Source organism: Macrotis lagotis, chromosome 1 (assembly GCF_037893015.1).
Source record: "Macrotis lagotis isolate mMagLag1 chromosome 1, bilby.v1.9.chrom.fasta, whole genome shotgun sequence".
In the NCBI taxonomy this organism is placed as follows: Eukaryota; Metazoa; Chordata; class Mammalia; order Peramelemorphia; family Peramelidae; genus Macrotis; species Macrotis lagotis.
Window position 1 is genome coordinate 589,649,334 of NC_133658.1, and position 106,565 is coordinate 589,755,898.

The window sequence follows — 106,565 nt, forward strand, 5'->3', positions numbered from 1 at the left end:
TTTAACCAGTCAAAAAAAATATTTCCTGCTACTTCCTCTCCATTTAAAAACCTTAAGTGTTTGGCTGTGACTAAACAAAAAAATGAGAAGTTAAGTGAAAAGAAGGAAGCATTGAACTTCCTTTGGCTCTTTAACTAAATCTTCTTGCACTGTAGTTTTCACAGTCATTTTTGCTTCATAATAATACATATTCCTGAATAAAATGATTTCACAATTTGAGAAACTTTGATTCCCTAATCTTCTAGGTGATAAAGTTAACCTTTTTCTTCTATCACTTCAACACAGATAGAAAACTATTTTAAAATTTCTTGAAAGAACTCTGAAGCATTTTTTAAGAGAATGTGAACATAAGCATCCAAGATTTGTACTCTCAGGGGATAGAGGTGAGGGCTCCAAGGAATTCTTTATTTTTTTTTTTGTCATTTAAGTCCTAGATATAGTTCACTAAGTGTTGGATTATAAAAATGATGCTATATCTTTAAAAGACAAATTAACCACACTACAATTGAAAGGAGAAACATTCGGATTCAATTTGTAGATTTTATGCTTTATTGAATTAAATTTATTTTTTAATCCAATAAACACTCACAGATCATGGTAACTTCTCACCCTTCAATCTCCATTATTTATACTGTGTTACTTCACAGAATGATTTAATATGACATTATGTCAATTTAAAATAAAGTCATCACTGTGTCAGGTACAAAAGGAAGTTTCATGAATGTTTTTAATCACATGAATGTTTTTGGACAAAAGTTGCTATACACATTGTTTGCCTGAAATTAACCTTTATATTTCTATAGACACTACCATATTGTGTCAAATTAAAAACATTTGCAGGCATCCTTTGTTATTTGCTTATTTTGTTTTGTTATTTTTTAGTTTGCTTTCTCAACTACGTATTAATTCAAACCCAACATATGCATTTTGTGTAGATATACCCTGAAGCTCATCATACTGATTCATATTCTCTTACCTCTACATATGAACAGCAAGAAAATTATGCTCAACTTTCCAGATTTCTTTTTCCTGGAACTGGTTGTTTGGAGAAATAGTTGGACAATAATTTGTCTGGGAAATGATGGGGGTTTTAGCTGCATATGAATTAGTAGTGTAATGAAGCAATCAAAAAAGTTAATGTAATCTTGGGCTACAAAAAAAGGTATAGCTTCCAAGAAAAAGGAAATTATATTTCCTATTTTTTATGCCCTAATTAAATTACATTTGTAGAAGGTGTGCTGTTTGGGATTCTACTTAAGAAGAATAGTAGTAAATTGGAGAGCAATTTAAAAAAAACTCTAGATGAAGAAACTTTGAAGTCATGACATATATGTTATATTAAAAAGAATTGGGTCAGGAAAAACTACTTTGTAACAGACTACATTGTAATAAACTTCACTGAAAACAAAGTTATAGAAAGGCAAATTTACACTGGATAGCAGGAAGAACTTCCTAAGTAGGGTTGTTTAAAATGGAATGGGTTACTCCTAGAGGTAGGCTCTCTCTTCATTGGAGACATTCAAGAGCAATGACTGGGTTACCATTTTTACTATAATGGAGATTCTTTCCTAGATATGGGTTAGTCTAGATGACTAATGTGGGCCTTTGAATTCTAAAATTCTCTGATTCTAGAAATGATTATCTGGGAGTAAAGTAGGTACTCTGGCAAACTTTAGTATCTGAGAACATTTTTCAATGCAGTGAAGCAATCATTCATTTACTAGGGCTTTATGAGAACTGAAAATGAATGTTATTTCCAAGAGTATCTTGTAACTTAATCACTCAGGAAATCCGATGAAAATATTGTAACTAAGTCAAAGGAATACTCACAGCATTAATTCACCTGTGATCAATTTCCATAAGGACAGATTATATTCAAAAAGTATTTGTTTAGTACCTGTTATATTTAGAACACAGTCCTAGGTGCTGAGCATACATAGGCAAAATTTAAAACCATTACTACCCCTTAGGAGCTCAGTTCTAATTGGGGCATACATACATACATACATACATATATATATATATATATATATATATATATTATAGCTTTTCTGTCTAGTCTAATTGAACATTTATCAAGTGTCTCCTACATATAAGACAAAAGCAAAATAAAAAATAGTTCCTGTTCTGAATGAACTTACTACTTGGAGTATATATTAGGACTCTTTCCAATCCAAAAGTTTCTATTACACACATATATTAAATTCAAGGCATTGTGCTAGACACTAAGAATGCTTTCATTTGGAAAAAAAAGTCAAAAGTTTTTCACAGTATACAAAGTCCTGGGGGGGGGCAGTTATGAATAGGATTTTTCTACCCAAGATAAGAATATTAAAACAATCGTGTATTCCCAGAAGTTTAAAAGGAGTAATTTTGGGATGTTTTAAATGACTCTATTATATGGTGAATAGTATTATCTGAAGAGTATCATGAGATAAAAAAAATATAAATAAATTCAAGAAGCATTTAAATGACATTCAAGGATGAAAAGACTGCAAGTAGATTTTTAAAGGTATATAGTTTTGTTTTAGGCATATACCTCAATTTATGAGATAGATATCATGATCTATATCAATACATATTTTAGTGCTTTTGTTAAAGATCAGGTACTGAAATGCATGCATAAACATGGCATTTTATACATGGTTGAGTTGGTTTGGTTTAGTTTGGGTTTCTTGGTGTGTTCCTCACTCTCTAAAATTTTATTTTCAAGCCTAGATTTAGTATAACTCTACTATATGATTGATTACTCTTGTATACTATTGGGTTTTTTATATATGCTTCAAATATGGCTCTATATGTTTTGTTACTAAAATATTAAAGGCACTATTCCATTAAAAAATGAATCTTTTCTGCTTTGTTTTCCCAAGACTTGAAAAATTCAGTGCTTTCTCCTTGTTATTGAATTTGTCTAACCATAATGTGCAGTCTGCTTTTTCTGGGCAAATATCTGCCCCATAAAGGTAAATGTGGTCCTCAAAATGGTTACATCTAAATTAATCTTATTGATGCAGAGTATGGTTACATTAGTCCATTACTCAAAAGTCTTCAATGACTTCCCATTGGCTATCAAATAAAGACAAACTCTAAATCTTGACACTCAAGATCTTTTACCATCTGACTTGGAGCTACTTTTGTCTTTCTCTCATGCTTTCTCAGTTTATGCTGCAGCCAAAATTGATTAGTCACCTTCCCTGTAACACTGACTGTATTATCCTACCTCTCTACTTTTGTTAATACTATTTCTACCCCTGAAATTTTCTGCTCTTCTCTGTATATTAACATTCTACCCCATCTTTTAAGATCCCATTCAAATACTGAATGAAGCTTCCCTTGATTTCCCCTCATTCCAACTGATAATTTGAATTTATAGAACATTTGTGATCATTTGATTTTATAGAACTTTATAGTCCTACTTGCATTTTCTTCTAAAATTTATATTTCTTTATGTACGTGTCTACTCCCCCTACTAGATTATAAGCTTCTTGTTATTTGTATGTGTCTTGTTTTTTGCTTATACTTATATCACCACCATCAATGTCTAGTATACTATGAGTTGGCATGGAAGAAAGAAGGAATGAAAGAAGAAAAGAAGGAAGGAAGGAACTCCACAAGTAGTTATCATTTTGCTACAAATTATATATTTTATAAGGCAGCTTGATAGATAAGGGAGGTCGTGGTGCAAATGGTCACTAGATAACTGGTAAGAACCCAGTAAACATGAATCATAGCCAAGAATATGCTTTTAAAATTTTAACAACTAGATGCCCCCAAAATGGGCAAGTCATAAACTTTAAAGTTTAACCTGCATCAATGCTTTCTTTATCACTTTCTTGCATATTCAATCAACAAAAATAATAAATTAAATCCTGATTTATATTATTTGCCTATTTCTAAGGTTTAAAAACTCAAACTAAAAGTTTAACAATTAACTCTGCTGATACAAGTCAGTTACTACCCTGATTAAGGCTAACAAAAGACAAAGTTGAAATTATGGAACAAAGGATGGGTATCAGGAAAAGATTTCTAGTATAAGAACAATTTGTCAGAATCAAAGGACAGTGCTCTTGGAAAGAGAGGTCCCATTAATAATCATGAAAGACAGCAAAAGGGGAGAAGCTGAGCAAGTTGACTTTTGGGAAAATATTCATGAATGTTCATCCCTCTAGGAAGTCTGGAATCCACATGCAGGGTGATTCAAAGACAGAATCCAGACAGACAAACCATGGTTGAGGGTATGCCAAGGTAAATCAGAATTGGAAAGCAAGGCAGTTGATATTGGTTTTCATAGGGCCGGGTCTTGCACCCTTTCCTTTGGAAGAGGTAATGATTGGCACTGCAATTTGAAGTAGAACTCAACAGCAAGACTTTTTCCAAGTTGTCAAAATGGCAGCCCTCCAGTCAGCTCCCAACCAGAGGCTTTACCTATTCACTTTCCCATTGCTTCTTTTCTTGAGTTAACTTTTTACTGCCATCACTTTGAATATCATAAGTATTTATCTTTTTGATCCAAAGATATTATATCTGTGACTCATTATCTTTTCTCCCTTTCTCTCCTCAATTGTTACTTCTTTCCCAAATGTTATTATGTTATTATTATTTTGTATTTCACAAACCAACCACTTAAAGTTGACTAATGTGTGAAATTATTTGGTAGCAAAAATATGTCCTTAGGAAAATTCCAGATGCATACTCTCATGATCATAACAAAGCTTTGAAGCAGCAAACAGTTTTGAGCAGGGAGGGGAGGTTCCACCCTGTTGTGACTCACCTTCTAATAACTGTTCAAACAATTATTCTAGAAAAATGGACAAATGATAGTAACAGTTTCCAAAAGAATAAATGCAAACTCTGAATACATATGAAAATATGCTCAAAATCACGTAAAATAAAAAAAAACTAAATTAAAACATTATTGAAGTTTTACCTTATTCTCAGTAAATTGGGAAAGAAACATATAAGCAGTATTGGAAGGGCTATGAGGACAAGAACATTTATGATAGATCCTATTAGAGATAGAACTGAATGAGATCAGCTGATCTCAAAAGTAGTTTGAAATTGTGCAAGAAAAAAAATCACAATTCTTCATACCCTACAACAGGGCAAATATCACAAGAGATCAAAGACAGAAATCCCTTATATATCAAAAATTTTGTAACAACCCTATTAAAAGAAACAAAACTAGAAGCAAGGTGGGTTGCTGTTGATTGAAACTAATAATTTTATAAAAAAGGAAGTCTATTTAAATGAAATGTGATTGTAACATAAGAAACAGTAAATGTCATGCATTCAGCTAGAAATATGGAAAGTCTTTTATGAACTGATAAACAGAATAAGATACATAAAGACTATAAACATAAATAAAAGTACCTATAAATAGCAGTCAAGTTCAACTCAACAGCAATGCTCAATTTAGCCCTAGAGAATTCTCTAGATTAAGAAATAGGAGGCTACAGATATAGAACATTGCATATAATGTCAAAAGGTTTTTTGGTAGTTGTTTTTGTTTTTTTCTTATAGTTTTACTGAAGGGAGAGACTAACTAGGTAAATAGATAAAGTATTTGCTAAGCATTCAATGGGGCTACTAGATGGTGCAGGGCATAGAGTGTTAGAGCCCAATTCAAGAAGATTCATCTTCTTGAGTTCAAATCTGACCTTAGAAACTTAGTGTGCAAACTTGGGTAAGTCACAAATAGGGTTCTATTTGCCTCAGTTTCATCATCTATAAAATGAGTTGGAGAAGGAAATGGCAGTATCTCTGCTAAGAAAACCCAAATAGGCAGACACAACAGCAGTAAACACAACTGAACAACAACAACAAAACCATTTGCCTGGGAATAATTTCGATCATGTGTTCTGTCAATCATTTAATTAGCTTAATTCTGAGACTTTATCTGTTAAGGATTCTATTCCCTCTCTCTCAACTTCTTTGCAATGGTAGGGGAAGAAGATAAAGCAAGTGCTGAAGGATTTATTCCAAAGCTATTCCCTTCCTATAGCATGAAGTATTATTGAAACAGGTATAACCTGTTACCAAGAGATCAGACCATATTGAGCAGCTCTGATAAGACTCTCGTGATTAGCCAGTTTCTATTTATTCTGAGTCAACAAAAGGAATGACCACAATCCAGTCACCTTAAATGGAATGACTTCTGACTTTTGGGATATCTTTTTTTTAACTCTTTTTCTTAATAGACTATAATAGACTAATAGAGGACCCGGGAATCTCCCACCTGATGACTGTACTGGTCCAGTATTGCAAAATGTAATAAATCTAGGCACTTTTTTAGGGGTGAATTAATTGTTTGACCAAACAAAGCCTCAGAATGACATTATAAATATTCAAAAGACCCTTGGCAGAAAAGAGATTCCCACCCTGAATGGAAAAGGCACTCGAATTCAACTTAGAGAGAGACCTAGTTTAAGACCCAGATCCAACAACTGATAATTGGGTGTGTGATCTGGGCAATTTATTTAAACTCTCTGTGCTTTAGTTAGCTCATTTGTGAGGGATAATAATAGCACCTCCCTTCAAAAATTACGTGAGAACTAGATGAGGCAATGTTTGTAAAATAATTTGTAAACTTTAAAGCATTATATGTTCAGTCATGTCTGGAGTTTTCATAGGAAAGTGATTAGAATGATTTGCCACTTTCTTCTCTAGCTCATTTTATAGATGAGAAAATTGAGGCAAACAGAGTCAACTAACATGCATTAGTAGTATTTGAGATCAGATGTGAGCTCAAGAAGATGAGTCTTCCGGACTGCAGGTTTGACCCTCTATCCACCATACCACCTAGCTGCTCAAAGCACTGTATAAACTAGTTTTTGTTGTTGATGCTATTGTTACTGTTATTATTATCTTTGTGACCAGGAGTAAATCATGTATAAAATGAAGTAAGACTATTTGCTGCCCTCCTCATCACATGAGTGTCAGACAAGTACTATATAAATGGGAATGTATTACCATCTGTGAGTTTTCTCAATCACTTTAGCATTCCTCCAATAAAATGTAAACTTCTTCAAGACAGCAACTATTTCTCTCTTTGTCTTTGTCTCCCCACTGATTACAAGTCTAGGTAAATTGCAGGCACTTAAATGCTTATTGAATGAATGAATAAATAATACCACTTGATCCATAGGATGCCCTCTGAAATACATATGGCAAGTATTATTACCCTCATTTGATGGCAAATTAGGCACAGAAATGTTAAGTGTGATCAAAACAAAGCAATGAGTCAGAACAAGAATTCAGTAAAATATGAACTCCTTGAGGGCAGGCACTATTTTTCTAGTTTACTGCCTACAACGGTTCTTTGCCTATGGCAAATATATTAAATTTAATATAAGATTGGCCCCCTGGCTCCTGGCAAGATTAACTCTGAGGTCTTTACTTGTGCTAAACTGTCATGCAATCAAACAATACTTTAGAAAGCACAATTTCAATGAACTGGTCATGTTGTTTGAATATCAAATGTAAATTTCTCTAAAAGACTATTTTATAGAGAACTCACACAAAGCAAGCACTCAAGCGTAGAGCAAAAGAAATGAAACAAGGACTCTCTGAAGAACTTTGAAATCAATTGTGAAACATGGGAGACACTGACAAAAGACCACTCAGCGTGGAATGCTCATATCAAAGAAAACATTATGATCTATGAACGAAGTAGAATTGCAGTAGTTTAAAAGAAAAGTGAGATGCACAAATTTATAGACTGGCTAAGAAGTACAAAGAATGAAAGATCACACTTTGTCTATTGTTTATTGGACTAAAAAAGAAGACTTCATAAAATAAAACGTATTGCAGAATAACGGTGCTGGGAGTGAGAGTGGCAGGATGGTTACTAGGTTTTTTAAGTTAGGAACTCTGTTTACTTAACAATGTTCCCAAAGGTGCTTCTTTTCTCAGACTTGAGAATAGGAAAAAAGTGTGATGTTCATGTCTGGTAGTCTACTGACTTCTGACCCTAGCTATATCACTAACTAGCTGTATCACCACATTTAGTCAACTAACTTGGACCTTAGATCCCTAATCTTTAAAATTTGAGGCAGAACCAAAACTAGGGAATCTAGGAGGTCCTTTTGACTACTACTACTACCATTCTTGTGGTTCTGTCTTTCCTGCTTTTGTCCCTTTGAAAGTAAGTGCAGATGAGCACTTATAGATCGTGATACATGTGCTTTCAGCATCATACTTTTCTTTCTTGTAACATCATAATTTCCAACTTCTTCATCCCTCTTGAAATTTCTCTGTGCCCAGTTCTTTGACATTGACCTCATTGAGTTAAAACCTGATATTGGGAAGACTGTGGCAGAACAGAAAATGCCTTGAGACTTTTGAACCAGAAATGTAACTTTAGAGAAAATGGAACTGAGCATATGTTGCTTCAATTATGGGTAAACAGAACAGGAAATGAGCACCCTGGAAATGTGACTGCCTAAGAAATTATAAATCCAGGTTTATGACCCTGTAAAAGGGATAGTCATATGAAAACTTGAGGGAATTTCAATTCTGAAGGTTCAGATTCATGAGAGAAAGAATAATCATAGATTTCCATAGACTAGTTCATTTAGGAATTTTAAAACAGGAACAACTGAAGAATACTGACCCTGAGGATGGAACCCCAGCTTGAGGGCTTCTCTAAGTTTCATTGCATTGCACTCCATCATTCATTCCATTTTCTTCATCACAGCCTTGCAGAGAGGGGCTTCCTGCAGAGAACTGAGAAAGGCTTACATCATAGAGCAGTCTGGCTTCCTTTTCCCTTCTCAAGTTAAGCAGCAGGTATGCAAATCACTTTGGTTTCAAGTCTTATACTGGGTTGAGCTTTCCTTGTTATCAAAACCAGAGCACTTGGCACTTGTTGATGATTTTTTAAAAAATCCTTGTTGATTTTGTTCTTCAAGTCACCTTGAATTCTCCAAAGAATGTTTTGAAAAGTAAAATATCAAACATATTAACCAAGTTAGAGTTTGCATGCCCCACACTGAGTCCAAAGAAGGGGTGGAGGTTGCTATGGCAACTTCACTGATAGGAAGGAGCCCAAACGAAAGCTACACAAAATATTTCATTAAGGACAAAGGAAAATCCAGTGAGCAAAGAGCATTTTTTAAGCAGGTGGAGGGTTTACTCAAGTACTTTGGAGAAAAATCAGGATTATATAAGGAGTTTAAGAAACAGAGGAAGAAAGTCACCTGAATTCAAAGAAATGAGTAGTGGAAAATCAGTATTCTTCTAACACAAATTCATATAACTGGAGACAGAACAATTCTGAGGCCAGTAACTTTCAGTCAAATCATTCAATGGTCATGAACACAGCCTTACTACAAGCTGAGACCTCAATAGATAAGTCTGATGGAGCCCCTGCAGCCTGACTACAGCTGATTAGTTAACCCCAAAGTCATAGTTTGATTGGTCTTGCTACTGAATAGACAAACAATATCTATGAATGTGTGCCTGAAAAGATATAAATTCCACTGTCCAGTAATGACTGTAAAGAAACATTTTATAGCCATATTTTTCAGTGTATGAAATCACATTTTAGATCTGGGGGGAAAGTTAACCTTACAATTTGGGGGCAAATTCTTTACTTATTCCTCTCCCCAAAATCACCATTTACTTCAACTATTCCACAATACTTTTTATATAAGAAGTTCTTATCTAGGAATTTCATAACCTTGGGTTCCTTATGTTTTGATAAATATATTTTCATGGGTTTTCTTTCTAACTTTATATTTTGTTCAATGTATTTTACATTATTTTGAGAAGTGGTCCATAAGTTTCTCCAGATTATCAAAGACACCAATGACACTTGCACACAAATTTTAAACCTCCTTTTCTATATTTTCATGCTCTTTAATGATTTGCTTTCTCCTTTTACTCTAATACTGCTCACCATTGTTTTGCTTTTGACTACCACCTCCCTTAATCTGCCCTCCTCCCTCTTTACCTTTTCTTTCTAATGCAATTCTTTTTTTTGCACTTTAATTTTTTTTATGTCATCACATTAAGATCAACCTATACTCACTCCCTCTGTCTATGTATACTCCTTCTAACTTCCCTAATAGAGATAAAGTTCTCAAGAGTTACAAGTATCACCTTCATGTTTAGGGATGTAAACAGTTTTTAATCTTATTGAATAACATGTTACTTTTTTCTTCCCTGTTTACCTTTTATTGCATCTCTTGAGATTTGTATGGGCAGATTGGATTCAGCTCCAATCTTTTCTTCAGCAAAGTATGAAAGTCTTCTATTTCACTGAATGTCCATCTTTCTTCCTGAAAGATTATGCTTAATTTTTCTTGCTAGTTGATTCTTGTTTGTAATCCAAGTTTCTTTGCCTTCCTGAATATCATATTCCAGACCCTCTGACCCTTTAATGCTGAAGCTGTTAAATCCTTTATTATCCTGACTGTGGCTGCTTCAAACAATTTCAATTGTTTCTTTTTGGCTGTCTTCAGTATTTTTTCCTTGAGCTGATAATTCTGAAATTTGGTTATAATATTCTTTGGAGTTTTCAATTCTGGATCTCTTTCAGGATATGATCAGTGGATTCTTTCAATGACAATTTTACTTTCTGATTCTATGATATCAGGGCAGTTTTATTTCATAATTTCTTGAAAGACATTGTCCAAGCTCTTTTTTGATCATGGCTTTCAGGTCATTCAATAATTCTTATATTGTCTCTCCTTCATTTATTTTCTAGATTAGTTGTTTTTCCAATGAGTTATTTTACTTTTTCTTATTTTTTTCTTTTGGGTTTGTTTGACTATTTCTTGCTATCACATAGATTTATTAACTTCCACTTGCCCAATTCTAATTTTTAAATCTTTATTGTCTTCAGTTTGTTTCTGTATCTCCTTTTCTATTTTGTCAATTTTACTTTTAAAGAAGTTGAATCAGTGATTTGTTTTTTTTTTCCCTATTTCACCTATTTTCCCTATTATTTTCTTCAGTGGATTTTTTCATCTACCCAATTTTATTTTTTAAGGCATTATTTTCTTCAGTCAATATTTGTGCTTCTTTCTCCAAGATGTTGACACTTTTTTTCATAATTTTCCTGTATTTCTCTCATTTCTATGCCAAGTTTTTCCTTCATTTCCCTTACCTGATTTTTAAAATCCTTTTTAATCTCTTTTAAGAGAACTTTTGGGACTTGGGACTAATTCATATTTCCCTTTGATATTTCACATACAGACATTTTGCACTGCTTTTCTCTTTTCTTTTGAGTACACATTTTGATCTTTTCTCTTGCTATAGTAGCTTTCTATGGTTAATTCTCTTTTTCATTTTTTTATTCATTTAAAAAATAAATTTACTTATTTTTCCCTTTTGCTCTGGGTTATGGGGGCACAGTCACAAGTCTTTTGTGTTGGGGGGTGGCAAGGCCTAGTTATTGACTTTCTATGGTGGGGTCTCAGATGCTAGAAGCTTGTTCCTTTGCGCTGAGGCTGCCCAGCCAAACTCTGCCCCCAGCACTAGGATTCTAGTGTTTGCAATTTGTCTTCTGCACTGGATCAGAGGCCTCACAAACTTCTATACTGTTGCCCTGTTGAACCAGAATTGAGAGGCTTTGGTTCCTGATTTGAGCTGTGGCTTAGACCTTTCCTGAAGTCCTTCCAAGATATCTTTTTTCTTTCCTTTTTATTTATTTATTTTTTAAATTTTTATCCATTTGTACATGCATATTTCCAAGTTACAAAAATCTCCCTCCACCCTTTCTTCTCACCCCCCCCCTTCCCTCAGTAGGGAACAGTCAGGATAGCATTTTATACACAAATTTTGTTAAATGTATTTACAAATTAGTAATTTTTGGCATGAGGAATTAGAATAAGGGAAAGAGATACATAAGAAATAATTTTTATCAGATTCGGTAGGGGTGGTTTTTTTCCTGTGTGTTTTGTTTTGTTTTTCTTCCTCTGGTTGGGGATATCATAGTACACAACCAGTCTAATACAATTGTCTTAGCTCTCTGGACTGTCGAGAAGAGTTGCTTCCAACAAGGTTGTTCATCTCATAATGTTGCTGGTGTGTACATTGTTCTCTTGACTCTACTCCCTTCACTCAGCATCAGATCCTGTAAGTCATTCCATGCTTTTCTAGAGTTCAGCCATTTATGGTTTCTTATAGAACAATATATTCCAAAGTATTCATATACCATAACTTGTTTAACCATTCCCCAATTGATGGACATCCCCTTGATTTCCAATTCTTTTGTCACCTGCAAAATATCTTTAACTGGAAAGTTGCTTTACTCCTTCTGTCACTCCAGAATCCATTTAGAGTCTTGATTTTATATGTTTCTGATTGAAACTGAGGAGAACTCAGGCAACTATCTGGCTTCTTTATGCCAATTTGACTCTACCACTCTACTTTTCTATTTAATATAAACCAACTGAAGAATAGTGAAGAAACCATGGGACATAGAGTCAGAAAATTTAGTTTACTAGTTATTTGACTTTGATTAAACTACTCCATCTTTCTGAGTTTCCATTTATTTATCTAGAAAATGGAACTAGCATGTCTCTAAGGGTTGTTTGTGATAAAATCACACTATGTAAATTTTCCAAAGCTATTTTAACATGAATTATTATTTTTAATAAGACCTGCCAATCATATGAAATATATAAATCTAAAGTTTAAAATTATAGCAGGAGAATATTACATTTATTGTTTCACTCTTTATATTCTATTTATTTCATCATTATGTTATGGAAGTCAATTAAGTCTTTAGTATTGATTTTATAGAAGATATATTCCCTTTGGTCCATTCTCATACTGGAATCTTGCTGAATCAAAAAGAAAAACTGAATATTAGACACTGGTCTGAGAGAAGTGAGATGGGCAATGGACAGCTAGACCAGAGTGCTAGGGATAATCTCTAATTTTCTTCCAGCAGTACAGCTGCACTAGGCAAAGACAACAGACAAACTAAGGGACAAGAGAGTTTTCTTTCTTTCTTTCTGAGTTCTGATTCAACCACATATATTTGCTTTAGAAATGACCACACACAAATTCCAAATGTACTTCATTCTTTTGCTGAATGTGAGTTTCTCTTTCATTACTACTTGCCTTCCTGGAAGAAGGAGTGGGAAAAGAAGGAGGATGAGGAAGAAGAAGAGAAGAAGAAGAAGAAGAAGAAGAAGAAGAAGAAATAGGAGGAAGAAGACAAAGAGGAGGAGGAAGACAAAGAGGAGGAAGAAGAGGAGGTGGAGGATGGGAAAGAAGGAAAGAGAGAAAGAAAGAAAGAAAGAAAGAAAGAAAGAAAGAAAGAAAGAAAGAAAGAAAGAAAGAAAGAAAGAAAGAAAGAAAGAAAGAAAGAAAAAGATGGAGGAAAGGAAGGCAGGAAGTATGGAAGGAAGGAAGGAAGGAAGGAAGGAAGGAAGGAAGGAAGGAAGGAAGCAGAAGAAAACAACAAACAACAAGACAAATTAAGTTCCCACTGAAGCAAATACTCCAAGCAAGAAATAGCAACAACTCAATCAAAGATGTAATATTTCTGAGAATTTGAAAACCACATGAAAAATTGTGTATGGTTGTTGTCTTTTCTATTGAGTTGCCAGTAGTAATTGTCTGTGTTCTTCTGGGAAGAGTGAAGGAAATATGGGGAGAAAGTAAATATTTGCAATACCTTTTCAACAATACCATTAAAGTCCTATGATGACACAAACAAAATTAAAGTGTCAAGTAGAGACAGCACTAATTTGTTAGATTAAAAAAAACAAGAAAGAGGGAAGTTACCTCATTCAATGTAAGTAATGAAGCATTTCATCTGAACCCTCTTAATTTTTGAACCATCACTATTAGCACTTACTGTTTCTTCTAAGTATTTCATTTCTATCACCTCAACTGAAATTTTTGTCTCCATGCCCATGTTTATTTGCATTTTTGATTTGGAATATTTCCAAACATGAAGCATTTTCTTTTTAGATAGTGTAGAAGATGGAAGTATCTGAAGCAAGGGAGGAATCAGAATCTGTGTTGTTCAAAGACCTTGACCATGATAGAAAAGGGGTACAAAAAATAGCATTCCTATAAGAAAAGCCTGAAGATTTTCTATGTTCTGTGAGAATTTTTCCCAATATCAAGTAATAAAAATGTTATTTGCTTTATATTTAAATTGTGAAAACACATATCCATATGCTTTGTATATATGGAGCATTAAATTGTAATTTTGGCTTTTATGTGCTGTTTCACAAGGAAAAATTCAGTCAAAGATTTTGAATTCACAAAGAGTACAGGATTTCAGTTCATCAAGGTCATGAGTTTACATGCTGTATCACCTATTAGATTGTGAGAACAATCTATCTTTTAAGGACTATCTTTTAACTTTCTTTGTATCCCCAGTACTTAGTAAAATGTCTTTCACAAAGTGGATGCTTAATAAATGACTTATTGACTGATCAAATAACTCATCACCAAATAAAGTTCTATCAACGCTATTAGGTCTCTTTCAGTCAACGTTACACACATTCAGGGAAAACTGGAATGCATGGATCTCCATGCACTGGAGTACTTTGAGGTACTTTATTTGCCTAGATATTTCCTCTCATTACTCATAGCTGTAAACCCTCATTAGATGATTGGCACAGTTTATTGTACATAGAAATAGATAAGAAGTAAAAAATGACAAAATATTCCTCTATCTGAGCAAAGATAGTGTATTCGTAATGCACAATCACTTGTGGCTCAAGATGGGACTTCACAGAGGGGATTTTCCTTCCCTTTCAGGAACAACCAAGATGTAACCAGGAGTCATAGAAATTCACAATCATCAACAGAATTCAGATCAGAGCATGATGATTTTTCTGTTGGAACCATTGCTCAATAGTTCACGTATATTGTCCCATGCCTGCTCCAAGGATCAAATGGGTGAAGACCTAGCTTTTAAACAACTGTGGAACCTTGTGAAAAGGCAGGACTTTACCATCCCTGTCACCTTCTAAATGCTTAAAAATATCTATGAGATGAATCACTATGAAATACAGAAACTTCAAGGCATGAAAAATAGAGAAGAGGATTATGGAAAGTATTTTGTCTGTTTTTTTTTCTGTGGTTTCCTCCATCCCCATCCATACCCTCAAGACATGGAAACATTATAACATTTTGAACAAAAAAAAAATCCAGAATGATAAGCCAATGTTCATGGGAACATAGACTGTACCCTTGAAAATGTAGGCCTTAAAGAATTGGAAATTAAGTAAATGTCTTTCAATTGGGGAATGGCTTAACAAACTGTGATATATGTATGTCATGGAACACTATTGTTCTATTAGAAACCAGGAGGGATGGGAATTCAGGGAAGCCTGGAAGAATTTGCATGAACTGATGCTGAGAGAGATGAGTAGAACCAGAAAAACACTGTATACCCTAATAGTAACATAGGGGTGATGATCAACCTTGATAGACTCACTCATTCCATCAGTGCAACAATCAGGGACAATTTGGGGCTGTCTGCAATGGAGAATACCATCTGTATCCAGAGAAAGAACTGTGGAGTTTGAACAAAGACCAAAGACTATTACCTTAAATTTAGCGGGGGAATCCTGATATCTTTTGTCTGATTTTGCTATCTCTTATACTTTGTTTCTTCCTTAAGGATATGACTTCTCTCTCATCACACTCAATTTGGATAAATGTATACCATGGAAACAATGTAAAGACTGACAAATTGCCTTCTATGGGGGGTGGGGGGAAGGAAGTGAAATTAGGGGGGAAATTGTAAAATTCAAAATAAAAAACCCTAAAAAATAAATAAACAAACAAACAAACGAATGAATAAATAAATGAATGAATGAATGAATAAGTGAATATGAAAAAAAAAAAGAAAATGTAGACCTTTCATCTAGTTCTACCCTCAGGGCAGGTAAGTGGTAGAGGGGACAAAGCATCAGATCTATAGTCAAGAAATCATCTTTCTGAGTTCAAATCTGGCCTCAGACACTTACTACCTCTATGTCCTCAGCTGTAAAATGAGCTGTAGAAGGAATGGCAAATTACTCCAATATCTTAGTCAAGAAAACTGTCAAATAGGGTTACAAAGAGGAGGACAGCATTGAAAAGACTAAACAACATTTACCACAAAATTCTTCATTCACATATTATAGAAAATAAAAGTACCCACCCAAAGAGGCTCAATAAGTTCTCCAAGTAGACACATTAAATTACTAATATAGCTAATATCTATATTTATACTCTGACTTCCAATCCAATATTCCCCAACTATATCATGTTATTATTGTTTGTCTACTTTGTTTCCCCAAAACAACTTCCAACTATGCAATGAGAAAAAAAGAAATGAATTAGGCCCAGTTTCTACGAAATGCTTCCATGTTATCCTACAACCAAAATGAACAGAGAGGAAGAGTGCAATTTTTTGGCAGATCTTACTAAATTGGAAGACATTGAGAACTGGTGATAGACTGTGTCAATTACCTAGAGAAGAGCCTAGCTAAGATTATATATATATATATATGTTCTTCATCAAAAGGTTGGTCCATAAGAGGTTAATATTTTTGGTCATAAAATAATAATGACAATAATAATAACAACTAGTATTTATGTAATTTTTACCCTGTGCTAGGCACTGGGTTAAGCACCTTACAGTTATCTTCCGATACTCACAATAATCCAGAGAAATTAGTGTTATTATTACTCTCATGTTACAGTTGAGAAAACTCAGACAAACTCAGTTAAGTGACTTGCCCAGGGTGACATATCTAGTAAGCATCAGGTCTTCCTGACCCAAACTCCATCTAACTGTTCCTAAATCAGGAAGAGCATCTAACAAGAAGGATTCACAGTAAGACTGGCATCAGAAAAGTTTCTATCCATACTAATAATAACAGTAGTTGAAAGGTTATATCCTGTAAAGTTTGCTAGGTATTTTTCTTAAACTATCTCATTTTAGCTACATAACATTCCTAAGATAAGGTACTAAAAGTATTATTATAACCAGCTTATACATGAAGAAACTATGATCCACAGAGATTAAATGAACTGTCCATGTTCTCACAGTCAATAAGGTCAGGATTTAATGTTAATTCTTTAGTTTCAAGGTCAACAATTTTTTCGAACCAAGAAATGTTGTCCAATCCTTCTTATTACAGAACTGTAATAACTGTAACAACAACATTATTATGGTTGACATTTATATTGCAATTTGAAAATAGTAATTAGTCCAAACAATTGTGGCTTTGCTCTCTTTCTATAGCCAAAAGAAGATGGGGTGGCTAGGTGATGTAGTGGATAAAGCACCAGCCTTGGAGTCAGGAGTACCTGGGTTCAAATTGGACCTCAGACACTTAATAATTACCTAGCTGTGTGGCCTTGGGCAAGCCACTTAACCCCATTTGCCTTGCAAAAACCTAAAATAAATAAACAAACAAACAAACAAACAAACAAACAAATAAATAAATAGATAGATAGATAGATAGATAAATAAATAGAAGAGGTTCAGAATCATCAAGAAAAGCTAGAAAATCATAGGGTAGTCAGCAGGGAGAAATAGCCAGAAACCAGGAAAACTTCAAAAACTTGTTTTTCTCCTCTTCTGCTCCCATTCAGACGTGCCACAGAACAGAATGACAAGAGGACATTCCATTATTCATGCTAGCTTACATTTGCATGAAAAATGATAACAAAAAATGGTTGCCACTGGAATCCCATCTGTGTCTGCTGTGAGCTGCTTGTCATTATCTTCCCTGTTTAGAATCTTACTAAAATCTTTGCAGAAAGGAGAAAATTCATACTGGATTAGGCTTTTGTTCTTTTGTATTTCTCTCACAAGGGAAGCTGAATTTGTTTTCTAATGCCACAACAAATAGAACTCTGTACAAAGGGATTGCCAAGACACCTGTCTCTACATTGAAACCTGATTAAAAGCAAGTTTTGCCCACTTTATAGTCTCCTGAGTCTTCCTAGTGTTCAGAGTTGTTTGGCCCTTTGTGACTCAATAATTTATCTGGCAGGAAGACTTTATTCTCATGTTTTCCCTTTATTATCAACACATAACATGACAAGGGTACTAACTACTTTCTATGTAGCCAGCAGGACATGTTTAAAAAGAAACTCAAGAGAGAGTTGTATGTGTGATATGATTTGATAGAAACAGAAGGCATCCTCTCTCCATCCCCAAAATATCTCTCCATGTTTAGCATTCTATCATTAGAGATATTTTCCATTGAGATATTAAGGAGTAGTCAACACTCTTGGGAGAATTATGAAAAATTTTTTCAAACATTGATATCTTGGCATGAATGATTTCCAAAATGAAAACTTGAAGCAGTTGCCTGAATAATTAGAACAACAGCATGTTCAGTTTAATAGAAGAAAGAAGGGTCAAGGGTTAAAGAATTAACAAGCAAGATGGGCATGCTAAGGGGCTATAAGTGGGAAGCCCTGCATAACTTGAATGCCAGGAGTAAATGGGCAAGGGGAATGATTTGCAATGGGTCTTGGACACTAATATTTATGACTCTAAAATTAAAGATTTAGAATTAGAAGGTATCCAGAGAGGAAAGTCCCAAATGAGGAAATTAAAGCTGAGCGAGATTAAATTGCTTGCTCAAGGTCACATAGGTAGATGAGTTACATGGAAAATAAAGCAAGGTCTTTGCAAAAAGAGGGAATTACTTGAAATCACTTGACTAGGAAAGCAGATTGAATACAAAAAACAAACAAGCAAACAACCTAATTGAAGAAAAATGTCATTTTTCTAGTAAGTAGGGAAACATAAGGAAAGATGAATCAAGTGAGGGATCAGATCTTAGAGGTCTTTGAATTTGGCTACAATGTCAGGATCATGCAATTAAGATATTTCCTTGTGGTGGAAAACATTACATGAATATTTGAACATATACACCACACACATTGTTTGTAATTATGGCCTCATTAGTGAAACTGCAACTTCATCTAGGTGGTCAATCCTGTCCAAACTTCACTTAAGGAAATCACATTCATTATTACTTATCATAATACTATATTTCTAGTGCCCAATTAGTAAGACATAAAATTTTCTTAATTAAAATAGACATCTATAAACCAATCTCTGTAAATCATAGTTTACTCATTTGTAAAAGTAGAACAGTAATATCACTATCACAGAATTATTATAAGGAAACTATTTTGCAAAATGTTGTAAAAATAAACTGCTATTAAAATATTTTTTGTAATAGGATTTCCACCAATATAAAAGAAAATAGAGGAATCCCAGAACAAAGGGGACCTTCTAGATGACTAATAGCAGTTGAATCCAGCAGTAGTCTCTACTTTTTCCTCAGAACTAAGCCCCCAAAATTCCATAGCTTGGGGGAAGAACTAGCAGTCAGACTTTATTCTGAATCAGAATTCTTTGGGAACACTGAAAATATGGCAGAAACAAGCCCTAATATTAAGTCAGGAAATGCACTGGAAGAATGGGTCAATGGAAAAGAAGCCCCCTCCTTCAAAATGAATTATTATGGTTGCAGAGATGCTCAGGACAGAAATACAGAACAGAATGCCTCCAAAGTATCAACAAGCAATACTAATCAAAAAGAAAAACACAACTCTGAATTTCCTGAAAGAGATGAAATATGAGTCTTTAAATGAATTTAAAATGTGTTTTTTAATAAATGAACTAAGAAGTTTGATTTTAAAAAATTGGAAAAGAAATGAGAGACATAGAAGAAAGAATTGGAAAACTCAGCACAATATGCGCAAAGCCTTTCCCAAGTAACAAAGACGCTGAAAAATAGAATGAATGAAATAGAAACCTATAACACCATGAGATGACAAGAATTATTAAAAATAAAATGGTTAAAAAATAAAAGAGAATATAAAATATTTCATAACAAAATGATTGATATTGAAAACAGACCAAGGAGAAAAAAATTAAGAATCATTGGACTTTTTGAAAATCATGACCAAAACAAGAGTCTAGACTTCTTATTTCAATAAATCATAAGAAGAAAACAACCAAGATCTCTTAGAACTAAAGGAAAAAATAGAAATAGAAAGTATTCACCAATCAGCTGCTGGAAGAAATCAAAATAAAAACTCCTAAGAACATCTTAACCAAAATCCAGAGTGAGTCAAAGAAAAATACTGCCAGTATTCAGAAAAAAATAACTCAAGTACTGAGGAGCTACAGTCAGAATTTAAAGAAGAAAATTTGGAATAAGATTGTTCAAAAGAAAATGAATGTGGGCTGAAAGTCAAGAATAATTTACCCAGAAACACTGAATATGATGCTACAGGGGAATAAATGGACTTTGAATATAATAGAGAATTTCCTAGCATTCTTGATTTAAAAAAAAGTCCAGTGTAGTGGAGAAACTTTGAATTCAAATAAAAGTATAAAGTACAGGGAATGATGAAATCATAAAAATGGTCAATAGAGCCATAAGGCAATTGAATGATGTACCTTTTCCAAGGTCAGGGTGATACAGTTATTACCAGCACTCAGGGTCTGGATTATTTCCATCAAGATCCAAGAGAAAGTGGTAGTTGAGCTGATAATCGTGGAAATGGATTTTCATGGCACACATAGCTTCCTTTTTCTTCCTCAAGGTTCCCTGGTGCTTTAGATAATTTTGCTGCATGCTCCATAGGTAGGAGTTGATCAGCAATTGACAGAGATGACTTTTTCCAGAATTGTTTTAGTTTTTTTATTCATATCCCCAAAACCTAGCATAGTGCTTTAGCAACTTGATCAGACATGACCACATACATAGAAGGAAAAAAGTTTCAATGAAACCATATAGGAGAAAAGGGAGCACATACAGCTATGCACTTTAAGATATTCTGCCAGCATTTCTACCCATACAGAGCTGTTTGAAATCAATTGTTTTGAAAAGAGAAGAGGAATCCAGTCATTTGTGCTGTACTGTTTAATCACTTACAACTGAATAGACAAAGAGGTATCAAATTTGATGAGAGAAAGGAAAGCGATTAATTGATATTGTCATTATAGTAAGGTAGTACTGCTATTGTAATTTGTAGTCCCTTAATATTTTCCCTCTCTTGTGTATCAATGGGTATTGTTGAAGCCAACTTATTCTGAAAATTATATATGACATTGCTGTCTTTGTTTCCTTAAGGATGGCTCAGATATTTGGGGCTATGTTGCCAAATTATCCCATGGTTCAGAAAAATTATACCACCAGTAAATGTATCTGTGATTGTTCTATACCTTTGAGCCAGTGGAAACTATCTATCTTATGAATATCTTAAAATCTAATGCTGAAATAAGATATATATATATATATATATATATATATATGTATATATCAGTGAATTAAAATGAGATTCAGAAGTACAATACAAGCCACATATGATGTCAAATATCTCTAGACCTTGATAATGGGGAGGTTGAAGTTCATAGACTGCACAAGGTGCTGTGGTATGGGTAAACTGATCATGTAACCCACACTAAGTCTGGCACTAATATGAAAAACTCTAAGAAGTGGGGAGCCACCTTAATGCCTAAGCAGGAGCAGCAAACTTGCTCAGATCAAAAACCAAGAAAGTAAAAAGTTCCATGATAATCAGAAATGGGGCTGATTTCAGCAGGAAAGACACCAAAATCAGAAAGGAAGAAAATTACCAAGATATCTAAACATTTGTAACCATTTCTACATAAAAATTATAAGACAAAGGAAATTAAACCAATGACTAATGAATAAAAAAATACTGTGTAACCTAAGAAAGCATGAACCATGGTGAGTTTTTCTCAGTTGGTTCAAAAGGGAAATAAAAATCTTGGAAAAAGAGTTAGAGAAAAATAAATGTCAGAATGTCTGGTCTGCATAATAGAAATAATTGAAAATAAAAACTTGAATTTACAAAAAAAAAGCAAATTGGGAATAAAATTATATATGAGTGAAAGATAACTCAGAATAAATGAAGCAAAAACAGCATTAAAACTACACATTTTCCCTATATAAGCAAAGCACTCTGATCTTAAAGACAGGAGGGATACAAACAAGTTAAGGATCATAGACCTCTCAAAAGCCCATTAGTTGAAAAGTCTGAATACCATAATGTAAGAAATAATACAAGAATGCAAAAATAATACAAAAAACCTGCTATTAATCGATGAATACAAATAACAAAGCACCACATCCAGGAGAATAAACAAAACTTATGCTTCAAACTCCAAGGTTAAACAGAGTGATAAAATCAAACAATTTCAATGACAAACAATAAATTCTGCAAATAACCAGTAAACAGACCTTCAAATATAAAGGGAAGAAAATTTGAATAACAGGAGATTTATCTGTATCCATCAGAAACCACAGAAGGGAATAGGATATGTTCCAAAATGGCATAGAGCTCAAGATGCAATCCAAAGATGGTATATTTTAAAAACTTGAAGCTAGTCAATGCTATTATACTTCCCAACAAAAAACACATGAAAAAAAGTGAATAGACTCAACTTTCAAATAATCACACGACAGAAAGAAGAAACAACTACAGATTGCTAGAGGAAGGTTCATGCAACAAAGTAAATTAATTAAATTCCAGAGATTATAAAAGGGGAAAAAATTTTAAAAATAATAATAACAAAATTAGCAAATAACTTAAAAAAAAAGAAATAATCACAGAGGGATCTTAAAGCATACAAAGTGATCAAGTAGAAACTTAAACATAAAGAAATAAAAGTGACAGAACAAGTTTGAAACATCATTGACTAAATCTCACATCCCTTGTTTCCAGATAAATAAATGTATTTTGTGAGACCAAACTGCAGAATATGCAGGTACATAAAAGGGAAGCAGGAAGGTAGATGGTAGAGGGGAAAATTTAATTAATTAATTAATTAGTAGTAAATGATAAAGGAAAAATAACAGTTTCTGTAGTCTTGTACCAAGAAGGCCAAGGGAAATGTGTGAGACAACATAAAAAAGGGATCAAAATAGGAAGAAAGAGGGAGATTTGATTCAATACTAGAGGGTAAGCTAAAGAATACGCCTATGGAAGGAAGATAAGGCTAAACCTCTCTTATATAGTTATATGCACACTTGTATAAATGTACAAAATATAATTATAAGGATAAAGTACTGTCTCAAAGAGGAAGATGAGACAAAAATTGAATCCAGGGGAAAAAAAATGCTAGAGCTACAAATGAAGGAAAATTTCAGTCTAATTCTCATAACTTTCAATATGAATCAGTAAAATTAAAGAATGACAAATGACTTAAAAGACAAAAATCACACACTGTTTGCCAAAATAGTCTAAAAAACACAGATACACAGATAAAAAATGAGAAGCTGAAAAAAAATTTACTACATAACAGGTGAATTTTTTAAAAAAGAGCCTCATCAAACTACCAGACAAAAAAAACAAAAACAGAAATTCACAAAATAATAAGCCAATATTAATATTAAATTTATATGCTCTAAATACCACAACATTCAAATTCATAAGGGGAAAATTAACTGAATTAAGTAGAGTCATAGAAACATAATAATAGTAGGAGACTTCATTGACTCTCTCTCAGACTTGGACAGATTGAAGAGAAAGATAAATAAAAGCAAAAATGTAGAATTGAACAAGTTGGTGAAGAAACCAGAGCTTGAAGAAGTAAGGGGTGGGGGATAGAGAGAGAGAGAGAGAGAGAGAGAGAGAGAGAGAGAGAGAGAGGAAAAGGGAGAATATGGTTAGAGAGAATTTCAGAGTCTAGTGTTATGGAAATGCTATAATTTGAAGATAAAATGAGACAAGACTTCCCCATGGATAACTGAATTAGAGTCACAAGAGTTGAGGAGGTTGATTAATTGGGACTCTTGAAGATTCAGAAAAAGTGCAATTAAGTCTCAAAGTATGAAAGGAGTTAAGGTAGGAAGAAATATTATTAGCCAGGTACTGAAATTCTTGAGAAAGGAAGGAAAGGTTGCTTCTACCTAAAATGACTGACTAAATAGGTTGGTGACCATCCCACTGCCATATGTATGTATGTATATATATATATATATATATATATATATATATATATATATATGTTCCAGGAATACCCAGAATTTACACCAAATAATGATCAAGAAATTCAAAGGAAAAACACATTAAATTCCTTCTTCTATCCTAGAACTGGAAAAGTTATCTAGAAACCTAAAAGCAACAGATAAGTGTACTACCAACAAAAACCAGTGCCTGTGCAGTGTACCTTCTCTGTGTGGCCAAAGATTAGCCAAAGACACCTGTAATCTGTAATACTCTGTGTCCAGAGGTTGCAACAACAAAAGGTCTTTATGAGATATCCCTAAAGAAGTCAGAAAGTCCCAGGAGGAAGTGTTTTACAGGGACAGTTGATTGAGACTATTGCTAACTCTCAATACCCAGATAAGAAAATCCTAGATCCAAGGATTCTGCCCTGAGAAGTCAGAAATCATTCAGAAGATCTAGTGGTATTGCCCTCAAAAATTCAAGGGAGTGTCAATTCCAATAGGTAGAGGAACTTAGGTGATTCAGGAAATACTAATTAGGGATGACCACTCCACCCAAAAACACAGAAAGAATGAGATAATTTCAGAGAATCTTGGGTAATAAAAACTGATGTAAAGTGAAATAAGTGAAACTAGAAAAAACAATTTATAAAAGTTCCCTTATTTCTTTAATTCCCTTCTTAATGTGAAAGAAGGGAATTTAATAATAATGATGCCAAAAAAAAAAAAAGAGAGGGACATTGAACCATTTTTAAATGGACAGAAGAAAACAAAAGGAATTTCAGATCTTCACTAATCAGACACCACAAGAGGTGAAGCAAACAAGTATCACTACAAGTATTTGAACCAAGGTCCTCTTATTCCATATCAGCATGTTGGTACTAAGACATACTAACCTAAAGAAGCAAAAGAATAGGGGGTTCGGTTGCTATGTGTAATACAGTTCTTGACACAGTGACCAGTAAGCATTAAATAAATACTTGTTGATTAATAAATTGATTAACTGATAATATAGAAAGGAGGTTCACAAAAAAAGTGAGCTTTGCTTTTTCAATATAGAGTATTGCTATGCATGTCTGAAAAGACAAAGTTGGACTGATTTAGACAAATCAGTTATCATCCCTGGATCTCAGTTTCAACATTTATAATATGAAGGAGTTGGTCTAAATATTTCTAAGGTCCCTTCCTCCTTTAAATCTATGACTCTATGATACTATGAAAGAAGATTATTAATTCTAGAATAGATTATGAAATCTCCTTTCCACCTATTATTAAAAAGAAGTAAAAAAAGAGTCACCTATCTACTTAAAAATCACTTTAGAAGAAATTCTGTCCAGAGTACATAGAATGTGCTAGAGGGCATTTTAAAGTCACTTCTGGCCTGGAATTCTAGGAATGGAAGTCAAGATAGCTGAAGTACAATCATGCAGCTCCAACATTTTGTTACATTCCAGTATCACTATGCAGCCACCATCACCAACAGCAGCTTTCCCTTTACTTGGGAGGGGTTTTGATCAAGGCTCAGTGCTTTAGGGAACAAGGGCCTGAAGGAACAAAAATCTCAAGAAAGTCAATTTGAACTTATGAACTACTGAGTGCCCCATCACTAAAGATGGTCAAGTAGATTCTGAATGATCACTTATCAGAAAGATGATAGAATAAATTATTATACTGGTGGATAACTGGACTAGATATTTAAATTTCCTTGCAAGAAAATTCAGGTATTCTGTTTTTGTTTGTGATTTTTTTACCCCCCCTATTTTATACTCACTTCTTAGGTCATAGTGCCATCGTGTGGCTAATTCATTTTACTTTAAAAACATTTGTTCACATAACAATGATTGCAGTACTTGGCAAAATTAAAATATAATAATAAATTTAGAATCCTTACCTCCTTTATCTTTAGGAGTTAAACACCATATCTGAAAGATTTCATACCTTCTCTTTTTCCACTCTTAATAACACCAAAAGAATATTTCTTATACGGACATCTATTCAAGTCATTCCTCTGCTCAAAAATCTTTAGTACCTCCCTACTGCCTGAATAAAGTTCAAAATATCTCTGTCTGTTATTTAGGAATCTCCACACTGTATCTTTCCAGCCTAGTTCCATTCTAGTTTTTGTAGACTTCTTTGCTCTTTGTTTGCAAAATACTATATGCATCCAATCAATGCTTACAGTTACCTTCTTTCTTCCTTCTCCCTGTTGAAGTCCTTCCAATCCTTTGAAACACAAGTCATCTCCAAGAAATCTATTGTTATTCCTCTAGCCAATAGTAACCTTCCAACACAGATTTTCCATGGGATTTTTTTAACCTCTCCAATGTACACTTGGAATATTGTGCACACACTCACATATATATTATAATATATAATATAATAATATATTTGTATATATTTGTATAATATATAATGATATATTTGTAACACACTACCCTACTAGACTGGACAATTCATGAAGGCAGAAATCATGTCTTGTCTGTACGTTGTAGGTCCCCCCATCTCTTAACACATAGTTATTTAATAAATGATGGTGGAATTGAACAAATGAATGAATGATTACTGAGTTAGCTCAGTTAGAGCTTAGTACAATAGCTTAGTACAATACTGAACCAAAGTACAGGTAAAATCTTTATAGGTCAGTTACTTTTCAAGACAAAACTCAATTCCAAATCTCTAGATTTTACCCATAATTCTTTTTAACTTTACCAAAAAAAATGTAACTATCATCATAAGAATGAACAGGTGATGATGATGATGGAGATGATATGTGTGTCTTCATTCCTGAAGAAGTCCATGACATTAGGGAAGTGATCCCTTGACAAGCACATGAATTAAATTTGAGGGAGGGGGTGCAGGGCTAAATCACCAGTCTCACTGTCTTCTCCAGAGCCATCTGGATCCAGTGGTCAGACATGAATCAGGATGATTGGAGATGGCCCTGGATGCAAGGCAATCAGGGTTAAGTGCATTGCCCAAGGTCACACAGCTATTAAGTATGAAGTGTCTGAGGTCACATTTGAACTCCTGTCCTCCTGACTCCAAGACCAGTGCTAGGGAGATTCAGGGCAAAGGCATTCCTGCTACTAGGAAAAGAAATCAAAGCCCTCTTAATGGTGAGTCAGTGGTATCATCTTCATAGAAGAGGAGCATACTTGATTTCCCTTCTACAACTGGAAATATCACGTTTATTCCAATTTTCATAAGTCATAATAGCTGGTCTTCATATAGTATTTTCATTGATACCCTATTTAATCTTCCCCAAAATTGTATAAGATAAATACCATAGTTATTATTATTATTTTCTAGTTATGGAAAGAGAGGTTAAATGATTTGACCATGCATAGCAGGTCCCAGAAGCAGTTTTCAAACCCAGATCTGTCCTCATTCCAACTCCCCTACTCTCTCTTCTACATCCCATTATCTCTGATTGAACATTGGAAGAATTAGGATTTGAACTTGTAGATCTATTCTCCAGACTTAAAATCCCATCTTTTACAGAAAACCTTTTTCTAATGCCTCCTAATTCTAGTTCCTTCTCTTTCTTAATTATTTCTCTTTGCTTATTCTCTCCCCTATTAGATTGTAAGCTTTTTGAGGAGCAGTAGGTGTTGTTTAATTAATCTTTCCTGACTGACCTGCATCTAGTACCATTTAAAGTATCTTGGCATATGCTTCTAATCAATTATGATAACAATCCCTTGAGACACACCGGATGGGGAGCCTGGGTCTTCAACCTCTCAATTCCTTAAGAAACGCTTTGCAATCAGAAGTTTCAGGACAGAAGCATTTCTGAGTAGAAGAGCGTTTCTTAACCAGATCTTTACACATGAAAGACATCACAAGTCTTTTCCAAGAAAAAAAAAGAAAAAAGAAACACTATTTGAAAAACTTTTTAATTTCCTATTTTTAGAAGGCTACTTTTGGGGCGGCTAGGTGGTGCAGTGCCACTTAACCCCATTTGCCTCATCAAAATCTAAAAAAAAAAGGCTACTTTAAAATATTCCACAAGACCAGATTAAAACCCCTTTTTGAAAAGAATATTTCAATTAAATGAAGTTATTGCCAAAGCAATTTGTATCTGCTGCTCTCAGAAGGTTGCTAAGGAAATGAACAAGGAATAAACTTCAGTTCTCAACCTGAAATGGGTTGCTCTCATCTATATAAACAACAACAACAACAACAACAAAAATCTGACTGGCATTTGGTTTCTCCTCTTTCTCTATCATGGTGTTCTGATACTCTCTGAAATCTTCTCATTGGATTTGATTCCATTACCATGCCTTTTTTATGATATTTTTCTTTCCATCTAGCATTTTTAAATTAACTGAGACCTAAGAAAGATCTTAACTTAGGTCAAGGTCTCCCACTGCATCACTTAGTCACATCATGACCTATGTAGCCTCTGGAGGAGTGAGACTGATGATTTTTGATTTTGCTCAGCCCAGCCTCACTTAAATCCAATTCACTTGCAAGGCAAGCCATCACCCCTGATGTCCTTGATCCTCTTGTAGAACAAAGGATGGACAAAAATGACAATTTCTTCCATCTTGTTTAGGAACCACTTGAAGCAGGAAGACAAAGTAATTTATTTCCTGTTCCCTACAGCAGTTCCTATTGCATCCAAATTTCCTGACTCTCAAGATTAACTAATACAACTGTGACAATTCCTCATGAAATTTAGTCATAAATAAAAAATGCCTTGACTTTCATTTTCCCTAAATGTGTGCAATGTATGCATTATTTTTAAAGTTGGAACATAAGATTACTTATAGAGAGAGAGTAAGTAATTAAAGATTGTTTAACAATAGTTCCTATGAATTATGGCTAGGTAATATGATCCAAAGAAAGAGCATTGGTTCAGAATCAGAGATCTCAGGTTCATTTCCTGATTCTATTTTCTTTTTCCTTTTTTTTAAGGTTTTTGTAGGCAAATGGGGTTAAGTGGCTTGCCCAAGGCCACACAGCTAGGTAATTATTAAGTGTCTGAAACCGGATTTGAACCCAGGTACTCCTGACTCCAGGGCCCGTGCTCCACAGCCACCTAGCCACCCCCTGAATCTATTTTTCTACCTGTGTTATCTTAGGTATGATACAACTTCTCTGGATCTTAGTTCCTAATGTGTAAATGGAGGAATAAGACAAAATGATCTCCAAGACCTCTTAAAATTCTAAATTAGATTCATTTCTTCTAAAAGTGAGTTACTACTGAAACTGTTGAATCTGTAAGCCTGAAGTTAAAAAATAGCAGTAAATGTCACCTCATGTGTATTAATGAAAGATCTTGCTGATAGTTCTACAGGGGCAGGACTGGCAAATAGCAACCCTTTTTAAGTATTTTGTGGTTCAGAAATGTCTCCAAACCATAGCTCAAGAGCTCCCACTGAGGGGTTTTACTTGTTATCAGTCCACCTCATCTCTCTCTCTCTCTCTCTCTCTCTCTCTCTCTCTCTCTCTCTCTCTCTCTCTCTCTCTCTCTGACCTTTCCACACTGATTTTATATGAGGAGAATAGATAATTTGTTTTCTTTATGCAGGAGGGACCTTAAAGGTCATTTAGTCTTTGAACATAGTAGGCAATAACTATTTGTTGAATTTATTCCAATCTAACTTTCTTTAGAAACCAAAATGTTATGGTTTTAAAAGCCTAGCCCTTTTTGAAACATGCTACCTTTAATTTAGCCCCAACAACTTCTTTCTATCTTACCAACCTATCCTTTACTGGAATCTTCCACATTAATGTAATAACCCTCCCCCCCTTGGAATGAGAGTGATCATTCCTGATGACATCCTGAGCTTGGGGGAAGAGGGAGGTGTTTTCCAGGCATGTATATCTCATGCCTGTGAGGCTTGCAATGTTGTGTTGAATACTAAGTTAGAAGAGCTGTTAACTCTGTGTGTAGAAAAGAAGCTACCATTTTCTCTCTTTCTTTAGGCATATAAAGGATGAGGACTACTTAGAGCTATAGAGGCAATTGCCCTCTCTCCTATTCAACTTCCATAAGACATGACTGCTTCTGTCTTTTAGTATCTGTTCTGTCCTAATCTTCGGCAAATGAGTATCCCATACCCAGGACTCATAGAGAGACCTAGTATGTTTCAAAAAGTCTGAAGTTCCTCAGAAGCAAAGCAATGTCTATAGTATCCCTATAGTTCAATGGTTGGTGAAGAAGCAGATGATGATAGATGAAGCATCTGCATCAGAAAGAGAGGTCACCAAAAGTAGAACTGAACCAGCTTGATCATTTTGTTATGGGGCTTATGACAAGAAATGATCAAACAATATCCAGTAGAGAAAAAATGTAAAATGTCTACTTAACTATCTCCCAAAATTTTTAATGTTCTAGTAAAGATCAACTCAAGGATCCCAACAGATTGTAGCCATATTTATACATTACTAAATTCTATTCTTATTATTCTGATCCTGTGCACTGTGCTTCTCCTATACTCAACATTCCTTTTCATGAGTGGGAATAAACTACCTGCCCCACACTTGATTCACGTTTATGCATTAATGATAATATTTCACTTCCTCCCCATTTTGAGGAAGCTCAGACATCATCCCTAGAAAGCCATGGTATGTGGTTATTAAGGAATTGAGGAATTAAAGAATTCTCACAAAAAAAGGAATGTGAGAATAGGGAACTAATTCTATTAATTAGAGGTTAGAATTCTCTAGCACTTACCCTAGTCCATAAGCCACAATCAACAGCTAGGTACATAATAGGGAAAGGTTCAGGACTCTATCCCCTGTGAATCCCACTAATAGTGTCTTTATGATAATATAGAATCTTCTATACTTAGAGAAGCTCATTCCCATGTCTGAACATTTAGGTCTTTAAGATTTGCACCTGCTGGTGTCTCCCTATTTTTGATATCAGGAGCCAATCACATACTCCTAGACAAAAATCCAATCTACCCTATAAAATAAATTGTCTTCACTTTTATCAATAAACTTCTCTGGATTCACGATAATGTATAATCCAGGTACTTCCATTCATCAATTAGGATGAATGACAATAGCTTGGCAAAATTGGTTGTGTCAAGTCCTAAGGATGGTAATATCAACAATCCTTCCTCCACTTGTTTTAGTCTGAATACAATGACATCCAAACTTCCAGTGACTTCTCTGACCATTTTCCTGTTGCCCCCCACCAACCAAATGAGGGTCTCTAGTTAGGTTTTGAGTCTTGTAATATGAGAGTTTTTAAAGTTTCTATTTTTAAAAAGTCCTATTTCTTTTTACCATTCCTGGACCATCTACCTCTTTTGTGAGAACTTCCCATTGGTCAAGATGCTATCATAGACTAGTATGCTTCCATTTTTACAGAAAACAAAAAGTATTAAACTGAAATTGTGGTCTCACAGTATCAGAGTCAAGATGAAAACTAATGTCTCCTAACTCAAGTGTTTCTTTTGAATTCTTTCATAAAATATCCTTTGAACATCTTGGAGCATGGGGGTTAAGATAAATAAACAAATTATATGTTTGTATGATTCAAACTATCTAAATAAAAATTTTAAAATTCAATCAGCTTGCTGAGTGAAGGGAGCAGAACCAAGACAACATTATACACATTAACAAAAACAGTGTGAGTTGATCAACTGTGCTGGATGCAGTTCCTCTCAACAATTCAGAGACCAAGACTTGTTATGAACAATGCCATCCATATCCAGAGGGGGAAAAAAACATGGAATCTGAATGTTCACTATTTAAAAAGTTTTCTTAAGTTTTCCCTTTCTATCTCATGACTTTCTTTCTTTCTCTTCAGTCCTAATTCCTTTTAGCAAAATGACTAATATGTAAATATGTTCAACACAAATGTACATGTACAACTTTTACCAGACTGTTTGCTGCTGGGGCGGGGGGGGCACTGAGAGAAAAGGAAAGGTGGTCAAAAATGTGTAACTTATAAATTTTCATTATCAATTAACAATTCAATCAAGTAGGTTTATGCTTTGTAAATATAATACTAAAATCTGGATAATTTATTATTTTTATTATTTTCTTCCATATATTCTGAGTCCTGTCTATTTAATCAAAGCTAACTATAATAAACATGAGTTAGTGATTTGATCCTGTTTTTAAAAGAAAAATTATTCTGATTTTTATTAGTTTCAGTTGTGTTCAACATTTCATTTTGTTACCCCATTTTGAGTTTTTCTTGGCAAAAAAACTGGAGTGGTTGACATTTCCTTCTCCAATTCATTTTACAGATGAAAAAACTGAAGCAAACAGATTTAAGTGACTTGTCCAAGGAAACATAGCTATTAGGTGTCTGAAGCCAAATTAGAATGCATGAAGACAAGTCTTCCTGACCCTTGGACTAATGTTCTAACCACTGCAACTTCTAGCTGCCCATAAATGATCAAAATACCAATCCTGGATTATCTGAGGATATTGTATTAACCAAAACATTAAAACATCAATATTTGACTTCTGAGTTCCTGAAGTTACAAGTTTGTGCATTTTGGGAAAATTCAACAAAAACTTTCTCAAACTACAAGTTTGAGTTAGGACTTCTAAAAATATATTTTAGAGACAAGTGAATGATATTGATCTAATATAAGGAGGATGTAACATGATTGAAAAGTTGTGATATTAAAAACTACAACTTTTAAAAGTAACCTGAAGTTTTGAGAGCTCTTTAGAGAATAAAATAAAACAATGTATTTAAAAATATTTTGGGAAAGGAAGAATACCACCAAAAAACCCCAAAACACTAAAATGTTAGTATTAGTCATTCCAGTTCTTGAAGGGATTTAAAAAACACATAAGAAAAGTACATTTATGAGCATTTTTAAATACAATGTTCAACAGAGATTCTCCTTCACAACCATCTCTAGAAATGTTAGAATGCATATTGGAAGGCACACAACAACTGCCATTCTTTAATCCTTTAATCTCTCTCTCTTCTCTCTCTCTCTCTCTCTGTAGAATCTGGCTTTTAGAATAGATAGGAAGAGAGATTTATCATTTATCAATCAATAATAGCCAGGAATAAGGGGAAGACTTTAAACTCTGATATTAGCATTTTGTAAAGGTAGATGGCTATTATTACATCTGTTGAATAATAGGTATTTTCCTTCTCCAATCAGAGAGTAAGCCTGGACAAAGAGAAGAAATGAAAACAGAAATGTTGTTATCCCTGCAAATTTTCAAGATACACATTATTTGGCACACACAGTAGGATGAGGAGAAGATTTCTCTTTTACTTTTCCTTCTTTCAGTACTGATTAGATCAGTAAAGAAATAAATAGAAAAGGACTAGAAAAAATTACATAGGATTTTTCTATGACCTTGATATATTCCCTGTCATAAGGCCTGAGGAGGACATAACCTAAGCATTCTCCTTCAGGCAGGACATTTAGACATATTGTTGATTAGTTCTATTAAATTGTATTTTTTCCTTCTTTATTTTTTAATATGTTTTAAAGGATAGTATACTGGGGATGGGAGAAAGAAAGGACAAAGTCAGAAATGATTTCAGAAAAGAATCCATTAGATTGTAAGCTGCTAGAGGGTAGGAACTGTCTTTCTTTTAATTAATTGTAACCCCAGAACAAGTTCTGATACATAATAGGTGCTTAATAAATGTTTATTGGATTGGATTATAGTGAAAAATGGAAGTGCTGCATAAAGAAATATATCAACAAAATGGGTAAGATATGTGATTTAAGGGTAAGATGTGTGAAATGGGCTTTCCTTGTGGCCATTGTGAAGGTGTCAATGGGATGGCACTGTTGGCAGTCATGATGATGCAGATCACCAGCCCACAACCCGGGTGCTACTTGGACTCCAGACTCTGGTGTTTTGAGAATCTGTGGAGACTCTGCCATGCTTCTCAACTGGTTGAGACCGGGACAGGTGCTGTGACTGTTTTTTCATCTCATTCACATCTAATTCCTGTAGAATCTCTTCCAAGGAGGAAATATCTAAGTCACTATCATCTTCAGAAAACTGTAGTAAGAATGGGAAAGAATGAACAATCTTATAAATGAGGAAATAAGTAATTGGGTTTATACTACATCTAAATTAAACTGAAGTCAAAGTATTTATTTGGATAGAAAGTGGTAAGAAGGAAGGAATATTTTTCCCTAACCCTCAGATGCCATTCACTTTAGAAATTGCCTCTAAAAGCTTGCATTATACTTTGTATTCCTAATAAACTTCCTGCTTGGTAAATAATGGTTAATTATAGTAGCTAGCATTTATTATATTAATATTTATGAATCACTTTATAAGATTTTATTTCTTTTGATTCACATAAGAACCTTATGAAGCAGATGCCATTACTATCTTCCATTTTATAAATGAAGAAATTTGAAGCAGAGATAGATCAAATCCTTGTCCAGGCTACACAATTGATTGCAAACTTTAAAATTCAGTATAAATAAATGACTCAATTGTCATCTATTTTTTTCCACTAATCCAAAGATTACTGGAACTCAGTTTCTTAGATTTGAAAAATGTAAAACCCAATCTACATCAAAAGGTTTCAATGCCAAATGCTCTGAAATGCAATAAATCACACAAGTGAACTAATTGCTGCAATTAATAATACAAACTATTATGTATTATACATCCAGCAACATAGTTTCTTCACAATGACAAATGAGATTGACAGTACTTCTATTTCATTTAAGAGGAAACTGAAAAGGAGGTTAAAAAACTTACCCAAAACAAAAAAAAAAAACAAACAAAAGTATTTCCATAAAATATTTGATTCTTTATTTGATAAAACAACCTAAAGTCATTTCTTTTGGCATTTATCAGATAATTTGTGTCTCTTAAGTATTCATTTGCTTTTTTCCCTAAAACTAGTCTTCCATTCTTTTTCCCCCATTAATAACCTCATTGATGAGTATCCATCTGAGCCCAAATGGATCTCCAGTAACAGCACTTAGGAAAGACCATTTATTGGTGCTGTTGTTTAGTTGTTTCAATCATGCCTGACTCTTCATGACTTCATTTGGGTTTTCCTTCTCCAGATCATTTTACAGATGAGGAAACTGAGGTAAATAGGGTTAAGTGTCTTGCTTAGGGTCACACAGCTAGTGTCTAAGGTCAGATTTGAACTCAGGTCTTCCTAATTCCAGATCTGGCACTCTGGGCACTGTGCCACTTGGTTGCACAAGACCATCTTGTAAATCCTTAATAAATGTTAATTGTTGATGTACCCACATCCTCCATTGTTAGCTGACCTTGAATAAATCACTCTTGTATTCTCATTCTACTCAACTTGGTATTGAACTTAAATATACCAAAGAGCAGATTAGGAAATAGAGGTAGTTTGTGACACCTTGCTCTGAAATACCCTTTACATTTTTTATTTTATTTTGATTAACAAAAATTTATTTTTCTCTCTTTTTCACCTATTTTTATCCTTCCTCCAAAATGAAGGTTAAGAGAGAGAGAGAGAGAGAGAGAGAGAGAGAGAACAAGTAAGCATAGGTTAGCAAAACAAATTCCCTCATTGGCCATTGGCCATCCTGGAACTTTTCCTACACAGAAAAGTATAAGCCATCTGGGAAACCATCTTTGCAGCTGCTACACCATTCTTATATGGGGTACTTTCACATCATCATATGCAGATGTGGTACCCCCCCAGGATCTCATTTTCATCTCAACCAATGATAAAAAAATATCCTTTCAGAAATCTCCTGTGGACTGGTATGAAAACTTAAGTTGCCACATAATCATTTATTTGAAGAGGCATTTGCCTCCAAAGTAGGATCTGAAATAGATAAGAAAAACTAATCAAGTCTCATTTTTATTTTAATTTCCTCAAACTCAAGGAGTCATCATTCCAGTTACTACTGTGAATAATCATAATGTAAATGTAAATGACTAACTTTCAAAGGAATGCATATGACTTACATTAAATTCTTTATTTATTACCTGGGGTTTCTTTACTGAGATAGTTGTTTTAGAGGGTCCAGCATCTGAAGCTAAGAAAAGGTTCACTCCTCCAGCAGGCTTCTTTCCAGGGGCAACTAGCTGTTTTTCTAGAGTTTTGGCCATTGACTGGACTCGAGTTCCTAGGTAAGAGGCAAAGATCAGCATTAAAAGAATGGGAAGCCAATATTCCACTTTTGAACCACCTGGTCTAAGTGATGTAAATTTGAAGTAAATGAAGAAGAAAGATCAAAAGAAAGAAGAGTAAAAAGAAAATTAGGAAGAAGATCATGAAGAAGAGCTTGTGTTTGTTGAAAAACAATTAATTAGCAGTTATTGTGTCTACTGTTGTGCTGGTAGAGAAATTCCCTCCATGCATACAGATCAATACCTCCTCTTCAATTTAACCTCAGGGTTACTTCCCTGGGGCATGGAAAAGTTGGGTAATTTATTGATGATCATTTAACTAGTCTATATTTGAGACAGAACTTAAGCCCAGGTTTTCCTTACTCTAAGTTTCTACCCATGACTCTATACTACTTCTCACTCTGCACAGAAAAGAAGGTAAATAAATATTTGCTAATAGAGATAATGATTGTGATGTCTCAGTGTTGTTACTGAGTCATTTTTTCAGTCATGTCCAACTCTTCATGACCCCATTTGGGGTTTTCTGGCTAAGATGCTGGAGTGGTTTGTCCTTTTCTTCTCCAGCTCATGTTACATATGAGAAAACAGACAAAGTTAAGTGACTTGTCCAGGGTCACTGAGCTAATAAGAATATGAGGCCTTTCTGCCATGATGACTAACTAGTAAACAAATGTTACAATGGATGAGCAGGCATTCTTCTAGGTTTCCTTTCAATTTCAATGAGAAAAATTATAAATTATGATAGGAGAAAGAATATAAAATTCTCTCTCTAGAGGAAAGGGATAGAAAGCAGAAAAAAATTACTTTAGGAAATTGTAGGTGATTCTTCTCTAGATTTTTTAACTAGTCTACGATAAATGGAAACTATGATAACCTTTCAAGATCCTGTTGTTCCAGGATCTAAAAGGTGAAAAGCCTAAAGCTGCATGAGGCTAATTAATTAAAATGAATTTCTGAAAGTTAATTAAGCAAAGGAGCTGGGTCAAATAAATAGGTAAGATACCCATTAATTTTTGTGATCTCTCTGTTAACATAGCAGATCATCAGAAAATAACATTGGTTTCTTTCTATGTATCATTTATAGAAAAAATGCCAACACATACACAAGAAGGTTAAAGGACATTTAAATTAACCAGATAAAACTGGATCATATGTACTTCATCAATCAAGTGCTCACTCACCTGTGGAAGTTTTTCCACTAGAACTTGTCATAGGTTTAGGGACTTTCTCATCAGAGGTTTCAGTATCAGACCAATCCCAATCATTGTCATCTCTAGCAGCAATCCTAGAAGGGGCTTGAAGATTTAAATGGGAAATATGATCTTCTTCTGAATCATCTTCAGATGTGAAAGGTGGGGTGCTAAAGTATGCAAATATAGATAAAAGGTAAAGTCACTTCTGTGGCAACATGAGTAACACTTTAAAATATAAGAGAAATGAAATAATAGGTGGGAAAGTATTCCAGAAGGTAAATACTAGAAAGTACCAAAGACTCAAGTAATGCAAGTTTTTTTGAGGGAAGAAGTTTTTTACATTTTATTTTTCTATTCTTTAGCATCTAATGTGTTGGAGAAAGGGAATTTAATAAGTGTTTATTGGATTGCGTTGAATCCTAGTCTAATTTATGTCAACAAAGAAACTCCCAGTTCCCTATTGTAAGTTGTCCTAGTGGATTTCCATCCTCTATTTGAAGATTTCCAGTGATGTAGAACTCACTTGCTGGGGTAACTTATTGTATTTCTAGATAACTCTAAGGAATGAATTTTTTTCTTCTATTAAACCTTAGTACTTGACATTCCATGGCTAGTAATTAGAATAACAGATTAACTTTACTAAGCAAAACAAGTCTAATACCTTTTCTGAATAATTAATTTCCAAATATTTTACAATAACTATCATATCCCCCTAAGTTTTCTCTTTTCTGAGGTAAGCATCTCTAGAACCTTCATATCATCCTCATGTGGGATGGTTTAGAGTCCCTCCAACTTGTCCCCATCTTTCCTAAAAGGTATTTCTGAGAACTAAACACAGTGCTTCCAATGTGATATGCTTAAAGGATTATGGCATTATCTTCCATCTTCTGGCTACTCTGCTTCTCTTGAGGTAAGCTAAGGGTATATGACCTTCATTTAGATTAACAGTTCAGGGCCTGAAGTCAAGAAAGCTCATCATCCTGAGTTCAAGTCTATGTGACAGTGGGCAAGTCACTTAATCCTGTTTATCTCAGTTTCCTCAACTATAAAATGAGCTGGATAAGGAAATGGTAAACCATTCCAGTATCTTTGCCAAGAAAACCTCAAATGGGGTCATGACTAAATAGCAACAGCCCAGAAGCAAAAACTACCCAAGTTCTCCTCTATGGGTATACCAGTTTAGATACACAAATCCTGGACTAGTTTTGCTTTTATTGGCTGATTACAGGTAACTTCATATGGTAAGGGCAAGCATAAACATGGAGATGATGAGGCAAAACAAAAGAACTGTTTGCCTTCAAGAGTATTTTATATTCTACTTGGTAGATACAGTATATAAACAGATATGTCTATATGTGATATTTTGAGAGAATCTGAAAATCTTTCATTGGCAAAGACATCCTCATTCTATTAGCCAGAGCTTGAATCCTGGCATCTCACTTCCTAGTTTCTCTTTGCTCCTTTGCAAGGAGAAAACTTCTTTGTGTTTTCATAAATAGATCTGAGATATCATTGATTCATTATTTCCCTCCCATGATGCATCTAAGATACTATTCATACGTACTTATCTTGTGAGATTCCTTCTTGTCCATGTTGTTGCTATTGCTAAATCATTTTTCAAGTATGTTTAACTGTCTGTGTTTTCATTTGGGGTTTTCTCAGCAGAGATACTACAGTGGTGTGCGATTTAGATGAGGAACTGAGGGTTAACAGGGTTAAGTGACTTCACCAGTCCCTGAGGCTGCATTTGAACTCTTAAAGATGAGTCTTCCTGATTCCAAATTCACTGCTCTATCCATTGCACCAGTTAGCTGCCCCTTTCTGTCCATAGCACCCCAAAATTTCTCTATAGAGAGTCCAATTAATGTTCAAGATGCTATCCTCACTTTTTCCAGACATATGAATACAAGTGGAGCACTCTGATTGCCTACATGTCATCTTTTATTCGTACCCCATGATCAGATAATCAGATAATCCCTGATATATAGTTCATTAAATGTTTGCTTATTGATTGGTTAGTTGGTTTAATCATTCAGGGACCCCAAACAACTCTAAAACAACAAATAGAAGAGCAATTTGCATTACTAGAAGGAAGTTTCTCCCTGAAGTTCCCTAGACTAATAAAAATCACAGATCCAGTCTGAAAAAAAAAATCAATGAAGTAGACGTCAGAGAGGCTAAAGCAATGTAGTCATTCTTACTCCCCACCACCCCCTCCCCAAACTGAAATACCCTGTTTTCCAAATATGCCAGAGAATGACTTCATTATGTACCCTGAGAACCACTCTCACCTCTAATCCCCCAAGTATAGGGGCAATTTGGAAATCAAATTATAAGGAGAGGGGCAATTGGCATGGTATACCTGTGACACTCTCTACTTTCCAATCAATCTCAGGTATTATAACTGTCCTTGACATCTGCTCTTAAGTAGGGGATCATTAGAAGGACCAATTTATCCTGAGATTAATTAGCTATAGTCTAGACTGTATACTTATGCAGAAGGGTATACAGACAAGCAGGGTCATTTTCTTATCATAAAGATTAAATTTAAAATATATTACATTTAACCTACATTAAATTTAATGTAAATTTAACATATATTAAAAAGCTGTACATTATCAGAAGTCACAGGTGTTTTTTTAAGTGAGCTGAGCTCCTACCTTTATGTCATGTGTTAAACACTAGTAATTGTCATTATACCTGTAGGCAGGGATAGATTGGAGACAGCTCAAACTGGTTTCTTGTATGTGAGCTGATAAATTTTCAGTTGAGCATATATACCTTGGCTGAAAACTAGGGCTTAATTTATTATTTTATGCATTATCTAGACTTCAGAAAGTGATGAAGAAAATTTAAATAACACAGATAAAACTTAAAAGAATGTTCTATAGTGTTTTCCCACTCCCCTCAATTGTTTTGTTAAACAAACACCAACATACTCTGCTTTCTAAGAGTATATTTAAGTTCTGGAAGGAAAAATTTGGGAGTGAAAAAAGGAGTAGAGTTTAGCTTGGGTTTAGCCATGCATATGGCTACCATTGAGAGAACAAAGACAGTAGCTATGAGGTTTGATCCTACCTCAACCCAGGCCCAGGGGAAGCAGGAGGACCTGTAGAACCATGAACTTTGCTCCGTGGAGTTGGAACTGGTATCTTTGCTGTGGCGGGAGTGTGGTTAACTTTGCTCTGAATTGTTGTTGGTTTAGGTGATGCTGTTCGTTGAGACTGTGATTCAACTTGAAGTGTTCTGGACTTTTGTCGAGTTTCTCTTATGAGCAATGGACTCCTCTGACCTTTGACTAGAGAAACAAATAGGACTGAGATAAATATACACTCACACCAACCACAGATAGTAATCCTGAGTTCTCAGAAAAAAAAGCAAAACTCTTCACTGGAATATTAGAAATGAAGAAGCTGGGAAAAAAGTGGAGGAAAAAACTCAGACACAGTCAAGTCTTGTACAAATACATTGAATATTATTTTCAAAAAACTCCTGAGTATATTGAGCATTGGAGTAGAGATCAGAGAACTAGAGTTAGAATTCCAAACCAGTCACTAGTTAGAGTCTTTGGGTAAGTCATTTCCCCTTCCTAAACCTCAATTTCCTCATTTGTAAAATGAGAGCTAGGACTTGGAAGATCTCCAATTTCCTTTCTAGCTCTAAAATGATATCATTCCCGTTCTAAATAAAACATATCCCTTTATGAATAATAGGCCTTCAGTACAAATTTGTTTAAGTTAAATTGAATTTATTTAAAAATAGATTGCCTATTGAGAAAGGTAGCTTATATCAATCTGAATATTCTAATACCTCAAGGTATTAGAACACTTAAAAGAGAAGATTAAGGGGTTGGATTATTACCAGTAACCCTTTCAGTCCTAAGATTCTCTCACTCTATACCAGAGAATTCCTGAATTCCTTCTCTGGGAAATGGGCTATGCAGCCTCTGCTTTCAAATTAATTTAGATTTGGTAAGAAATTTCCAATTAAGTCCCTGGGTGGCAGTATTTACCTGAGTCTCATGTTTTGAAGAAATTCCAGAATACAAAACAAAAAATAAACAGGAAATACTGTTGCTTATTTTTACAGCCAAGTCACCCTAGTAACCTAAGCCACATTCCCAGGAATTCTAGTCACCAATGCCTCTCAGTTCAGCAATATATATTCACCCAGACTTCATCATTCAAGTCTGTATTCTACTAAATTACTTGGGTCTGGAGTGTAGGAAAGTCCTCTTTCTTCTTAGCAGAACTATCTGGTCCTAGACTTAAATGTGTTAGCTGAAATTTCTATAACAGAGAAGTTGAAAATTCAAACACTGAGCATCTTCATTGTGAATTTATTCATTCTACTCTGGATGTAAGAATTCATCCAAATCAAATGTCCTAGTATAAAAGAGCATATTTACCAAGAAGTGGGTTTTTTTTCTGAGAAAAATGAAGAACAGAAGAACTTGCAATAAAAATAAAGTAAGAAAAATGTTAGCTTGGAAACAAGAAAGCATAACATCAAACAATAAGTCTGTACTGAATACTTACTATTGAATGAGAGAATATCTGTAAAAGTGTTTACTATCCATTATGCTAATCTTATTACAGTTATTATCTTATCACAACATCCCTTGGAAGTATTATTATTATTATTGTTGTTATTGTTATTATTCCCATTTTACATATTAGGAAACTGAGGCAAACAGGGGATTAGTGACTTTCCCAGGGTCACAAATTTAGTGAGGAAACAAGTCTTGTCTCTAGGTTTAGAACACTATGTACTATGATACTGTCTAGCTGCCCCACCAACTGAATTAGTTCCTTCTCTGGACCTCAGTTTTCTCCTCTAAGTTGAGTTCTCTAAGCCTAGATCTGTCCAGATGTAAAAATCTATGATTCTTACACTAAGCAAGAGAAGTAAATGATTATCTTAGCCTAGTTATTTAATCTGTCTAGACTTCAGTTGCCTCATCTGTAAAAGGAGAGATTTAGAAACTTGACAGTCTTTAAGAAAGGATCTTTCAATTCTGATTTTTTCCATAGTCCCAAGTTTTGCAAACATTGATATATACTATTTGGAATTCCCCATGTTTCACGCACAGAGGTTTCCAGAGAAAATCCCTCCACATACCTACCTGCAGCCACATTAGCAGGTTGTAACAAAAGGTTCTCCTTCTGCTGCCTTTCAATGGTTTTTTGAGTTACTTCCTTGACAAGCTTGTCCCTTAGTTTCAGGAGTTCTGAAAACCTCTTGGCTTTCTGTTCTCTGTGGACTTTTAACATTGCTTCCAGATTTCTGTGAGTTTGAGCAGAAATTCCCTTTATGCCCTAAAATAGACAAAATAAATGACAGATAAAGGTATATTAAGAATCTGGGGGTGGCTAGGTGGTGCAGTGGATAGAGCACGGACTCTGGAGTCAGGAGGACCTGAGTTCAAATCCTGCCTCAGTCACTTAATAATTACCTAGCTGGATGGCCTTGGGCAAGTCACTTAACCCCATTGCCTTGCAAAAAAAACTGAAAAAAAAAAAGAATCTGGGTCAGAATCCCAAGGACTCATGAGGAAAAATGTTATCTGCCTCCAAAGAAAGAATTGATGGAGTCTGAATGCAAATTTTTACCTACTTTAGTTTTCATATTTTTTTAAATCTGTATATTCCTTCATAAAATGAATAATGTAGAAATAAGTTTTGAATGACTAAACATGTATACCCTATATCAGATTGATTACTATTTCAGGGAGAGGAAGAAGAGGAAGGGAAAGAAAAAATTTGGAACTTATTTCTTAAAAATGAATGTTAGAAATTGTTTTTATATGTAATATAAATATTACATATAATATGTGGAAAATAAAATGTTACTAAAAGGGTATCTGTGACAGAAAAGAGATGTTCTTTTTGTAACTTCTCTTTAGCATTAATCCTAAATATGCTTTCCAGGTTATGAGGAATAATAATGAGAATACTAATAATTAATAATAATAACTCACATTTATATATCACTTTAAGGTATACAGTGCACTTAACAGAGTTTATATCATTTGATTTCACCAGATCCGTGAGGTAGGAGTTATTTTTATCTTCATTAAAAGCTGAGGAAACTGAGACTTGGAAACATTGCTCATTTTCACATAATTAGTTCTAAAATGAAATTTGAACCCAGGCTTCCTAACTACACAAAGAATCACCTAGATGGTGCAATAAGGCAATGGAGCTGTAATCTGGAAGCCCTGAGTTCATATCCAGTCTCAAATACTTTCAAATGATGGGACCGGGACAAGTGTCGTCACCTCTATCTCAGTTTCCTCATCTCTAAAATATGGTTAATAATAGTATCTACCATTCAAGGTTTTGTAAGTATAAAATGAGATAATATTTGTAAAGTGATTTGTAAAACTTAAAACATTATATAGTTACTATTGTTTTTTCATTGTTATTATACTCTGCTCTCACTCCTGATTATAGAAGTGGATTTCCCATTAACAAAGCAACAAATCTGAAGACTTCACCATTCTAATGCTTTAGAGCAAAATACAATTCATTAATATGCTAATTGTTTTCCTTCTGGAAAACTATTTCCTTCCTTCAACTATTACATATATATATATATATATATATATACACACATATATGTATATATATATAATCCAGCTATAACTAAAAACAAGGAACAATTAACAAATTTCTTAATTATATATAAAAATTCTTAATTATATATGTCAAAGATAATTCATTAGCTTAAGAAAATCTTATGTCTTGATTTCAGGTTTCAGAAGCAAGTGAAAGTGTTTATAGTTACTTCTTCATTCACTGAAACTTGCCCTTTTTAATCCCATGCTTTCCAGTTTTTCTTCCAGGGTATCCTCTAGAATTGGTCGAAACTGCTTCAGCAAGTTAGGATTCCTTCTTAGTGCTTCCAGTACCTTTTGCTTTCTATCTAAAGAGTCCTCCAACTCTGAAACAGAGTCAAATCAATGGAATTAGTTAATCCTTTTAGAATGCCTTCAATCCCCATCAGAACTGCTTTACAAACCTGATCACAATTGTAAGGAATGCCCTCTAATGATAACTGTAATGCAAGCCTCTGATAAAAGATATCTGAATACAGTTTCCTAATGAATACACCTGTGGGCAACTGCACAGCAGGGTTCACTTTCAGCAAAAAACACAAAAGACACAAACTCAAACTCAAGACTTTTAGGATTCCCCACATCTGACCTTATGAGTTATTAATTTGTTTATTCTGAATTTGTCGAACAAGAAGTAAAAAGATTATTTTCGTCTATGTAGTAAAAGAGAAAAAAAGAAAACTATACATGAAACTACAGCTTTCTTTTTTGTACTGCTTGTTTTTCTCCCATACCTCCTGATCTTTGAGGGAATTTTTGTTCTAGTCTACTTTGACTAACTTTCTAGCTATTTCACCCTTGATTTAACCCTACCCATTAGTAACTACAAACTCTCCTCCACCCTGCCCCTCATATTTCCATATCACTGATTTTTTTGGGTTTGACAACTTTGATGATGCCCATCCTCTATCCAGTCCAGGTTACTGTCTGATCTCTTTAACTGTCTGATCTCTATTTGCTGTCCAGGACCTAGACTGAATGACACATCTCTACAATCAAAGCTGGGTACATCAAAGTTAATTCAGCTTGACAGAATAAGAAGTGATACTTAGGATCATTCCAAATTCTACTTTAATTCACCATTTCTTTACTTTGCCTTTCCTTAGGATTTATATGGACTCATTTTATAACAACCCTTTTTTATACAATAGATAATTCCTGAAAATAAATGTAATTTGAATTCTCAAATATGTACATAATCATATACATTCATGTACACATATGAATACATATAGTATATAAACATATATAAAAGCATTGGAAAGTTAACTTTTTATTTTTTGAAAATCTAATAATTCTTGAGAATCAGTGCAAGCAAACAATTTTCCTTTCAATCTCTCTCCACTTCCAATTTATATGTTTTTGTGAATCTGAATTTTTTAGATGCAAAATTATGTTTGCTTAAAAAGAAAGTAAACTGGTAGCAATGAATTGGTTATATTTTAAGCATTCTTTAATCTTTCTTTTGATAATGTTTGGAAGATGACATAAACCTCAAAATCTAAGGTCAGATCCATTTTTTTCCTTTTATACCTTGATAAAAACCTATCACAAGGCTTGCTAACACTATGTGCCAGGTGCTTTAAACATGTGATCTCATTTGATTCTCATAACAATCCTGACAAATAGTTACAATTATTATGCTCATTTTACAGATGACTAAACTGAGGTTGAATTCCCTAAAGGCAAACAGTTAATAGCTATCTGAAGTCATATTTGAACTTAGGTCTAACTCAGCAGAACTACTTTTCAAACTTGATCTCCAGACCTAGCAGTCTATCCACTGCACCATCTAGCTGCTCTGCAAATGCTACAAGATCTAACTAAGGAAGTATCTTTCAAGGAAATAATGTGGGATGATTTAGAAAGAAAAGGGGAAGGCAAGGAAGAGTATCAAGTATATTTTGGTATTGCATGATTACATACATGACATGTAAGTATATATAAATTAACAACAATCATTTTTAAGTCACTTTAAGAAGTTTGGTACATAGGGAGCTGGTTTTAAATACAGGAAGACCTGGGTTTGAGTTCTACCTCTGAAACATACTGAACATGTGATGGTCACCTGGAAGTTCCCTATATCAGCAAAATTTCAGTTCCAGTTTTTCTTTATTCTATTATCTTAGATAGATTATTTAGCTACAGAGATAGTTTATTAACTGTTTTGGAATGACTAAAAATTCTAATTCCCTACTTTTTAAAAAAATGGACTCTGTCATAAAATACAATTATCCAGATGACTGAGGAAAATCAGAAAAGGATTCCCCATTCCACCCTCCTAAAAATGCTTCTGAAACCCTGTCTTCTATTATGAGCTTCCTTAACTATAATACATACAAAAAAGACAAAAAGGAGCAAGAAAATTACTTTGTCACCTTCTTGTGTAGAATCTTCCTCTGTTTCTTCTGCCTTTGCTGTCAAGAAAAGAAATCACTGTCAAGAAAAGAAATAGCTAAGGACACCCACATTAGCTCCATCCCATATTCCTTCCCCTTCTAGAGCAGTGATCTAGTGGGAAAAAGAGTTCTGAGAGCAGAAAACCTGAATTTGATTCTCAGTCCTTCCACTTACTGTCTTAGTGAGACACTTAACTACTTTGAGCCTTTATTTCTATATTTATTTTTTTTCTTGGAAGGAGTCTGGAAGTGCAGCACTGTTCATCTGGGTGGAAAGCTTGACCTGCTCCATTTCTACTATAAACCAGTTGGTTCATCCTTAAGCAGTCTGGTGAAACTCAGCTTCCAAGAGCTCACCATATTGGTGTCAGACTTAGGTTAACTTTAGCCCTACTGTAGTTCAGAACTCTCAAGTCAAACAATTCTCTAGTTTCAACTTCTCATGAAGCAGAATTTTCAGGCTATTTATAGTAGTATCAATAGAGGAAACCATCTGTTTCTCAATAAAATGGGCAAAATGCTTGCTCTGCCTATCTCACTAGTTTTAAAATGAAGTGTGAAGTGCTTTGCTTAACAAAAATAAACAAAATAACATATGAACTTGCTTTTTTTATTAACCATGGAATTAAAGAATAGGGAAGTCAAAAGCACCATCTCACTTTAGTTTCTTTGTCTTTGTTCATGGTTTTTATTCTCAAGTACTCCATTTCAATTTAAGAAGCCCTATTAAGAACTTACTATGTACAAAACACTGGATGAGGTGGTGGAAATATAAAGACAAAAGTGAAAACATCTGGCATCAAGAGGCTTGCCTACAGCTAAGGTAAAAGAATCTGGCAGCAGAGAGGTAGCATGGTATATGATACAGTGATTCTCATATTTTTTTAACTTCAAGATTTTTTATACGTTAAATTAAACTAAGGACCCCATCCTCAAAGAGCTTTTTTAATGAAAGGTATCTGGATATACCACTTTAGAAATTAAAGCATTTTAGTACTATTATGAAAATAATTGTTTCCTCACAGATGATCAAAGATTTCCAGACCACATTTTAAGATCTACTAGGAATGGACCAGTAAGGAAGGCTTGCAGTCATAATCATTAGTTGTCTGATTCTAAGAAAATCACTTAACTGCTCTGTCACTCAATTTCTTCATCTGTAAAATAAGGAGGGTGCACGCCATGGCTTTTAAGATCCTGTAGAGGCAACTGGGTGACTCAGTGTCTAGGATTATACTGAAGATCAGAGTTTAAATCCAATCTCAGAAACTTACTAGCAATGTGATTCTATGCAAATCACTTGACCTCTATCTGCCTTGATTTTCTTCATCTGTAAAGTGGGTATAATAATAGCGCCTATCTCTGAGGGTTGGCTCCCAGGAAGGGAGATAAAACCAGTGAGGAAAACCACCCTCAGTAAAGAAAGAACTAAAAAGTTTGCCATTCCTCAGCCATCAACTGGAAGCAACCCCTTTGGAGATTCAGTCTGCTAACCACTCTCGTAGGTGCTATAGTCACAGCTCTTGAAGATCCAAAAAGGAGGCTCCAGCCACAAAAGTCTTTGATACTGTTAAATAGTTATCATTTTTTCAGTGGAAATGGCATTAAAGAAGAGTCATTAGCATATTGCTGCTGTCCCCTTAAGACTGTAGGATTTTTCCATCTGATAGACGAAACCTTCTTTCTGTGTTGTCTCTGATATTAAAATATAAGCTTTTTGAGAGCAAGGACTGACTTTCCTATTTGTATTATCCCTAATGACTATACCCAGAGTTTAGCACAGTGCTTTTCATATTGAAAGTGTTAAATAAATGTTTCATTCATTCATTCATGCAAGAATAAATGGAAAATTTATCTAAGAATAATTAAGGCAAAGCCCAAGTTGTATCAAGTTATATAATTGTATATAAATATATATATATATATATCATATACATATACACATGTGTCTTTATATCTCCCTCAATATTTATCACAGTGCTTTGTACATAATAGATTAAATGTGAGCTGAATTAATTAGCATCTTTATCATGTCCTAATAATATTGCTTCTAATTTTATTCTTTAGCGAAATCCTCTTCTGAGCCATATCTTCTCATGAATGGTTCCTTTCTACTCTAAATTTCAGTCAAAAGAAAAGGAGATGTGTGGTATAATACTTACATGAACATGGATTTTGGTCAGAAAACATGCCAATGGAAATTAAAAATGCTCTATAGAATTCTATTTGCCAAGATTTGAATGCTTTTTCTTCTGATTTCATGTCCTGTTTGTGGGCCATATGACCAAGAAACATGAAAAGGAATCTCTTGGAACAACCAAAGATTAGGTGTTTACTACGTTTACTAGATTTCTTAGGGGTGTGGTTGGGAAGGCAAATAGGAAAAGATCCCATGTTAAAGACCATAATTGGGGCTAAAAATTTCAATAATAACAACGTACCTTCCTCCTTTCTGAGAGACAACCTTTTAATCTGTAAAAATTTAAAACAAGGAAAGTAAAATGCAAATGGAATGATTTCTATACATTTTTTATTATGCTCTGAGAAATAGTTCTCTCAGAAGTAGAGCCAGAAATTAGAGAGTGTAAACATGAGTAGACATGAGAAATAGAACTAACATTTCAGTCAGAAGAACTGGGTTTTAATTTAAAGCATTTGATTACTTCCTAGGTATATTATTTAAGCAGGGTTCTTCATTATTCTATGTCCTGTTTATTCATTTGTCCGATGAACATAGGGATATCTGTCCTGCCAGTCTTAATAAAGATCTCTTGCAAAGAGCAATATACAAGTCAATATTCTCATAAAAGCAGTAACAGGAATGAAATTTATTTATTCAATAACAATATTACTCTTAAAACAATTTTGTGATAGTGATAACCAAGAGTGTATTCCCTTTTACTTTATACAAGGCATTCTTTGTCTTTCCCACTAAATAAATAAAAGAGGGTTGATCAATCAAAACATTTGCAGTGGCTCTCTATCCATAGAAATATGCCTTCAGTTAGTTGGTAAATTAGAAAGACTTTGAGAATAGTTCCTAGCATATAGAAGTTATGAGTTAACAGAGATCTGAGCTTAGAATCAGTAAGATCCAAGTTCACATCCCGCCCCAGATACTGAATTGGTTCTGTGACTCTGAAAAGTCACTTAACCTCTGGTAGTCTCAGTTTCCTTATCTTTAAAATAAAGATAATAATAGCACCTGTTACACAGGGTGATCATGAGGAACACATGAAGCAGACTCATTAGGAGATTTGCAAATTGGTAATGAACTGTTTATGTGTGCATGTATGTTCACACAAATGTGCATGTATGATGAAAAGCCATGGACAATACAAGTTTTCCTTCAGTTCTACATATCCCCATTTAGTTTCTACAATTAATTTGACAAGAAAGAGGGCAGAGTTTACTTAGATCACAGTCTATTTATTTAGACCATCTTGAATTTAATTGTTGGTATCAGTGACAAAGGACCATTATACAATAACCAATGAATCAAGAGGTTACTGGAGGAATTTTACAATATCCATATTGAAATTTTTACTTTAAAATGAAATAAAAAGACATAAAGAAGATAACAGTAACTCCAAGAATAACTCATAGGTTTTCCTCTCTGAGAAGTGAATAAATGAATTGGCAGAAATGGTTTAATTTGCTAATCAAAGATTAAATGAGAAACAGCATTTCATGAGATACTTGGTAATCTCACTTTACAGTGCTCATGATGAGTATAAGGAAATAGATAATGAAGGTAATTTCTGCTTATATGCCAGCAAACACTGCAAAGAAAGAGGAAGTAAAGAAATTCATTGAAGAATTTGATAAGGTCTTCTAAACTAAGTTAATTATATTCTGACACCAAATGACTTGAATGTAAATGTGGGTTAAAAGTAGAACAGTAAAAATTATGTTGGAAAATACACTTCAGAATCAAGAAATGAAAAAGATGAAAGTTTTTTAGAATGCTCAGAAACACCTGTTCATCTCAAATACTTTCATCAAAAGAAATGGAAATGATTGGATGAGGCAAGCATGGAACAATATAATTTTTAAAATGAGGTTGGCTATAATTAGCCAAAAGGGGGAAAGGTGATTACACCAATAAATATAATTTGAAATCATCTACTTAGGTACAGTCAGATCATTAATTTATTAAAATGAAAGTTAAAGCAAATAGTAAATTAGAAGACTAAAGACAAGTGAGTGGATACTGAAAAGTATATTAAAGATATGACCAGATCAGGAGAACAATTTACATAAAGACAGTATTAAAGTAAATTTAAAAATAAAACCAATATTCCATAATATAATAATAAAGCTAAACACAAAAGTGATAATAAGGCTTAATGTTGTCCCAGAAAAGATAATGAAATGTCTTCCTCCTTTAAGAAGAGGTGGGACTATAAGGGGTACTGTAGAAATCTAAGACTATAGATAATAATAGTCTTTCTTGTTTTCAAGAACGGAACTCCTTTGAGGGAGAGTATAATATCCATAAATGACTGTGATATCAAAAACAAAAGTCATCAATAAAATTTCTTTTTAAAGAAACCTAGACTTGAAGTCAGAAAAATCTAGGTTCATTTCCCAAGTTAACACTTCCTAGTTTCATAGCCCTGGCATTCTTGAAGCCTCATTTTTTTTTCATCTTAAGACAATTGAAGGTATAATGGATAAAGTGTCTGGAATCAGAAAGATCTGAGTTCAAATTAAGTTTCAGGCACATACAAGATATATAATCCTGGGGAAGTCATTTAAACTCTGTTTGTTTCCCTAAATGTAAAATAGGTGTAATAATCCTTTGCAAGATTATTAGGAAGTCCAAATGAGATGATATTAGTAAAGCACCTTGGACAGTGTCTGGCATATAGCAGATTCTATACAAATACTTATTCCCTCTTCTCCCTCATCTATTAAATGTGGATAAATAGCACTTGTAGTAATTTACTTTAAAAGTTTTTAATAGGGAAGTATTTATTAATTTTAAGCATTATATACATATCAACTCCAAAAAAGTAGAAAGTGTATAAAAATATAAACACTGATCCTATTATTATTTCTTAGAGAAAAATTGATGGGAACTATTTGCTACAATAGGAAACAGAGAACCTGCAAATAATATTCAACAACCAAATTTTAAGTTCTAGGACAAGCAGTAAGTCATGGTAACTTTGACAAATCCTGTGCAGAATGCAAGTTCTTTTGTAAAACATTATAAGGGAAATTCACAAGTAGCATTTTCTTACAAGACAGCAACATGCATTTGAATAGAAAAATAAGCATTCAAAGAATTTTGCTGTGAGATGTTGCTAGGCAAAAGCATACTGAGGGTATATGTAAATGAAACATATGTAAACATGTAAATGAAAAAAATGAGGATTATGAATAGATCAAGATGGGACAAATATGTTGATGTTTCCTAGGGATCAACTTTCATCACTGACAAGAGTGGAACCACTACATTTGAACTCTGTCACCTCCATGCCCAATGGACTGTGACAAAACAACAATGGTACATAAAGGTTAAGTGGGAAAAAAAACTGGATCTGAACAAATACATAGGAGAAATCTATGATGGTATGACACTAACTTGAAAGTACTCAAAGCTCCATTTTTGATTCTTAGAGAGAGAAAAATTATAAGAAATCTTTTGATATCTTAAAGAGAGAAAGATCCCAGAGAAATACAAGAAACTACCAAGAAAGTGACCAACAGTACAACAATGATCTATCTATATGTCCATATTCCCATGTCTATAAAATATTTACAAGAAAGGTTGATATACACATATCATGGATATTCTTGACAGAAATTTAAGAATATAGGTTTGTGCAGACGATTTCCTACCGAAGTCAAGAGTTACAAAATGGCAGTTGGTGCATTGGGAATATAAGAGCACACTATGTGGTAGTTTCTGTTTTGTATTTTTTAAACATGTGACTCAGTAGATACAGAAAGGATATAGGAAATTCCTGGATGAGGTAACTCTCTCTGCAATTATGTCAGAACCATCTCTGAAATTTATAGCCGTAGAGAGCTGCCTAAAACAATGATGTCAAATTCAATTAAAAATAATATTCACTAAACAATAATAAGGATCTCTACATACTTTATTTTTATTTAGAAAATTAAATATTAATATTGTCTATGTTTTATTATATTTCCATTTGTGCATACATTTTTCAATTACATTTTAATCTAGTTCAGGCCATACTTAGGAGAATTGTGGATCACATGCAGTTCATGAGCCTTTATGCTTGATACCCTCAACCTAGAACACAGAGATTAAGAACCCTGCTCAGGGTGACATAGTAAGTATGTGTCAGAGGCAAGACTTAAATCCAGTTCATCCTAGATCTATATCATACTTTCTATGTCATGCTGCCACCCAATAGAACTAAATTTAAACTGGAAGATTCTTCCAAGGTATCTCCTAACATATGTTAAAATTGTTCAGGATTCTATGATGGATATTATGGAAAAAAGACAAAATCATGCATATAGTTTCATTTAACAATCCTCTGAATGTTAATATCAAAAATAGAGAATACTTTGTTTGATCACCAGTGGCATGTAAAGTGACCTAAAAAAATTCAAGCATTTCCCTATTAATAGAGAGTCTCAAAAATTTCCAACTCATATGATATTGAACACTGATTGTCAGAACACTATGAAATTTCAATGGTAAAAATTTTTAAATGAGGGAACAAGATTAAATTTATTATCCACATCAGAAACACAAAGCAGATTAAAAATATATTACCTAAATTATAATATGATTCAGACAAATATTCTATTGTATACATGTTTATATGGATCAATCTCTAAATTAGCTAAGTACAGAAATGAGTAAAAAAAGAGAGATCATGTAATCACAACTGGAAAATTGCTCAATGCTTTCAATAATTCTAAAAGGCCATTGCATCCCAGACCATCATCTGACTTTTGTCTTTCCCCTATACTTTTTGCAGCTCTGCCTCACTTCAGTTCATATGCAAGTTATGACATCACCCTCATGATGATATGGTCCTCTTTAAAGAAGAAGAATGAACAACAAAAAACCCAATGCCACAAATGGTCATCTGTTGCCTAGAGACATCGTATAGTTATAAATAATGGAATATCACTCTTTCAGAAAAAATCAATATCATAAGTAACTCAAAGGTCAGTGATAAGATTAATGATGTAGAAGTTGGAAGAGTGAAGAAAAGACTGAAGTTGGAGTCAGGAAGTGAGTTCAAATTCTGCCTCAGATACTTTCTAGCTGAGTAATCCTAGGCAAATCATTTAACCTCTGTCTGCCCCAATTTCCTCATTTCTAAATTAGAAATAATAATAACATCTACCTCCCAGTTGTGAGGTATCTCCTCACAATAATTCAACAATCATTGAGATAATATGTGTTAAGCTGGTGACAAACTTTTAAGCATCAGATGGAAATGCTAGCCAGCATTATCATTATTATCATCAAAAATAACAGTGACTACACTTGAAAAGTTACATAAGAAACTAAATCAAAGACATGGTCAAAAAAAAAAAAAGACAAGCCAGTAACATAGAGAGACTAAGAGAGGAGGTAGATAGCCCAAGTATCATATTGGTAATACTAGATATTAAAAGGACCAGAGGAAAATCCATGGCATCTTTGGGGTTTTCCCAATGGAGGACTTATAGAAATATGTGATGTGTGCAGAATGAGGTGGCAGAAAGTAATTGAGAACTCATGGAAGGAACTACCTATACTACAGAAACTACAGCCCCACCAAAATGTTAAATTCTCTTTAAATTACATGTCAAGTTTTACAAAACCTTTCTAAAATTAAAAAAGAAGAGACTGAATCACAATAAAATAAAATACATGTCAATTTTCTAAAGGTGACATTTCAGGAATTAAAAATAAGCTAATGAAGATATATATATATATATATTTTTTTTTAAATAGAAGAATTTTATACAAAATCAGGAAGAGGTAACTGACTTTAATTAATGAGTCACCTGCTGCTTGGCAGGTCTAACAGTTATAAAATGTTTCAATGATCAATACATTAGTAAACTGTGCTCATGTTGGCACACATTTGGTTTCTCATCATTAGAATCTGATTGCAGAGAAAAGGGCAACTGCCTCTAACCATTATCAGGAACAAAAGAATAAACATAAGGTCTTGTTTTTACTTTAGTTTTTAACTTAGTCATTGTTAATTGTCTCTAATGAAGCAAAAAAGTAATCACTACAATAAAGGAAGATAAAATCCCTTTCAAATACTGGTTTTCTATTTCCAGGTCTCTTTTTATTGTCCTCTTTAGGAGAAACTTTGTAAATAAGATGAGAACCAAAGATAAAAGAAGAAAATTATTGGACCTTAGTTATGAAGACTCATATAAATAAAAGTCTGGCTTTGAAGAAATGATAAAATAGACTTTTCTCTTCTCTGCAGAGGTGGAAAATTATGGGTATGAAACATGATATATTGTTAAATTCAACTAATATTGGTTAGTTTTGTTGAATTACTTTTTTCATTTTCATTTTTATTCTTTTTGCAAGGGATGGTTTACTGCAAGGGGATAAGGGAATTTATTTATAAATGAAACTGATGTAAAAACAAACATATTCATTAAAATGTTTTAAAAGCTGGCATTGAATATCCTAAGTGAAACTATCCTAGCAAAGAAGATGGCAGTTGTACCATTTCTTCCTGGGATTTGATGATGTTGGCCTGATCTTGGCACTTGGCATTGAGCGAATCCATTTGGCGCTGAAAATGATCTGCAGCTTTCTGTTGATCCTGAGACAGGGAGACTCGGAGTCTCTCATTTTCATCCTTCAGCTGTTGAGAAGAATGAGATGTGTTAAAAAAAAAAATGGGGGGGGTTGCAAGGCAATGGGATTAAGTGACTTGCCCAAGGTCACACAGATAGGTAATTATTAAATGTCTGAGACCAGATTTGAACTCAGGTCCTCCTTACTCTAGAGCCAAAGCTCTATCCACTGCACCACCTAGCTGCCACATCTTTTAAATTTCTGATCTGATCAATGGGATCCACATCCTGTATTAAAATGTTGCCCAAAGAGCTTTCATCCCAGAAGAGAATAAGATAATCATTTGTTGGAGGAGATCAGTGATCTAAAAAGTCTATAATATAATACCCAGTTCAATGAAATATTCATGAGCTATCAGAGATGAAATAAGAACTTAGGTCTTATTTTGTAAAATAATTTATTATTTCAACTAGTAGCCTGCCATTGAGGTAGTAACTACAATTATTTGTCATTGACACTTTTAAAAGTCATTATCAAATATATTGCTGTTATTTTTCTACTCTGACAAAGTGAAATGAATTATTTGCTGAAATGCAATGAAAAACCCACTATCTGTTTTTGTACACTCTATGAAAAACTCTATCATATACTCTATCATAGTTCACCAGCTCCTATTCTAAACATTAGTGTTAAAATGAGTTTTGATAATGAAATATTAACTACTTTTTATTCCACAAAATGGTATCTACTGATAGGCTGTTAATGCTAGCAGTAGTAGAAGATCCATTGATAGTTTGATAAGAACAGCAACTGAAAAAGCAAAAAAGACTGTTTAAAGTGAAAGGTTTGCCTTTTCAACTCTTCTTATCAAGCTTATTGAGGCTTTCTTTGCCCAGGAGAAAATGGGAGACTATGCTACAACCTTCCTGTATTGTTTGAGTTCCTGAGGTTAACAATGTCAGTACAGAAGAGTAACTTTTCATCTTGAATTTCCTCTTCCCCACCCATCTTCAACCCATTTTGCTAGTAAACCATCACCTACCTGAAATGAGGCAGAGGGAAGATTTTTGAGAGTAGAGAAATGGAAAGAAATCAGAAAACTTATGCTATGGTTGCAAACCCTGGACCGCTTTCATTATAGCATTTACCCTTTTCTTTTCTGCAAGATGCTCTTCTTGCAGGTCCTTTAATTTTCTCTTCCATGTTAATTTCTGGAAAATTAAAAGTATGTAAATAAAGGATGATTATTTACTTCTGAGAAGAGGTTGTTAAGCTATAATTAAGGAACTTGGCTGTTTTATGACCATATTTCAATATAATTGGTTTCCTTTATAATCCTACATAAACCAATTTATGTATTTAAAAATATTATTTTTAAAAGGTGGCTATATAAACCACTAGATTGTCAAAAGGGATACATATACATACACATAATTTAAAAAAACTTCTGTTTGAAAGGTTTGATAATTGAAATACATTCCCCAAATTTAGTCTGTGTCCCTAAACACTTTCCATATCAGATCATCCCAATATACTGATTTTAAACTGACCCAGAGTGCCTTATGAGCTTCTTCTTTTGTCCTTTTCACATAGAGTTGGATTATATCAAATCACATTTACCCTATAATGGCTGAAGTAGAAATAAAATAGTCATATAGAATTGTTAAAAATGTTAAATAAAAAAAAAGATTTGGGTAGCACATAACTAATGAGTTCATTTCAAAAATAAAGTGAGTCATTAATGGCTACTCTTTAGGTCTAGCTATTCAATTAGTTAGAAATCACCCTAAGTGTATTATCATTCTCTCTATACCTCTCCATCTTGTTCCCAAAATAGCATAAGATACTTTATAAAATGCTTTATTCAGATAAAATAGTCATAGAATTGCTGTTTAACCTTTATTTTCAAAGAAGACTAACTATATCATGGATGAATTTTTTTTTAGGTTTTTTTTTGCAAGGCAAATGGGGTTAAGTGGCTTGCCCAAGGCCACACAGCTAGGTCATTATTAAGTGTCTGAGAACAGATTTGAACCCAGGTACTCCTGACTCCAGGGCCGGTGCTTTATCCACTGTGCCACCTAGCCGCCCCATGGATAATGTTTTAACTAATGCATGAATTGGATTCAAGTGAGGCAGAGTTTCACAAAGTCACAGTCTCATTCTCTTCCAGTCATCAAAGTCCAGTGACAAGACAAAAGTCAAGATAATTGGCAATGATCCTAAATGAAATGGATGTACCTAGCATCCTTGATGTCTGACTAAGCTCTAAGCATTCCACAGCACCTGCTTCTGCCACCTGCATAACTGATAGAACAAATTATTGTCATCCACCCACTCTGCTGGGGGAAGTCTTCTCATTCTTGGAGTAGACAACCCTTTAACTCACCAATGCATTTGAGGTCTGTTGGTCTCAATCTAATTTATTCCATCTTCCAAGATAGTTTCTGGGGTATGGCTGCTTCACATGCTTGTGGCTTCTTGGAGCCACAAGATTTGATTGGAGTCACAAGACTGGAGATTTGAGTATAGACACCAAAGGCAGATGAGCAATGCTGAAAAGGGCTTGGCAAGCCCTTACACCTGAGTTGCTTAAATACCTCATATGCCCTATACACTATAAAGAATGCCAACAGGGTAATCTGCTTCCTAGAGTCTAAACTATATCCAGTTTATATATGGAAGGGGGAAAAATTATCCCTTAATTAGGTAAATTTCGATCAAGAGTTTTCTTGGTCTCTGGTTTTATTAATTCACTTTAAGCTGCCCTCTACCACCAGATTAAGTCCTCTGACAATGATGGATATAAGAACAAATGAGAATCCTTAACAATCTGATAAAAAAATAAGTAAAAATAGATGGAAACATAATCAATCAGTTATATAACTTCTAATTCATGTTGTGCTAACATCCATATCAAGAACAATTAGGAAGTTCTTCAACTTTAATTTCATTGATGCTTCTAATAAAATAAAATACTGAATTAGGGGGTGGAGCTAAGATAGTGGTGTAAAGGCAGGAATTTCCAGAATCTCATTCCCCCCAAAACTCCAGAAGTCATCAAATTATGACCCTAGCCAAAATTTACAGGGACAGAACCCACAGAATGACTAAGCGATACAATTTCCCAGTACAAGATAACTTAGAAGATCACAGGAAAGGTCTGTTTCACTGGGACTAGGAATTAGAAAGAGCCACTGCACAGCCGGACCAGAGCAAACTAGCTCCAGCCTTCAAGGAACATCCCCATGCAGTGCCTGGGACCCTGGGGGTGTCTGGGTCCATGGCAGAGGGGGAGGTTTCCAGACCTATTGGCCCAGGGATCACCCAGAACAGCTTGAAGGGGTGATGAAAGAACTCTGCCACATCAGAATGAGCGCAGAGCAGACCCTGGGCTCAGAGCAGCCCTGTGGTGAGAACGTGCAACTGGAATCAAAGGAAGCCACCCAGCACTTCCAGAGCTCTTTCAGCCCACAGATGTAAGGGGATCAGGGAAGACTACAGAGGTCTCTCTGCTCTTCCTGGGGCAGGGCTCAGCTGTTTTCCCACACTCAAATTCAAGTTGTAGTCTGAGCCCCCATACTACCATAGCTGAGTAGGCCTCACAGCTCCAGGGCAGAGGAGAGGGCCTGTAGTCATCCACATACCAGACCACAGGCAAGAGAGCAGTCAGAGCCTCTCATAAGGCCTTGGAGGAATTAAGGTCCCAGTGGAGTGTCCCAAAAACCCACCAAAGCCTTGGAAGTGTGGTAAATCAGTCACAGGCTGAGGAAATGAATAAACAACAGAAAAAGAAGAATCTGACCATAGAAAATTAGTTTGGTCCCATGGAAGATTCAAAGCTTCTGTATCCAAAGCCTCCAAGAGAAATAGAAAATGGATTCAGGCTATGGAGGAGCTCAAAAAAGACTTTGAAAAGCAATTAAGGGAAGTAAAGGAAAAGTTGGGAGGAGAAATGAGAGTGATGCAGATAATTCATGAGAACCAATCAGCAGCTTGGTAAAAGAAATACAAAAAATACTGAAGAAAATAAAATGTTAAAAACCAGTTTAGGCTAAATGAAAAAAGCAACACAAAAGGCAAATGAAGAAAAGAATGCCTTAAAAAGCAGAATTGGTCAGCTGGAAAAGGAGATAAAAAAGCTCTCTGAAGAAAATAACTCCTTCAAATGTAGAATGGAACTAAAGGAAGCAGATGACTTTGCTAGAAATCAGAAAGAATTAAACTATTCCAAAATAACCAAAAATAAGAAGAAAATGTGAACTATCTCATTGGAAAAACAACTGACCTCAAAAAACAGATACAGAAGAGATAATTTAAAAATTTTTGGGCTACATGAAAATCACAATCAGGAAAAGAACCTAGACTTCATTTTTCAAGAAATAATACAGCAAAATTGCCCTGAGATCCTAGAAGCAGAGGCTAAAATAGAAATTGAGGGAATTCACCAATCACCTTGTGAAAAAGATCCCAAAAGAAAAACTTCCAGGAATATTATAGGCAAATTCCAAAACTCCCAAGTCAAAGAGAAAATACTAAAAGCTGCCAGAAACAAACAATTCAACTACTGAGGCTCTGTAGTCAGGATTACACAGGATTTGGCAGCATCTACATTAAGGGCTCATAAGGTTTGGAATATGATATTCTGGAAGGCAAAAATCTTGGTTTACAACTGAGAATCAACTGGGAAAAGAAGGACTTTCAATGAAACAGGGGACTTTCAAATTTTCCTATTGAAACAACCAGAGATGAACAGAAAGTTTGATCTCCAAGTATAGGACTCAGGTCCCATAGAGGGGGTGGACAAAAAGGACTAATTATGAGGAACTTAATGATGTTGAACTGTCTGCATTTCTCATATGCATAACTCATATGAACTTTCTCATTCATAAGAGCAGTTAGAAGGAGCATATATATAGACAGGGAACAGGAAGGAGCTGAATATAATGGTATAATATAGTAAAAAGATGGGGTCAATGAGTGGTAAAGTACTGGGAGGAAGAGAAAGGAGAGGAAAAAGGGGCTAAGATATTTCACATAAGAGTCAAGATAAAGCTTTTGCAATGGAATATAATGGGGGAAGGTGAGGGGGGATGAGTAAACTTTCATTCTTCTCATCAGAAATGACTCAGAGAGGAAATAACATACACACTTAATAGTGTATAGAAAGCTATCTTACCCTAGAGAAAAATGAGAAGAAAGGGATGGGATAGAGGGAAATGGGGCAGGGGAGGGGGGAGTAGATGATAGAAGAGAGGGAAGATTGTGGGATACAATACACTTCTGAGCAGGAGAGAGAGAATGGAATAGATGAGAGTGAGGAAGAATAGAGTGGAGGGAAATACGGCTAGTAATAGCAACTGTGGGAACAATAATGAAGTAACTTCTTTGGTGAACTTATGATAAAGAAGGCAACTCATCCCAGAGACAGAGCCATTGGAATCTGAATATAGATTGAAATATGTTTTTCTTTTTCTCTCACTATTCTTGAGGTTTCTCTATGTTTGGTGGGGGGGTTCAAGATTATTGTAATAATATAAAATAAACAAAATAAAATAAAATAAAACACTGAATTATCTGAGAATCAGTTTAAGTAAAATCCTATGCCTGGATTAGAGGTAATAGAATGCTTCTGGGCTAGTTGGGAGTGAAATATAAGACTTGTAAAGATCATATATAACTATGACAATGCATACACCATTTCATGGTCAATAAAGACAGAGATAGAAAACATGATTTCTTAAAGGATATATCATGCTACATTAACCTCATTTTCCTAAAGTCACTAAAATAACAGGAGGAAGAATGGGAAGATACCATAGGTATAGTTTATCTATATTTTAACAAAGCATTATATGTAGTCTCTTATGTTATTTTTATGAATAAGATAAAGAGGTATAGACAGAACGATAATACATTTAGAGTTATTTCTAAGTAACTGAATGATAAGACCTAAAGAGTAACCCATTAATGACTCATTGTATATTTGAAATGAATTCATTAGTGAAGTGCTACCCAAATCTTTGTCTGACTGTTATATAATATTTTTAACAATGTCTTAGATAAAGACATAGTTTTCATGTTTCATAGTATTAATTTGGCAGAAAACTGAGAGATATAGCTAACAAAGTGAATTATTTACATGGGATCCAAAAAACACACACAGTAAGCTAAAACATTTGGCTGAAATTAATAGCTTTGGCAGAGGAGGGCATGCATTTTATAAATGCAAAATGGATTGCAGGCTCAATATGAGTTAATCCAATCTAATAAATAATTATTAGAATATATTAGTTAATAATATCATATGGGAGATAAAAGAAACTAATGTGATCTAAGACGAGAAGATGAGTATTTAGGGGTAGGGAAACTTTGTCCTGTAATTTGACCTTGTCAGACCATATGTAAAGTATTGTGTTCAATTCTGGGAGTTATAAGTAGGATATTGATTAGTCTGATACCATCCAGAATGACCAGAATGGTGAAACATCTCAAGTTCATAATATGCATTAATTGAATAAATTAAGCATGTTTCACCTTGGAAAAAAAGACATTTACTGGGAATATAATAGTTATGGTTCAAAATTTTGAAAATGTGGGAAAAAAATTAGGCTTATTCTGCATGGTCCCAAAAGTTCCCAGAAATAGGAGCAATGGGTAGAAGTTGCAGAGAGACAGGTTTAGACACAATATCAGCAAAGACTTTCTTATAATTAAAGCTATTGAAATGTGGAAAGAATAGATTTATCCTTAAAAAAAAAAAAAGTCTTCACTCAAAGACTGGAAAACATGGTCGAAATACTGTAGGTAGGATTCTTGCTCACAGATATGTTAGAATAGATGACCTCCTTGGTCCCTTCTCACTCTGAAATTAAGTAAAGATGCAGCTCAAAAAAATTTGCTCAACATTTTTGGACAAGGTACTTTGGTCATAGATTATATAATATGCAACTTCATAACAAAGTTTATTCTAAAGAACTCAACATTTAAGAGATTTCTTCTATTGTCTTAAATTTCATAAGGAGCAAACATTTCTTAAAATTCAACAAGTCAACAAAATTTAATTAAGTGATTTTTGTCTGCCACACATTGTTCTAAGCTCTAGGAATACAAATAAAAAGAAATTTATTCAAGTTCTATTTTTGTTCACCATAATGAAGATATCACTGGATGCAGCTAGAAAGGTATGAGAAAACTCACCTGATGTTCAAGCTTCTCCTTCATGTCTTGTACTTCTTTTATCTGTTTCTGTTGGTCTTCAAAGTCATCATCTCTAAGTGTTCCAAGATAGGACTCTACTACAGTGTGGGTTTGCAATGCTTGAAGTTTCTAAAGAGAGTAACACATATTTTAAACTAAAGTCTCATAATAATAGTCTATTTCACATCTTGTGCTACATAAAGGACATTCACTGATAAAAGGCTTTTTTAACTTGGCCTATCAAAAGACCAAGTCTATAATTATCTTTATCAATCTACAAAATTTTATCTGCCATTCTTCCATTTACATATGTGAAGGTGAATGGCTTCAAACAGAAAGCTGCTGAAGGAAGATACAACCAGGAGACGACACAATTTTCACTAGTATTTTTATTTCTCTGAAATCTAATTTATTTAGAATCTAACCTGTTTTTCCATGATCTAGAAGCCAAAAATTATGTATTATCTTATAAAATTAAGAAATTGATGAACTATTTATACCTTTCTTTAGGTTGATAGTCTTCTTAAAAGTTTAATTAGTGATATAAATTCAATGGTTTTGTTTCTTTTCAAAAAAAATTTCAAATTACAAGTAAAAAAGAATATTTTTATATTACTTTTAAAATTTTAACTTCAAAATTCTTTTCCTCTCTTCTTTTTATCCTCTATCACTGAAAAAGCAACCAGTTTAATATAGATTATACATGTTCAGTCATGCAGAACAATATTTCCATATTGTTTGTATTGTTAAAGAAAAGACAAAAATAATTTTACTCTTGTAATGAAGTTGTTTGCAACAAATTACTTTTGAAAGATAAATTTTAGGCAATGCATCAAGGGGAAATACTCCAAACTATAAGATGTAGCTATATAAATGTAATAATTAGTATTGAATTTGGAATCAGAAAACAGTTTCAAATTTAATTTCATAGTCTCTACTTGTGTGACACAGTTTATCATGCTGCATCTGAAATTCAATTATCTACTTCTTTGACCTGCCAGTTTGCAGAAAAAAAATATTTATACTGACCTTTTCTTAACCTGCCATACCAAGAACTTCTGAGAAACTATCTGCGCCCTGGATTTTTACATCACAATAATTGCTAAACTGATTTAATTTTTTCCTGCTTGCTTTTCACAAAAGTGTTGAAAAGCGTCAGAGCCAATACTGAACTTAAGAGGAAAAAGCTGAAAGAGGATTCTCTGCTTGTATATCCCTGCAACACTTCTCTTCCAAAAGAGAAGTGAAAACTGAATATTTAATTTAGTATATTCAATGTTTCTAAGACTCAATATAGAAATTCCCAAATTTCTATTTTAAGCCTATGGGTATAAAAATGGATTAGTATAGTGAGCCTCTAATTTCTAATCTTGAATGTCTCTAAATTAAGTACCAAGTTAAATTCAAGCTCCTCACATTCGCAATTAAAGTATTCCACAATCTGACTTCAACTTCTCTTTCCAGCTTTATCTCACATGATTTCCCCTCATGTAATCTATGCTCCAGGGTAGCTGATGGTTCAATGTATAGAATACTGGAACTGGAGTAAGGAAGACATGAATTCACAGTTAGTTGTGTGACCCTAGGCAAGTCACTTTACTCTAGTTACCTTACTCTATTGGAGAAGAAAATGGAAAACTACTCTAGTAGCCTTGCCAAAAAAACAAACAAACAAAAAAAACACCCATGGAGGATATTAACAAGCTATGGGCCACAGGGTCTCACCCAATAATCAGACACTACTGAACAACAGTAATTCTATGTTTCAGGCAAACTTCTCCAGAAGACATCTCAAAATGTCCTACCTTTGTATCTTAGCTCACACTGTACCCCTTTACCTAGAATATCATTCCTTTTATATCTACATATTGATATACTAGCTACCCTCCAAATCCTAGTCATAACACTACATCTTTCATGAAAATAACAGTATCCTACTCTGCTCATATGTCAGTGGTCTCTGATTCAATTATTCTCCTAGCACATAGTATTCCTTTGAAATATTTAAACTTACATTTTTATTACAATTACTTATTTACATACCATATCTTTCCTACTAGCCTTTAAGCTTCATCCCAACATATAGAATGAGGATATGTAAAGTAGCACTTTTTACTAATGAAGACAGTTAAATATATAGTCCTATTATATAATGTCTAATAGGTAATAAATCTATTCAGAGATGCCTAAAGTATTCATTATTAATAGAAAAGGGAGAAACTGAAACAGTTCAGTGAGATACAATAGCTACCAAAGCAATGTTACAGGATGTTATGTTGGACTGAGATCAAGGGAAGAAAAATTAACAATCATAAGTATCAGGGACATCGCTTCCTTCATTTCAGAGCCAAAAAGGAATCAAAGTGATGAAAAAAGACAAAATAGTTAACATCAATTGCAGAGATTTAAAAACTTTTATTGGAACAAAAATAATGAAAATAGTAATAGAATAAAAAGTGTTTACCAGGGGAAAAATTTTTACATCAAATATCTCTGATAAAAAAAACAAATATCTCTGATAAAGTCTGATATCCAAGATACTCAGAGAATTAATACAAATGTACAAATGCTATTACTTAATAGCTAAATGGTAAAAACACATGAATAAACAGATTTCAAAAAAAAGAATAACAAACTATCAGCAATCTTATAAAAGATTTTCAAATCACTAATAAGAAAAAGCAAATTAAAACTCTGAGGATTTACCTAGCACTTATGAAATTAGCGAAAATTACAAAATGCAAAGGACATGTATAAAAATTGATACATTAATAGTCTATTGTTTTGGAAAATAATTTAGACTTATGAGAGATAATACAAATATAAACCATTTGTATTCTTTGATCCAGAGACTCCAATATGAAATATTTATTCCATAAGGGTTAAAGATATTCAAAAGATATTGATAGTAGCACCTTTTGGGTAGTAAATAACCAGAAACAAACTGGGTATCCCTAAGTAATGAAATAAAGAAAAAAATCTTTACATATATATATATATATATATATATATATATACAATTAACATATTAATAATATAGTAATGTATTATATTATATACATATACAATAGATAATAAAATATTATTGGACCATAAGAAATGACAATGTGAATAATTCATGGGAAAATATTAACAATAAATAAAGTAAACAAAAACAGAGAAGCATTATACACTACCATGACTATTAACAATGTGACAGGAGGAGGGAAGGAAATAAGCATTTATAGAGGAGTCTCTTCTATGAATCAAGATTACACTAAACTCTTTACAAATACTGTTTCATTTGATCCTAACAACAACCCTGGGAGGTAAATGCTATTGTTATCCCCATTTTGCAGATGTAAAAACTGAGGCAAAGAGAAGGTAAATGACTTACTCAGGGTCACACAGCTATTAAGACTGATTTTAGGGGCGGCTAGGTGGTGTAGTGGATGAAGCATCAGCCCTGGAGTCAGGAGTACCTGGGTTCAAATCCAGTCTCAGACACTGAATAATTACCTATCTGTGTGGCCTTGGGCAAGCCACTTTAACCCTGTTTGCCTTGCAAAAACCTAAAAAAAACCCATCTTAATACTGATTTTGAACTCAGGTCTTCCTCACCCTAGACACATATCTAATACACTAGAATACAAACATTTTGTAAATTATAATGATCAATCTCAGCTCTCATAAAAAGATGAGGAAATATACCTTTCCTTGGTAGGAGATATGGTGAGTGGAGGGCTATAGGTTCAGAATATTGCAAATACTATTAGATATATTGGCTTTGTGAGTTGATTTTGCTTAACTGTTTTCTTTCTTACAAGAGAAGGTTCATTAAGAATTGGAGGGAATAGGGGAAGGGTGCAGAAGTATATATTTAAAAAGTTACGTAGAAATGACTGTCTTGAAAAATACATGATATCAATAAAACTTTTTAAATGGAAATATCCAGATCTAAAAATGAATTTTTGAATTTTAAATTCATTGCCAAGACAGGGATTCTAGACTACTCTTCCCCTTTCTTTAATATGGTTATGAAGAACTGGTTCTCTGGTCCTATGATTGAGCTGGAAGAACTTCTGCTTTCATGGAGTTTATTTTCTAATAGTGAATGTGACATGTAACCAAATATGTTTAATGTATAGAGAGAATATGCAAGGCTTTTGGATCTTCTCAAAATATTTTAAAAATGTGAATGAATTTTAATGACATCATCCAATATGGTGTCCTCCTGAAGAGTAGATATTGACAATCTACTAATAGCAGATTACATTTATTTGAATTATAATATTAATGTGAGGAAAAGATTTAACATGTAGCCAACTGAAAGTGTATATAGCTTTCATGTAACTTACTTCTTCTAGCAAAGAGTTTTGACTGGTAACACTCTTAAATTCATTTAGAAGCAATTGTTTCAAATTGTCTATTTCCTGGTAAAGCTTCATTCTTTCTTCTTCTTTCCATCGGTCAAATTCTTTTTTTGCCTCTGTTTCTCTCAAGCGGGTACTCTCTGCTTCCTGAAAAGACAAGCAAGAAAAATATAAAATAATTTTTCAATTTAATTTTTAAAACAATATTTGACCATCTGTGTATCTAACTAACAGTATAATGACTCTGGAGAACTCTGTCTTACAGCACTGTATGTTTCTTAGAAGTTCACAAAACCCATACTCAAACATCTATAATTTGATAGTACACTCCAAAAAGTCAAAGTAGACCATTTTTCTACTCCTTTTGAATCTTTTGCCAATAGCACATTGCTACTCACTGAATAGATTGTCCAATAGATACATTTTGTGTAAACAAATATTTCAAAACAGGTTAAAAATAATTTGGGTTTAAGTGTGGTTTGGTGAGGAAAGGACTTGAGTTACTGTATGACATCTATGCAAACCTGATTTAGTTATCCAAATGTTTTTTTTAACCTAAAATTATTTTTTGAAATAAATAATTGGTATATTTTTTCTTCAGTAAAATGGAAATTGTAACATCTGTGGCATTAGGATTACAATATCTGTAGTATTACAATCCACATGGCAGTATTGTAATAATCAAATAAGATGGTATTTATACAACATTTTGCAAATTTTAAAACACTACATAAAATCACTAAATTTCCTGCCCTAGTGGGCTTACAATCTAGTGTGAGAATGTTATACATACCCAAATGACTATCATATCAAATAGAATATTAAATACACATCAAAAAAGAACAGCTTTGGTTCTTAAACTGGAAAGACCAATCAAAATTGTTCTAACTTGCTGTATGGCTATAACCTACATCTTCAGGGAGCTCTGTAATCCCAAATTCACTCTTAACCTTCTCTAACTTGCTCCTTCTATGTTCCCACCTGAAGCTGACGTTGTTTCTCCGCCTCTCTCTCAGCTTCCAGCTGGGACTGGGTCCACTTCAATTTTGCTTTCAGTTCTTCTATTCCATCTTCCATGTGTTGCATTTGTTGCTTCTGTTTTTCTGTCAAGGCCATCCAAACAAAGGTGTTCCAAGCTTAATCAGTGATATAGGAATATCTACACTAGGAATGTGTATATAGGAGGGACCAAATAGATTTTCAAGCATCCTATGATGCTCATTGTCCCTTAAATTTATAAAGCCCGCCTTTAGACAAGAATTCTTAACCTTTTTTGTGATATAAATCCCACTGCTGATTGGGTGGTCAATGGACCCCATTTCAAAATAATATTATCAAAATGCAAGAAATGAATTCATAAGGCTACCAAGGAAACCAATTTTACTCAAATATAGCCATCAAAATTTTTTTATAATATAACAATTTTCATAGGCCCAGAATAAGAATTTTTGCTTTAATCTAGAGGATGATTAGATCCTCATATGGCCTATGCCTTTAATTCATTTTTCTGTCAACATGTGACAGTAATACAAATCACATTTGAATAGACAGGATCATCCTGAAACATAGTTAACCAGGAATTTCCCCTTAAAGTCCTGCTCCAATGTCTCTTCCTGGTGTGGAAGTAACCAGGTTCAGAACTTTGCAAAAGTTCTAGTAGATTCTATCAATCTAGAAAAATTTCAGGTCCTGTCCATCAAGAGACTAAAAAACTAAGATCAGGCACTAGATGTAGGGAGGCTCATCTTTGAATGGTTTGCCATTAGGTTCTGAATTTTTTTCAGACACAACTCACAAAGACCACCTACTAAGACAAAGATAAGGTTGCAATCTGCCTTGGTGGAGGGAGTAACTACACCAGTGAATTAGACGCAGCATAGAACAGTGGATATCATGCTGCTTTGGAGTCAGAGGATATAGATTGAAACCCTGTCTTTTCTGCTTATTTCCCAAAACTGTTTAGTCCCAAATCTCTCATTTTACAGATGAATCATCTAATGCCCAGGAAAGGGTGATTAATCTTCTCAAGGTCATAAAAGTGGTAAATAGTTGAAGTAGAATTGAAAAATTCTAGGACTTGAAATGCAATTCACTTTGTACTATAAGAAAGCAATATTCATGTGAAACAGTGGCCAAAACATTAATTACCTGATGGCCAACCTTTGGATGATGGACCTATTCATTAGGCAAGATCTCAGGAAACAGACACAATATCCATGGCCAGGTTCATACTTGAAACCTTTTCAACTTGGTAGGATAGGCTAGGTGAGCCTTCTCTGGCAGAGTCTTAAAGAACCCAAGATCAACTTCATGGCAAAATGAGTCCTCAAAGTATGACTGTAGTGGAGTATTGTTGTGATAAATAATAGAAATCAAATATTTAGATTTAATTCTGTCCTCTTCAATAGAAAAGAAAAAGAAAGAAATTTAAAATCTTATGGTTTCATCTCAAAAATTCCATAGTACAATTTGGGGTAAATGTTAATTCTGTGGGTAGAGAATACTAAAATATAAAAATGTGTAGGAAAGACAGTATGATATACTGGAAAGAGCTAAAGAAAGAGATAAAACTATTACTTCCTATCTTTGCTACTAATCAACTCGTCCTATGACTTGGGGAAAGAATAATCAAAATAATACTTTAAAAAAATAATAGTTCTTGATGCTGAGTGAGATGAGTAGAACCAGAAAAACACTGTACACCCTAACAGCAACATGGGAGTGATGATCAACCTTGAAGGACTCGCTCATTCCATCAATGCAACAATCGGGAACAATTTTGTGCTGTCTGCAAAGGAAAGTGCCATCTGTATCCAGATAAAGAGCCATGGAGTTTGAACAAAGTTCAAGGACTATTCCCTTTAATTTAGAAAAAAAAACAGATATCTTATTGTCTTATCTTATTACCTCTTAGACTTCTTGTCTCTTCCTTAAGGATATGATTTCTCTCTCATCACACTCAATTTGGATCAATGTACAACATGAAAACAAAGTAAAGACTGACAGATTGCTTTCTGTGGGGCAGGGAGTAAGATTGGGGGGAAATTGTAAAACTCAAATAATATCTTTAATAAAAATAAATTTTAAAAAAATGTTAAAAAATAATAGTTCTTATAGTGTTTTTAAGATTTACAAATATTTTTCATATATTGCTTCATGTAATTATTTCACAATCCTATAAAACAAGGTAGGAGAAACCCAGTTATTCTATGCAATCATGAAACCAGATTCAAACAGGTAAATGACTTGGTCAATACTGGTTACTGTTTAATTGTGTCTGACCCAGCGTGACCCCATTTGGGGTCTTCTTGGCAGAAATGCCATAATAATTTGTCATTATCTTCTTCAGCTTATTTTACAAATGAGGAAACTGAGGCAAACAGGATTATCTGACTTGTCATGGGACACATAACTAGGAAGTGTCTGAGGTCGGATTTAAACTCAAAAAGATGAGTCTTACTGATTCCAAATCCAGTGCTCTGTCCACTGGACTTGGTCTTCTGACTGCTTCTGACTGCTTCTACAATGCCCTTTAACCTAGTTGAGTGACCAAGGCCATCATGTAACTTTCCCAGTTTCTTCACTTAGAAAATGAGTGAATTGAAGCAGATGAACTTACAGATCTCTTCAAAGTCTTAGAATAAAATACCAAGTGGACCTCAGGGGCAGCTAGGTGGTGCAGTGGATAGAGCACCAGCCTTGGAGTCAGGAGTACCTGGGTTCAAATCCGACCTCAGACACTTAATAATTACCTAGCTGTGTAGCCTTGGGCAAGCCACTTAACCTCATTGCCTTGAAAAATCTAAAAAAAACAAAAACAAAAAAAAACCACTTTTAGGGGCGGCTAGGTGGCATGGTGGATAAAGCACCGGCCTTAGAGTCAGGAGTAGCCAGGTTCAAATCTGGTCTCAGACACTTAATAATTACCTAGCTGTGTGGCCTTGGGCAAGCCACTTAACCCCATTTGCCTTGCAAAAGAAAAAAATTAGTACCAAGTGGACCTCATTATGAGTCAAAGATAAGATGTCTATTATTATAGCAGAAAAGACATGCCAAATGAAGAGTATGTATAGTGTAATAGAAAATAGTCCAAAGTCATGAGTTCAAGTCTTGACTTTGAGACTTACTAGCTGTATGACAAAAAGTCACTAATTTTACTCCTCTTAACCTCAATTTCCTTATCTGTCAAGAATCACAGGATTATGGTATGGAAAGCACTTTGTAAAATAAAAATAAAAATGTAAACTATTATTATATGCTCTTGTGAAGAATAAATAAGAATGTGACTTCAAATCTTCCATATTCATGGGAGTTTTTTTAAAAAAGGAAATGGAAGGATAGCCAGACAGCAATGGATAGAGCACCAGCTCTGGAGTCAGGAGTACCTGAGTCCAATTCCAGCCTCAGACACTTAATACTTGTTTAGCTGTGTGACCTTGGGCAAGTCAATTAATCCCATTGTCTTGCAAAAACCAAAAAAAAAAAAAAAAAAACAGAAATGGAAAGGGAGATATTTTCCTACCCTATAAAATAAGGGTCTAGACTAGATAAGTCATAGGAATATTTTCAACTCTGACATTCTTTGGTATTATTATTATTCTAAACCAGGAAGGGTATTTTTATAGCTAAAAAAGAAAATAAAATTCCTAAACTAGCTAGTTCCTTCAATGTTCAGGATGAAACTAAATATTACTGTGGATAGTTGGGGGGGGGGTGTTTTTCAGGAACTTTTCCTTTCAATCAAGTCCTCTTGCCATAAGTTTAAACCTCTCCTTACTGGATGACTCCTTCTCTGTTCATTTCAAACACATCAGATCTCCATCATTCTTTAAAAAGATATATTTGAGGGCCGGCTAGGTGGCGCAGTGAATAGAGCACCGGCCTTAAAGTCGGGAGTACCTGGGTTCAAATCCAACCTCAGACACTTAATAATTACCTAGCTGTGTAGCCTTGGGCAAGCCACTTAACCCCATTGCCTTGAAAAATCTAAAAAAAAAAAAAAAAAAAAGATATATTTGATTTACTCTATCATTCCCTAAAACAAGTATTCCTCATCTCTCTCCTCCCTTATATAACCATATGCCTACATGAGTAAATGAAAAGGAAACTACCTTCATTCATTACTTCTATTTTCTTATTGCTCATTCATTTATCAAATTCGTGCTTGTGTCCACCCCTTCACCAAACTTGCTCTAAATACATAGATGATCTATTTATTGCTAAACATCTCTCTAAGGGAAATGGAAATTAAAATAATTCTGAAGTATCACCTCACATCTTTCAGATTAGCTAAAATGTAGAAAAGGGAAATGATAAATTTTGGAAAAGATGTGGGAAATCTAGGACACTAATGTGTTGTTGGTGAAATTGTGAACTGATCCAACCATTCTGGAGAGCAATTTGGAATTATGCCCAAAGGGTTATTACACTGTGCATACCCTTTGATCTAACAATACGACTACTAGATCTGTATTCTAAAGAGATTATAAAAAGGGGGAAGGGGAATCCACAAAAATACTCCTAACAATTCATTTTGTTGAGGCAAAAAACTGGAATTTGGGGGGATTCCCATCAATTAGGGAATGGCTGAACAAGTTGTGATATGTAAATGCAATGGAATATTAATCATTATGTAAGAAATGATGAATGGGCAGATTTCAGAAAAGCTGGAAAGATTTACATGAACTGAGGCTGAGTGAAGTGAGCAGAACCAGGGGAACATTGCACACAGTAAGAGCAACATTGTGTGATGATCACCTATGATGGAATTAGTTCTTCTCAACAATACAGTGATCAAAGACAATTCTAAGAGATTTGTGATAGCAAATGCCATCCACATCGAGAGAGAACTAAGGAGTCTGAATGCAGATTAAAGATACTATTTTCACCTTTTTTAAATTTGTTTTTTTTCTTACTTTTCCTTTTATGTTCTAATTCTTCTTTCACAGCAGGACTAATATAGAAATATATGTAAAAACAACTGTACATGTATAACCTATAATAGATAACTTGCAATCTTAGGTTGGGGGAAATGACTATTGAAATTTTTCTTAAATATATTTGGAAAAATAAATAATAATTTACAAAAAAAATGTTGATAAGTATCTTAATGTATATTAAGAAAAGGAAAAGGAAAAGAAAGGAAAAAATAAATAAATAAATTGTTAAAAGTTTCTCCAAGATCATCAATTATGTTTTGATTGCTAAATCCAGTGGCCTTTTCTTAGTCTTCATTCTTCCTGACCTCTCTACAACATATGTCACAGATGAACACTCTCTCTTTTCTGAGTACTATCTCTTCCCTGGGTTTTCATGTGACAATCTGATGTGCCATTCCGTACTTACTTATCAGAGTCATCATCTTCAGTTTTCTTTACAGGATCATCACCCCACAACACAGTTATCTTTTGGTCAAATCCCCCTGGATGACTACAGGGATCTTGAAATCAACAAATCCAAAACACAGCACACTTTCCTCTGACTTCCCTAATTCTTTCAAAGTCATCCTTCTAATCACATCAGCTTGCAACCTCAGGGACAACCTCATCTCTTCACTCTGTCTTACCATTGGGAAGAGAAAGAAAGGGAAGTGAATAAGCAATGATATAGTCCCTGTACTGTGGCAGGCACTTTGCTAAGTAAGCACTTTACTGGTATCTTCTCCTTTGATACTCACAACAACCCTACAAAGGATATACTATTATTAACCCCATTTTACAGTTGAAGAAACTGAGGCAAGGAGAGGCTAAATGACTTGCCCAGGACCATACAGTCAGTAACTGTAGAAGACTAGATTTGAACCCAGGTCTTTTTGACTCCAGACCCAGCATTCTATATATATTGAACCATCAGCTGCCTCTGTGTACAAATATAAATTACCATATCTTATATTGAATAGGTTGTACTTGTACCTCCTCATAGTTTCTTACATCCATTTCCTGCTCTCTGCTCATGATACAACCACTTCAGTCCAGGCTCTCTTGTCTAGATTATTTCAATAACCTTCTAATTGGTCCTCCTGCATCCATTTTCTTCCTTCTCTAATCTATCCTCCACATAGCTTCCAAATTGATATTTCTAAGTTACAGATCTGACCACCTCACTCTTCTTCTTAAGAAACTTCAGTGATTCCTCATTTCCTTAGGACAAAATACAAATTATTCTGTCTCTATCTTTCCTATAAACTGACATGGGGCAGCAGGTAGCCCCAAAATCCCACAAAACTGCTAACTGGGTAATGTTATTTGTCTATAATCAAAGAAGCTCAAAAGAGGACATTGCAAACATCAATGGCAACACTGTAAGATGATCAACTATAATGGAATCAGCTCTTCTCAGCAGTACATTGATCAAGGACAATCCTAAAAGACTTATGAAGGAAAATATCATCCATATCCAGCGATAAAACTATGGAGTCTGAATGTAGAGCAAAGTATACTATTTTCACTTTTTAAAACTTTCCTGTTTTTTTTCTTTCTCATGTTCTTCCTTTAGTTCTAATACTTCTTTTGCAACGTGACTAATATGGAAATGTGTTAAACATGAAATATATGAAACCTACATCGGATTACTTGCTACCATGGGGAGGGGGAGAAAAGAGATGGTGGTAGAAAAATGTAGAACTCAAAAGCTTACAAAGAGATGAATGTTGAAAACTATCTTTGCAAGTAATTAAAAAAAGAAAAGAACATAAAAAAGAAAAAGAAAAAAAATTTACCAAGGTGCTCAAAGGAGCTCAGTTTTCCACCCTATTTACATTGTTCACTTAGGGCAGCTAGGTGGCACAGTAGATAGAGCACTGACCTTGGAGCCTGGAAGATAAGAGTTCAAATCCAGCCTCAGATTTGACACTTGACACTGACCAGCTATGTGACCTTGGACAAATCACTTAACTCTAATTGCCTCACATCCAGGGCCAGCAACAGTTGTCCTGATTCATATCTAGCCACTGGACTCAGAGGGCTTTGGAGGAGAAAGTGAGGCTGGTGACCTAACACAGCACTCTCTCACTCAAATTCAGTTCATGTACTTGTCATGGCATCACCTCTCCTTTTATCATCATCTTCTTCAAGAAATACCAACATCATCATCATCATCATCATCAACATTGTTCACTTAATTCTATTCCCTCAATATTCAGATGCTTAGATAGTACTAAATATATTCATACTTATTTGGACTTAGAATCAGGTCACTCTCAGGAGTAAATCCTGATGCCGTCATTTAGCAGCTCACATTTATATAATTGTTTTCCTCACAACAACCTTGGTATGAAAGACGAATAATATTCTACTTTACAGAAGATAAACAAAGGCTAAGAGACCCATCAAAGGTCAATAGTTTGTAAGTCTACTAAGTTTATGAGCAGTGGAGTTAGGACTTGAATTTAGAATCTCTAACTCTAAATCTAGTGTTCTTTCCACTACATCAAATGTATCTCCTAGCCATGACAGATCATTTAATTTCTCTGAACTTCATCCCCATATTTATTACTATATATATTATAATAGCACTACCTAGCTCATAGAGAAAAGCATCTTGTAATCCTTTAAAGAATTATAAAAATTAATTTTAGTATTGTCTTTAAACTATCTTACTATGTGCATATTGCATAACTTTGATTGTAAACTCCTTGAAAGCAAGTATTGTTCCCACCTTCCTGACCCTAAGTCCTAAGCTTTGAAAGGGTCAGTAAATGTTGCTCACCAGATTGCTTGGTCTCAACATGTCTTCGCTGGATATGGGCTTGAAGATAAGAGTTGTTTAAGAAAGCCTTGTCACAGAAATGGCACTTCATATGGGGAAAAAAAATAAGAAATAGATTAAAATAGTTGATAAAAATAATGACTAATATTTGCACAACATTTTCTAGTCAGTATACTTTATGCACATTTATTTTTTTATTCTCATAACTACTTTATGAGATAGGATTAAACATCCTATTTTTATCCCTGTTTTACAGTCGAGTAATCTGAACCAAGAGACTTTCTAAAAGTCACAGTAAGTGGTCTCACTTCTTCTAGGTATATGTCCAGTGATATTTCTACTCTCATGGAGTCTAGGACTTTCACAAAAAAAAAATCCTTTATATTTCCAATGCTGATAAAGGGTATAAAGAAGATGAAGCACAGATCTTTTTTTTTTAAATAGCAGTTTCTGGAAGTACCTATGATTGTATGCATATTTACAAGAATATGTATGCATATAAAAGTAACATATGTATTCCTTTTTATTCTTGAAAATACCATCAGTCTACCTCATCACCATCCTCTGTTCCTCTGTTTGAGGGTAGAGTTATGAAATTCTAAAATCTTCCTTAAGGAAGGATCTCAGACAAACATCTTCTCCCCTGACTGGGACTTCCGACTTTTCCACCTTGCTACCCTCTCCTACCCTTTGCTTTCCAGTTTTTTTGTGTTATCTTCGCCCTATTGTTTGTAACTTTCTTGAGGGCAGGGCATTCTTTTTTCATATTTGTATATCTAGCACTGTACTTAATAAATGATTATTGACTTTATATATAATTATACATGTGTAGATATAATTATATATGCATGTATAATATGTACATATATAGTAATATAAGTATAGTTTTGGATAGAGAGTAGACCTGTGAATTCATTGAATAAAGAGAACTTCCTGATGAAGAAATTCTTCACAATAAGTTAATTAAAATTAAATTAAAATTTTCTCTATGTAAGTGAATTAAAATTGGTCTATTTAAGAATTTCCTTATTAGGGGTGGCTAGGTGGCATAGTGGATAAAGCACCGGCCTTGGAGTCAGGAGTACCTGGGTTCAAATCCAGTCTCAGACACTTAATAATTACCTAGCTGTGTGGCCTTGGGCAAGCCACTTAACCCCATTTGCCTTGCAAAAACCTAAAAAAAAAAAAAAAAAAAGAATTTCCTTATTGGAATTTAAATTACCACTTCTCTCATTTAGGATGGAAAAGGACTATGTATTTTTCTTTTACTTCATATAAACAGTTAAGACAAAGTCTCCTTCTTTGCATCATCTAATAATGTGTTGGGTTCCAGCATGACATGAAAGAATTATACTGGTTTTGGAGTCAGATAAACCTTGATTCAAATGTATGTTCGGTTATTTATTGATCATGTGATCTTAACTTCTCATCCCCATGTAGAAAATGAGGTTTTTGAACAAAATGACCTGTGAAGTCTTTTTCTAGTTCTAAATGTATTGATTTTCTTGAGCTAAGTGGAGATGATAAACCAAGCCTGAAAATCATTTCTCCAAACTTAAACACACACACACACACACACACACACAGACACGGGCAAATTATCCTATCTTTTCAATGAATATTCTTAAAATTGTGACAACCCCTTTAAAAAACACACACACACACATATTATATATCATTTTAAATTAAAGACTAATTCAGAAAAAAGCTACATTTTTTAAGAAAAGAGAACTATGTAGGTCTAACTTTAAACTATTAATCTTAAATCTTTTGGTGGATAACTAGATGCTATTAGTTGTCTAAAAGTCAAAAGCCTGATGCCCCAAAAAGGACTGAGAGAACATTTATATTCCACCTCATCTTCCCTATAGAAATGATGAAAAGAATGTAGTACTCATGTCAAAGATTAGTAAAAGTTTATTTAAACTCTTGATAGTTTTCTCCAAATATAAAACTATACAAAATTGTTGTATGTTTTTGTGTAAGTATCTCTGTGTAAATGTGTGTTTAATTCAAGGTTCTTGTCATTCATTGTATATTGTTATACCTTCTTGTTAAATTGTGACAGAAATCATCTGACCAAGTAAATTGTTCACCAAAAGCAGTAATCCGTATGTCAAAGCAAAATGATTTTTAGTGGGATAGCAGATTGACATAACTAAAACACAGACCCTTTACATTTGTTATTCTCCCTTCACCCCTCTTTCTGCACTCCTATATTTCAGCTTGATTTCTTTCATGTAAGGCTGCCCTCAGATTAATCAAAGTTTCCCTTTCCCCCTCACGACTGCTCTCTCTAGGTCCAAATTATTCTTTCCTCTACCTCCCCTGTCTCAGTGTTCCTAATCTCAGCTATTAGTAAGGGGGTAAGTAATTTAACTCATTAAATATACCAATTATATTATTTTATTGAAAAAATTCACATGATGGCTTGAATTGAATCCTTAACCTTCCCAGGAGATTAAAACACAGTAATATAAATTAATCTCTTAGTGCTAAAATTGGAAATCAAGACATTTTTGAGAAAGGGATCCTTCCTTTCCTATTCCAGATTATTTATCCCAATTCCTCACCCTTTTCCCTTTTTTTCAATTACAAAATAGGTTTAAAAACTTGGCACCTTTCTTGCAAAAGGCATCTAACCCCTAATCTAGAATTTCCTTGAGGAATTCTTTCATCCCTGGAAATAAACACACAACATACTCCAATCATTCCTTTGTTGTATTAATTATCATTCATTTTCTAATGATCTGGTGTAATGCCTGAATTTTTTCTCTATTAAAGCCCTGGTTTTGTTCTTTATTACACCTTGATTTCTGCCAGAAATCTAAATGGATACAAAATCTAGAAGGTTCTTTGAGTATCAAGAGGATTCTTAAACTTTCTTCTAGGTTGCTGTGGACCTAAATGTCATTGTCAACTGGTGATGAGTCTGTCCATACATAACTGGACTGGTTCTCAGGTCTCAGTCATAGTAGACACTCTTCCAATTTGAGAGAAACTACCTTACATTCTACTGGCATCGCCTTTAAGAATTCAGCATGATATAGTGAAAAATATCATTCACTGGCTTTGAAATCAGAAATATCAACTTAATTTCACCTTTAATATTTATTACCTATATAGTATTAAATAAATCACTTAGCCAGCCTGGGCCTCAGTTTCGTCATGTGTAAAATGAAGGGGTTTGAGTAGATTGAGTAGATTGTTTTGAAGTCTTGTCCTACTCTCCTACCCATAAATGTTAAGCTTATCTCCACACACAAAATATTCAAGTTATCATTCATAAAATAAATAACTAAGCATCCCAGATGAAGGTCTTTAGAAACATAGAATTGACTTATTTTTCCTTTTCACATCCCATTTCTGACTCCTTACTTTGTGATAGTTGCTGGCCCCAGCCTGTATCAGTAATTGCTGCATGCTGAGCATCTTCTTTCTCCTCCTGCTCTCCTCCTTTACTCCCTTCAGTTCCTCTGTCTGTTTGCCCAGTTTTTTTTCAGTCTGTTCTTGCTGCTCCAGGGTAGACTGGAGTTTCTCCTCTAAAGAGACTATATTGGCACTCAGGTAGTCCTGAGAATGTAATAAATATTCAATGATGAGTTGAGCCATCTTGAGAACTTTGAGGAGCACTGGGTCCACAGGCTGCTGACAATAGGCACATCTCTCTGAGTCCAGATTGCAGTAAGTGACTCCTGTGATGTGGTCCTGTAAGGTGGTCACATCCAGCTCCTGAGCTACCCGGTCCACATCGATAGCACTTAAACGTCTCCAGTCCACACTCTCTCTCCTTGGTTGGAATTTGAAAGCCGAGGTCTCATAGATACCTGGAAACATTCTTCTAAAGCCACCTTCTTTGGCAAGATGGTCCATGGATGTTGATAGGCTTGGCATAAGGAATTGGTGATTTCTTAATAAGGGTAACTGAAACAGGTAGAAGAGCTGAAAGAAAATTAAGATGATGAAGTTACAAGTATTACAAAGCATTCTTTATAAGAGAAATAGTAACAAATTAGAATGAGATCAAAATGTGAATCATGATTAATGTAAAAATTGTAGCTAAGTAGAGATTTAAGAGGCAGCAGTAGATACAGCACAGGCCCTGGAGTCAGGAGGACCTGAGTTTAAATCCAGCCTCAAACACTTAATAATTACCCAAGTTTGTGACCTTGGGCAAATCACTTAACTCCATTACCTTGCAGAATCCAAAAAAAAAAAAAGAGAGAGGTTTAAAAGATTAAAAATTTTTTTAATTTAAGAGAATAAGATGAGAAAAAAGAAAGGAACAAAAGAAATAAAAAGGATAATTTTAGTCATGCAAAATTGAAAAAGGTTTGCATAAACTACAACAAAGTTCTCTGATAAAACACAATATAGAGAGAGAACTAACAAAAAGTAAACAAACATATACACGTGAATTTTTTGTTCAATCATTTTTCAGTCATGTCTCTCTTTGTGACACCATTTGGAGTTTTCTTGGCTGAGATACTAGAGTGGTTTGTCATTTTCCTCTCCAGATTATTTTGTAGATGAGGAAATTGAAGCAGAAATTCAAAGCATCACTTAGGTAAATGCACAGTAGAGAGGAGAAAGAAACAGAAAAGAAAAACAACTTTGAAAATGATATATTAAATTTATTATATACTTTTTTAAAAAAAGCAAGTCATTCACAACAGAGTTGCAGTTTAAACATGCAATTCTCTCTGTTCTACTTTGCAGTGTTCATTAAATCATTACTTTTTTTAAAATTTGAGCAACCCAAAAGTCACTGTCTATACCCTTTGACACAGCAATAACACTATTAGATCTATACTTCAAAGAGATTTGAGAGAAGCAAAAACACAGATAGACAGAGACATAGGGACAGAGGCTGAGAGAAAGACAGAGAGAGACAGAGAGAGACACACTGACAGATACAGAGTCAGAGACAGATACAGAGAGAGAGAGAGAGAGAGAGAGGCAGAGACAGACAGACAAGACACAGACACAGACTGAAAGATAGAGAGAAATCATCAATTTGTAGTGATACCTTTATGTTAGATCAAAAGACTCAAAACTTTAAATTGGGAGCATAAATTAGGTAAAGCTGAGTTGTGATTTATAAGTGCTGAATTCTTAGTGAGATATAAAAGATTAAGACAGATTTGTGACAAATAATTCCCAATAGGATGACATTGCCATGTGTTGGGAAAGTAACAGAATAAGATGATTTTTCATGTTGGCTTCATGTTAATTTGAAGGTTAAAGTCACAATAAAGTTTAACAGCAGAAGTTTTTTGTTTTATTATACAGAAAATCTGTCAGAAAGTTGCTGGGGAAGCCACTAGGCACTCAGCAGAGTCATAGGCAAATGTTAATGCTGGCCTTTGATAAGATTAACAAACCAATTAAGGGCAATTAACCTATCAGTAGACATAACCAGCTGAAGGAGCAGAGTCCCATACCAGATGTCTACAGTTTCAGATGTTTCCAAATCTGAGATTAAAAACTTCATGATTTTAAACAATCTATTCTAGAAAACCACATTAAAACATTATAATATTCAATCAATAGACATTATTAAGGATGTGCCAGGCTACACACTGGATATAAAAAAAGAGGAAAAACACAGTTCCTGTCCTCAAGGACAAATAAACCTTTATTATAAATAAATATGGGGGCAGGGGTAGTCTTAGAATCTATTCTCCTAAGAATGTTTGTATATTTTTTATAGAATAGAATTAGTATTTTGAATGGAACTCCAGAGGGCATCCTGAACAAGTATCCCTTCTAAACTATGCCCAAATGGTTATCCAGTCTCTGATTGAAGACCTCCAGTGCTAGAAAATTCACTATTTCTTGAGGCAATTCATTCCACTTTGTGGTATCTTTATTTATTGAGAATTTTCTTTTATTGAGAAAAAATTTCCTCTCTGCAATTTTTACCCATTGTTCTAGATAGACTCAGTTGTGAGACAAATCAGAAAAACATCTTCCATAAGACATTCTTTAAGATAGCTATAAGACGATTATCATTGCCCAACCAAGTCTTCTCTTCTCTAGGCCAAATGTACCCAGATTAATCAACTGATCCTCATAAGGAAAAAGTTCCAATTTTCCTACCATTTATGATGATGATTCTCCACAGGGACATGCTTTAGTGTGTCAATGGATTTCCTAAAATGTCTCACCTGCAATTGAACCTAATCCTCTAACCTTGATCTGATCGGGTCAAAGGACCACAACAGGACTGTCACCTCTCTCAATCTGGACATTTTGCTTCTTTTAATTCAGTTTAAGTTCCTATTACCTCTTTTGGTTGCCAGGTCACACTGTTGACTCATTGTGTTTCAGTCTAACCTTACCAAGCCTTTTCACATGCACCACCAGTTGGTGTCTAGCCCCACCTTCAGGATTCTACAATTAAGCAGTTAATTAATTTTTTTTTACTCAAATGTAAGATTTTTACATGAGCCTCTATTTAATATCATCTTCTTAAACTTGACCCATTATTCTAACTTGTTTAGGGCCTGATAGCTATCCTCCTCAGATTCATGATAGTGACAAATTTAGTTAACATATCATCTATACCTTCTTTTAAATCCTTAATTTGAAAAGGCTTAAATACATGAGACTAAGGACAGACCTTCCTCCTTGATCGATCGATCCTTCAATGACAATTCCTTAAAATTGATCATTTAGCTATTTTGGAATTACCCTGGCTTTATTTTCATTTAGGTTTTTTCTCTCCATCCTACAAGATACCATAATCCTACGTTAACCTCGTCGCTTCCCTTCCTGTCTGATGATTTTTCTTCTTCTATAATTCTTCATTGTCTCACTACTACTGGCACTCTCTAAGGCTCTGTCTTTGGCTGTGAGGTAATCATAGTTTTTCTGTTTATATGATTCATTTGTATGTCTAATTTCCTTTTTGTTACAATCCTCATCTGTGAAACTAGAACTATTCATAAATGACAAGTCATATTTAAAGCAAAACAACTAGCAAATGGGCTCTTCCCTAGAATCAGAAGAATACTATGTGTGTGGATAGGAAGTGAGTGTCTTAGTTTGACTGAATTCTCAAAAGTATGAAAGAGGATAACATGTAATAAACTTCAAAGGGTAGACTAAATTCAAATTGTAGAGATCTTTAAATGCCAAACAAATAATATCTTTTTATAATATAGGTAATAGAGGTAATAGAGAACCATTGGAACTTTTAGAGATGAGTCCTGGCTTTAAGACTATCATTTTGGCTGGAGTGTGAAGAATGTATTGGAAGGAGTAAATGAATGGTGTTGGTTGAATTGCCTTCCTTATCAATATTATTCTAATGCTACCCACACATTAGAATTACAATGAATCTCTGTTCTCCTATATAGATCTGGCCTTTCTCTTAGAGAACCCAGTTGTTTTCATAGGATCAATTATCTTTTCTATATTAAGTGACTTCCAAATCTCCAGTCTTGATCTTCCTTCCAAATCCATCTAAACAATTAGGTATGTAACTATCTCATTATTACTTCAAACTAGAAATTTTAAAAAATTAACTCATCATTTCTTCCCAAAATTAATTCTCCACCTCATCTTCCTTATTTCTATCAATAACATCACTATCCCAGTCACCCAAATTCAAAACATCAAACTTTTCTTTAAATCCATGTCTTCCTCATCCTCTCAAACCCAGTCAAAAAAGTGTGACAATTTTTACCTTAAGTGACTCTCAAAGTTGTACCTTCCTCTTTATTACTGCTGTTACTACCGTAACCCAGTCCATTTGCTTATTATAATTGTGTCCTTTCCTCATCCAATCCAATTTGAACATTTCCATGAGATGAATTGTTCTCAAAATATTGCTCTGATCATGCTGCCTCTCTGCTCAAAACAGTTTCCTATTGTCTACAAGAAAAAGTCTAAAGTACAAATTCTAATATTAAAGGCCCTATACAATCTGGCCCTGGCCAGGTCCTACATCTTTATCTTCCATATTCACCCATACTAACCCTTCTGCTCCATCCAGAGTGATCTGTTCACTACTTTCCAAGAATATAATGCCTATATTATTCATTCTCTTTTCCACCAATTCAAATTCTGTCCAGCTATACTAAAGCATTTCTCACTCGTTCCATGAAGATGGCCATCAATGAAACCTAGTTACTACTCCCCCCCAGGATAGAGACAATTCCCCCTCCCCCCCCACTCATCCCATTTCATCTCAAGAGAAAAAATAAAGTTACCATGACCTATTGAAAAATAAGTTCTCTCATGTTCCTACTAGTGATTTTTTAAAAATCACTGTGGCTCCAAAGCTACCTACCATGCTTAAAACAAAGCTGCAGTCTCCTATCAGTTGAGCTTCAGAAAGACGAACACAACAACAAAACAGGCTGCAGAGCAACAGAACTGTTACTAAGTATTCAGCAGCTCCCATATGTAACAGGACACCTGCATCCTGCCTATTGTAGAGAACCAAAGTTATGTCATTAATTATTCATATTTTGCTCATTGGATTTTGCCAGTGACCACCACATTCAAGTGATTACTGGACAGAATATCCTTTGTTTTGTTGGGGGGGGGGGGTTAGGTTTTTTCAAGGCAATGGGGGGTTAAGTGGCTTGCCCAAGGCCACACAGCTAGGTAATTATTAAGTGTCTGAGGTCAAATTTGAACTCAGGTTTCCTGATTCCATGGCCAGTGCTCTATCCACTGCGCCACCTAGCCACCCCTGGACAGAATATCCTAAAATGCACAGCAAACTCTGGGACTCAGTTTTCTCATCTGTCATAGGGCTCTGCTAGACACATTCTCAAAAAAGATAACATATAAATATGTTTGTGTATATGTATATACACAGAAATATGTATGTATAAATTTATAAATGTGTATGCTTATGTGTGTACATGTAAATATACATATATATGTATGAGTATAAACCCCCCCCTCAGGAAAAAGGTAGTTATTTCAAACAGGTTAGAAATGTATACTCATGATAAAGAAAGCTCAAGAAAAATACAGTTTCAAAAAGTATTTTGCTAACATTTTTTAGATTGTTGGTTTAGGCAGGTTAAATGTCATTTGTGTAATCTAGAGTATCCTAATACTTTTTAGGATACTCTAGATTTCATCTAGACCTAGATAACATCCAGACCTAACTTCAGGAGAAATTCTATAATAGGTTCGAATTAATATAGTATTACTATACCAGCAACAGTAAGCTTCGTCAGCATCTTGGACAGAGTACCATGCTGTCAGAAACATTGTGAATATAACTGCAGGTAAAGGACAGAACTGCCTAGACACTTGGTGAATTGACATTCTTCTGGTTATTTTTCAGCAAGATTGTTTTCTCACTGTCGTTTGAAGAACAGGTAGCATAAATCTTGGATATCTCTCTTCAACCAAGACATCTGGCTACCATTTCAAGAAATAAACATCACTAAAAAAAATAAACTTGTTTCCTAGTTCAGAGATACCCTGAGGATGCAGCACCGTTATTCAAGAACATTAAGAGACAACAGAACACCTTTTGAACAGAAATAGTTACCCAGAAAACATGAGATCTAGGAATCCTCATTAAGTAGTAGCCTATCATCACAAAACTCACCTCTATTTCACCACATCTTGCCTTCTTGCTGCTTTTCTTGCAAGAACTGACAGAAGACAAAGCCAACTAACTGCTGCAGGTTACCTAGAAACCAAGCCACCAAGGAATAGAGAAGTCTTCGGGTTTCAAGTGCTTTATCATCACCAGGTTTTCTTATCCACAATCCAAAAGCAGAGAAATAACATAAGAGTAGTTACATTAAGAGGGTTTTTCTGAAACTCTTTTATCTGCTTTATTTTTTAGGAAAACCTGAAATTCTATGAAAATTTTAAAATATAGTTTGACCTTCTTTTGTATAAAAATTCCCCAACCCAAAATTAATTATCCTTAATTGACAGTCCAAATTAATCAAGTTTTGCTATATGCCTATCCATATTGACAGATCTCATTTTCATGAAGAAAACTTTTCTGCATTAGTATGCTCATATTACCTTATGATCAAGTGGAACAATTCATCTTGCATTTGAAATATAATTTAGGTGTTCATTGACTTGCCATGGACAAAGAAAGTACTACCAAATAGTCAACCCAGAAAGGAAATACCTCATATTTAACTAGGACTCTAAATATGTTTGTGGATATGTATATACACAGAAATATACATGTATAAATTTATACATGTATATGTAAAAATGTATGCTTATGCATGTACATATATATGTATGAGTATAAATCCTATGAAAAGAAAAATAAGACTGTTGTAAAAACTGACCAAATGTCTAAAAAGTGGTCTGGTATAGTAGATACCAAAATGGCTTCAAAACCAAGAAGATCTATGGTAAAGTTCTGCCTCTGACACATAATGGTTGTGTGATACTGAGCAAGTCAACCAAAGCTCTCAGTATCCTAGGCTATTGCTGATCTTTGTACATGAAACTTAAAATCACAGGTTTAATCCCTATCTTGTTAACTTTTAATGTGACCCTTTCTAAATTAAATCTTCAATATCTCTGTTTTATAAGTCAATGTTTCAATAAAATTTCCTGAAATTTCAATGAAATTTCTTCAATTAGGAAATAACAATTTATAAACTTGATATAAGTATTATCTGACACACAATGTTTGGTATGTTGCATGGTGATGAGTATAAAGGATGCCATACTGGGGTTGAAAGTGAAAAAGTCAAGTGTTGCAAGATGTTGTCCACTGCTCCAGACAAGTCAGTATAACCACCGTATGACATAAAAGAAAGTGAAACAGAGAAAAGTCAATTTTCCAAGAATCCCTACAATGTGGACATAACCAAGACTGTAGATGCCAGAAAGGTACTGATCCTCTTGCATGAGTGCACAAGGGATTTGCTCTACACAAGGTGATTGAGGAGGGGGTTCAATTATAATAGTTTACAGTTTTCATATATCTCATTTGATTCTCACAATAACCCTAGGACTTAAAAGCTATTATTACCCCCATTTATAGATAAGGAAATTGAGCCTGAAAGAGATTAAATTATTTGACCAGGATCATATATAGCTAGTAAGTATCTGAGGTAGAATTGTAATTTAAATCTTCCACACTCTTAAGTCCGTTATTATATTCACTGGGCTCCTTAGTTGCTTAAATAGTCTCTAGTAGAATGTCTGACTTCCAGTAGTACCAAGGCATATATTTCATATCTACAAAGCATTAAATAATGGAGCTAAAGGCAAAAACTAAAGTATTTCAAAGAGTAGGACATGAAGATATTCTCACTTCAAAGGCTTTTAAAGTGCAAAGACTACACACTAAAAAACCTGCCTATTAAGAATTTGCCTTCCCTGACTTAAAATACCTATTCCCCTTTAAGTTTTCCAGGCTCATTTAATATTCATTCAATAGACATTTTTTATCACCCATTATGTGTAATGAATTGTACTAGATGCTATGAGAAATGCATAGACCAATCAGTTATGGTCCCAGCTCCTAAAGAGATATGAATAATCTTTTGTTCCCAAATAGATTTTGCTATAACTGGTAACTTCTGATGCTCTTCCTAGAACATTTCATTTTGTAGAATGCTTTCAAAAAACGAGAATTTCTACCATGCCCTCAATACTATTAATATCATCTACCTTTATTAGTCTCTTTAGAGCCTTCTGATTATCTAATCTTCTTTTACTTTCCTATGTGATTTTGTTGCTGCCTCTCAATCTTCTAAGTCTGGGAAAATCTTTTGAATCTATGTGACATGTCTTTAATAAATTCCTTTGAAATACTTTGTTTTCCAGTTTCACATGTACAACTTTTTACCAGATTGTTCTCTGGGAACTTGCAAATGGATGAATGTTGAAAATTACCTTTGCATATAATTGGGAAAATAAAAAAAAAGAAATATTGTGTTTTGTACTCCTAATACTCTATTTAACTCTTATGTGATTGATTGTGTTTATTGATTGTGATTATGTGATTATGCCTTAAACTGATAGAGCAATGAATTTGTTTACAATGTGATTTGTTGTTGTTCACCCATAGCAGTCATGTTTGACTTTTTGTGACCTCATTTGGAGTTTTCTTCACAAAGAAAATGGAGTAGTTTGCCATTTCCTTCTTCAGTTCATTTTATAGATGAGAAAACTGAAGTAAACAGAGTAAGGTGACTCGCCCAGGATCACACAGCTGCTAAGTGCCTGGGGCACTTTGAACTCTAAACTACATTTGGACTCCAGTCTTGGCACTCTCTCTATGTGCTACCTAGCCACTCCTTACAATATAATATTTTCTAATTAATACTATATTTTTTATTTTTTTTAAGGTTTTTGCAAGGCAATGGGGTTAAGTGGCTTGCCCAAGGCCACACAGCTATGTAATTATCAAGTATCTGAAGCCATATTTGAACTCAGGTACTCCTGACTCCAGGACTAGTTCTCTATCCACTGTGCCACCTAGCTGCCCCAATACTATATTTTTTCAAATGACAAAGGAGGTGAAATGGGGAGGATTATGCCTAGATTTCCTTCTCTACTGTAACATGCATTTTCTCATAGAGAGAATGTTATACTAGCCCTTTGCTATATCACAAAAACCTTGTTAGCCCCAATTGTACCTGTAATATCATTCTTGGTACTATCTTTCTACATTGTGGATAAATGGCTTGTGAGTTCCAAATAATCAAATTACCAAGCAACTTTTGAAATACATTCTATTTGGAAGTTGAAGATTTGCTGTAATAGATTCATTTCCTTATTGTTTTCACTTTAATTACAAAGGTATAGGCAACTTGTGTAACCAAAGATGGCAAGAATTCATAAACTTAAAAAAACTATCATAAATTTTACTGGAGTGTTTCTTCCCTGGATTGGATTTTCTTTTTTCTCAGTTTATCTTGTCTTTTGGGAACATAATTTTCATGAGAACTAGACTCACATCTCATTAATTTATTCTCCTGGGTCTAAAGTGGGATTCAGAGGAAATGGCATTGACCTAAAAAAGCTGAGGCCTGGATTTTGGTCCCAATTCTGCTGTAATGTCCACTATCACTAAAATTATGCCACCTTACAACAAAGGCATATTATAGAGGATATATGAAATACTCAGTAAGTGCTGTGAGTTCTCTGAAAGTCTCCAATTTATTCTATTAGTCACTAATTAATAACAGAAACTAGAGCAATACAGAAAATTTCCCCTTGAGTCCCATTAATATCTTTATGTCAAAAAAACTGAAGTCATAGAATCTTAAAGTTGTAAGGAACCACACAGAATAATGATATCAATATCCTGGAGTGTGTTAGAGCTAGCTCTAATGACTAGTGAGATGATTGTCAAATTTTCAGTGTGAGTCTTCACTACACAGAGGGTAAATGTTTCAAATCAGAGCTTGCTTTATTATTTTTTTGATTGTCTAGAATTAAGAAAGAGATAGGAAAAATAGTAATGATGTAGATAAAATTTTAAAAGGTGACATGGGTACATTTTGTCCCCTGGAGAGCTAGTTATTAAACATTAACCAACACAACCTTGCTAATATCTCACATCCACATAGCTCTGCAAAGCATTGGACATGGGTTCATCTAGTTCAACCACTCATTCAGCACGAAACTTCCTTCTATATAATCACCCACAGGTGCTCATCCATTCTCTGCTTGAACTCTTGAGGTGACATGTAGCTTGCTTCATGGGCAGCCCATTCCATTACTGTATTATTCTAATTCATAGAAAGTTCCTTCTCTAAATTATGTCAAAATCTGCCCTTATGTAGGATTGACAAAAATCAACAAAACAACTAATTAGAAAACAATTGATTATAATTTTTTTTGAAAAGAGAAAAGACAAAGTCAATTGTAACTACAGATCAATTTATTAGTTCATCTATAATTGATCATTTAACTTTTTTCTACCTCAGTTTTCACACCTATTAAAATGGGGATAAAAATAGCATCGACTTTCCCAGGTAGTTGTGATAATAAGATAAAAAGCTATATAAATACCAGTTATTATCATAGCAATTACTGAATCGGCAGCAAGCATTTTTTTCCTCTTTTGATTATTTTTTGGTAGTATTTTACTAAAATGTATTACACAATACATTGTTTTATTTACTTATTCCTAACTTTCCATGTTTTTTATTTGATGATTTGTTTTGATGCTTATATTTTTTATTATTGGTTTTTGTGGTTTATTTGTGATGATTTGTTTTGGTTGTTGTTTTAATTTTTTTAATTTAATGAAAAAACAGTTGCTAAACAATTGTATGACTAAACTTAACTGTTTTTTTCTTAACATACATAGAAAGCAAGACTTGAATATTCCTTCAATTTCTTTTTCAAGTTGTCTTAGAGAATTCAAAAAGACTAAACCTGTTGCTCTATCTGTTGTACAAAATGTCATTATTATCTGAATGCTCATCAGATAATCTTCTGGGAGCTTACTCAGGGAAGAAGCAATTCCATAGAGAAAAACCACCAACTTCAGGTTATTAACTCTAATTGTTAAGGCAACCAAGGAAACAACCACACATAGTTTACAAACAGTTCTGTGTACACATGAAAGGCAATTCAAGTTTAAAAAATGAGAATGGAGGCAGGAAAAGAAAGGGTGAGGTAGCAGGACAGAGCAAAATTTACTTAAAATAATAATGAATTTAGGAGATTTTTTTCAAATTCCTAACCAATTTTAAAATATTTAAAGAACTTAATCATGACATTTACTATTTCTTCTTTCTCATTAGTATTGTACTCTTGGGACTTAGAAAATCTCTAAGGACTAGAAATGTCTTGAGAGTTAGATGAGTAAATTGAGATAGAGCTATTTCTCTTGTTGATCCCCCGATTCTAACAACTTTCAGCAAACATTTTTTTAAATTTATTTTTATTAATGATATTATTTGAGTTTTACAATTTCCCCCCCAATCTTGCTTCCCTCCCCCCCACCACCACCACGGAAAGCACTCTGTCAGTCTTTACTTTGTTTCCATGTTGTACCTTGATCCAAATTGGGTGTGATGAGAGAGAAATCATATCCTTAAAGAAGAGAGAAGTCTAAGAGGTAACAAGATCAGACAATAAGATATCCGTTTTTCTCTAAATTAAAGGGATAGTCCTTTTCAGCAAACATTTTTTAAAGGACTGAATCTAAGTAAATTTCAAAAGGAGTAGGAGTGGAGGGAAGAAAAGAGAGAGTGAGGATGGAAATATAACCACTCAAAAACTTGGAGAGGAAAAAAAGTTTCTACTAACAAAGGAAAATTCTTTAAAGTTTCTTCACCCAATTAAGGAATTCGGTTCAACAATTTGCCTACCATGTTGAATGTATTATAGTAGGTGTTGAGGACACAATAAATTACATTGTGATTTGCTCCCCCCCAAAATGCAAAAACAAACACTTTCAAAGGTTGAAACAGTTGAAAGAAATGTCCAATAAACATATCTATCTACATGTCCCACTGGCATAATTAAAACTAAATTCATTTTTCCTCCTAAACTTGCCCCGATTCTCAATATCCCTATTGGGATGGTTGGTAACACCACTCTCCGGCACACATATGCATATACATATGTGTGTATATGCATATACACATATATGTATATATATATATATATAAATCCATTCCTTTCTTTCTAACTCACTGTGCCACAACTCTAGTTACCACTTTCATTTATAATAGCCTCCTGTGTTTCCTTGTCTCCATTCCCTCCATTCCTAATCCAATTCCCCAAATAATTGCCTAAATAATCTTCCTAAGGCAGAGGCCTGAATAAGTCACTTGACTATTCAAAAGTCTTTGTAGTTTCTTATAACATCTAGGATAAAATAAAAGCTCTTCAATCTGACATTTAAGGCCCTTCACAATCTTTCTGCAATCTTCTTTTCCAGCTTTTTTTTTACGTGACATATTTCATGAAGTCTACATTTCTACCACTACTCTATTAGTTGCACCTTAAGCTTATTATACATTTATTATTTCATTTTATCCTCCCAACAACTCTGTCAACTAAGTGCTATTATTATCCTCATTTTACAGGTGAGGAAACTGAAACTGAAAGAGGTTAAGGGATTTGACCAGGGTCAAAAAATTAAAAGGAGTTTGAGGTAGGATTCTAGCTCAGATTTCCTAACTTCAAATTCATCATTCTATCTTCTCTGCTCTGTTGGCTCATAGCATTCATAAAGATCATCCTTCTCTCATGCTTGAAGTATGATTCATTCTTATCTCTGCCTATCAGAATCTTCTTTCTTATTCAGGACCATACTTATCCACAAATATACCTTATATATACATACATACCATACACACACTGACCATAAGAATGTAGGCTTCTTAAGGGCAGGGACAACTTTATTTTTGTTCTTGTATTTCAGAATCCAGCATTACTATGTACATATTTCGTACTAGATAAAAGTTTACTGAATTTAATTCACTGGCACTCCAGCAAAATAGGTTGGGGAATGGAGTAAAGAGGATGCAGTGAGAAGTTGCTACAAAGTTCAGCTCTTTCTCACCCTCTCAAAATAAAAAAAAATAGACTAAATAATGTAATAAGAATAACAAGAAGAAAAGAAATGAAATAAGGAACCACAAGATTAGTTCTTATAGGAAACAAACAGAATGCCATGATGCCAACTTGACACTCCTGATAATAGTTGTTACCTGCTTAGAACAGGCCTGGTACATAGTAAACACTACTTAAATTTTAGGTATTGGAAAATACCAGTCATAGTAGAAGTAATTTTCATGTAGAACTAAAGCATTTGGTCCTCTGGCTCAAATTCTTCATGACTACATCAGTGTCATATATCAGCTTTAAGAGACTCCACTCTCTGGTTTCCGGACTAGACTCCATCCCAACATTGAGAAAGTGAATCTCTTAAATTCTACCAGATCAAGATTTTGATAATTCAGATGTAGCAACCATGGAGGCAGGTGAGACCTAGTTATATTGTGCTTATCACAAAAACTATCCAGTACAGTTCAGTGGGAAATGGCTTCCAGAATGAAGGACAAATGAAAGATTAAAGATAGGCTTAGATAAGGAGGCATCTTTGTATATACTTTAAGCAGAAACTCGACTTGGAGTAAAGTCACAGAATTCATCTAAAACTAGTGATCTGAAGAGAATCTGAAGTCATTTTCTTCAGGATCTCAGTTGTGGTTTTCTTGACAATGATGCTGGAATGGGCTTCCATTTCCTTCTCCAACTCATTTTACAAATAAGGAAACTAGGCAAACAGGGTTAAACAGCTTGCCCAGAGTCATACAGCTAGTGTATTTGAAGCTGGATTCTGAACTCAAATCTTCCTGACTTCAGACCTGGTGCACTATTCACTGTTCCATCTACATGCCCCAGGAAAAAGTAGCTACACATGGAAGAGGGGCTCATCTGTTGTGAATCTATTTCCACACTTTTTAGTTCAGAAGAAAAAAGGCATTCATTTTGAGGGTGGATAACATGAGAGATCCTATAGAATAAGCAGCAGAGAGTTTAACAAAAGTTCACCAAGGAGGGAAAATGAGCAGATGATATTTTTAAAAGGTAATAAAATGAATAAACACTTCAGAATAAAATAAAGTTAAAATCTTCAAGGAAAACTAAAATACTGTAATAAATTCTATTAGACTTCCAAAATAGTAATGAAACGTTTTGTAAGACCCTCCAAAATAATTCAAAAAAAGGCAATAGAAAAATAAAAGGAACAATAAGAATGAAAATTAAGGCAGAAATTAAGAACGAAAACAAGACAATTAGACAAGAGAAAACTTAATGCAAACAAAATAGAAACTTGTTTAGGAACACAAAAAGTAGAATGAATAATTGTAGTATTATTTCTTCTGACTCCTTTGCGAGCACTTGCCCTGTGTGAGTTCTCAATAAAATAGTTTTTTTTGGCAAGGATACATCTGGCATTCTAACAATGCTCCCAGCCTATTGTAGTTGTGCTCTCTGTAGTAATGTTGGAATGCTTGGCAGTCTAGCTTGAGAAAGAACCTTAGTGTCTGGTATTTTCGCCTGCCAGGTAATCTTCAGAATCTTCCTAAGACAATTTAAATGGAAACGATTCAGTTTCCTGACCTGGCACTGGTAGACTGGCCAGGTTTCACAGGCATATAGCAATGAGGGCAACACAATGGCTCTGTAAACCTTCAGTTTGGTAGTCAGTCTAATATCTCTTCTCTCCCACATTTTCTTTTGGAGCCTCCCAAATACTGAACTAGTCCAATGTGTACCTCATTAGAAAAGACACTGCCAAGGTAAGTGAACTTGTCCACAGTACTCAAAATTTCTCCATTTGCTGTAATTGATAGCTCCACAGATGGATGGTGTGGTGCTGGTTAATGGAGCACTTGTGTTTTCTTGGTGTTAATTGTCAGACCAAAATAATCACAAGCAGCAGAGAATCTATCCATACTTTGTAACATCTCAGCTTCAGAGGCTGCATTGAGGTCACAATCATCTGCAAACAGAAGATCATGCAACAACATTTCCTCCGCTTTGGTCTTGGCTTGAAGCCTTTTCAAGATAAAGAATTTTCCATCAGTGTGGTAACTGACCTTGAGGCCATTTTCATCCTCATTATACATGTTTACATAAACATAAATGAATAAATATATATTTACATTAAAAACAATAACTATAAAACATTTTCCCCATTAGTCTGAGATGTATTTTCCCACAGATTCAGACAGTGCCCATGGGAAAAGGGGGCACAAACAATTGTATTAAATAACATATGTGCAAAACCCATATGCCCATGAAAACTCATCTTTCCCCAGTTCTACAGGACCCTGTGTGTTCTTTCTCTTCCAATGGAGTCCTCATGCTGCCCCCCTCTGAACCCAGTATCTCTATGAGGTGAGTTGCTCTTTGGGTCTCGTTGGTTTTCTCCTCTCCTCCATTCAACTCTCAACTGCTAAAATTAATTATCTTTTGAAGCCATAGTCATCTCTCTTTCCTGATACCAGAGCTATATAGCTCCTTGAATCTGAATCCTGCTAAGAATACTACCCCTTTATGTCTATCTAGAAAATGTGTTTTTGTTCCCTGACTTATACTACTTGACTCTAAGAATGGCTTCCTACTTGATGCAGTCTCTTCGCAAGGCAAGAAGCAAGACCTGGTGTGGAGGAATAGGTGGGTTATGGATAGGTAGAAGAGAAAAAAGAAAATCCCCCCACTGCCAAGTAGCCATCACTAGGTAACACTCCACACATCTGTACCTTGCCATAAACTCCTCCTATTGAGGTTAGCAAGCTTGTTATTTTTCAGTTGTTTCAGCAGTGTCCAAGTCTTCTTGATCCCATTTGAGATTTTCTTGGCAAAGATAATGGAATGATTTGTCATTTCCTTCTCCAGTTCATTTTACAGATGAAGAGACTGAGTAAACAGGGTTAAGGGACTTGTCCAGAATCACACATCTAGTAAACATCTGAGGCTGGATTTGAACTCAGGAAGAAGGGTCTTTCTATCTCCAGATCCTGCACTCTATCTACTGCACTACCTAGCTACCCCAAGCTAAAGGTTTAGATTTCTAAAAACCAGAAGAGGAATGGTCAATTGTCATCTATGGTCAGTTGTCATAATTCTATCGGAGAGAAACTTATCCCCATTTCATTAGATAACAGGATATAAAAATGTCTTTAAACTTTGTTTGCATTTCTGCATATTAATTGCTCTTTAATTTCTACAATGCTATCAACTAGAGGTAAGGAGAACCAAATCTCTTCTACCCCCACACATTTGAACATAGATATTATAGTTTTAAACTCTTCCTATCTTCTAAATATCTCTGTAGTCACCCAATACTGAATCTTACACAAATCCTTTTCCCCAAAACCCTTTTTGAACCAGGCCCACAAAAATATAACTCTAAGCTGATCTTAATCAGTAATGCTCTTATTCATCCTGTTTCTCTTCAATCAATGTGTCTTACAGAAAGAATGCATCCAATGGATCCTATAATCTGAAATTCTCTTTCAAGTACTTTCTAGGAGAACATATTTTCTTGGAGAACATATTTTTTGAGGTTCTGCAAATATAAAAATTTCCTGGCATATTGAGTGAGTGGGGCAGCTAGGTAGTACAGTGAATGGAGTGCCAGGCCTGGAGTCAGAAAGATTCATCTTCCTGAGTTCAAATATAGTAAGATTAGTAAACTAGTAAGTCAGATCCTTACTAGTTGTATGACTCTGGGCAAGTCACTTTACCCAGTTTGTCTCAGTTTCTGCATCTATAAAAAGAAATAGGATACTAGGTGGAGCAGTGAATAGAGCACCAGCCCTGGAGTCAAATCCAGCCTCAGACACGTAATAATTTCTTAGCTATGTGACTTTGGACAAGTTGCTTAACCCTATTGCCTTGCAAATGCAAAAAAAAGAAAAAGAAAGAAGAAAGAAAGAAAGAAAGAAAGAAAGAGAGAGAGAGAGAGAGAGAGAGAGAAAGAAAGAAAGAAAAAAAGAAAGAAAGAAAGAAAGAAAGAAAGAAAGAAAGAAAGAAAGAAAGAAAGAAAGAAAGAAAGAAAGAAAGAAAGAAAGAAAGAAAATTAAAAAAAAGAGATGGAGAAGGAAACCACTTTAGTATCTTTGCCAAGAACATAACAAATGGGGGTTAGGCCGAAGCAGATGATACTGAAAAATGAGTCAACAAATTGAGTTACTTCTCCAGGATCACTCAGACAGTAAATATATTAGATAGGAGTTTTAGCACAAACCCTGGAATTACAAAAATAAATGCAACACAGATCCTGTTCCTAAACAGCTTACAACATGCTGGGTGAATAGATGGTCAAATAAATATGAGAAAGCATTTTTCAAAGAAAATATCAACAATCATGAAAAAATGCTCAAAATTACTAATAGTTATACAAATTAAAGCAGTTCTAAGGTCCTACCAAATTCCCATCATGGGCATTCCCAGCATGGGCAATGGAGAATAGGGAAACTCTGAAATGTACAGAAACATTTATAGCAGGTTTTTTGATAAGTGACCAAAAAAACCAACAAAACTGGAAACTAAGGGAGTAGGAACCTAGTAGGGAATGGCTAAACAAATTATGCTAAATAATTGAAATGAAACATTATTTCCCTGTAATAAAAGTTGAAATGGGCAATTCAATAGAAACTAAGAAGACTTCTACAATGTAAAGGAAGAAAATAAAATTAGGAGAATATCCTATGAAGTCGATAACATTAAAAAGAAAACAATTTTGGAAAAGTAGAACTCTAATTAATGCAATGACAAATCATGATTCCAGAAGACCCAAAAAGGAAGCTCACCACCCATCTCCTGGCAGAGAGGTGATGGATTCAAAATGGACATAGCCAATATAGGAATTTGTTTTGCTTCACTATGCTTACTTATTACGATGTTGGGGGAAAAGGGGAGAAAATATATGCCTGTTAATTAGGAAAAATAATAAAATAAAATTTAAAAAACAAATTTAGTGAACAGATGAGATAAATTTTCTAAAATATACAAGGAAGTGAGGAAAGTGCAAAGAAGTCTAGGAAAAGTGCTATAGTTAATTTGAAGAGTGCATAGACATAGAAACATGGAAAATCATCTTTGCTTTTTTAAAAATGCAATAATCCCCAAATGCTATCTTTCCTAGAGGAGGCTAAGTAAGAGACTAACCCAGAGTTCCTGGCTCCAGCATGGTTAACCCCTTTGACCTTAGCAAAGCCTTTCTTGAATTATCTTTTGAATAACTCAGAGAAAAAGAAAAAGCAAGAATAACTGAAAAGGGGAAGAAATGCCTAAACTTTTAGAGCAGAAATCACTCCAGCTGCAAGCAAAGTCTGGCCAGTGAAATATGAGACATATGGGGCCTGTGTGGGTTGCTTAGCTATGCAGAGCATTGCATAGCCGCTAATATTTAACCAAATGAAGTCAATGTGAAACAATCCTGCTCTAACTTTGGGATATTAACAAATCTCTCCCTTCTCCCCTTCTCCTAAGCAAAATTCTTATGATAGTTTGCCCATATTTTCCAAGAGAATTTTAAGTTTCAGAGTCCTCTAGAAAAATAAATAGGATGGGCTTCTTATGACCAGTGTACCTCTCTCCTCAGTATAGAAAGTAGGAAAAACAAACAAGAGGATCAAAACGACGTACAGTATCTTCTGCTCAGTCTCCAGGCTTTCGTTTTCAACTTCTACACTTGGACCAAATCCTTTCTAGTTTGGAAAATCTTCCACCCCCATCCTTAACCTCATTCCATTCTTCTAGAAAATTCAGAGTTCCCTTTGCAATGGGAAGTTGCTATCCAAACAAACTGAGAAGCTCCTGTGCTCCCCCCTCCTAGGAGATGGAATTCAGAACATGAAAAATTCTGTTCCCTACCTTCAGTCCTCTTCCATGGAAAATAAAAGTTACAGAACTTCCTTTGGTGTTGTGGTAAAAGGCACCCTGCTCACTCATGCAGGACTTGTCTCCGGGGTGGTTAGACTCATGCAGAAGAGAACAAACCCATCCTCCCTCCCACCAGAGTGGGAGGGAACTGACCAAGACCCAGCATCAAGACAAGCTATTTTTAAGTTAATTTCTGTTTGGAAAAAAAAAAAAAACTGTAGTTCTCCTAGCTAAGAAAAAATACTAGGAATTCTTCATTAATCAACTAAAGATTCACTGTGATAATTCTCTTTCTAGCTTTTTTTCTATTTCCTGGAAATTTTTCTATTAAGGATCATTGAATCAGGGGGGAAAAAAATCAAAGACCACACACAAGTTAAAAATCAATGTTTAGTTTAAAAAGTTTAAAAGATAGCTTGAAATATAGTTGAAACTATGTCCTTTTTCATCCACGTATCCCCATTACTTAATATGGCTCCTGAATGTAGTTGGTGTTTAAACAGTGAGGTTGAATTTTAGAGAATAAAGTTTTAACTCTTTTTAGCTAAGAATAGGAAACATTAAATTTTATTCAATAAATGCACCAAAAAAAATTAAGCATACTTTAATAGCTGGAGTGAGAGAAGTGGGAAAATAAATCTGGGGGGAGAAGAATAATTCAGAGGCAGAGAGGCTTGCCACACAAGGAAAAGCAGAACCAAGGAGACAGTAAAACTGAGAGGTAGAGAAACCCAGAAAAGGAAAGAAAAGACGGAGCTAGTGGGAAGGGAGGAGATGAAACTAAGGGAGAGACTTAAAGGCACTCCCACCTATCACCCACTCAGCTCTATAGTCCCACAGTTCCACCTTTCCCAGGGATATCAATGATGCTTTTAATTGGTAGAACTATGCTGAATTGTCTCCACACCTTTGTCTTCTACCTCGAGGAAAGGTTTTGGGGAGGTTAAGTGAATGGAACTATTTTTTTTCCTAAAACCTTGGGGTTCAGAGCAGCCTGTGTACTTTCTGGGTTTAGGACTGCCAGCCCATAGCCATGTAGTGAATGATTGATGAAGTGTTTGTAATGCTTCCTCTAGATGAAATAAGAATTTCTTGTATCTACATGGACTTCTGAGATTTGGAATCTTGTTCATCTCCTAAATCAAGAAAATATTGCCTAATGTAGGAATGTGGGGGGAGGGGAGGGACACTATCAGAAAAGTCCAGAAAAAAGAAAAGAAAGCAGCAGAGCTTCCTCTGACATATGAAACATGAACCAGATAGAGGCAACTGGGGTAACATCACAAGTCTTCCCAAACTCAAACCTCTGGGGACACTAGAGAGAAGAAAATTAAAGGACACAGCAAAGTATAAGACTGAATTTTTATCATAGGCATAGGCATTTGCTGAGATAGTTGGAGTGTTGGGGGCGGGGGAGGAAATTGGGAATTCATATTCCCTTCCAGGGCTTTACTGCAGATGAATATAATTGGTACCTTTTGCAAAGCATGTTTTTTTTTTAATTTTTCCTCTTGAAGATTACATATGACTGCCTCTATGCCAAGAATAAAAAATTGTACCCAAGATACAAGTCTGTCTTTTCTGTCCCCATGTAGCTGATTGCATTGTGCCAAGGTCACAATTTAGGATTCAGGTAAATATAGCTTATTTAGTAGTGAGGTTTTGCCCATAGCGTGGAGGCTCAAACCTAACCTAATTGGGTAAAGTCACCTACACTCACTAGAAGGACAAATTGACACAGGAGAAAGAAGTTTTCAATTCCAAGAATCATGGGCTAACCCAGCTACTGATGCTTCCTATTGAATAAGGTCACCTAGAGGTTAATTATATCACCTTATCTAGATTCTGTCTCTAATTATCTACCTTACATCATGACTTTAAATAATTACCTTTCATTCTTTTCTCACAAAGTTTAGTACCTCACTGACAGTCATTCTCTTATCCCTAATACCTGACCTCTTCATTTCTCACCTGGATTTCATCATGTCACCCAGAAACTTCATCATTCTGCTAAAAGGCATCAAACCCTGGAGCTCCTACCTCATCAGTCCCCCCAACCCCACTCCTGGGACTTTCCATCTCTCTGATTGGAAAGAGTAAAAGATAAAGAACAGTGAGTTCCTCCTATACCCTCTTAAGAAGGGTGCCAAGGGAGCAACTAGGTGGTGCAGTGGATAGAGCACTAGCCCTGGAGTCAGGAGCACCTGAGTTCAAGTGTGGCCTCAGACACTTAATAATTGCCTACCTGTATTTCCTTGGGCAAGTCACTTAACCCAATTGCCTTAAATTTTTTTTAAAAGATTGCCCAGGCCAAGAATCTCTTCATTTCCCATCAGAATATATTCCTCTGGGGGCAGCCAGGTGCTGTAGTGGATAAAGCACTGCCCTGGAGTCAGGGGTACCTGAGTTCAAATCCGGTCTCAGACACTTAATGATTATCTAGCTGTGTGGCCTTGGGCAAGCCACTTAACTCCATTTGCCTTGCAAAAACCTAAAAAAAAAAAAAAAAAAAAAAAAAATATATATATATATATACATATATATATATATATATATATATATATATATATATATATATATATTCCTCTGGATTGCATCATGCTCCCATAACAGGTACCCTTTGTCCCTTTTTTACTTCTTTTTTATGTGTTGTCTTACCTATTAGATTATAAACTCTTTGAAGGCAGAGATTGTTTTTTGCCTTAGTAATTCCAGTGTTAAACACAGTGCCTACTGAATAAAAGGGTCTCAGCAAATGTTTATATATTAATAAATTGAGTTTTTATTTATTAATAAACTGACTGACTTCAATATACTCCTTGATGTCTATCTGGCTCCACAATTCATCAATTTTCTCAGCTCCTGTAATATTCAGTGGTATATGAATTACTGGGACAAATAAAAATTGTGATGTGGTTCCTTTTAAAGGACAGCAATGGCTGAGTTTTTACTGATAATAAAAAGACAGCTTGTCTGACCTTGATCAGATAAAAAACAAATCTTCAGTTAGTTCTTTATCAGTTGAAAGCTAGATTTCATTCAATACATTTTCATTGTCTTGTTCTTTTGTTGTATTGTTAATTCTATAGTTTTAAAGAAGATTGTTCTTAGGAAATGTGAAAATGTAGCTGTTAGACAGCACATTTCAATAACTGCTAGAGATACTGCAATGATTTTTGATAAAGAAGTCAAAAATTTCAAGATCATTCAAACTCACTCATTTACACCAAAATGCAGAGTGGATAAAGATGAAAAATATCAAACACTGGCAAATTAATGCTACCAAAAAGACTAATTATTTTCAGAAAACAAGTCTGCTCCTTTCAGAAGAAGAGAATTGAAAGAATTTTCTCTAGAGGGCGATTTAGGTGTCTTAAAAAGATGGGAGAATATTGAAACCATTAAAAAAATTCAACTAATATTATGAAAAAATACTTATCAAAGACAAAACAATACAAATTTTTTTTTGTTGTTCAATTGCTCTTAGTCATATCTGACTCTTTGTGGTCCTATTTGGGGAGTTCTTAACAAAAATATCAGGTGATTTGTCATTTCCTTCTCCAGCTCATTTACCAGATTAAAAAAAAAGGAGATGAATAGGATTAAGTGACTTGCCCAGGGTCACACAGTCAGAAACTGTCTGAGGTCATATTTGATCTCAGGACAATCAGTCTTCCTGACTCCAGGCCTGGACCTCTATCCGTCACATCACCTAGATGCGCTATTAAAAATAGATTTACTAAAGAGTAGAAAAAAAATTCGTGCAGATAAAACACTTTCATTCAAAAGCTATAGCAAAAGAAGAAATCCAGATGAGAGTATACATGAGCATCTTCTTCAAACTGCAAAACAGTCATCCAAAAAATTGTTTGGGAGATTTTAAAAAATTTTTTCATGGGGCCTGGAAGTCTTTTCCCCATTGAGGGGATGATAAACTCTGATAAATATGCTAGCATACTGAGAATTATAATTGTCCCAGAATTACAGAATTTCTCAAGTAAAAATAGAATACCTAACTACATATCACAAAAGGCTAAGACAATTATCTAGGACTTTGATACTTTGCTGACCTACACCTAATTTAATTACCACTGAAAAACTATGGGCTACAATAAACTATGACTTATACACACTATGGGCTAGACTTAGGAAAATGATCTGTTTGTCCATGAATTAAGGTATACTTAATATCCAGTGTGATCGAAAAAATGCAGTCTCATGATAAATTAAAGAATATGTGACAAAATCTTGTGAACTCAATGTCAAACTATGTGTAATAAGTGATTGCAACAAAGACAAGTTGCAAATTAAAAGCTGGGGGTTGAAGATATGGTTTATTATATAAGTGAATAAATTTAATGGCTTTACTTTACCCCAGTTAATTTGCACACTACCAGGGAGGGGAGAGCAGGAAGGGATGGATCAAGTATTTATCATCTACTTTGTGGTTTCTATGATCATCTCTTGACAAATGTCTCCCAAATCAGCATAGCCACACCTCAATTCTTCTCTCACATCACTAAATGCTGTTTTATATTTTCACTGGGATATTCCAGAGATATATTAGGCTCAACTTATCTGAAATACATTATTTTTTTTTCAAAACCAATCCTTTTTTCTTTTTTGTTTGTTTTTGTTGTTTTGGGGTTTTTTTAGGTTTTTGCAAGGCAAATGGGGTTAAGCGGCTTGCCCAAGGCCACACAGCTAGGTCATTATTGAGACCAGATTTGAACCCAGGTACTCCTGATTCCAGGGCTGGTGCTTTATCCACTGTGCCACCTAGCCGCCCCTATAATCCTTTTTCTTAAAATTTTCTTATATTTACTTATCTATGTAAATGTTCTATAGATAAATATAGCTAGGGCCAAATAATAGGAATAATGAATCTTCTGAAATGGTTGCATGAATTCAGATTTGCATAACACATTTTCACTGAGCTGGAACCAATTATTTTATTTTACATAATTACAACTTCAAATAATGAAAATCGTTATACATGTGGCCATTTCAGGAGAATCATTATTCATTATTTGGTTGTCCTTTGTTATCAAAGAAGACTAAATCCACACCATTATGTTAGAGTCAAGTTGCAGGGTGCCTGCCTGTGACTGATCAGACCAATACCTGCTCTGAATGTTCTATCACAGATTGAGCACGAATAGTCCATTTGAATATTTGGGGTGGATTCTCTAATCTTGCGCATCTCATTTTTCCTTTGAGCTACTTCCATTTTACTTTGCTCATAGAGCACAGCACCCTATCTGCTGAGGGCACACTAAGGGCTAAGTGGTCCTATGCCAGTGTTTCCCATGTTGAATAATCAGTTCCAAAGTTCTTAAGAGAGACATTGAGAATGTCCTTATATCACTTTTTCTGACTCCCTTGTGAGCACTTGATCTGTATGAATTGTTCACAAAATAGTCTTTTTGATAAGCATACATTTGACACTCAAATAATGTGGTCAGTTCATAGGAATTGCATTCTCTATTTGTATTTTCATATTTGAGTTTGGATGTTTGGTACTTTAGTTTGAGAAAGGATCTCAGATTCTGGTAACTTATCCTGCCAGGTGATCTTCAAAATCTTTCTAAGACAATATAAATGGAAGTGATTCAATTTCCTAGTATGGCACTGGTATATTGGCATATTACAATTAGGTCAACACAACAGCTCTATAGACCTTCAGTTTGGTAGGTAATACCTCTTCTCTCCCGTATTTTCTTTCTGAGCCTCCCATGTACGGAACTAATTCTAGCAATGTTTGAGCCAACCTCATTATCAATGGGTATATACCTGGAAAGTCTATTGCCAAGGTAAATGAACTTATAGTATTCAAAAACTTCTTGAGTTTGCTGTAACCAATGGTTCCACATAAGGAGTGTTGCTGGCTGATGGAGCACCTGTTTTTTTCTTGGTTTTCTTAGGTCAAAATTAGCACAAGCAGCAGAGAATTGATCCATAATTTGTTGTATCTCAGCTTCAGAGTCTGCATTGAGTGTACAATCATCTGTGAATATAAATCATGTACCAACTTTCTCTTTAGTCTTGACTTGTAGCCTTTTCAAGTTAAATGATTTACCATCATTGTGGTAACTGACCTTGATGCCAAGCTCATTCTCATTGAAGGCATCTGACAACAAAAAAAAAAAATGGAGGGGCTGATGTTAGTAATAAAAAGTTGACAAATTCAAATCCAACCCCAGATGCTTATGGGTCAGCTAGGTGGCACAGAGCTGTTGTTAGGAGATCCTGCATTCAAATCTGACCTCAGATACTTGTCACTTACTAGCTGTGAGACCTTGGGCAAGTCACTTCATCCTGATTGCCTCTCATCCAGGGCATCTCCAGTCATTCTGATTCATATCTGACCACTGGCCCTCCCCAAATCCAGTTCATGTGCTTCTCATGGCATCACCTCCCTGATGTCATGGTATTCTTTAAGAATGAAGGACAAACATCCTTAGCATCATCATCATCATCAATTGTGTGACCCTGGGCAAGTCACTTAGCCCTGATTGCCTTTTTTCAAAAAAAAAAATGAGATGGGGGTTCTTTTTTCTGTATTTGATGCTGTTGATCGAGTTCTTCTGTGTTATCAGTCTGTTCTCTGGATTTTGTTGACTCTGCTTTCTTCTGCTTTTCCTACTGTCTTCTCAGTCTTCTCAGCTATTCATTTGTCAGAGAAAGAGGGAGAGGAGGAAAGAAAGAGATCTAGTAAGGAGGAAAGAAAGAGATCTAGCAAAGAGGGAAGAGCAAGGGGTTTTGAGAAGAAGAGGACAGGAGTAGAGGGAATCTGGGTCAAATGTCCTGATTTCTCTGTAAAGTAGTGTTGGTCCTCAGCTGACAGAGACTGAAGGCAGGAAGAGGAGAAGAAAGAAGAGGAGGAGGAGAAAGAAGAAGAGGAAGAGGAGAAGGCAGGGGCAGCTGGGTGGCCAGTGGATAGAGCATTGGTCCTGGAGTTAGGAGGACAGAGTTCAAATCCAGCCTCAGATATTTAATACTTACTTAGCTGTGTGACTTTGGGCAAGTCATTTATCCCATTGCTTTACAAAATAAAAAAAAGAGGAGAAGGAGGAGGAGGAGAAAGAGGACAAGGAGAGTCAATCAACAACTAATCAGCATTTTTTTAAAGCCCTTAATCTGTTACAGACACTCTTTACCAATATCTCAGTTTAATCCTCACAGTAGCCCTGGAGGAAGTTGCTATTTTATCCCCCTTTTACAGTTAAGCAAATGTGTATGGGTTGGAGTTGGGGGAGGGCGAAATGATTTGCCCCAGGGTCATATATTTAGGAAATGTCTGAAAATGGGCACCTAGGGAGCGAGGGGGATAGAATCTTGGCCTTGGAGTCAGGAGGATGGGAGTTTGAATGCAGCCTCAGACACCTGCCACTTACTAGCTGTGTGACCTTGGGCAAGTCACTTCACCGGGTAGAGTGCCTCGCATCTTGTCATCCTGGTTGCTGTCCAGATCCAGGTCACTGGACCCAGATGGTACCGGCACTCGAGGCCGGTGACTTAGCCCAGCCCCCCCCCCCAACTCCGACTCCTGTGCTTGTCAGGGCATCACCTCCCAGGTGTCACGGTCTTCTTCCAGGAGGGGGACCCTCAACAGCCTGAAAACGGAGTTGAGGGTCTGACTCCAGACTCGGGTCTATCTACTTCGCCCTCTTGGCCCACGACACCAGTGAGGAAAAGACAAGGTCAACTGCACCGGGCCGCCCCCAGACAGACACCCAAGGCCAGAACGGCGGCGTCCTCCGATGCTCTCCGGCCCATGTCCCCGCAGCTGGGCCTGGAGGAGGGCACGCGAGGCTCTGTCCCTTTAAACCGTCAATATCTCCATCGCCTGGCCCAACTGGACCTGAAGGTGTTCCGGCCCGGCCCGTTCTTGTAAAGCCCCGAAGACTGTGCTGGCCGATGCCTCCGGCCCCTACCCCGGTCTTTCTTAGAGCCGCTCCTCCTCCTGCTCCTCCCGCTCCTCCCCCCTCCCCCCCCCCCCTCCCCCCCCCCCCCCCTCCTCCTCCTCCTCCTTCTCCTTCTCGGCCCTCAAAGCGCGCCGCGGCATCTGTCATCACCAGGGAGGCCAAGGGACCGGCTCAGGACATCCCGGTCTGCAAGCACAGTGACACGCGGCCCCCGGGGCCATTCCCAGAAGCTGGCGGGACACAGGGGTCAGGGACGAGGTTGATGCAGGCGAGCGGGCGGCCTGAGGCTTTTCGGGCTTTGCTCCTGACCCTGGGCCTTCTCCAGACCCAGCTGTTGTCCATCCTAGGCCCGATTCTGGACCGGCTGCCTTACGGACCCGCCCAAAGTGGGGAGGAGGGAAAAGTTGGCTAGGGCTGCTTTGCATACCCACAAGGCTGTGCGCCGCAGAGCGCGCCGGAGAGCTCGCCTTTCCTTGACTTTCCCATCTTTCTCCTCCGGACTCTGGAATACTGCAAGTATATAGTGGGGAGAGTGTCTCTGTCTGGCCAAGATGTGCCCCAAAGAATCCCGGAAGGAGGAAAATTCACGGACGAGCATTAGTCGCCATGAGCTGAAACTGGAGTGTTGGTGTTGGGCTTGGCCGGGCGGGAGATTTGAAGCATACTCTGGTTTCTCTTCAAAACGTACAAATCTTTCGCCTTTTACTAAAGATTTCCGTGGAGAGAAACAATTAAGAGTTATTAACTAATTTTTCGAGGTCTCACTTTGTGAGACTTGCTTCTTTGTACCAAAAGAAAGATGCGTTGAGTTTTTCAAGTTGCTACTTTTAAAATTTGTTTGTCTTGTTCTTCAAGTGTTTATGCTTGGGGCAGTTTGGGGGAAAGTATTTGGTTTGGCGTCAGAAATAACTGCGTTCAAATCCAGTCGCCAATTTGCTTGCAGAAACTTGAAACTGAAAGTAGCTAGTCTTGTAAACAGACGAAAATCAAAACTACGGTTATTTGTCCGCAGTTCTCAAGTTTAAGGACGTTTCTCTGAAAAAACAAATCTATATTGTTATTGTGGCTTTAGAAAACTACTAGTATTTTGG

General features: G+C 34.9%; 1 protein-coding gene and 1 non-coding gene across 5 annotated transcripts; one reads left to right on the forward strand and one right to left on the reverse strand.

Moving 5' to 3' along the window:
* Positions 1 to 33,245: 33,245 nt before the first annotated feature.
* On the reverse strand, positions 33,246 to 97,684 carry DZIP1L (DAZ interacting zinc finger protein 1 like). Of its 4 annotated transcripts, none has more exons than XM_074214847.1 (16): positions 83,502 to 84,762; positions 78,581 to 79,144; positions 75,203 to 75,287; positions 67,478 to 67,599; positions 66,482 to 66,643; positions 62,145 to 62,273; positions 56,093 to 56,155; positions 54,871 to 55,011; positions 48,625 to 48,655; positions 46,163 to 46,201; positions 43,977 to 44,110; positions 42,291 to 42,483; positions 40,244 to 40,463; positions 37,154 to 37,332; positions 35,829 to 35,968; positions 33,247 to 33,887 (listed from the first exon to the last, which is right to left on the reverse strand). In XM_074214847.1, exons 1-16 carry the CDS (start codon positions 83,613 to 83,615, stop codon positions 33,693 to 33,695), a joined length of 2,511 nt encoding a protein of 836 aa, XP_074070948.1. In that variant the 5' UTR covers positions 83,616 to 84,762; the 3' UTR covers positions 33,247 to 33,692. The 4 variants fall into 4 exon arrangements, with proteins under 4 accessions (XP_074070951.1, XP_074070948.1, XP_074070949.1 ...); XM_074214848.1 differs by lacking the exon at positions 83,502 to 84,762 and adding an exon at positions 97,538 to 97,684 and having other exon boundaries at positions 33,248 to 33,887; XM_074214849.1 differs by lacking the exon at positions 83,502 to 84,762 and adding an exon at positions 84,789 to 89,030 and having other exon boundaries at positions 33,248 to 33,887.
* Positions 97,685 to 106,135: 8,451 nt separating this feature from the next.
* Positions 106,136 to 106,250, forward strand: LOC141510302 (U5 spliceosomal RNA). Its single transcript, XR_012474807.1, has one exon. It is a non-coding gene; the product is annotated as a U5 spliceosomal RNA (small nuclear RNA).
* The last annotated feature ends 315 nt before the right edge of the window (positions 106,251 to 106,565 follow it).

Excerpts from the sequence above, each read along its gene's own strand:
- DZIP1L (XM_074214847.1), bottom strand. The coding sequence starts at position 83,615 with ATGGGAGCTGCTGAATACTTAGTAACAGTTCTGTTGCTCTGCAGCCTG. Across the intron at positions 67,600-75,202 it reads TGTTGAGACCAAGCAATCTG|AAAAACAGAAGCAACAAATG; the intron begins GTGAGCAACATT and ends TGGCCTTGACAG. Across the intron at positions 35,969-37,153 it reads TAGTGGAAAAACTTCCACAG|GAACTCGAGTCCAGTCAATG; the intron begins GTGAGTGAGCAC and ends CCTCTTACCTAG.